At 43.8% G+C, this 144,179-nt stretch overlaps 3 protein-coding genes and 2 pseudogenes across 3 annotated transcripts in view; all 5 read left to right on the forward strand.

Moving 5' to 3' along the window:
* Positions 1-1,480: 1,480 nt before the first annotated feature.
* On the forward strand, positions 1,481-16,506 carry LOC133108255 (sodium- and chloride-dependent GABA transporter 2-like). Its single transcript, XM_061217724.1, has 14 exons — positions 1,481-1,652; positions 2,327-2,461; positions 3,204-3,344; positions 3,908-3,998; positions 4,357-4,489; positions 4,753-4,887; positions 5,032-5,135; positions 5,363-5,487; positions 8,597-8,709; positions 12,448-12,585; positions 12,876-12,978; positions 14,168-14,268; positions 15,652-15,822; positions 16,393-16,506. Exons 1-14 carry the CDS (start codon positions 1,481-1,483, stop codon positions 16,504-16,506), a joined length of 1,776 nt encoding a protein of 591 aa, XP_061073708.1.
* A 5,656-nt stretch (positions 16,507-22,162) lies between these two features.
* Positions 22,163-71,760, forward strand: LOC133108256 (sodium- and chloride-dependent betaine transporter-like; annotated as a pseudogene).
* A 16,505-nt stretch (positions 71,761-88,265) lies between these two features.
* LOC133108257 (sodium- and chloride-dependent GABA transporter 2-like) lies at positions 88,266-102,907 on the forward strand. The gene is made up of 14 exons (XM_061217726.1): positions 88,266-88,437; positions 89,104-89,238; positions 89,973-90,113; positions 90,444-90,534; positions 91,019-91,151; positions 91,414-91,548; positions 91,693-91,796; positions 92,024-92,148; positions 94,979-95,091; positions 98,868-99,005; positions 99,291-99,393; positions 100,594-100,694; positions 102,066-102,236; positions 102,794-102,907. Exons 1-14 carry the CDS (start codon positions 88,266-88,268, stop codon positions 102,905-102,907), a joined length of 1,776 nt encoding a protein of 591 aa, XP_061073710.1.
* A 5,548-nt stretch (positions 102,908-108,455) lies between these two features.
* LOC133108258 (sodium- and chloride-dependent GABA transporter 2-like) lies at positions 108,456-121,151 on the forward strand (annotated as a pseudogene).
* Positions 121,152-134,083: 12,932 nt separating this feature from the next.
* The window catches only part of LOC133108259 (sodium- and chloride-dependent GABA transporter 2-like), a 17,926-nt gene continuing 7,830 nt past the window's right edge, over positions 134,084-144,179 (forward strand). Inside the window, exons 1-9 of the mRNA XM_061217727.1 lie at positions 134,084-134,255; positions 138,054-138,188; positions 138,939-139,079; positions 139,643-139,733; positions 140,092-140,224; positions 140,488-140,622; positions 140,767-140,870; positions 141,098-141,222; positions 143,963-144,075. Of these exons, the coding sequence (XP_061073711.1) occupies positions 134,084-134,255; positions 138,054-138,188; positions 138,939-139,079; positions 139,643-139,733; positions 140,092-140,224; positions 140,488-140,622; positions 140,767-140,870; positions 141,098-141,222; positions 143,963-144,075 (1,149 nt within the window). The remainder of the gene's footprint in view (positions 134,256-138,053; positions 138,189-138,938; positions 139,080-139,642; positions 139,734-140,091; positions 140,225-140,487; positions 140,623-140,766; positions 140,871-141,097; positions 141,223-143,962; positions 144,076-144,179) is intronic.

Here is a 144,179-nt window from a genome sequence, read left to right on the forward strand (position 1 = left end):
TATGTAAGTATCAGGAAGATCGCATTCGACTTCCTGCACAGTATATTCTAAGTGTGTGTATGTATAGGGAAGACCGTAACCGCCTTCCCACACAATGCACATTCTATATGTAGGTTCTGTGTTTGTGTGCAGCCAAAGCAGGCTAGGTATGATTATTTACTCTATCTCTATTCTTAATTTGTGTATTTTGTAATTGACTATTGGTATTCCAAAGCTAATAACCTACCTGTCTGCGAATAAATTATTTTGTTTGTAACTTGTGTGATCTCCATGACTCAAATTCATCTTGTACCTTTTTCAGCCTAAATTACGACTGAATACTCACGGGGACAATATTGAACAGAGACCGACTGATCAGCAGCTTGGTACTTTAGTGGTGTTTCCAAGCTGGGTAAGGCAGCCAACTTTGGCCCATAGAAAGGATTGGTGGTGCATGGCTCTTGTAATTTGATGCGAAGGGAACCCATGGGCGTTTCTGTGCCGGTTCCTGTCAAGTTAGCTCTAAGGAGCCGTCTAAATGCACACCGACATGGGCTCGCAACTATCATGTCAAAATAGTGCATGTATTGTGTTGGCTAGTCCCTCAGCCTCTGAGTTCTCCGCCGAACTGAGATAATGCTCATCCCGGAAGCATAAATTGAGTAATGGTGGAGCAGGTAAGAGTCGAGTGTAATCACTCCCGAGGTTCGCGTATGTTTCAAACCCAAATTTCTAAATTATATCTTAAATGAAGTCAGATAACGAAGGTAAATGTACTGGCCCTACTGTGGAGATTCTTGGTCAGCCCGGACCAGTAAAGAGCAGAAGGCAGAGTGGTACTTCTGTCTTTGTAACGTGGTTTATTCATTAGCTGATCTCGACTCTCCGCATAGCGGTCATTACTATTTAACCCGACTAATATTCTTCCAGCAACACCAGAAGGGCAAGCATGCAAACCCCTTCGGCCCTCGCTAAATTCCATCATTGGGTTAGCGTGGGGTTTTACAGAATTAACAAAGTGAAAGAATGCAAAGCCACCTTCATCATTGTTCTTGTTGAGATGGATTTCTTATCCAGAGATTTAAAAATATCTAAAACCCCTCTCGGATTTCCCGTATAATAGGACCCTAGTGAATAAAGATGAAAAGTCAGTTGCATTGCATGTTTGGATTTCTAGCATTTTGCTGGAAGGCATTTTTCATTTGCATGGTAGAACATGAAAATTTCAGTATCTAGCCTTTATACAGTCCAAATTAAATCTGAAAATAAAGTTTTATGATTAGCTCACTTTCATACATAATGTGTTATACATATTATTTTTAGAACAGCTTGTGATTTATAAAATTACGATTCTTTAAGGCCCTGTCACTCATTCGTAACTTGGCTCAGAATCTCAGGTACACTGTGCAAATGTAGGAGGTGTCTGTCAGTCAGCAGGTAAACATCAGCCTCTGTTTGATCTCAACTTACTGTGTCTAGACAGAGAACATAATCAGAGATTATGGAACGGACAGCAGAAGGGATGAAGAAGGAGAGGGAGACCGCAGAAAGGTCATTGGAGGAGAGGGGGCAGTGGGGGAGTAAGGTGGAGTTCCTCCTGGCAGTGGCAGGCAACATGGTGGGGCTGGGAAACGTGTGGAGGTTCCCATACCTCTGCTACAAGAACGGCGGCGGTGAGTGGGATGAGTGTATGAATGTGAGTGAGAGTGAGAGTATGAGTGAGAGTGTGAGTGTGATTGAGTTTGAGTGAGAGTGAGAGTCTAAGTGTAAGTGAGAGTGTGAGTAAGAGTGAGTGTGAGTGTAAGTGAGAGTATTAGTGTGAGTGTGAGTGAGAGTGTGAGAGTATGAGTGAGAGTGAGTATGAGTGAGAGTGTGATTGAGTATGAGTGAGAGTATGAGTGAGAGTGAGTATGAGTGAGAGTGTGATTTTGTATGAGTGAGAGTGAGAGTGAGAGTGAGAGTGTGACTGTGAGTGTGAGAGTATGAGTATGAGTGTGAGTGTGAGTGTGAGTGTAAGTGAGAGTATGAGTGAGAGTGTGAGTAAGTGATCAGGACAAAGACTGATTTTGAGACTGAATTTGAATGAAGGCTGTTTTTGAGCTTATATGAACTTTTAGTTTGATTGAAATGTACATATTAAAAGTACCTGTGTACGTATTATGTTCTGAATGAGTATTGATTTACATATTGATTTATTCTCAATGGTGTGTTTAGTGCTCAGTGTCTTACACAGTCACACATTGCTGACAACATGAAACTAAACATCTCTGGTTTTGGTCAAATACCAGTCGTGGGACTGCTGACTGAATATCTTGAATGTTAACTTTGTGTGTGGGTGTGTCTGCAGGAGTGTTCCTTGTGCCATATCTGGTCTTTGTGGTGACCTGTGGGATACCCCTGTTCCTGCTGGAGACTGCCATGGGGCAGTACACCCAGGAGGGGGCCATCACCTGCTGGAGGAAGCTGTGCCCATTGGCTGAGGGTGAGAGGCCAGAAACCTCTGTGGGCAAATATGTAAACCTGAGATCACTTTGGCTTTACCGACAGGGAGCAATGGAGAGAAGAGACAAATCTCCCTGTGTGGCCAGTGTTTGAGTTCAGTTCTTCTCACAAGCAAATCTGCAAACTCAATATGCTCATATAAAATGCAAACAAGAGAAAGTACACTGTTGCTATTAGTGAGGAGTGGTTATTAATTGTTGCTCTAGGCTGTCGCACTCTTCTTGTGTGTTGAGCGCCCTGATGTCAGGCCAATTTCTGCTGCCTTGCATCCAAGTATGGAGAGGTGGAGTTAGGTCAGTAAATACACTGGGAGCAAATGGATAATCAGCAGTAGGGTTACAGCGATTGATTGTCATACAGGAGGGGGATAGAATGTTCTCCCAAACCAAAGTTCACCCAGGAAAATGAATCTATTATAACTATAGCTGACATCTTACACTTCTGTCAGACTCTAACTCTGTGAGGCTAAAAGGTTGATTCAACTCTTAAGGGGGGAAATGGGCTAATTGCAAGAAATATTCACAGTATATTACTGGAATTTGTCATATGCTCAGTGTGTCTCTCAAAGCAGAAGACATCAATGTTATTATCACAAGTGCTAATATGAAGAGGAACCACAGCAGGCATGTGCATAACCATTAAGTTGCTGTTCAAACCGATGATTGCATAACCAGGTGTTAATTGAGTGTGTGTGCATGTGTGTGTATGTGTATTTGTCTCAGGGATTGGCTATGCAGGTCAGCTGATCATGATTTACAGTGTCATCTCTTATATGATCATCCTGGCCTGGGCCCTCTTCTACCTCTACTTCTCCTTCAGCTCTGAGCTGCCCTGGGCCAGCTGCTCCAACACCTGGAACTCAGGTATTCATACTCAAGTATGAACTGTTGGGTACATGCTATAGCTCCACCTGCAGAACACACTGCAAGCGCATAGTCTTTTATGTCTGAGGTTAAGGGTCTTGCTCAAGGGCCCAACAGCTGTGTGGATCGTATTATGGCTACACCAGGGCTTGAACCAGTAATGTACCTTAGCCACTAGGCTACAGGCTGCACCCTGATGCTCATTACACTTTAAAATACATTAATAAATGAAGAACATCCACTGGAATAAGAAGCACAGCCACAGCAGTTACAGTTCATCCTGTTTCTATGAAAACTTTACACTGGAAGCGGATCACCTCTCATCCACCTCACAATTTGTAACATCATAAACCTTCTCAGCACTGACTCTGAGAGCGGAGTAAGAAAAGTCGTGAGAAGTGAATGTCAACTGAAGTGGAGTAGCACTGCGGTGTACTACAGTATTGTATGCAGGTGCCTCCTGTAGTAGTGGACATGCTACTATCTGTCAAAGCTAGTGCAATTGCATGCTTCTGCCGAGGTCAGGACTGGGATCATTCCCTATCGGCGACTCTGTGCTTCAGATCACTGTGTGGATTTCTCCAATCAAAACCTCACCGCAAACCGGACCCAACAGCCCAACAGCTCATCTTCTGCAGCCACCGAGTTTTGGGAGTAAGTCTGCAGGCTGCACCTCCTACAGTATTCAGGGTTATAGAACTGGGAAACCAGAGATTGTGGGTTCAAAGAGACTATGGTACTTTGCCTGAATTGCTTCTGTAAATATCCAGTTGTATAAATGCAAGTCAATTTCTCTGGATAATAATGTCTGTTAAGATAAATAAATAAGGTGATGTGTAAGGGTATAGTTTGCAAGTGTATGTGGAGATGGAGCACATTGGCCTAGTTTCACCTGCATTTATGTTTGCACAATATGTTTGCACCTGCATTTATGTTTTCTCTCTGCTTTTTCCATTTTTTTTCCCTCATTACCTTTCCCACTCCCTCTGTTTCTCTCTTCCCCCTGGCCCAGGAGACGTGTGCTGCTGATCTCAGGGGGCATTGAGGAGGTGGGCAGTGTGAGGTGGGAGCTGCTCCTGTGTCTCATCACTATATGGGTCATGTGCTACTTCTGCATCTGGAAGGGGGTGAAGTCTACAGGCAAGGTCTGTCCCTGATTTACTGACAGAGATAAGTAAAGAATGTCCTTACCCAGGTAACCTCTCAGTAGATTGAGACCCACAAAGTAAAAGACGCAACACATAGTGACGGGTGTGGAACTTGAATTTAACAGACTCAAACAGGGACATACAGTATAAATCAGAAATCAGATTTAATATTCAAGTTTATTTATTTCTAACATTTCTCCATAGAAATGAACCATCATTTTTCTCTCTACCTTTCACTCTTTCTTTCCTTCTGTCACCAGGTGGTTTATTTCACAGCTACCTTCCCATACCTGATGCTTTTGGTGTTGTTAATACGAGGGCTAACTCTACCTGGAGCTCTGCAGGGGGTGGAGTTCTACCTGTACCCTGACCCGTCCCGCCTGGCAGACCCACAGGTAAGTACTCCATAACACCAGCTGCACCCCATAACCTTGTCACAGTAAGGTGTCTCTTTCCTAATTTCACCCAGCCAGGGAACAAATGCTTTCTTCTGTGTTAGGCAACACCCAATATGTTCAAGGTTTGTGATGTCACTACAGGTCTGGATGGATGCAGGAGCTCAGATCTTCTTCTCCTACAGTATTGGATTAGGTACTCTGACTGTCCTGGGTAGCTACAACACCTATAACAACAACTGCTACAAGTAAGGCTCAAGCTTACCCACGGTACACTAGGGCAGAAACGCAGAGGAAAAGAGTAAGGTTCTTAAGCATAAATATGCAGCTCTGTCTAGTGCAATACTCTGACACCAACACACATCCTGCAAGCCACTTAGCAGCGAATACTTCATTTCCTTCAACTTGGAAGAAACTAAATGCAAAAATGAGGGCTGGTCAGAGAATGTTTAGGCTCCTGGTGGTGTTTCTACAGGGACAGTTTATGGCTGTGTCTGCTGAACTGCGGGACCAGCCTGGTGGCAGGATTTGCAGTCTTTTCTGTGCTGGGGTTCATGGCACATGAGCAGGGCGTCCCCATAGAGGAAGTCGCAGAATCAGGTACTTGCACAGTATGTGAAGACAAACGAAGATGTGACAAATATATAAAAATGTAATTCGGTTAAGGCTGTGGTGCATGGACGAACCTCAGGAGCTTGAATTGAATCCAGACCGTGACAGTGCGGACTGTAATGGTAAAAGGATTGCATTTATATATCGCTTTTATCCAATGCACTTTCCAATTGATGCCTCTCATTCACCCATTCACACCCACTCACAAACAAATGGCAACTGGCTGTCATGCAAGGTACCAACTCACTGGTCGGGGGCACTACATTTTTCCCGCACCATACAAAATGCATTGGTAAAGTTTACTGTTACATAAAAATCTAATGGTACAGAGACCTGTATTGGCATACAAAGTAAAATCATTAGACCAGTCACCTATGGTAAAGTAAACCCAGTGGTATCATATCAGGCAAATATTGCGTGACCGCAACATTGTGAGTGCACAACCCCATCTGTTACAAAGTTCTTAACAGCAGCAAATTAACAGATGCCAATGAAGTCCATCAGACAGAAGGCCATAGGGAAGAGGAATGAAAACATGAAGAATTATCGTTTTAACCGATGCATTAAAAAGAAAATTACACATGATCGACCAGCATGCCAGGACGTAAACCAGAGGGATTTAACTACAGATTTCTGTAACAGAGAGGCTTCACTGCAATTAGACAAAAAACTTTTTTTTGAAATTAAATAATTTTTGAATGCACAGGTATCGGCTGATACGCAAGTTCAGGTATCAAAATTGGTATCAAGAAGGAAAAATGCAATCGGAACATCTCTAGTAGATACCTAATAAAGAGTCTTTATTAACTTTGATCAAACAGGCAAGGGTCAATTTCCAGAAAATAAATTTATCAGAGATAAGGCCGTTCAAAAACCAAAGTCCAGGCAATGGTTCAGAAAACAGGCAAACGGTACAACCAGGATAATCCAGAGAGTAGTTGATAATACAGGCAGAGGGTCGAAAACACACGGGCAGTCCAAACAGAAACAGAATCCAAAATCAATGAGTAGCCAAAGGGGGTCCAAACGCAGCGGGTCCAAACAGAACAAGAGGATAATCCAAAGAGCGAGAGTAGAAAACAAAACAGGTTGTACCAGGAATCAGACAGGAAATAATTCTGGTATATATCTCACGATCTGGCTTGATATCCACGGTCATTTCAGATGTTGTGTCAGATGCAACCTATGGGTGTGTCCGATGGCGGCTCAGGGACCCAGAAGACCAACATTAGCTATCACTGATCATTGATTTACTGTCAGAGGTCTACGGTTGCAATACGCCGTGATACATTAAGTGTAAATTTGCATCCTCCCTAGACCAAGTCGAAGGGGGTGTCCAAGCATTCCCTGTATAACAGTGAGTGTTCAGTAAGAGAAACCACACAGATCAAGTTTTTACTTTGTTAATTCCATTTAGATTCCAAATTAAACATAAATAAAAGTGTTACAATATTAAACCAAATCGCAGAGTCTTAAAAGTCATACCTGGCAATGAAAACTACATGCACTGTGTGCATGGGGGTCTGGCTACAGACACCCTCAGATAGCTTGGTTTGCCGTGCTTATAAGCCGAAACCAGGCCTTTGATCTCCATCTAAAAATAGTCAAAATCCAAATTTAGTCAATTTGGATTTAGAAACATTGTTCTCTAGGTGGTGGGTGCTGGAAAAGAGATTGAGACAGGTGGCTTCATGGGGGCAGGTTTCCACAGTTTCCCTAGGTTCCTGGATGGGTACACTGGGTATGGGTATACTGCTGTGGAAATTACACCATTGCACAATTTGCACTGAAACAAGCGAAATAATACTAAACATGAATATACCCTAAACCTAGGCGGCACGGATGGTGCAGTGGGTAGCACTGCCGCCTCACAGCAAGGAGGTCCTGGGTTCGAATCCCCGTCGGCCGGGGCCTCTCTGTGCGGAGTTTGCATGTTCTCCCCGTGTCTGCGTGGGTTTCCTCCGGGTACTCCGGTTTCCTCCCACAGTCCAAAGACATGCACGTTAGGCTGATTGGAGAGTCTAAATTGCCCGTAGGTATGGGTGTGTGAGTGAATGGTGTGTGTGCCCTGCGATGGACTGGCGACCTGTCCAGAGTGTATTCCTGCCTTTCGCCCAATGTATGCTGGGATAGGCTCCAGCCCCCCTGCGACCCTGATCAGGATAAGCGGGTTCAGATAATGGATGGATGGATGGATACCCTAAACCTGCTTTGTCATGAAACATCCCACACTTGATTCATTTCAGTTACTGAACCCTGTAAATACTGAGACAGGGTGATTGACAAGAGAACAGATGGTCTTCCCTTGTTAACCCTTCCTGCGACCTCAAAAGGTGCAGAAAATTGACCCAGTGAAATTCGCAATATGTGTTGGGGTGGCAGGTTGTAAACTTCTATGGAACACCACTTCACCTGCTCACTGATAGTGTGTAACAGTGTAACTATTAAAGGGTATTCCAGCTAGTCCCAATTCCTGCAAGGGCTGGAATTGCTTAGACACCACCACCTCTGAAGATGCCACCCCTACATCGTGTGCCTGCCTTTTTCTTTGCTTTCGACCTGCTGTCACCCAACTTTCTCACCCTCCCTGGTCTGAAATCTTCATATGTTGATAGAAAGACCTATAAAATGATGCCCAAGAAAGAGTTTTTTCATTTTATTTGTAACTATTTTTGTAGCATTTTTGCATTCAGCATGTTGGTGCGGTCTAATTCTCTCATTAGTTTAAAAAAAATATATAACTTAACGTCATAATGTTGTCTTTTCACTTTATACATATATAAATGGGTTTCAGACATCACAATAGCAAGTCACGTCATTGATCCATATGTTCTGAGAAAAGCAATATTTTCTTATTTTACTTTTATTGCATATTCTGATTAACTCTTCTTAATCTACTGCTGTATTAACAGATAGTATGTAAAAAGGTCATCTGTGGAACGTGCTCTGCTTAACAGCATCTGCTTAATGCAGAACTGTGTGACTGTAATGTCAGGGAATATGACCTGGGTAAGAATGGTAGGTTTGTTTATTATTCTTCCACTCCGTCCTTCACTCTCCTCCTGTCTTTCGTTCCCATGTTCTCCCCTGCTCCCAGGACCTGGTCTGGCATTCATTGCGTACCCCCAAGCAGTAGCAATGATGCCCCTACCTCAGCTGTGGGCCGTCTGCTTCTTCATCATGATCATCCTGTTGGGCCTGGACACTCTGGTAATCAGTTTCCTGGCTGCTGGTCACCATTCCTGGCTGCTGAGTCTGTGATACTGCTGCCACTACTAATGTGGCCCGTGTTTACTTCTGGATGCTCCCAGTTTGGTTCTTGCTTAACATGAAGTAAAGCTGTGCTGAGCTAGCAAAGCATAATGCTGGGTTACCAGAGATCACAGCAAGATTACTTGCCAAGCGAACTGGACAACATTTCATAGTTAACTAGAGTGTGATTGGAGCAAATTGGCAGCATGCCTGGTCTTTGGTCAGTGGTTACTTGTTGTTAGGGTGCTGATAAGGTGTTCCGAGGTGGTTGCTATGGTTGCTAAGGTGTTCCTAGGTGGTTGGTAGGGTGTTGCTAGGTGGTTGCAAATGTGTTCCTCGGTGGTTGCTAGGGTGTTACGAGGTCTTTGCTATGGTGTCGCTAGGTGGTTGCTAAGTATGAATAACAATCAATTAGTGGCATGAGATGAAGAGTTCATGCGTAATGCAAGGCTATTGGTTTCATGGCAGTATAGGACAAATCAGAATGTTTGTACAAAGAGGTCGTTATGATACTTCTGGGTGACAACTGAGCCGCAGAATGAAGTAACGTTCAAAAGCGACTGAACCAGAGCTTTGTAGAAACAGTTACAATTGCACCAATTGTGTCTTGTTACTTCCTAGTAATTAATGCTCTGTAAAAGGAACTATTCGAGGTCATCACAGCCAAATGACATAAGTACATTGTGTATAGCTGAACTAATGGTAGATGCCATGAAAATGTTCAGACAATTGTACAATAAGAAACAGAATCACAGCAGAGAAGATTTGTACATGTTTTGTAGAATTTGTGCTTGGATTGATTTTACTTTTAAATTCTATTAGTTTCTATTGTAAAACGTATAGTTCTATGTTAAATGTCATATTCTAGTGCTTCTACTGTTTTCTGTTAAGGGAAAATGGGAAACATGTCTCAATGAGTCCTCCGTGTGTAAATAAAGAATAAATAAATAATAATCAGAATTCTATTGTTAGTCACCACAGTAATTGTCCTCTCCCCCCCAGATTTTGTACAGTATTGGGTTCGTGAAAAGTGCTATTTAGCAGTGCAACATTAGTATTTTGTGTGGGCTCACGTAGACATTACACATATATTCTAAATCAGTTATGAAATAAATATACCCAGAACTGCATTCGCATTTATATTTTGAAGATGGAGCCTTAGTCCACCAAAAAATTATCAGCTGATTTCTTATCTGGAAAATAGACTTATGGCAAAATGAATTCACATTCATATCATACATACATTACCTTGCTCAATCACAAATGAATGGTAAAGATAGGAAAGCGTTTTGGCTGAAATTAGCTGGTTCATATTTTTTCCATTGGTTTTGATATTAAGACCAGTACAATATCAATTCAGTTCTGCAATATAGATTCATTTAGTTATTTGGAACAAAGAAAACAACTAAGACATTATCATTTTGGGGTGAAATATGAATTTACTTTATTTAATGAGAGAGAAGCAACTTCAATTAATCAATAAAACCTACAAATGTCTTATTCAAGACTAGATTAAATTCAATAGTTTAACATTTAGAAATACCTCTCCAAGGAATCGCCACCTTAATGTGGTGGAGGGGTTTGTGTGTCTTGGTGATCCTGGGAGCTATGTTGTTGGGGGCATTAGCATTAGCCCCCAGTAGGGTCTGACTAAGAGTGATTCAAAGACTCCATGACACGGCCTCACAATAACCCAGTTACCCTGCCCGGAAAAGGGAAACCGGGGTCCCCTTCTGGAGCCAGACCCGGGAGGGGAGCTTGTCGTTGAGCGTCTGGTGGCCGGGCCTTATCCCATGGGGCCCGGCCGGGCACAGCCCGAACTGGTAACATGGGGTCGCCGCCCTGTGGGCTCACCACCTGCAGGGGTTGGCATTGGAGTCGGGTGCTTTGCCCAACGGGCAGTGGGCAAAGGCGGGGATCCGGGCACGCTGATCCTTGGCGTCGTAGACTGGTTCTGGGGATGTGGAACGTCATCTCTCTGGTGGGGAAGGAACCGGAGCTAGTGTGGGAGGCGGAGCGATACCAACTAGATATAGTTGGGCTCACCTCCACGCACAGCACTGGTTCCGGAACCAAACTCCTGGATAGGGGCTGGACTCTGGCGAGAGTGAGAGGCGCCGGGCGGGTGTGGGGATACTCACAAGCCAGCGGCTGAGTGCCACTGTGTTGGAGTTCCACCCGGGGAACGAGAGGGTCGCCTCTCTGCGACTACATGTCTCTGGTGGGAAAGCTCTGACAAACGGCAGTTCGGAGTATCCGGCCTTCTTGGAGTCACTGGGCAGCATCCTGGAAAGGGTGCCGCCCGGAGACTCCATCATTCTGCTGGGCGACTGGGCAACGATGGAGAAACCTGGAAGGGGGTGATTGGGAGGACTGGCCTGCCTGATCTTAACCCGAGCGGTGTCTTGTTATTGGACTTCTGTGGTGGTCATGGATTGTCCATAACGAACACCATGTTCGAGCATAGGGTAGCTCATAAGTGTACTTGATATCAGAGCACCTTAGGCCAAAGATTGATGATCGACTTTGTGGTCGTATCATCAGACCTGCGGCCGTATGTCTTGGACACTCGGGTGAAGAGAGGAGCAGAGCTGTCACCTGATCACCTGGCTGGCGTGGGGGTCCCCTGAAGCAGCAGGCTTCGGCAGTCGCTGAAGCAAAAACGCGGATATGGGAGGAGTTCGGGGAGGCTATGGAGAAGGGCTTTCGGTTGGGCTCAAGGACGTTCTGGCAAACCTTTCGATGACTCAGAAAGGGAAAGCAGGGCTTATCTCAGGCTGTTTTCAGCAGCGGAGGAGAACTATCACCTTCTGTCAGCTTTGAGCAGTCTGGCCATTCTCCTCTGATGTCTCTCATTAACAAGGTGTTTCTGTCTGCAGAACTGCTGCTCACTGGATTTATTTTTGTTTTTTTGCACCATTCTTTGCAAACTCTGGAGACTAGCGTGCATGAAAATCCCAGGAGATCAGCAGTTTCTGAGATACTTAAACCACTCTGTCTGCCACCAACAATCATTGCATGGTCAACGTCACTTAGATCAAATTTTTTCTCCATTCTGATTGTTGATGTGAACATTAACTGAAGCTCCTGGCCCTTATCTACATGATTGTATGCACTGCACTGCTGCCACACAATTGGCTGATTAGATAATTGCATGAGTAATTAGGTGTAATGAAGTAAAAATGTTCCTAATAAAGTCCTCGGTGAGTGTATGCATGTAGCATGAAAAGTGAGAGAGTTAAGAAACATAAAAAATTCTAATTCCAACTGTCACCACTCGAGCAAATGAACATTCCACCATTAATTTCAATAGCAGGAAAATCGGAATTAAAAGTTAAATCATTCAAAAAATATAAAATATATCAATATGAAAAGAAAGAGCACACCATTCCTCAGCAAGCTGAATAGTTTAAGGTTTTTCGGGGAAAGTGTGCCCAAGTAGTTCAGTGCTGAAAAACTGTGGAGAATAAAGAGTGGAGGTGACATAAGTGCTAGCCCACTAAACTTGAATTTTGAATAACAGTAGTGTGTTTCTTCGCAATCACACTAATAAAGATATTTCTTGATAGTTTATCACAAGCAGGAAAACATTAGTGTGTGTCTTCTCTCTCTCATCCTTTTCTTATCCTCTTCTCCCTCTATCTCCCTTTCCCTGCCTCTCTCTGGTGAACCTTATATTGTCTGTCTGTTGTTCAGTTTGTGGGGATGGAGGTGCTGATGACGTCGGTGATGGACCTGTTTCCCAAAGTACTACGGAGGGCTGGGCACAGAGAGATCTTCCTCCTGCTCTTCTGCCTCACCTGCTTCGTCTTGGAGCTGGTGACGGTCACACAGGTGAGAAGACAGCTGGAGAGAGATATGAGGCTGTGTGACCATCCTGTATTCAACAGAGTTATCCAGTGTTGACTATGAATTTTCTCTGACTGAGCTGTTTTCTTGGAAAACTTCCATTGACCACCATTCATTCTGCTCTGTTTAACCCAGTTTTAGTGCTCATAGTCACCCATTGAAAGTGAAACCTGATATTCAGTTTGACAGCATATCTCCATATACCATCTCTGGTCTCACCCTGACCTTTTTTTCCTATAATATCTATTCTTGTCCTTTCCCATTCTGTCCACCAGGGGGGGATGTATGTGTTCCAGCTCCTGGACTACTATGCCTGTAATGGGGCCTGTATGTTCTTCATGTGTGTGTTCAAGGTTCTGGCCATGGGCTGGCTGTTTGGTGAGTGCAGGACTTTGCTGAATGGATTTAGGAACATCACTGTCTGTATTAACACATTACTGCACAAACAGTGTATCTTCCAACAAACTATACCTTTCCAATGCAACACTGGAAATATAAAATAAAAAAATGGAAACAATAGTAGTCACAATGTACAGAAGAGGCCATGAAAATGGAATTATGTATAAAATGAATATCGAAAAAATATATCAAATGTATGAAATTCAAAATGTGCAAAAATAAACATATAGAGAAAGGTAGAATATCTCTGAATTGAACCAAGCTTCAAAGTTACTAACGTTTTTTGCCATATATATTAAAAATGGGGGTTCATATGTGCAAAAGAACAATTACTGATTTGTTTTGTAAAGAAAATGGTATCTAGTGCCTCCAGAATAATGCAAATTAATCACCATGGATACCAAGAACAGTCAAAACCACTTCAAAAGGGGAAACTTTAAGGCAGAGAGACAGCAGTTCCATAACACACTGCTCCACTGTGCTTACAAAACAAAACAAAAAAGAAAGCAATTTTGTCATCATTCATTTCCCATTGTGACAGCCTTGTCTACTATTTCTAAAAGCTGTTTTCTATCACCGATACGAGTTATAACTAATTCAGTTTTACTTCATTTATCATTGCATTGGGCTACTCACGGTAGTTGATTGCTTCTTCTTGATTTGTTCAAAGTATCCAGTCTTCCAGATTGACAGTGTTTAACGGACTAATGAATGAGTGTGCGTGTATAGGCTATGTTTGTAGCTCAAATACTAGCCATATGCTATGCAGGATAGACTATATAACAGATGGAAAATAGCCCAAACAAAAAAGGATACGTTGCGACAACCCAAAACAAAGCACTTCTGGAAATGGCTTATGGATTCCTTTCCTAAACAAATGAAAACAATTGAAACTTTAAAGCGAAGCTCGTTAAAAATAACTATTTCAGCTCATTGTCCTTCAGGTATGCACCTGTCTTCAACTGGCAAATGCTGCTTGCGTCATCCAGGGGTGCCCTTAAATAGTTGTATAGCTGGCCACTAGGGGGACGCACAAGCGGAGATATCTTAAACCTTTTGGCTTCTACACCCATTCTCTGCCTTTTTTGAGGGTTTTTTCTCCCTAGTGGAATCTCCCATTATGCATGACACACTACACTCACCGTTATTCCTGTTTGCCCTGGAGCAGGGGCGGAGCGCATGATGGATGTGATCGAGGACATGACCGGGGAACGGCCCAGCCTCATCTTTAAGCTCTGCTGGCTCTACTTCACCCCACTGGTGACCCTGGTGAGTTTGACTTCTCAGCTGTTTCTGATTTGTCATTAGTGAAAAGAACAAAAATTATACCACCGTCCAAATGTTTACGGACTGCACTTTATACATTCAATTAATTAATTTGATTAAATTAATTAAACTGATTTTTCCATGTAATTTTACATTTTAAAAGGGTCGTAATCCATGGCAATGAGTGAGGTCTGTAATCCAGTCTAAGTGCATTTACCCTCACAGCCCTTTGCTCTTCACATAATGACGCTGAGCACTACAGTCTATGCCACAGTATGTAAGACCAAAGTCTGGAGTGCAGATGTAGCGTGGTTAGCTCAGCTAGTTCAGTGGTGAAGTGCAGAGAAAGTGAAGGCTGGTAGCAGGTTACCTCGACAACGCTCCCTGATGACGTAACCCTCAAATTCAAAAAGAACGCTGTTGCCCTTGGCTAGAGGCGAGTTTGTCTTTAGCTGAGTTCAACAAATATTTGGACGAGTGAGAGGCCATTTTCTCACCCGTTACACAGAGAATGCAGTGATTTGGGTCCAGCCCGTAGAGTATAGTGTGTAATATACAGAGACAGCAAGTGCAAGTGTAATAGATTCACTCACCACACGTTCAGTTGTGTCCTTGGTCACATGCCTTGTCACATGCACAATGAGCAAATGTAGGGTAATGGTGTGCCTCAGCAGATGAACCAGTGAAAACAATTGCACAGGTCCCAGAAGAGGGTGCAAAGATATACAGAACTGTGCAAAGTTTTAGGCAGGTGTGAAAAAATGCTGTAAAATAAGAATGCTTTCAAAAATAGAAATGTTTATTGTTTATTTTTATCAATGAAGAAAGTGCATGAACAGAAGAAGTGAATGAACAGAAGAAAAATCTAAATCAAATCAATCTTTGGTGTGACTACCCTCTGCCTTCAAAACAGCATCAATTTCTCTTGGTATACTTCCAACTATGGAACTCGGCAGGTAGGTTCCAAACATCTTGGAGAACTAGTCACAGTTCTTCTGTGGATTTAGGCAGCCTCAAATGCTTCTGTCTCTTCATGTAATCCCAGACAGACTCGATGATGTTGAGATCAGGGCTCTGTGGGGGCCATACCATCACTTCCAGGACTCCTTGTTCTTCTTTACGCTGAAGATGAAGTTACTATTGCCTTCCTGACAGCAGTGCCTGGCCACTCTTCTGACCTCTCTAATTAACAAGGCATTTTCACCAACAGAACTGCTGAACCGCTGCTACTACAACAGCAGATGATAAATACGTTGAGGAAATACGTAATAAATTGGTTTTTTACTGCATACACTGAACTCAATTTCATATAATTTCTACTTCTATGACACAATGGCAGCATGGCGTGTGTTAATAAAACCTTCCACTCTTCCTCCTCTCCCGTAGGGATCCTTCATCTTCTCTGTGGTGAAGTACCAGCCCCTGACCTTTAACCGCTGGTATGTGTATCCAGACTGGGCGTACGTGCTGGGCTGGCTGCTGGCCCTCTCCTCTGTTGTACTGGTGCCGGGGTGGAGTCTGGTCAAGCTCTCCATCAGCACTGGCACTCTCAGACAGGTGAGGCCTGGATCCCATGTCTCCACAGCTGTGCTGAAAGCTTTTACCAAATTGTACACACACACACACACACACACACACACACACACTCACAACATCAGTAGATATGCAATGAGCCAAATTCAAGGCAGGTGGATGTGGATAGAGCTGTCTGTCCTGTACAATATGTAGTGAAAAATAGTGTAGTCTGTTACCATTCTGTAGTCTGTTTCCATTCTTACTCCTACCTAGGCAGCACACTATCAGTCTTATCTACTGACAGCTTATGCTAGAAAAGAAAAACCCATCTTTTGAAGTAAAACCTATTCACTCATGTATTTTTTATTAAATATATGATCAGTATGCTATGTCATCATTTTGGTTTGGTGCTGAATGGACCTAGAAGCAGATCCAAACAATGGGTGGAAGTTGGAGTTTCTCTTTTCTCTTTTTTGAATCATGTTTTATATAAAACTTGATTTTTAATATTTTACAGATCATTGGCATTGTTTTGTACATTGTAAATACATTACATATTTATATTATGTAAAACACTTGCTTATCAAGATCCCTACCATTATCTGCTGACAGAGATGGTCTGATCTGTGTCACCCTGGTGATGACCTCCCCCTGACCCGGAAGCAAATGGCTGAGCGAGCGCTTGCGACTACTGCCACAGAGATGGAAGAGTTGATGACCAACTAAATAATATTTTTCAGATTTGTATTTTTTAATGGGTTACATCCTGGTAACAAACCTGATTTTGCTTCCCAACACTCTTTCTTTCATCTTTTTGAAAAGTGTGCATTTAAAAATCATATCATATATATATATATATATATATATATATATATTTCGCTTTTTTCCCAGCTATGCTCAACTGATGCAAGCAAGTAGAAAAATGCTTTTTTTGGTACTTAACAGTCACATAGTTATTCCACAGTGAAATGAATGTGATATTGTGTGTGAGGTCAGTTTAAACAATGTATGATAAAAGTAAACAAAAAACATGCATTAAATCGCACTGGTACTTAAATTTAGATTTTTGTTGATGGAATATGACATCAAGCTGCATGCCATATTTAAGGGACCAAAGTCTCCAGTTACTTGCTATATAGTATAATTTGATATAATTTGATCCGTGGGTTATTTATTATCTCCCTCACCATCTTCCTCACTGGCCATTGGGACAATGTACACTTGCGTCCTCTTCCTGGCAAGTTTGCAACCATTCCAGATGTTTAAATTGTTATTACTGGCCTGACAGTGCTAAGTTGTATGTTTAACCATTTATGTATTTTATTTTACGCCCATTACCAGACTTGTCATGGTCAATTAGAGTCAGATTTTTGGCTTTTCCCATGCTGATGGATGCCAAAGGGATTTTGCATGCTTGTTAACAATTTAAAATTAAAAATTTAAAAGTATTACATTTAATTTTTTCCAAGCCCAGGAGATAGTGACATAAAAACTGTTCTGTACTCAATGACTCAAATCTAGGGGGCCAACAATGCAGATGGTGAAATGTGCTAGCCACATTCAGTCAGACAACTCACAATGTTCAGTCAGTTCAGTCAGACAACTCACAATGAATTAAGAAATATACTTTGAGGTTTAATGTAAATGCAAACTTTGGTATCAAGGCTCTGCCTATCATCACTTCCCTGTCAGCCAGCCAAAACAGGGAGTGACTACAACCCCCCCATCATGGGGCTCTTGAGAAGTAGAGCTCATAGTTGGATGCTGGGCTTGTGGTAAGAGCGCAAAAAAATTCTGAAGGCATGACATAGGAGTAAGCAGGATAATTTGAGCAGATGCTACTTGCTGGGTTCCGTATTTACAGTGGGAGCAATACTTATTTGATCCCTTGCTGATTTTGTAGGTTTGCCCACTTACAAAGAATGGAACTGTGTAGAATTTTAATCATAGGTACATTTTAACATTGAGAGACAGAATATCATAAAATAATCCACAATAACAACATCATATGAATTTTATGAATTTATTATTGTATTTTTGCATGAAATAAGTATTTGATCCCCTACCAATAAGCAATAATTCTGGCTCCCACAGACCAATTAGTTTTCCATTAAGAAGCACTCCTAATCTCAACTCATTACCCAAAACACCTGTGTCAACTCGTTACATCATTATGTAGCTGTATAAAAGACACCTGTCCACACAATCAATCAGATTCCAACATTTCCACCATGGCCAAGACAAAGGAGCTGTCTCAGGACATCAGGGACAAAATTGTAGACCTGCACAAGGCTGGGATGGGCTACAAGAAAATAAGCAAGCAGCTTGGTGAGAAGTTAACAACTGTTGGAGCAATTATTAGAAAATGGAAGAAACATAAAGTCACCGCCAATCTCCCTCGGTCTGGGGCTCCACGCAAGATCTTGCGTCATGGGATATCAATGATCATGAGAGGTCAGGGATCAGCCCAGTGCTACACAGGAGGAGCTTGTTAATGACCTGAATGCAGTTGGGACCACACTCACGAAGAGAACCATCAGTAACACACTACACCGTGAAGGATTAAAATCCTGCTGCGCGCGCAAGGTTCCTCTGCTGAAGAAGGCACATGTACAGGCTCGTCTGAAGTTTGCCAAAGAACACCTGATGATCCAGAGGAGGCTTGGGAGAAGGTGATATGGTCAGATGAGACCAATATAGAGCTATTTGGCATCAACTCGACTCGCCGTGTTTGGAGGAAGAGAAATGCTGAGTACAACCCCAAGAACACCATCCCCACTGTGAAGCATGGAGGTGGAAACCTTATGCTTTGGGGGTGTTTCTCAGCTAAGGGGACAGGACGACTTCACCGTATCGAGGGGAGGATGAATGGGGCCATCTACCAGGAAATTTAGGGCGACTTCCCTCAGTGAGAGCACTGAAAATGGGTTGTGGATGGGTCTTCCAACATGACAATGACCCAAAACATACGGCCAAGGCAACAAAGGAGGGGCTCAACAAGAAGCATATTAAGGTCCTGGAGTGGCCTAGCCAGTCTCCACACCTAAATCCCATTGAAAATCTGTGGAGGGAGCCGAAGCTTTGAGTTGCCAAGCGACAGCCTCGGAACCTTAAGGATTTGGAGAGGATCTGCAAAGAGGAGTGGACCAAAATCCCTCCCAAGATCTGTGCAAACCTGGTAAACTACAACAAACGTCTGACCTCTGTGCTTGCCAACAAAGGTTTCTCCAGCAAGTATTAATTCCTATTGTTCTATGGATCAAATACTTATTTCATGTGAAAATATGATATAAAATTTATATGATGTTATTGTGGATTATTTTGTGATTCTGTCTCTCAATGTTAAAATGTACCTATGATTAAAATTCTACACAGTTCCATTCTTTGTAAGTGGGCAAACCTACAAAATCAGCAAGGGATCAAATAATTATTGCTCCCACTGTATTTGTAGTTTTATTATATCCTTATTACTGACAAACCAACTGTTGATCAAGTTGGGGCTTTGGGGCGGCTTACTGTTTACGTTGCAGTGCGTGGTTTGGGATCTGGTTTGGCGGTCGCTACATTCTTTTCACTGCATGTTATAGTATGTGTGTGTAGAAGTAGAATAATTGATTTGCCGTGTCCGTATCTCACCGATTTACAGTGCGTGTGTGTGTGTGTCTGCTCGCACCTTCACAAGTGAGCAACGTTTTGGTTCCACTTCTAGTAAATCCTCCACCCTCCATGGACCCGTACCCGCAAGCACCCAGTAGCGCCCCTAGCGGCGGGGAAGACCTATCGGCTAATTTTATAAGTTTGGGGATCCAATGGGTTTTTGTGTGGGTTTTCAACTGTGTTTTTGTGGATTGTAAGAAATAAACTCTGTTTTTATTCTTGAATTCACATCTCTGCTTGTTCATTTACTTGAACATACCTATGTGGGGATTGATCACCAATCTTCGATTCTTAAACTATTTCCTTGGGCGTAGGTGGCGTAATCGAGTGGTGTTATACCAGGTCACACAAGCAATGCGGCAGAAAGAGTCAGGCAGTGCTAAGAAGGATGAGCCAGGCAGCAGGTCAGCTTTTGCATGATTCCCAGAGCAGGGCAAGTCAAGCAATACAGCAACAGCTAGTGGGCAGCACAGCACAGCAGCACAAAATGAGCGAGGGCCTGAACAGGTGAGGTTGCTGCTTTATATAGCCCCTCCCATTAGACATAAGCACCATGTGAGGGGTCGGCTCTTCTCGAGCTGTCTGCCTGAACTAGCTCCACAGGCTTTCCACAGATGGCCATTCAAACGTAATAAAGAAAAAACATTGGCAAGGTCAGTGTTTTTTTTTAGAGCATTGTCCGAGGAGACTTCGACAAATGTTGGGAAACTACAGGGGCGGCCTGTAGTGTAGTGGTTAAAGTAAATGACTAGGACACACAAGGTCGGTGGTTCTAATCCCAGTGTAGCCAGAATAAGATCCGCACAGCCGTTGAGCCCTTGAACTAGGCCTTTCACCCTGCATTGCTCCAGGGGTATTGTCTCCTGCTTAGTCTAATCAACTGTACGTTGCTCTGGATAAGAGCGTCTGCTAACTGCCAATCATGTAATGTAATAATGAAACTGGAGATTTCCATGGGAAATGGTCCGTCTCAGACATAGGCTGAGTTCCTCTCCTGGTTTCAAGCTGTCTTGAATTTCCCCATCAGAAGATTCAGCCATTCAGTGGTGGACTCACCGCACAGTCTCACAAACACTTCCCGTTCTGGAAATTTTAAAAGCTGCTTAGGCTCGCTCACTGTAGAAAATCTCAGCACCATTCTCCTTCCTCCAAGTTATAGAACTTCCAGCTGCTGTTCTGCATCTTAACACTCTCAACAGAACTCTTCATGCACCCAAAAAAACAGAAAAACCAGGGGTGCACAGCATGGGCCAATCTGCTTTTGTTCCAGCTTCTGATCTTAATTATTTAATTAGCTTAATAATGTCTTGATCAGGGCGGCACGGATGGTGCAGCGGGTAGCACTGCCGTCTCACAGCAAGGAGGTCGTGGGTTCGAATCCCCGTCGGCTGGGGCCTCTCTGTGTGGACTTTGCATATTTTCCCCGTGTCTGCGTGGGTTTCCTCCGGGTACTCCGGTTTCCTCCCACAGTCCAAAGACAGGCAGGTTAGGCTGATTGGAGAGTCTAAATTGCCCATAGGTATGAGTGTGAGAGTGAATGGTGTGTGTGCCCTGCGATGGACTGGCAACCTGTCCAGGGTGTATTCCTGCCTTTCGCCCAATGTATGCTGGGATAGGCTCCAGCCCCCCTGCGGCCCTGTTCAGGATAAGCGGGTTCAGATAATGGATGGATGGATTCTTTAAGGCCCCGTCACTCATTCGTAACTGGGCTGTCATGGTTGGGGGGTAGTGACCGGTTGTGGCCACCAGTGGGCAGGGACTCATTAGTGCCAGGGGAGTCTACCTCCGGAGGGTAAATGGTAAATGGTTGTAGTACTGTTGGCATATAGCGCCTTTATGCAAAGCGCTGTACAACTGATGCTTCTCATTCACCCATTCATACACACACTCCCACACCGACAGCGATTGGCTGCCATGCAAGGCGCCAACCAGCTCGTCAGGAGCATTTGAGGATCAGGTGTCTTGCTCAGGGACACTTCGACACAGCCCAGGTGGGGGATCGAACCGGCAACCCTCCGACTGCCAGACGACTGCTCTTACTGCCTGAGCCCTGTAACCCCATTAAAAGGGTATTTAAAGCCATCGCTGGCAGTCAGTCAGCGCTTTGGTGTCAACTGTTCGCTCTTGCACCAAGCTGGTAACCACGCGGTAGACTGGGTGTGTTAATGAGTCAGGTATTGTGCTGGTTTGGGTATCTTTCACGTTTAAAAGAAAAGGTAAGGAAGGTGTTCAGTTTGCTAGTGCTGTGTGCACTGCTGACGTCTGCCTAAAGTTTCTTTGTTTTTTCATTTCATTTCTAGCTTGTGTGAGCTTGTGGGTGAGGGATGTTGTCCCCGGTATTTGTACTTTGGTTTGTCTTTCCTGAGCTGCGTCGGAAGGTTCTTTATTTTGTGTGCCTAGTGTTTTATACTTGGTGGTCTTTTATTTTGGTCCCCGGTCTGGGGTTTGCAGTGCTCGCCTTTAAGCACTAATTTAGGTTGGGTTGTTCGCCCTGGTTTTTTAAGGGTCGCTTTATTTCCCTATAGCCGTTTGGGCTGGTTCTCTTATTTGGTCAGAGTTATTTTCTGTTTCCCTTACCTCCCGGGATTTTGTGGCGGACACATTCGCGTGTCCGCTTATAAGGTATTACCCTTAGTCGCTCCTGGCCCATCCTCGACATTACATAAACATCAGCCTCTGTTTGATCTCAGCTCATTCAGAGAGTGTGGAACGGACAGCAGGAGGGATGAAGAAGGAGAGGGAGACCGCAGAAAGGCCATTGGAGGAGAGGGGGCAGTGGGGGAGTAAGGTGGATTTCCTCCTGGCAGTGGCAGGGAACATAGTGGGGCTGGGAAATGTGTGGAGGTTCCCATACCTCTGCTACAAGAACGGCGGCGGTGAGTATGAGTAAGAGTGTGAGTGAGAGTATGAGTGAGAGTGTGAGGAAATGATTACGACAAAGACTGATTTTGAGACTGAATTTGAATGAAGGCTGTTTATGAGCTTATATGAACTTTTAGTTTGATTAAAATGTAAATATTAAAAGTACCTGTGTACGTATTATGTACGTTACTGATTTACATATTGATTTATTCTCAATGGTGTGTTTAGTTCTTTGGTCTCTTACACAGTTACACATTACTGACACCCTGAAAGTAAACATCTCTGGTTTTGTTCAAATACCAGTCATGAGACTTCTAACTGAATATTTATCTCATACGTTACCTTTGATTGTGGATGTATCTGCAGGAGCATTCCTTGTGCCATATTTCGTCTTTGTGGTGACCTGTGGGATACCCCTGTTCCTGCTGGAGAATGCCATGGGGCAGTACACCCGGGAGGGGGGCATCACCTGCTGGAGGAAGCTGTGCCCATTGGCTGAGGCTGAGAGGCCAGAAACCTCTGTGGGCAAATGGATAAACCTGAGATCACTTTGGCTTTACCAACAGGGAGCAATGGAGAGAAGAGACAAATCCCACTGTGTGGTTGAGTTCAGTTATTCTCACATGCAAATCTCCAAACTCAATATGCACATATAAAATGCAAACTGGGAAAGTACACTGTTGCTATTAGTGAGGAATGGTTATTAATTGTAGCTCTAGGCTGTCGTACTCTTCTTGTGTGTTGAGCGCCCTTATGTCAGGCCAATTTCTGCTGCCTTGCATCCAAGTATGGAGAGGTGGAGTGAGGTCAGTAAATACACTGGGAGCAAATGGATAATCAGCAGTATGGTATATCAGGGAAGAAATATCAGGAGAGCAACACTGACCTCTTCAGGATTGTGCCGATATAGCAGCTAATTCCGCCCGTGCTCTTACGCTCTGCACGCACACAATGTACTGTGACGTCCAACGGTTTAGACTGGACCACAGCAGGTCCCAGATCCAGCAGTGCCTCACACCTGGACTCCATCATCGGCTTGGCTGGAGCTGATGGGCAGGATTAACCCCTGGTTAAACATCTGTTTCAATTAATCTGTATGTGATCGAGAGCAAACCTGAACTCAAAATGGCAAAACATGAGACCTTTCTGTAAAGGAGTAGCATGGTGGTTGCTCACACTTTCTAGGTTTTTATATGCAATTTTCACAAGAAGAAAAACGATGAAAGTATTAAATATGTCCGTTCTTTAGTTTCGGATAAGTAAGTGTTTTAAATGTATCGTCTTATTTTCAACCGGTTGAGGATGTTCTCCTCGTAGTGCCTCACACGAGGATAACCACTCCCCTTATCCCATATAATATAATATATAGGTAACACAATCATAAACAGCTGAGTTAAAACTTGGTGAGCCAAACTCTGCTTCCAAGGTGAGGTTTTGTATACCTTGAAGAATTGATGCTGTTTTGAAGGCAAAGGTTTTTTCTTGTTTATTCACTTCCTCTGTTCATGCATTATGTTAATTAATAAAAATAAACTATTAACATTTCTATTTTTGAAAGCATTCTTATTTTACAGCATTTTTTCACACCTGCCTAAAACTTTTGCACAGTACTGTACCTTCAACTCAACTATGAAATGCCTCCAGGAAAGACAGATGAAGGTTGTGGAATGGCCACCACAGTCCCCAGACTTGAATATTATTGAAAATCTATGGAGAAATCTCAAACATGGCGTGCGTGTAAGGAGGCTGAATAATATTTCTGAGCTAGAGATAAAATTCAAAAAGTGAGAATTCAAAGACTTTAGCTGGGTACAGGAAGCATTGACAAGTTGTTACAGCTGCTCCAGGAGGAATTACAAAGTACTAACTGACTGGGTTCCCAAACTTTTGCATAGGGCCCTTTTCCTTTTTTATTATTTTGAAACTGTAAATAATAATAATCTTGCTTTAGAATTTGAAGAAATTTGTCATGTTTAATGTTTCACCATTTTGAGGTCAGGATCACTTCTGTTCACTTAGACATTAATTGTAAAAGGCATTTTTGCACACTACTGTAATTGTTGAGTGAGAGTAAGGTGGCAATGTTAAGCTTTATGGAAAACAAACGTACATTAGCAAACCAACAAAACTGACATCATGTCAATGGAATTTCCGAACAATTAAAACCTTGAGAATGTGGGGCGGAGCTAAGTGAACTAAAACCCTGTTCTCAACATTCAAGTTGACTTTGTGGTCCACTCAGCTCATCTTTATGTCCGGCTGCTTGCATTAAAAAAAAGAAAAAGACCATTTCAGACTGACCACAATTCTTCATTAAATATACAGTTACTTTCATTATGTCCAAACGCTCACAGGTTGCCAACAGTCGTGCAATGTGGATGTCGCAACAGCACCATTAAAGACGCAGATCCATATGCTTCTAAGAGTTTCACAAACCACTAAATGCAATAAACCAGACATCACTGGCAGGACTGAATGAATCACAGTGTTTGTTCAAATCAGTGAGTCACTGATAGTGTATTCAACCAACTGCATATCATTGCTGGAATCCCAGGTCACTTCTGTAGGTCACTTCTGCCACAGCTCATATACAAGTAGCCATTAGAGATAAATGGAGAATTGCTACGTCCCGACCATACAGCGTGGCTTTCCTTGAAGACGTTCAAATCTTTGCACATGAATTGACAAACATGGAAAGCCAGTGGGAATTAATTTACTGTGAATATATTCTAATTTACAGCAGTGTGATGTTGTAGCGGCAACCGCATAACATCACAAACCCAACAGATTAACCTCACGGTTAGCATCATACCAGTAGCCTTCCAAGCTCTACGTGTCTCCTGAGCTCCACCATTCCTTTTGCTGATGCTGCAAACGTTCCTCTTTGTGAAATGAAAGCAGCTAACAGTGGTATGTTATGAATGAGGCATTACTTTTCTCACTGGATCAAATGACTGTAACAAGGGGGTTGGGCTCATATGGGGGCCCAGAAGGGGGTGGGGCTGAAAAGTAGGAGGGATATCACTCTCACAGCCCAAGGGTCCCCTGCTGCACCTGGCAATCCAGCAGGGCATTACCAGCCTGGACACACTAAGACACACTGCCTCCTGTAACACACACACACACTGTCCTCAGTAGCACAATCACACACCCACACTGTCCTCAGTAACACACACAACACACTGTCCTCAGTAACACACACAACACACACATACACTGTCCTCAGTAACACACAAGATCTCTCTCACACACACAACACACTGTCCTCAGTAACACACACAACACACTGTCCTCAGTAACACACACAACACACACATACACTGTCCTCAGTAACACACAAGATCTCTCTCACACACACACACACTGTCCTCAGTAACAGGGGGGGTTTCTGCTTCGCCACCTCCTCCTCAGTCTTTCCAAACACCTCGGCCAGTTCCGCTACCAGATCCCAGGATCCACTGGCTTTCTGCAGGAAGATCAACTGGAGCAGAACATCCTTCGGTGGCTGAGGGGGCTCCGGTACTTCAATGTCCTCTGAAGGCCCCCAGTCAGCATAAGAGACAAAGAGGTTCATGCTTACTAACATCACAGCTAGTGCTGAGTGACTGACCACAAGCTGAGAGCACAGGAAAATGGAGACCAAACACAATCCCAAGAAGGTGTAAGGCACCAAGGCAGTGGAGCGCCATGTTTTCATACTACAGAACAACACCCACCACCGTGTAAAACACACCTAACAGCAGGACACAAGCCACGAAACTGTAGAGCACTGCCATCTGCAACAACTAAAGAAGAACCCACAGAAAATCAACTAACACTCAACAGCATCTCAGCAACTAACACTCAAAATCAATGTACCAACAGCATCAATGCCATCATCAGAAATGGCTAAATCAGAAAGAAATACCACTAAAAAAATGTAATAGCACATCATAAAAACAATGCCTATTAATAAATATTATCATTGCTGATTATGGCTGATTTTTTTTTATGCTACAGTCATTACATTACATTAAATTACATTACATGGCATTTAGCAGACGCTCTTATCCAGAGCGAAGTACAATGAAGTGCAAATCAAACACAAGTATGAGTGCTAAGAGGACCTGAGAGGACAGTACAGTCCTAGCGTAAACATACAGATAATCAGAACCCTTGAAGAGTACAATCAACTACCAAACTAGCATACCACAGTTGGTAGCTAGAATACCCTGAATACAACAATACAACAGCCAATAAAAAACAACAATAGCTATACAAGTTACAATCTATACATAAGTGCCATTACAGTGTTGTGAGCCACAGACCCCTTGCCGAGCTCAGACCTCACGTTCCCACGAGCAGTACCTCACCATGAGGTGTCTCGGGGACGAACTCTCTTTTTCTTTAAGTACTCCGAATGTCCTGGAGCCCTGGTACGTTCTACTGAACTTCCAGCCCAGTCTCAAAGTGAAGGGTGTGATGCAAATCTGGTATACGATGTCCTGTATTCAATGTATTCCTCTAAAAGAACCTTCATCACATATGATTATAGTAAGATAATCAATCAAAAGAATAGAGTTATACAGCTTAGGATATATATCATCTTTCAGTTTGTTGATCACATGCAAGTTACATATACCCCTTTAGCTCTTTCTAAAAGAAACTATTCCTAGAATATTATGCTTATCTAAACTCTAAAAACTTCTCTACATTTTTCTACCTTATATAGTACCTTAATGAGAAATAAAAGATATAAAAATAAAAGTAAACTTATAAAGTTGAACTTCTATGTGCTACTTTTCCTACTTATACAAGTAATATAGATTATAATTACCAATGAAGCTTGATTATAGTTGTTCTGCGTTGCTCTTTCGACGTCAGTCCTGTTGCCACAACTCTTGGGCTAAGTCCGCACCGCGTACGTCACTCCGTTCTCCATATCCATATCCTGGAGTGGCGCACAGAGGGAGCGCGCCACTCCAGCTTGACTACAGCTGTCTTGCGTTGCTCTCTCTTCAACAGCCCATAGATATCTTCTGAAGCAAAATTCTAAGATGCTATCCTAAGGTCTAAAAGCTTATTCCTTATATATTCTTAGCTCGTATAAAAGTATACCTTTTTTTTGATAAGAAATGTCCCCAGTATACCGAGTGGGAAGACATTTATCTCTTATGCAACTTTTTTAATGAACATATTCATCACTTTTGTTTGTCTCACTGTCATTTTCTCATACCTCAAAGGAAATTTTCCCAATACTTTATCTCATGTGCCCCTCCGGTTGGGAGTTTCCACCATCTCAGTATACGAGTGGAAAAACACTAGCTCTTATGTAATTTTTCAATGAACCTATTCATCACTGGTATTTGTCTCCCTGTCATAATCTCTCCTTGGACTCTCTCCAAACTTTGACTTCATACAAGCCAGAAGTTAGTGCCCTCCACCATCTCAACACACTCTTCAGGTGCCCCTCTCCGCGGCGCCTTAAGGGATCTACAAAGGACATCCAGCCAATAGCTGAGTGTAAATCATCCCCCAACTCCTCTACAGTCAGTCCTTTGAATCTATCCAATAAATTATCAGATTATAATCAGGAAGGCCCTTAAAGCCTCTTAATGTTCTTTCGGTACTGACATTCCTTCCGTTTTCCTTATCTTTTTGCTTTAGCCAGGCATTGTGCTCCTCCCCTGTAGGGTTGGGGTATTCCCCGACTGCTCACTCAGCATGTTGAATCTCCTCCAAGGTTATGCTGGAACTCATCCTATGCATGGCCTCAGTCAGAACTTTAACCTTGCTCCTTAGTACTCTAAATCTAAGTCCCCCGACTTCAGACTCCTCCACTGACAAGTAGGGCTGCTATCTCTGAACCGCATATTTTTCCTCTTACAGGCGTTCTTGCTACCACCTCAATGGCGTGTGCGAGGGGTTAACAATGCATTCTTTCCTAACCCATCCCCCGTCAATCTCTCATCAGGGGGGCCTAGGGCCGGGTCCTGTCTAAGGCTAATCATGGTGGTGAGTTAGGGAGGGAAAGGTGTAGCCTTTCATAAACAAACAAGTCATAAACAAATCAAGATAGATTATGCAATTCATTGAAGTAATTAATTTCCAACAAGTAAAAGGAAATCAAATACAAAAAAATCTGTAAGAAGAATATTGCAATTCACTGAAAGAAGTTGGCACAGCCCTATTTGAGTGGCCATCATACACATCAATAAAACGTTTGTAGGAGAGACTGTGTTGTGCAGGTGACTGTGAAACAGAGAGACAAGTGAAAGGTGGTAAGAGAAAGCGGCCACCAAGGCAGGTTTCACTGTATATTATAAAAGGTATTCTTCCAAAATTGAATAACAGTCGTGAAGAAAATATAATATTAATTAATGAATGTCCTGTCTAAACAGCATTCAGGGTTTTATATCAGTCAGAGCACTCAGTCACGTCCCTGACTAAAGTGCAGCTTCTTTAAGAGTTACAGTTATGAGCAGAATGACGCCTGTTCAACACAAAGTAAAGGGGAGCCTCCTCTCAGGAAAGCGCTGTTTGAGCGGCCCTCTCTGCTATGCTGTGTACAGGTTTCTAGCCAGTTCTGCAGATACCTCCACAGGCCGCTTGGCACCTCCCCCTCTCCGAACCTCCAGCTCACGCTCACGACTACTGTCTGTTCTGGCTCCACGGTGGTGGACCGAACTCCCCGTTGAGGTCAGAACTGTAGAATCTCTCCCCACCTTCAAGCGCAAACTGAAGACGCACCTCTTCAAGCAGCACCTCTCCCCATCCCTCCCTACGTCCCTGTGAACCTTAATTGTTGTCTTTGTGATTTATGTTATGTTTCGGTATTTTTAGTTGGCTAGGTAAGCAGTATTTCGATAGTTAAGTTTGGTTACTTTTGCTTTGTTGTTTGTTTGTTTATTTGTTGTTTAAAAAAAAATAAAAAAATAAAAAATAGGCCCTGGTCCTTATCTTTGTTGTACGGGTAGCAATTTAAATTGTACTTCCCTCTAGGGTCTTTCAGCGCACTTATCCCTGGTTATGGGTATGCACTTTGTTGTACGTCACTCTGGATAAGAGCGTCTGCCAAATGCCAATAATGTATTGTAATGCAATGTACCTTGTCAGGAGGAACACTAGAACATGAACTTACAGTTTAGTGTAGGAGGAGGGGGTGCTCCAGCCAGGACACGTTTAGACTTACAGAAACCTTTAGATACAGGTGGACAACAGCGGAGAACCACTGCCTTCTTACCTGCAGGAAGAGAAAACGTGGTAAACATGGCTTTAACAAATTAATTCCTCCCGGCAGAACACACACCCCCCACACACAAGTGCACGCACATATACACGGGCAATCGGAAACGGACCCTTACGTGGGCCTCCAGCATTAATGGGGCCTGCACATGACACACAAAGCAGGCCATTGGCTACTATGAGTAGGCTTTTGTCGAAGACTGCTTTTGACAAAACAGACCATGAAAACTGAATAAATAAAAACTGCAGTTACTCTAGCTCACTGTCACTCGCTCTTAAACGAGCACTGTCCTTTTTTCAGTTGATCAGTAGGCACTTTTTAATCACTGCCAGTGTAGCCATTTCCTAAATATGGGGCAACTTCTCAAAAGAAACATCAGGCAAGCCAAGTTAAGTTCTGTGATATTTTTATCATAACGTTACCGTATTTTTGTGGGAATGTTACGTGATCACCTGGATGGGTGGCCGTCCTGATGTCAAGGGTGGAGTGTGAGCACCCGTTACCTTCTGGGAAACACAGGCTGGAGATTCAAGCCGAATACGTCCAGTGACATTTTTGTTTGAGAAGTTTTGCCCCACATTTAGGAAATGGCTACACTGACAGTGACTGAAAAAAAAATTTCTACAAGCATAATTTAAAAAGTGCCTACACACAAAGGTGACAGTGCTCCTTTTAATTAACCCCAGAGCAAGCCATCTAAACTCAACTGAGGAAAATGGTACAATAATTAATAACATAGCTAGCTGACACAGGTACAATTTACGTTTATCAAATATACCTCATTAGTCTGTTAGACATGGAGCATAAAATTAGTCCACGAACACAGGTGTGGTGCAGAAGAACATACACTATATAAAATGGCCACTAGATGAAAGTGGGAGGCTAAGCTATATACAGCTTAGCGATAATGTCAACATTCAAAATAAGTTATGATGCAAAATAAAAACCCAACACAATATTAACAGGTCATCAAAAAGTGTACAGCGGTGACAATTTGAATATTATGACAACCATAATGCACTCATGGATACACATGCAAATTGATGCAAACACACACATAGTCACACAACATGCACACACAGAAACACACACATACCCACACACACATACCTCCAGGTGTGGGCACATGTCGGCGCATCAGTGACCCTTTCACGGGCTCTGAGCTCCCAGCATGCACTGCAACGAAAGCAGTGAGGACACTGCTCACTCCTGATTGGACACTCAGCTCAATCACTCTCTTCCTCAAACGCTCCACCTCCTCTTTGCTCCGTCCCTCCTGCTCATCCTGCTCTGTTGTTCTCAGCTCCAGGGTGCGGATGAGGGTTCGAGCCCCCAGCCTGTGGATGGTTAGCCTGCAAACAGATTTGAGGATTTTATTATTATTACATTACATTAATGACATTTGGCAGACGCTCTTATCCAGAGCGACGTACAGTTGATTAGACAAAGCAGGAAACAATCCCCCTGGAGCAATGCAGGGTTAAGGGCCTTGCTCAAGGTCCCAACGGCTGTGCGGATCTCATTGTGGCTACACCGGGGATCAAACCACCAACCTTGTGGGTCCCAGTCATGTACCTTAACCACTACACTGCAGGCCGTTTATGTGTGTGTGGCTGTGCGCTAGTTTTCGTGTGTGTGTGTGTGTGTGTGTGTGTGTGTGTGTTTTCATGAGTGTGTGTCTCGGTATGCGTGTTTGTGCGTTTGTGTGTGTGTGTGTGTGTGTGTGTGTGTGTATGTGTTTTCATGAGCGTGTGTCTCGGTATGCATGTTTGTGCGTTTGTGTGTGTGTGTGTGTGTGTGTGTGTGTGTGTTGGTGTGAGTGTGTGTGTGTGGCTGTGAGCTTGTTTTCATGTATGTTTGTGTGCGTTACCCAGTATTCTCTCCAGGCTTAACGCTGAAGCTGAGCTGGTTCTGTACAGACTGCTCCCCCAGATGGTACTGCACACTGACAGAGCCCTCTGCAGCCTCTGCAAACTGACAAGAGGAGGAGAGGGAGTGAGACTCTGGTTTAGTGCAAGCTGGGCTGAACTGGCTCTCTGGTGGAGCTGTGCACTTACCAAAGCCGTCCGGCATTTCTTCACTATAACTAACAGTAACTATGTCCTTGGCAGGCTCTTGCGAGGGTTTAGGACAGGGTCTTCTGTGAAGCATATTGTGACAATTGATTGAAATGCACTATATGGATACATTTGATTTAGATTTTATTGGTGAAGAAATAATAATAATAAATATAATTACAAATAATAAATAGTCTTCACCCTCCCCCCCTCACTGGTTCCAGGCAAAAAAATAATAAACTAACACAATAAATTCTAATAAAAAAAGACAAAAGAAAGTAAAAACATGCAACAGCTTTCCAGCTTTCCCATCGGAGCTGGCCACTTTCCAGCCAGCCAGCTCTGCCACTTTTCAGCGGTGTGTTGTGCCCAAATGTGCATGACAACCTCAAGAATGAACTAAATTAAATAAAAAACTTCACCACCAAAACATGGTGCTCCGGAGTGATCACACGGCCTCAGCCCCGCACTGTGGGAACAGACACTCTTTAAGCACCTGGGCTGATCAGTTAATGTAACCCAGGTGCTCTCTACCAGTAGGTGGGGCCAATAATCTGCTTCTTGAGTAGACCGAGTAGTCACAATACCATAGCACCTTTAATAATTAATAAACCTTTAAATCAAATTAAATGTTCAAATGCATTTTCTCTTACATAGAGCCCACTTCGATCTTTGTTATGAACCAGATTGGCAACATGCATGTTGGAAGGATGGGTGGTACCTTAACCACTACGCCACAGGCCGCCCTAATAGACGTCAGAGGAGAATGGCCAGACTGGTCAAAGCTGACAGGAAGGTGACAGTAATGCAAATAACCACACATTACAACAGTGGTATGCAGAAGAGCATCTCTGAACACACAACGCATCATAACTATAGGTGGACAGGCTACATAACACATTTATAATACCTAATAAAGTGCTTGGTGAGCGTATATGCAGTAGAATACAATGTGGTGGGAACATGGGAAAAACTCAATCAGACCAATCTGGGTTTGTATTCAGCATGGTCTATCTTGACAGGACAAACATGGCTTGGTAAAAAAATAATTATAGGTCACGCAAGCCACATCAGTTTAATCATTCAAATGAATTTGAATTATGAGCAGTAGAAGCTGTTTCCCATGAGGCTACTTCTACTGTTGCTCTGTGGTTACTTCGGCTTCACCGCCTAGCCCCCACCCCCCTACCTCCTATGTATACTCTATGGGACTGTCACACCTAAAAAAAAAAAAACTTTCACATCCAGGAAGGGCTGAGTTTCTGATGATTTATCATCTGTTTGATATAGCCGTCTGTGCTTCTTGTGACACTTATTGGGCTGGTACACCTACTAAACCCAGTTTTACATGCTGCATTTCCAAGCTCATGATGTCTTGAGGTGGTCTTAGTTGGAATTTGCTGCAGGGATAATATGCACTTCTGTATTTATTATGTATACATTAGCAACCAGAAAAGGGGGTAGGACTGTGATTTCTAGTACAGTGCCCTCCAAAAGTATATGAAAATAATATATGAACAGCAGGGCCAATTCCTTTGTTTTTGCAAAATACTGAATAGATTTGGAGTTGAGATAAAAACATGAACACTTTAACCCTCCACTGTTGCTCACAGTTATTTAGAGAGATGCATGCAGTGTTGTTTGTTTCAATGCACAATGTTTGTGATGTTAACTCTGCTTGGTGTCTTGGAGGAGAGGTATTGGACTGTGCTGTGATACAGTGTCCATGATCTGCATATTCCACACCTTCCTTCACACACACACACACACACACACACACACACCTATAAATGCTTTTATATATTGCCTATCATCTCTTAACTTTTAATTCCGATTTTCCTGCTATTGAAATTAATGGTGGAATGTTCATTTGCTCGAGTGGTGACAGTTGGAATTAGAATTTTTAATGTTTCTTAACCCTCTCACTTTTTATGCTACATGCATACACTCACCGAGGACTTTATTAGGAACATTTTTACTTCATTACACCTAATTACTCATGCAATTATCTAATCAGCCAATTGTGTGGCAGCAGTGCATACAATCATGTAGATAAGGGCCAGAAGCTTCAGTTAATGTTCACATCAACTGTAAGAATGTGGAAAAAATTTGATGTAAGTGACGTTGACCATGCAATGATTGTTGGTGGCAGACAGAGTGGTTTAAGTATCTCAGAAACTGCTGATCTCCTGGGATTTTCATGCACGCTAGTCTCCAGAGTTTGCAAAGAATGGTGCAAAAAAACAAAAATAAATCCAGTGAGCAGCAGTTCTGCAGACAGAAACGCCTTGTTAATGAGAGACATCACAGGAGACTGCTCAAAGCTGACAGAAGGTGACAGTTCTCCTCCCCTGCTGAAAACAGCCTGAGACAAGCCCTGCTTTCCCTTTTTGAGTCGTTGGATGGTTTGCCAGAACGTTCTTGAGCCCAACCGAAAGTCCTTCTCCATAGCCTCCCCAAACTCCTCCTATATCCGTGTTTTCGCTTCAGCGACTGCCGAAGCCGGAGCCCTTCTGGCCACCCGGTACCTGTCTGCTGCTTCAGGGGACCCCCACACCAGCCAAACCTGAAAGGCCTCCTTCTTCAGTTTGACGGACTCCCTCACTGCTGGTGTCCACCAGCGGGTTCTTGGGTTGCCGCCCCGACAGGCACCGAAGACCTTCTGGCCACAGCTCCTGCTTGCCGCCCCTGCAATGGAGGCTTTGAACATGGCCCACTCGGACTTCATGTCCCCAGCCTCCCCGGGATGCGCGAGAAGTTCCTCCGGAGGTGGGAGTTCAAGACCTCATGGACGGGGGGCTCTGCCAGACATTCCCAGTTCACCCTCACTACACGTTTGGGTTTATCGGATCTGTCCGGAAGCCTCACCAGCCACTTGATCCAACTCACCACCAGGTGGTGATCAGGTGACAGCTCTGCTCCTCTCTTCACCCGAGTGTCCAAGACATACGGCCACAGGTCTGATGATACGACCACAAAGTCGATCATCAATCTTTGGCCTCAGGTGCTCTGGTACCTTATGTACACTTATGAGCTACCCTATCCTTGAACATGGTGTTCGTTATGGACAATCCATGACCACCACAGAAGTCCAATAACAAGACACCGCTCGGGTTAAGATCAGGCAGGCCATTCCTCCCAGGTTTCTTGTTGCCCAGTCGCCCAGCAGAACTATGGAGTCTCCGGGCGGCACCCTTTCCAGGATGCTGCCCAGTGACTCGAAGAAGGCCGAATACTCCAAACTGCCTTTTGGAGCAAAAGCACAAGCGACATTCAGAGCTTTCCCCCCAGCGACATGTAGTCGCAGAGAGGCCCTCTCATTCCCCGGGTGGAACTCCAACACAGTGGCACTCAGCTGCTGGCTTGTGAGTATCCCCACACCCGCCCGGCGCCTCTCATTCTCGCCAGAGTCCAGCTCCTATCCAGGAGTTTGGTTCCGGAACCAGTGCTGTGCGTGGAGGTGAGCCCAACTATATCTAGTTGGTACCGCTCCGCCTCCCGCACTAGCTCCGGTTCCTTCCCCACCAGAGAGGTGACGTTCCACATCTCCAGAATCAGTCTGCGACGCCGAGGATCAGGGCGTCCGGATCCCCGCCTTTGCCCACTGCCCGTTGGGCAAAGCACCCGACTCCGATGCCAACCCCTGCAGGTGGTGAGCCCACAGGGCGGCGACCCCATGTTACCAGTTCGGGCTGTGCCTGGCCGGGCCCCATGGGATAAGGCCCGGCCACCAGACGCTCGCCGACAAGTTCCCCTCCCGGGTCTGGCTCCAGAAGGGGACCCCAGTTTCCCTTTTCCGGGCGAGGTAACTGTGAGGCCGTGTCATGGAGTCTTTGAATCACTCTTAGTCAGGCCCCTCCCCCGGAACCAATTTGCCTAGGGAGACCCTACTGGGGGCTAATGCTAATGCCCCCGACAACCTAGCTCCCAGGATCACCGGGAGCCCCTCCACCACATTAAGGTGGCGATTCCTTGGAGAGGTATTTCTAAATGTTAAACTGCTGAATTTAATCTAGTCCTGAATAAGACATATGTAGGTTTTATTGATTAATTGAAGTTGTTTCTCTATCATTGAATAAAGTAAATTCATATTTCACCCCAAAATGAAAATAATAATCAAGGAAATGTTATTTACAATTGTATATAGCACTTTTCAAGAACCCAAATACTTTACAAAATCTGGGGAGGAGAGGACAATTACTGTGGTGACTAACAATAGAATTCTGATTATTATTCTTTATTTACACACGGAGGACTCATTGAGACATGTTTCCCATTTTCCCATAACAGAGAACAGTAGAAGTACTCCAATATGACATTTCAAATAGAACTATACATTTCACAAAAGAAACTAATAGAATTTAAAAGTAAAATCAATCCAATCACAAATTCTACAAAACATGTACAAATCTTCTCTGCTGTGATTTTGGCTCCTACCATTTGTTCAGATATACACTATATATACACTTATGTCATTTGGCTGTGATGACCTCGAATAGTTCCTTTTACAGAGCATTAATTACTAGGAAGCAATTGTAACTGTTTCTACAAAGCTCTGGTTCAGTCGCTTTTGAACGTTACTTCATTCTGCAGCTCAGTGGTCACCCAGAAGTATCATAACGACCTCTTTGTACAAACATTCTGATTTGTCCTATACTGCCATGAAACCAATAGCCTTGCATTACGCATGAACTCTTCATCTCATGCCACTAATTGATTGTTATTCATACTTAGCAACCACCTAGCGACACCATAGCAAAGACTTCGTAACATACTAGCAACCTCCAAGCAACACACTAGCAACTGCCTAGCAACACCCTAGCAACACCCTAGCAACCACCGAGGAACACATTTGCAACCATCTAGCAACACCCTACCAACCACCTAGGAATATCTTAGCAACCATAGCAACCACCCAGTAACACCTTAGCAGCATCCTAGCAACAAGTAACCACTGACCAAAGACCAGGCACACTGCCAATTTGCTACAATCACACTCTGCATTTTCTTCAGGAAATGCACATCTCTAGTTAAAATGAAATATTGTCCAGTTCGCTTGGCAAGTAATCTTGCTGTGATCTCTGGTAACCCAGCATTATGCTTTTCTAGCTCAGCACAGCTTTATTTCATGTTAAGCAAGAACCAAACTGGGAGCATCGAGAAGTAAACAAGGGCCACAGACATTAGTAGTGGCAGCAGTATCACAGACTCAGCAGCCAGGAATGGTGACCAGCAGCCAGGAAACTGATTACCTGAGTGTCCAGGCCCAACAAGATGATCATGATGAAGAAGCAGGCGGCCCACAGCTGAGGTAGGGGCATCATTGCTACTGCTTGGGGGTACGCAATGAATGCCAGACCAGGTCCTGGAAGCAGGGGAGAACATGGGAACGAAAGACAGGAGGAGAGTGAAGGACTAAACAAACCTACCATTCTTAGCCAGGTCATATTCCCTCACATTACATTCACACAGTTCTGCATTAAGCAGATGCTGTTATGCAGAGCACCTTCCACAGATGACCTTTTTACATACTGTCTGTTAATACAGCAGTAGATTATGAAGAGTCAATCAGAATATGCAATAAAAGAAAAATCAGAAAATATTGCTTTTGTCAGAACATATGGATCAATGACGTGACTTGCTATTGTGATGTCTGAAACCCATTTATGATATTAAAATCAGTGAAAAGACAATATTGTCACAAGTTAAGTTATATGAAAAAAAACAAATGCGAGAATTAGAAATTTAAAGAACTACTTCAAATTGGCTCATGTCCTATAGGATAACAGTCTGCACCAACATGCTGAATGCAAAAATCCTACAAAAATAGTTACAAATAAAATGAAAAACAACTTTCTTGGGCATCATTTTATAGGTATTTCTATCAACATATGAAGACTTCAGACCAGGCAGGGTGAGAAAGTTGGGTGACAGCAGGTCGAAAGCAAAGAAAAAGGCAGGCACACGATGTAGGGGTGGCATCTTCAGAGGTGGTGGTGTCCAAGCAATTCCAGCCCTTGCAGGAATTGGGCCTGCCTGGTGCCCAGGTAGGTGATATCCTGTGTATGGTGGACTGGCTGGAATACCCTTTAATAGTTACACTGTTACACACTGTCAGTGAGCAGGTGAAGTGGCGTTCCATAGAAGTTTACAACCTGCCACCCCAACACATATTGCGCATTTCAGTGGGCCATAGTCGCTTTTCTGCACCTTTTGAGGTTGCAGGAAGGGTTAACAAGGGAAGACCATCTGTTCTCTTGTCAGTCACCCTGTCTGAGTATTTACAGGGTTCAGTGACTGAAATGAATTAAGCGTGGGATGTTTCATGACAAAGCAGGTTTAGGGTATATTCATGTTGAGTATTATTTTGCTTGTTTCAGTGCGAATTGTGCAATGCTGTAATTTCCACAGCAGTATACCTAGGACTTGGTACCCATCCAGGAACCTAGGGAAACTGTGGAAACCTGCCCCTGTGAAGCCACCTGTCTCAATTTCTTGACCAGCACCCACCACCGAGAGAGCAATTTTTACTAAATCCGAATTGACTAAATTTGGATTTGGACTATTTTTAGATGGAGATCAAAGGCCTGGTTTCGGCTTATAAGCACGGCAAACCAAGCTATCTGAGGGTGTCTGTAGCCAGCCCTGGTGCCTTTTTTAACCTATTTTAATTTTTTCAACACTGGATTCCCTTATTTCTCATTGACCCCTAGATGATTGATGGAGCTATCAGTCTCCAAAAACATCTACATGTATATACATTCAGTAAGCACTTTATTAGGTATCTACTAGAGATGTTCAGATTGCATTTTTTCTTTCTTGATACCAATTTTGATACCTGAACTTGCATATCGGCCGATACCTGTGCATTAAAAAATCATTTAATTAAAAAAAAAAGTTTTTTGTCGAATTGCAGTGTAGCCTCTCAGTTACAGAAATCTGTAGTTAAATCCCTCTGGTTTACGTCCTGGCATGCTGGTCGATCATGTGTAATTTTTTTTTTATGCATCGGTTAAAACGATAATTCTTCATGTTTTCATTCCTCTTCCCTATGGCTTCCCTTGATTGGCATCTGTTAATTTGCAGCTGTTAAGAACTTTGTAACAGATGGGGTTGTGCACTCAAAATGTTGTGGTCACGCAATATTTGCCTGATATGATGCCACCGGGTTTACTTTACCATAGGTGACTGGTCTAATGATTTTACTTTGTATGCCAATACAGGTCTCTGTGCCTTTAGATTTTTATGGAACAGGAAACTTTGCCAATGCATTTTGTATGGCGCAGGAAAAATGTAGTGCCCCCGACCAGTTGGTTGGTGCCTTGCATGACAGCCAGTTGCCGTTTGTTTGTGAGTGGCTGTGAATGGGTGTTCCCAGACATTCACATGTCACCCCCCTGCTCAGCAACCTCCACTGGCTGCCTGTTATGGCTCGCATCAAATTAAAAACTTTGGTGCTCGCATACCAGGCAGTTAAAGGATCAGCCCCTGTGTATATTCAATCCCTTATCAAGACCTATACACCAACAAGACCCCTCCGTTCTGCCACTTCGTGCCGTCTGGCGCCTCCCCCTCGCCACAGCTGCACTTCACACTCATGACTGCTGTCTGTCCTGGTCCCACGGTAGTGGAATGACCTCCCGGTGAATGTCAGAACGGCAGAGTCTCTGACCTCCTTCAAGCGCAGACTGAAGACCCATCTCTTCAGGCTACACCTTTCCCTCCCCAACTCACAATCACTGTGATTAGCCTTAGACCGTAATGGCACTTATGTATAGATATCGTTACTTGTATAGGTATTGTTGTTTTTATTGGCTGTTGTTGTATTCTAGCTGCCAACAGTGGTATGCTAGTTTGAATGTTGATTGTACTCTTCAAGGGTTCTGAATTTCTGTATGTTTACACTAGGACTCGGAACTGTACTGTCCTCTCAGGTCTACTTTTGCACTTGTTCTTGTGATTGATTTGCACTTTGTTGTACGTTGCTCTGGATAAGAGCGTCTGCTAAATGCCACGTAATGTAATGTAATGTAATGGGTGAATGAGAGGCATCAATTGTAAAGTGCATTGGATAAAAGCGATATATAAATGCAGTCCTTTTACCATGACAGTCCGCACTGTCACGGTCTGGATTCAATTCAAGCTCATGAGGCTCATCCATGCACCACAGCCTTAACCGAATTACATTTTTATATATTTGTCACATCTTCATAATTGGTCTTCACATACTGTGCAAGTACCTGATTCTGCCACTTCTGCGATGGGGACGCCCTGCTCATGTGCCATGAACCCCAGCACAGAAAAGACTGCAAATCCTGCCACGAGGCTGGTCCCGCTGTTCAGCAGACACAGCCATAAATTGTCCCTGTAGAAACACCACCAGGAGTCTAAACATTCTCTGACCAGCCCTCATTTTTGCATTTAGTTTCTTCCCAGGTGAAAGAAATTCACTGCTAAGTGGCTTGCAGGATGTGTGTTGGTATCTGAGTATTGCAGTGGACAGAGCTGCAAATGTATGGTTAAGAAGCTGACCATTTTCCTCTGTGTTTCTGCCCTAGTGTATTGTGGGTAAGCTTGGGCCTTACTTGTAGCAGTTGTTGTTATAGGTGTTGTAGCTACCCAGGACAGTTAGAGTACCCGCTCCAAGACTGTAGGAGAAGAAAATCTGAGCTCCTGCCTCCATCCACACCTGCAGTGACATCACAAACGTTGAACACATTGGGTGTTGCTTAGCACAGAGGAAAGCATTTGTTCCCTGGCTGGGTGAAATTAAGGTGATGGGGTACAGCTGGTGTTATGGAATACTTATCTCTGGGTCTGCCAGGCGGGAGGGGGCAGGGTACAGGTAGAACTCAACCCCTTGCAGAGCTCCAGGTAGAGTTAGCCCTCATATTAACAACACCAAAAGCATCAGGTATGGGAAGGTAGCTGTGAAATAAACCACCTGGTGAGAGAGGGAAAGAAAGAGTGAGAGAGAGAGAAAAATGATGGTTCATTTCTATGGAAAAATGTTATAAATAAATAAACATGAATATTAAATGTCAGTCTGGTTTATACTGTATGTCCCTGTTTGAGTCTGTTAAATTCAAGTTCCACACCCGTCACTATGTGTTGAGTCTTTTACTTTGTGGGTCTCAATCTACTGAGAGGTTGCCTGGGTAAGGACATTCTTTACTTATCTCTGTCAGTAAATCAGGGACAGACCTTGCCTGTAGACTTCACCCCCTTCCAGATGCAGAAGTAGCAGATGACCCATCTAGTGATGAGACACAGGAGCAGCTCCCACCTCACACTGCCCACCTCCTCAATGCCCCCCAAGATCAGAAGCACACGTCTCCTGGGACAGGGGGAAGAGAGAAAGAGAGGGAGAGGGAAAGGTAATGAGGGAAAAAAATGGAAAAAGCAGAGAGAAAAATTGTAACAGATTTATTTACATGAAAAATATTTACTTACATTTATTCCAGTGTAGGAAACATGATTCTCTGCATACCCCTTGCACATTGGCCCAACCATGTACACAAATAATGAACTTCTTCTCCACTTATGGATTAATTTATGGCTCAGAAAGAATTATTGTGCAAACATAAATGCACAAAGGTGAAACTAGGCCAATGTGCTCCATCTCCACATACACTTGCAAACTATACCCTTACACATCACCTGATTTATTTATCTTAGCAGACACTATTATCCAGAGCAATTGACATGCATTTATACAACTGGATATTTACAGAAGCAATTCAGGCTAAGTACCATAGTCTCTTTGAACCCACAATCTCTGGTTCCCCAGTACTATAACCCTGAATATTATAGGAGGTGCAGCCTGCAGACTTACTCCCAAAACTCGGTGGCTGCAGAAGATGAGCTGTTGGGCTGTTGGGTCCAGTTCGCGGTGAGGTTTTGATTGGAGAAATCCACACAGTGATCTGAGGCACAGAGAGTCGCCGATAGGGAATGATCCCAGTCCTGACCTCGGCAGAAGCATGCAATTGCACTAGCTTTGACAGATAGTAGCATGTCCACTACTACAGGAGGCACCTGCATACAATACTGTAGTACACCGCAGTGCTACTCCACTTCAGTTGACATTCACTTCTCACGACTTTTCTTACTCCGCTCTCAGAGTCAGTGCTGAGAAGGTTTATGATGTTACAAATTGTGAGGTGGATGAGAGGTGATCCGCTTCCAGTGTAAAGTTTTCATAGAAACAGGATGAACTGTAACTGCTGTGGCTGTGCTCCTTGTTCCAGTGGATGTTCTTCATTTATTCATGTATTTTAAAGTGTAATGAGCATCAAGGTTCAGCCTGTAGCCTAGTGGCTAAGGTACATTACTGGTTCAAGCCCTGGTGTAGCCATAATACGATCCACACAGTAGTTGGACCCTTGAGCAAGACCCTTAACCTCGGACATAAAAGACTATGCACTTGCAGTGTGTTCTGCAGGTGGAGTTATAGCACGTACAAAACATTTCATACTTTACCTGAGTTCCAGGTGTTGGAGCAGCTGGCCCAGGGCAGCTCAGAGCTGAAGGAGAAGTAGAGGTAGAAGAGGGCCCAGGCCAGGATGATCATATAAGAGATGACATTGTAAATCATGATCAGCTGACCAGCATAGCCAATCCCTGAGACAAATACACATACACACACATGCACACACACTCAATTAACACCTGGTTATGCAATCATCGGTTTGAACAGCAACTTGTACAATTAATGGTTATGCACATGCCTGCTGTGGTTCCTCTTCACATTAGCACTCGTGATAATAACATTGATGTCTTCTGCTTTGAGAGACACACTGAGCATATGACAAATTCCAGTAATATACTGTGAATATTTCTTCCAATTAGCCCATTTCCCCCCTTAAGAGTTGAATCAACCTTTTAGCCTCACAGAGTTAGAGTCTGACAGAAATGTAAGATGTCAGCTATAGTTATAATAGATTCATTTTCCTGGGTGAACTTTGGTTTGGGAGAACATTCTATCCCCTCAAGCGCTGTAACCCTACTGCTGATTATCCATTTGCTCCCAGTGTATTTAATGTCCTCACTCCACCTCTCCATACTTGGATGCAAGGCAGCAGAAATTGGCCTGACATCAGGGCGCTCAACACACAAGAAGAGTGCGACAGCCTAGAGCAACAATTAATAACCACTCCTCACTAATAGCAACAGGGTACTTTCTCTTGTTTGCATTTTATATGAGCATATTGAGTTTGGAGATTTGCCTGTGAGAAGAACTGAACTCAAACACTGGCCACACAGGGAGATTTGTCTCTTCTCTCCATTGCTCCCTGTCGGTAAAGCCAAAGTGATCTCAGTTTTACCAATTTGCTCACAGAGGTTTCTGGCCTCTCACCCTCAGCCAATGGGCACAGCTTCCTCCAGCAGGTGATGGCCCCCTCCTGGGTGTACTGCCCCATGGCAGTCTCCAGCAGGAACAGGGGTATCCCACAGGTCACCACAAAGACCAAATATGGCACAAGCAACGCTCCTGCAGACACAGCCACACACAAAGTTAACATCCAAGATAAATATTCAGTCAGCAGTCCCATGACTGGTATTTGAACAAAACCAGAGATGTTTACTTTCAGGTTGTCAGTAATGTGTAAGGGACTGAGCACTAAACACACCATTGAGAATAAATCAATATGATATACTCATTCAAAACATAATACGTACATAATACGTACTTTTAATATGTACATTTTAATCAAACTAAAAGTTCATATAAGCTCATAAACAGCCTTCATTCAAATTCAGTCTCAAAATCAGTCTTTGTCCTGATCACTTACTCACACTCTCACTCATACTCTCACTCATACTCACACTCACACTCACACTTACACTTACACTCTCACTCACACTCACACTTACACTCACACTCACACTCACACTCTCACTTACACTCACTCAAACTCTCACTCATACTCTCACTTACACTCACACCCATACTCACAATCACACTCACACTCACACTTACACTTACACTCTCACTCACATTCACACTTACACTTACACTCACACTCTCCTTACGCTCACTCTCACTCTCACTCTCACTCTCACTCATCTCTCACTCTCACTCATCTCTCACTCTCACTCTCACTCTCACTCATACACTCACACTCTCACTCATACTCTCACTCCATCTCACACTCACACTCTCTCGTACTCACACTCACACTTACACTCTCACTCTCACTCTCACTCTCACTCATACTCAAACTCATGCACTCGTACCCACATTCATACACTCATGCCACTCACCGCCGCCATTCTTGTAGCAGAGGTATGGGAACCTCCACACGTTTCCCAGCCCCACCATCCTCCCTGCCACTGCCAGGAGGAACTCCACCTTACTCCCCCACTGCCCCCTCTGCTCCGACGGCCTTTCTGCGGTCTCCCTCTCCTTCTTCATCCCTTCTGCTGTCCGTTCCATAATCTCTGATTATGTTTTCTGTCTAGACACAGTGAGCTGAGATCAAACAGAGATCAACAGGTTGATGTTTACCTGCTGACTGACAGACACCTCCTACATGTGCACAGTGTACCTGAGATTCTGAGTCAAGTTACGAATGAGTGACAGGGCCTTAAAGAATCATAATTTTGTAAATCACAAGCTGTTCTGAAAATAATATGTATAAAACATTATGTATGAAAGTGAGCTAATCATGAAACTTTATTTTCAGATTTTATTTTGACTGTATAAAGGCTAGATACTGAAATTTTCATGTTCTACCATGCAAATGAAATCCAAACATGCAATGCAATTAATGACAACTGACTTTTCATCTTTATTCACTAGGGTCCTATTATAAGGGAAATCTGATTGGGGGTTTTAGATATTTTTAAATCTCTGGATAAGAAATCCATATTTGCAAGAACATTGATGAAGGTGGCTTTGCATTCTTTCACATTGTTAATACTGTAAAACCGCACGCTAACCCAATGACGGAATTTAGCGAGGCCCAAAGGGGTTTGCATGCTTGCCCTTCTGGTGTTGCTGGAAGAATATTAGTCAGGTTAAATAGTAATGACCGCTATGCGGAGAGTCTAGATCAGCTAATGAATAAACACGTTACAAAGACAGTAGTACCACTCTGCCTTCCGCTCTTTACTGGTCCGGGCTGACCAAGAATCTCCACAGTAGGCCAATACATTTACCTTCGCTATCTGACTCCATTTAAGATATAATTTAGAAATTTGGGTTTGAAACATACGCAAACCTCGGGAGTGATTACACTCGACTCTTACCTGCGCCACCATTATATATCAATATATGCTTAGCATTATTGCTGAATCTCAGTTTGGCGGAGAACTCAGAGGCTGAGGGTCTAGCCTACACAATACATGCACTATTTTGACATGATAGTTGCGAGCCCAGGTCGGCGTGCATTTAGAGGGCTCCTTAGAGCTAACTTGACAGGAACCGGCGTAGAAACGCCCATGGGTTCCTTTCGCATCAAATTACAAGAGCCATGCACCACCAATCCTTTCTATGGGCCAAACTTGGCTGCCTTTCCCAGCTTGGAAACACCACTAAAGTACCAAGTCGCTGATCATTCTGTCTTTGGTCAATACTGTCCCCCTGAGTATTCAACCCTTGGGGGTTGTTAAGTAGGGAAAATGAGATGATTACCAAGAGTGGACATGCAGGTTTTTCCTTGAGTTACTGAAACTATGGTTTATTAAACTCCATTTGGTATGAAATCCATCCGATTCCTTGTATTTACTGGATCACATCCATACCCAACAGATTACCCTTATGTTTTATTATGTTGCAGTTATCATGAAACTTCCCTCCTGATTATCCATTTTACATGCAATTCCTGTTACCATTACATAAGACTTAATTCAATAATACAAGGATCACATGGGCAATGTTTTCAAGGTTTTACCGGGTCTATTTACGATCTCAATAGCAGTTTTGAATATTTAATCTAGGAGAGCAGTCACCGGTGTAATGACAGCAGTGCCCAAATGAGGGCACTGTGGCATTGTCCGGAGTCTTTCCCCTCGGAAGTGACCAGGTATGAGGTCACAGGAGACGTCACTAATGTTCTGGAGCGCACTCTTTTCCCAGATCCCTGTGACCTAACTGCCCTTAAATCACTTCATACAGCCACCCCTTATCGCCTTCGGCGCCGATGGCCTGAACCTCCCCAAAGGTAGTCCAAACAGTTTGACACATACCAGAAGCCCCAGCTCTCAGGTTTCCCACACAAGGCAGCCCTTCCTGAGTTCCACTTTGCCTTTGGATACCCAGGGTCGAAGGGCTGACTGTGGGTTGAGTTGTGTTATGTAAGGAGCGGATCAGATGTTGGATGGTCAGGGGGGGGGGGGGGGAAGGTTGCAAGATATTATATCTATGAATGTAGTTGGGAGTTTTCATGATAACTGCATTATGCTGTAAATATGTTTTGTGCCTCTCGTGGTAATATACCTTTTGGATAAACCTGATTTGGGTCAATTAAAGGAAAGTAGACAAAACCCCAGATTGCTTGGTTTCTTCTCCATATCTCCAAAATCCAGGCCTTAGTTCTGAACCCTAAAAATGGGTCACCCATCTGAAATTTACCGCCAACTCCCACCAGTGAGACCTTGGTCAGGGAGCTAAAACAAATGGCTTCTACAGAGACAGCTTTTGCCCAGTTTCCCCTCGGCCCCTGGATGGTTATGATATCAAAGGTAGACTGTTACAAAAACTAGACCATTACACCAGTCACACTGAACCAATCAGAATAACACCAAACATTACAATATTCTGACGTGGGATTACCATGAAACATGCCATCTCCAGTATTCCTGTGCTCTAAACCTGTAAGGAATGTGACAGAAGGGGGGCTCCCCAGGGGGCCCAGGAAGGCTCCTCCAGGAATCCTTCTCTAGCTCTCCCCCACAGGCATGGGTGCCAAAAGGTGCACCTCACACTGTGTGTGTGTGTGTGTAAATCAGTTCTGAAACAATCCGTCAATAATCTAAACAATCCTTAGTATTTTTTTCGATTAATTTGCACCAGTGGTTTCTAAGTGTTATTCTTACAACATACAACGTACATTTTTGCAATTATAAGTGTTTTTGGGACTGAAATCGGATTGAGCCACCATCCAGGCCCAGGCTACCAGCTACCATCCAGGCCCACGCTACCAGCTACCATCCAGGCCCAGGCTACAAGCTACCATCCAGGCCCAGGCTTCAAGCCACCATCCAGGCCAGGCTACAAGCTACCATCCAGGCCCAGGCTACCAACCATCCAGGCCCCGCCTGCAAGCTACCATCCAGGCCCAGGCTACCAGCCACCATCCAGGCCCAGGCTACCAGCCACCATCTAGGCCCAGGCTACCAGCCACCATCCAGGCCCAGGCTACCAGCCACCATTCAGGCCCAGGCTACCAGCCACCATCCAGGCCCAGGCTACCAGCCAACATCCAGGCCCAGGCTACCAGCTACCATCTAGGCCAGGCTACCAGCCACCATCCAAGCCAGGCCTCTAGCTACCATCCAGGCCCAGGCTACCAGCTACCATCCAGGCCCAGGCTACTAGCTACCATCCAGGCCCAGGGTACCAGCTACCATCCAGGCCCAGGCTACTAGCTACCATCCAGGCCAGGCTACTAGCTACCATTCAGGGCAGGCCTAGGCTTCACCAACACCTAAGTAGCGGTCTGAGGCAGTGTGGTTCGTTTTTAACCTAGATCTGCTGAGGCTTTGTGAAGTCATCAACAGGCCAGGCCCAGGCCCCAGCCAGCACTATGACTTTGAAAACACTTCAAAAGGACATGGAGGAGCTAAAGGCTTCAGTTGAAATGATGTCTTCTAATGTGGAGATCATGATGAAGCAACAGGCCATCTTAACAGAACTGATGGGTGAGGTGAAGCAGCTCAAAAAACGAAGCATGGAACAAGAGAAGAAAATTGTTTTCCTGGAAAATAGATTGGATAGTTTGGAGCAATATTCCAGGATGAATGATGTGATCATCTCAGGTTTGAAGGTCAAACCAAGGAGCTTTCTCCAGGCGGTGAAAGGCCCTGCATCGGAGAGAAGTTCTGAACATGAAGGGACAACTGAGGAACAGGTAGCAACATTCCTCTGTGGAAAAAACATTGATATTGACATTGACAGTATTGAAGCATGCCACACACTGCCAACTGGGAAGCAGAACGACAGGCAAGCAATACCTTCTATAATTGTTCGATTTGCAAACAGAAACAAGAAATATATAGAAATATATATATTATATATATATATATTATGAATGTATTTGAACATGACATTGACCCTGAGAGCAATTTCTTTCAAAATATAAGTAATAATTGTGGTTACTATACGGAAGAGAAGTTCAATAAGAGCATTAAATTAGATCAAGGATTATCAATCATTCATTTTAATAGTAGAAGCCTATATGCCAACTTCAGAAAAATTGAAGAGTATATAAAGCAGTTTAAAAAACCATTCAATATTATAGCTGTTTCTGAGACATGGCTGAACCCTGAGAAGGGATTGGAGAACATGGAGTTGCATGGATATGAACTGAACTATAGGAACAGGGTGAACAGAGGGGGAGGGGGAGTGGCTTTGTACATAGACAGGAACCTAAGGTACAAGATAATAGAAAGTATGTCAACTATTATTAATGACGTAATGGAATGTATTACTATAGAAATTTGCATGGGTACAAAAAGAAATGTAATTGTCAGCTGTGTATACAGAACTCCAGGGTCTAACATTGAAATATTTACAGAGATTATGGAGGGAATGTTTGCCAAAATAGATCAGAAGGTACATTTTATGTGTGGGGATTATAACACTGATCTCCTTAATCCTAACAAGCATACTGATGACTGATGAGTTTATCGACGCAATGTTTACTATGTTTACTTTCCAACTATCACTAAGCCAACCAGAGTGACATCTTACAGTGCCACTCTGATTGACAATATCTACACTAATTATATGGACAGCAATATAGTGAGTGGTATACTTCTGAATGACATCAGTGATCACTTGCCAGTTTTCGTGGTGTATGAGTGTGATCATTGGAATGCGAAAGAAAATAATATAATTAAATACAAGAGAGTGAGAATCTCTCAGTGCATTCAGAACAGACCTACTGGCACAGGCCTGAGAAGAGGTGTATGATGAGTGTGATGTAGACAGAGCATATGATACATTTCTTGAAAGATTCCAAACACTATACGACAAAAACTGTCCATTACAGCAATGCAACAGGAAGCATAGACACATTGAATTACCCTGGATTACAAAGGGGTTACAGAATGCCAGCAAAAAAAAGAATTTATTATATAGGAAATTCATAAAAAATAGAACCAATGAAGCTGAAATAAAGTATAAAACATATAAAAATAAGTTTACAAATATAATGAGGAGTTGCAAGAAGGAATATTATAATAAATTATTAGAGAAAAATAAAAATAATAGTAAAGGGATATGGAACGTATTAAATAATATTATTATGCAAATAATAATTACCCTGATTATTTTATTGATAATAATAATACGATAAACAACATGAATGTGGTGGTTAATGAGTTCAATGATTTTTTTGTAAACGTGGGACCACAGACTGAATCCCTGATCGGTCAAGAGAAGGGGGGGCAGCGGGAGATGGTATAGATATAAATTCACACTCCATATTCTTAAGAGCTGTTGATGAAAAAGAAATTGTTGATATTATCAACACCTGCAAGAAAAAAGTCACATCTTTAACTTCATTTAACTTCATTTCAAAAGGGTATATTTCCAGGTAAAATGAAAACTGCAAAGGTGATCCCTAAAACAGGTGATAAGCATCAATTTACTAATTATAGACCCGTGTCCCTACTATCTCAATTCTCTAAAATCTTAGAAAAATGTTTCATTAATAGATTAGACAACTTTATCGAGGAACATAACTTATCATCAGATAGCCAATATGGTTTTAGAGCCAACAGGTCAACAGCTATGGCATTAATGGAGCTAACAGAGGAAATAACTAATTGTATAGATAAGGAAAAGTATGCTGTAGGAATATTTATAGATTTAAAGAAAGCGTTTGATACAATTAATCATGATATATTGCTTAGTAAAATGGAAAGGTATGGGATCAGAGGAGTAGGGCTTAAGTGGTTAAATCACTCAAAGAATATAAAATATATCAATATGAAATGAAAGAACACACCATTCCTCAGCAAGCTGAATAGTTTAAATTTTTTTGGGGAAAGTGTGCCCAAGTAGTTCAGTGCTGAAAAACTGTGGAGAATAAAGAGTGGAGGTGACATAAGTGCTAGCCCACTAAACTTGAATTTTGAATAACAGTAGTGTGTTTCTTCGCAATCACACTAATAAATATGTATTTCTTGATAGTTTATCACAAGCAGGAAAACATTAGTGTGTGTCTTCTCTCTCTCTCATCCTTTTCTTATCCTCTTTTCCCTCTATCTCCCTTTCCCTGCCTCTCTCCTTATATTAACCTTATATTGTCTGTCTGTTGTTCAGTTTGTGGGGATAGAGGTGCTGATGACGTCGGTGATGGACCTGTTTCCCAAAGTACTACGGAGGGCTGGGCGCAGAGAGATCTTCCTCCTGCTCTTCTGCCTCACCTGCTTCGTCTTGGAGCTGGTGACGGTCACACAGGTGAGAAGACAGCTGGAGAGAGATATGAGGCTGTGTTCGAACTCTGTTCGACAGAGTTATCCAGTGTTGACTATGAATTTTCTCTGACTGAGCTGTTTTCATGGAAAACTTCCATTGACCACCATTCATTCTGCTCTGTTTAACCCAGTTTTAGTGCTTATAGTCACCCCTTGAAAGTGAAACCTGATATTCATTGTGGCAGCATATCTCCATATTCCATCTCTGGTCTCACCCTGACCTTTTTTTCCTATTATATCTATTCTTGTCCTTTCCCATTCTGTCCACCAGGGGGGGATGTATGTGTTCCAGCTCCTGGACGACTATGCCTGTAATGGGGCCTGTATGTTCTTCGTGTGTGTGTTCAAGGTTCTGGCCATGGGCTGGCTGTTTGGTGAGTGCAGGACTTTGCTGAATGGATTTAGGAAGATCGCTGTCTGTATTAACACATTACTGCACAAACAGTGTATCTTCCAACAAACTATACCTTTCCAATGCAACACTGGAAATATAAAATGAAAAAATGGAAACAATAGTAGTCACAATGTACAGAAGAGGCCATGAAAATGGAATTATGTATAAAATGAATATCGAAAAAATATATCAAATGTATGAAATTCAAATTGTGCAAAAATAAACATACAGAGAATGGTAGAATATCTCTGAATTCAAAGCTACTAGTTACTGACGTTTTTTGCCATATATATTAAAAATGGCTGGGGGTTCATACATGCAAAAGAACAATTACTGATTTGATTAGTAAAGAAAATGGTATCTAGTGCCTCCAGAATAATGCAAATTAATCACCATGGATACCAAGAACAGTCAAAACCACTTCAAAAGGGGAAACTTCAAGGCAGAGATACAACAGTTCCATAACACACTGCTCCACTGTGCTTACAAAACAAAATTTTGCAATTTGTCATCATTCATTTCCCATTGTGACAGCCTTGTCTACTATTTCTAAAAGCTGTTTTCTATCACCGAGACGAGTTATAACTAAGTTCACTTTAATTCAGTTTTACTTCATTTATCATTGCATTGGGCTACTCACGGTAGTTGATTGCTTCTTCTTGATTTGTTCAAAGTATCCAGTCTTCCAGATTGACAGTGTTTAACGGACTAATGAATGAGTGTGCGTGTATAGGCTATGTTTGTAGCTCAAATACTAGGCATATGCTATGCAGGATAGACTATATAACAGGTGGAAAATAGCCCAAACAAAAAAGGATACGTCGCGACAACCCAAAACAAAGCACTTCTAGAAATGGCTTATGGATTCCTTTCCTAAATAAATGAAAACAATTGAAACTATAAAGTGAAGCTTGTGAAAAATAACTATTTCAGCTCATTGTCCTTCAGGTATGCACCTGTCTTCAACTGGCAAATGCTGCTTGCGTCATCCAGGGGTGCCCTTAAATAATTGTATAGCTGGCCACTAGGGGTACGCACAAGCGGAGATATCTTAAACCTTTTGGCTTCTGCACCCATTCTCTGCCTTTTTTGAGGGTTTTTCCCCCTAGTGGAATCTCCCGTTATGCATGACACACTACACTCACCGTTATTCCTGTTTGCCCTGGAGCAGGGGCAGAGCGCATGATGGATGTGATCGAGGACATGACCGGGGAACGGCCCAGCCTCATCTTTAAGCTCTGCTGGCTCCACTTCACCCTACTGGTGACCCTGGTGAGTCTGACTTCTCAGCTGTTTCTGATTTGTCATTAGTGAAAAGAACAAAAATTATACCACCATCCAAATGTTTACGGACTGCACTTTATACATTCAATTAATTAATTTGATTAAATTAATTAAACTGATTTTTCCATGTAATTTGACATTTTAAAAGGGTCGTACATACGTGCTGGGCTGGCTGCTGGCCCTCTCCTCTGTTGTACAGGTGCCGGGGTGGAGTCTGGTCAAGCTCTCCATCAGCACTGGCACTCACAGACAGGTGAGGCCTGGATCCTGTGTCTCCACAGCTGTGCTGAAAGCTTTTACCAAATTGTACACACACACACACATACACACACACACACTCACAACATCAGTAGATATGCAATGAGCCAAATTCAAGGCAGGTGGATGTGGATAGAGCTGTCTGTCCTGTACAATATGTTGTGAAAAATAGTGTAGTCTGTTACCATTCCATAGTCTGTTTCCATTCTTACTCCTACCTAGGCAGCACACTATCAGTCTTATCTACTGACAGCTTATGCTAGAAAAGAAAAACCCATCTTTTGAAGTAAAACCTATTCACTCATGTATTTTATATTACATTACATTACATTATTGGCATTTGGCAGACGCTCTTATCCAGAGCGACGTACAACAAAGTGCATACCCATAACCAGGGATAAGTTCGCTGAAAGACCCTAGAGGTAAGTACAATTTCAACTGCTACCTGTACAACAAAGATAAGGACAAGGGCCATTTTTTTTTTTTTTTTTTTTTTTTTTTTGAACGAACAAACAAACAGAGCAAAAGTCACCAAAGTTAACTATCCAAACACTGCTTACCTAGCCAACTAAAAATACCGATACACAGAGCAAGTCACAGAGACAACAATTAAGGTTCACAGGGAGGTAGGGAGGGATGGGGAGAGGTGCTGCTTGAAGAGGTGTGTCTTCAGCTTGCGCTTGAAGGTGGGGAGAGATTCTATAGTTCTGACCTCAACGGGGAGTTCGTTCCACCACCGTGGAGCCAGAACAGACAGTAGTCGTGAGCGTGAGGTGGAGGTTCTGAGAGGGGGAGGTGCCAAGCGGCCTGTGGAGGCTGAACGAAGAGGTCTGGCAGGGGTGTAGGGTCTGATGATTTTTTGTAGATAAGCTGGGGAAGACCCTTTAACTGCTTGGAAGGCTAGCACCAATGTTTTGAATTTGATGCGAGCCATGAGAGGCAGCCAGTGGAGGGAAGTAAGCAGGGGGGTGACATGTGAGTATTTGGGAAGGTTGAAGACCAGACGAGCTGCTGCATTCTGGATGAGTTGGAGGGGTCTGATGGCGGACGCTGGGAGGCCAGCCAAGAGGGAATTGCAGTAGTCCAGGCGGGACAGAACCATCGCTTGGACCAGGAGCTTGGTCGAGTAGGGGGTGAAAAAGGGGCGGATTCTCCGTATGTTGTATAGGAAGAACCTGCAAGACCGGGTCACCGCCGCAATGTTCTCGGAAAGGGACAGTCTGCTGTCCATCACCACGCCGAGGTTCCTTGCACTGGGTGACGGCGTGAGTGTGGTATCCCCGAGGGAAATGGAGAGATCCAGATGGGGAGAGGTATTAGCAGGGATGAATATCATTTCAGTTTTACCTGGGTTGAGCTTTAGATGGTGGTTGTCCATCCAGCTCTGGATGTCCCTCAGGCAAGCAGAGATACGGGCTGAAACCTGCGTATCAGACGGCGGGAACGAGACGAAGAGTTGGGTATCGTCCGCATAGCAGTGGTAGGATAGCCCATGTGCAGTGATCACAGGGCCAAGGGAGCGAGTGTAGAGAGAAAAAAGAAGTGGGCCAAGGACTGAGCCCTGGGGAACTCCTGTGGCAAGGGGCCGAGGTGTCGATACCGAACCAGCCCAGGCAACCTGGAAGGAGCGACCAGAGAGGTAGGACTCAATCCAGTCCAGGGCTGTGCCACAGATGCCCATTGCTGACAGGGCAGACAGGAGGATGGAGTGATCCACAGTGTCGAAGGCAGCAGAGAGATCTAGAAGAATGAGGACAGAGGAGAGGGAGGCTGCTCGTGCGGCATGAAGTGACTCACTGACGGAGAGGAGCGCAGTCTCTGTCGAGTGGCCCGATCTGAAGCCAGACTGATGGGGGTCTAACAGGTTGTTGTTATATTAAATATATGATCAGTATGCTATGTCATCATTTTGGTTTGGTTCTGAATGGACCTAGAAGCAGATCCAAACAATGGGTGGAAGTTGGAGTTTCTCTTTTCTCTTTTTTTAATAAACTTGATTTTTAATATTTTACAGATCATTGGCATTGTTTTGTATATTGTAAATACATTACATATTTATATTGTGTAAAACACTTGCTTATCAAGATCCCTACCATTATTATTTTTCTGCTGACAGAGATGGTCTGATCTGTGTCACCCTGGTGATGACCTCCCCCTGACCCAGAAGCAAATGGCTGAGCGAGTGCTTGCGACTACTGCCACAGAGATGGAAGAGTTGATGACCAACTAAATAATATTTTTCAGATTTGTTAAGTATTTTTTAATGGGTTACATCCTGGTAACAAACCTGATTTTGCTTCCCAACACACTTTCTTTCATCTTTTTGAAAAGTGTGCATTTAAAAATCATATCATATATATATATATATATATATATTTAGCTTTTTTCCCAGCTATGTTCAACTGATGCGAGCAAGTACAAAAATGCTTTTTTTGGTACTTAACAGTCACATAGTTATTCCACAGTGAATGAGATATTGTGTGTGAGGTCAGTTTAAACAATGTATGATAAAAGTAAACAAAAAACATGCATTAAATCGCACTGGTATTTAAATTGAGATTTTTGTTGATGGAATATGACGTCAAGCTGCATGCCATATTTAAGGGACCAAAGTCTCCAGTTACTTGCTATATAGTATAATTTCATATAATTTGATCCGTGGGTTATTTATTATCTCCCTCACCATCTTCCTCACTGGCCATTGGGACAATGCACACTTGCGTCCTCTTCCTGGCAAGTTTGCAACCATTCCAGATGTTTAAATTGTTATTACTGGCCTTACAGTGCTAAGTGGTATGTTTAACCATTTATGTATTTTATTTTACGCCCATTACCAGACTTGTCATGGTCAATTAGAGTCAGATTTTTGGCTTTTCCCATGCTGATGGATTCCAAAGGGATTTTGCATGCTTGTCAACAATTTAAAATTTAAAATTTTAAAGTATTACATTTAATTTTTTCCAAGCCCAGGAGATAGTGACATAAAAACTGTTCTGTACTCAATGACTCAAATCTAGGGGGCCAACAATGCAGATGGTGAAATTTGCTAGCCACATTCAGTCAGACAACTCTGAATTAAGAAATATACTTTGAGGTTTAATGTAAATGCAAACTTTGGTATCAGGGCTCTGCCTATCATCACTTCCCTGTCAGCCAGCCAAAACAGGGAGTGACTACAAACCCCCCATCATCAGGCTCTTGAGAAGTAGAGCTCATAGTTGGATGCTGGGGTTGTGGTAGGAGCGCAAAAAAATTCTGAAGGCATGACATAGGAGTAAGCAGGATAATTTGAGCAAATGCTACTTGCAAATGTAGCAATAGCATGCAATATGAGCAATGGCCTCATGGGAGTGACAGCATACCCTCCCAGTCCTTGGATATCTGACACCCTCTGTACCTCCAGGACCAGCCTCCGAGCAGCGGAGAGGAAATGGGGAAAATCCAGAGACCCTTCAGACCTCACAATTTACCAGTCTCTCCTGGCGGCATTCTCTTCTGCTGTCACTGCCGCCAAAGCCAAATACTATCAGACACAAATTCAGAACTCCGCTTCTAACCCCCGGAAACTGTTCTCAATTTTCTACTCTCTCCTCAACGCACCGCCTCCTCCACCTCAGTCCTCCTTCGCTTCTGATGACTTTGCTGACTTTTTCGATGAGAAGGTCACAGTCATCCGCAGATCCTTTACAACCACCGCCCCCCTTACTGAGCCCTTCCCCCCCTCTAGGCCCATCCCTTCCTTTTCCACTTTCTCCCCCCTTACAGACTCTGATGTTTCTCAACTCCTGCTCTCCCACCGCCCTACAACCTGTGCCCTTGACCCTATCCCCTCTTCTCTTCTCCAGACTATCACACCAGACATTCTCCCATTTGTCACCTCCCTTGTCAACTCCTCCCTGTCTTCCGGCTGTTTTCCAGCATCCTTCAAGAGGGCCCACATCACTCCATTGCTAAAAAAGCCTACCCTGGATCCCTCCATCATCCTGAACTACCGCCCGGTATCTCTTCTTCCTTTTCTTTCTAAAACCATAGAACGAGCTGCTTCTACTCAACAACCTGCTAGACCCCCATCAGTCTGGCTTCAGATCGGGCCACTCGACAGAGACCGCGCTCCTCTCCATCAGTGAGTCGCTCCATGCTGCACGAGCAGCCTCCCTCTCCTCTGTCCTCATTCTTCTAGATCTCTCTGCTGCCTTCGACACTGTGGATCACTCCATCCTCCTGTCTGCCCTGTCAGCAATGGGCATCTGTGGCACAGCCCTGGACTGGATTGAGTCCTACCTCTTTGGTCGCTCCTTCCAGGTTGCCTGGGCTGGTATGGTATCGACACCTCGGCCCCTTGCCACAGGAGTTCCCCAGGGCTCAGTCCTAGGCCCGCTTCTTTTTTCTCTTTACACTCGTTCCCTTGGCCCTGTGATCACTGCACATGGGCTATCCTACCACTGCTATGCGGATGATACCCAACTCTTCATCTCGTTCCCACCATCTGATACACAGGTTTCTGCTCGTATCTCTGCTTGCCTGAGTGACATCCAGAGCTGAAATTATATTCATCCCTGCTAATACCTCTCCCCACCTGGATCTCTCCATTTCCCTCGGGGATACCACACTCACGCCATCACCCAGTGCAAGGAACCTCGGCGTGGTGATGGACAGCAGAGTGTCCCTTTCCGAGAACATTGCGGCGGTGACCCGGTCATGCAGGTTCTTCCTATACAACATACAGAGAATCCGCCCCTTTCTCACCCCCTACTCGACCCAGCTCCTGGTCCAAGCAATGGTTCTGTCCCGCCTGGACTACTGCAATTCCCTCTTGGCTGGCCTCCCAGCGTCCGCCATCAGACCCCTCCAACTTATCCAGAATGCAGCAGCTCGTCTGGTCTTCAACCTTCCCAAATACTCACTCCCTGCTTACTTCCCTACACTGGCTGCCTGTCATGGCTCGCATCAAATTCAAAACATTTGTGCTAGCCTTCCAAGCAGTTAAGGGGTCTTCCCCAGCTTACCTACAAAAAATCATCAGACCCTACACCCCTGCCAGACCTCTTCATTCAGCCTCCACAGGCCGCTTGGCACCTCCCCCTCTCCAAACCTCCACCTCACGCTCACGACTACTGTCTGTTCTGGCTCCACGGTGATGAGAAGTTAACAGCTGTTGAAGCAATTATTAGAAAATGGAAGAAACGCAAAGTCACCGCCAATCTCCCTTGGTCTGGGGTTCCACGCAAGATCTTGCCTCGTGGGATATCAATGATCATGAGAAAGGTCAGGGATCAGACCGGTACTATACAGGAGGTGCTTGTTAATGACCTGAAGGCAGTTGGGACCACAGTCACGAAGAGAACCATCAGTAACACACTACACCGTGAAGGATTAAAATCCTGCTGCACGCGCATGGTTCCTCTGCTGAAGAAGGCACATGTACAGGCCCATCTGAAGTTTGCCAAAGAACACCTGGATGATCCAGAGGAGGCTTGGGAGAAGGTGATGTGGTCAGGTGAGACCAAAATAGAGCTATTTGGCATCAACTCGACTCGCCGTGTTTGGAGGAAGAGAAATGCTGAGTACAACCCCAAGAACACCATCCCCACTGTGAAGCATGGAGGTGGAAACCTTATGCTTTGGGGGTGTTTCTCAGCTAAGGGGACAGGACAACTTCACCATATCGAGGGGAGGATGAATGGGGCCATGTCCCAGGAAATTTAGGGCGACTTCCCTCAGTGAGAGCACTGAAAATGGGTCGTGGATGGGTCTTCCAACATGACAATGACCCAAAACATACGGCCAAGGCAACAAAGGAGTGGCTCAAAAAGAAGCATATTAAGGTCCTGGAGTGGCCTAGCCAGTCTCCAGACCTAAATCCCATCAAAAATCTGTGGAGGGAGCTGAAGCTTTGAGTTGCCAAGCGACAGCCTCGTAACCTTAAGGATTTGGAGAGGATCTGCCAAGAGGAGTGGACCAAAATCCCTCCCAAGATGTGTGACCTGGTGAAGAAGTACAACAAACATCTGACCTCTGTGCTTGCCAACAAAGGTTTCTCCACCAAGTATTAAGTCCTATTGTTCTATGGATCAAATACTTATTTCATGTGAAAATATGATATTAAATTCATAAAATTTACATGATGTTGTTATTGTGGATTATTATTATTAGATATTCTGTCTCTCAATGTTAAAATGTACCTATGATTAAAAGTCTACACAGTTTCATTCTTTGTAAGTGAGCAAACCTACAAAATCTGCAAGGGATCAAATAATTATTGCTCCCACTGTATTTGTAATTAATATATGTTAATATACATATATATATATGTTTTAATATATCCTTATTACTGACAAACCAACGGTTGATCGAGTTGGGGCTTTGGGGCGGCTTACTGTTTACGTTGCAGTGCGTGGTTTGGGATCTGGTTTGGTGTGGACGTTGCTACGGCGCCGTCGGAAGTGGTGCCGTTCTTTTCATTGCATGTTATAGTATGTGTGTGTAGAAGTAGAATATTTGATTCACCGTGTCCGTATCTCACCGATGTACAGTGCGTGTGTGTGTGTATGTCTGCTCGCACCTTCACGAGTGAGCAACCTTTTGGTTCCACTTCCAGTAAGTCCTCCACCCTCCATGGACCCGTACCCGCAAGCACCCAGTAGCGCCCCTAGCGGCGGGGAAGACCTATCGGCTAATTTTATAAGTTTGGGGATCCAATGGGTTTTTGTGTGGGTTTTCAACTGTGTTTTTTTGGATTGTAAGAAATAAACTCTGTTTTTATTCTTGAATTCACGTCTCTGCTTGTTCATGTACTTGATCATACCTATGTGGGGATTGATCACCAATCCTCGATTCTTAAACTATTTCCTTGGGCACAATTCCCAAGGTGGCGTAATCGAGTGGTGTTATACCAGGTCACACAAGCAATGCGGCAGAAAGAGTCAGGCAGTGCTAAGGAGGATGAGCCAGGCAGCAGGTCAGCTTTTGCATGAGTGTGCCCTGCGATGCACTGGCGACCTGTCCAGTGTGTATTCCTGCCTTTCGCCCAATGTATGCTGGGATAGGCTCCAGCCCCCCTGCGACCCTGTTCAGGATAAGCGGGTTCAGATAATGGATGGATGGATGGATGGATTCTTTAAGGCCCCGTCACTCATTCGTTACTGACCGGCTATGGCCACCAGAGGGCAGGGACTCATTAGTGCCAGGGGAGTAAATGGTAAATGGTTGGCATTTATATAGCGCCTTTATCCAAAGCGCTGTACAATTGATGCTTCTCATTTACCCATTCATACACACACTCCCACACCGACGGCGATTGGCTGCCATGCAAGGCGCTGACCAGCTCATCGGGAGCATTTGGGGGTTAGGTGTCTTGCTCAGGGACACTTCAACACAGCCCGGGCGGGGGATAGAACCGGCAACCCTCCAACTGCCAGACGACTGCTCTTACTGCCTGAGCCATGTTGCCCCCATATTTTCTGTTTCCCTTACCTCCCGGGATTTTGTGGCGGACACGTTATAAGGTATTACCCTTAGTCGCTCCTGGTTCTCCGCCAGTCCCCGACAGTACATTAGCTCAGTATCTCAGGTACACTGTGCTTATGTACGAGGTGTCTGTCAGTAGTATTATGTAAATATTAAAAGTACCTGTGTACGTACATAATACGTACACAGGTACTTTTAATATTTACATAATACTAATACTATTGATTTACATATTACATATTGATATTCTCAATGGTGTGTTTAGTACTTCAGTCTCTTACACAGTCACACATTACTGACACCCTGAAAGCAAACATCTCAGGTTTTGTTCAAATACCAGTCATGAGACTGCTAACTGAATTTATCTCATACGTTACCTTTGATTGTGGGTGTATCTGCAGGAGCATTCCTTGTGCTATATTTGGTCTTTGTGGTGACCTGTGGGATACCCCTGTTCCTGCTGGAGACTGCCATGGGGCAGTACACCCGGGAGGGGGGCATCACCTGCTGGAGGAAGCTGTGCCCATTGGCTGAGGGTGAGAGGCCAGAAACCTCTGTGGGCAAATGGATAAAACTGAGATCACTTTGGCTTTACCGACAGGGAGCAATGGAGAGAAGAGACAAAATCCCCCTGTGTGATTGAGTTCAGTTATTCTCACATGCAAATCTCCAAACTCAATATGCTCATATAAAATGCAAACAAGAGAAAGTACACTGTTGCTATTAGTGAGGAGTGGTTATTAATTGTTGCTCTAGGCTGTCGGACTCTTCTTGTGTGTTGAGCGCCCTGATGTCAGGCCAATTTCCGCTGCCTTGCATCCAAGTATGGAGAGGTGGAGTCAACAGTGTAGTTTGCTAACTACAGTCTCTAACCACAGAACTAAATGCAGTATGTTCACTTTAGAGGAGGCTCCTTGGTGTCTACAGTCTATAAAACGGAGTGAGGTCAGTCAATACACTGGGAGCAAATGGATAATCAGCAGTAGGGTTACAGCGCTTGGTTGCCATACAGGAGGGGGATAGAATATTCTCCCAAACCAAAGTTCACCCAGGAAAATGAATCTATTATAACTATAGCTCTTATACTTCTGTCAGACTCTAACTCTGTTAGGCTAAAAGGTTGATTCAACTCAATGGGCTAATTGCAAGAAATATTCACAGTATATTACTGGAGTTTGTTATATGCTCAGTGTGTCTCTCAAAGCAGAAGACATCAATGCTATTATCAGGAGTGCAAAGGTGAAGAGGAACCACAGCAGGCATGTGCATAACCATTAATTGTACAAGTTGCTGTTCAAAACGATGATTGCATAACCAGGTGTTAATTAAGTGTGTGTATTTGTGTATTTGTCTCAGGGGTTGGCTATGCTGGTCAGCTGATCATGATTTACAATGTCATCTGTTATATGATCATCCTGGCCTGGGCCCTCTTCTACCTCTACTTCTCCTTCAGCTCTGAGCTGCCCTGGGCCAGCTGCTCCAACACCTGGAACTCAGGTAAAGTATGAAATGTTTTGTACGTGCTATAACTCCACCTGCAGAACACACTGCAAGCCCATAGTCTTTTATGTCTGAGGTTAAGGGTCTTGCTCAAGAGCCCAACAACTGTGTGGATCTTATTATGGCTACACCAGGGCTTGACCCAGTAATGCACCTTAGCCACTAGGCTACAGGCTGCACCATGATGATCATTACACTTGAAAATACATTAATAAATGAAGAACATCCACTGGAACAAGAAGCACAGCCACAGCAGTTACAGTTCATCCCATTTCAAACTTCACATTGGAAGCGGATCACCTCTCATCCACCTCCTAATGGGGTGAAAGGAACAGTCTGCTAATACTTGTCCCAAAATATCATACCACCTGTCCAGAAATTCACCTGTTGAACACCTGTTCAAAAAATCAAGGAGACAAGGAAGCATTGGCAAATTCCCCAAATGTAATTTCTCAAGTGAAAATACGGTAGCTAATGGAAAAAGTAAGCTTGTGTATAAAGAGTATAAGAGTCACGTCAACAGTGTAGTTTGCTAACTACAATCGCTAACCACAGAACTAAATTTAAACTTAAAATATTTTATTGATTGCTTTAAAATAAATGTTTGTTGACCACAAAACAAAACAAAAAAATACAGCTATTCAACATTTAACGGTCAAGAGATCAAGAACACTCGTAGGGATGGGCATGGTTAATCGATTCACCAGATAACCAAAACCGAAACGGCCAACGTCCCAACCAGATAACTTTTTCATTCTCTTCTGGATATTAGCCTTATAATTAAGTTAATATTAAAACAATTTTTTTCGATAAAAACATGTATAAGAATGTTATATATGTTGGTCGCCTACTGCAGTGAGGTCATAGAATTTGAGAGTAGCGAAATTTACATGATTGCTACAATGACTCAAAAACACAGCGGAAGCAGGCTGTCGCAAACAGAATCGGGAACCATGCGCAAACTCGGAATTGATCGAAAGGGATCTTCATTAACAAGGTCACTGTCCAGATTCAGTAGCCAGCAAACAGGAATAACACACAAGGGACAGGCAAGGGTCTGGGCGGACAGGGTGATGAAGAGCAGGCGAGACAAAGTCAAATAGAGGTGAGGGTCTAAACCAGGAGATCAGTCTGAGAGGAAAGGCAGGAATTGAGATGGGGCTTGGAGGAGGAGAAGGGCGGAGGACCACAGGCTGGGCAAAGGGACTGGAACAGGACTAGGAGAGCAGGCTTGGAAGCGGGACAGGAAACTATGGAAACAGGCACTGGGAAATCAACCGCAAGAAAACAAGACACGAGCACGAAGGCAAGGAGCAAGGCAATCTGGCACAGGACAAAGAAACAGACAAGCTTCAATGCAAACTGTTTTTGAGGTCCTGGGGGAGGACCTATATCGGACTCTTTATCGGAGTATTGACCAAGGTCATTGCCGTTTGTAGCAATGAGTCCATGCCTCTGCAGCTATCTGGGCAGCAGCAAGCAATTACGCCCAAGCACATGACACAGAGAGTGGTACTCTTTGGCTGTGATGAGAGCATCACACACAGTCCGGCGCGCAACCGTACCTTGTTGGATAAGTCGAGGGAAGCGGTCTTAGAAAGAGCCATGTAGCAACTGGCTAATGTAGGCTAAGTGAAGAAATTTAGAAGTGTGTGTAGCTGGCTAAATTGGTTTCGGGCTAGCCTGGAAGCTTTTTGTTGAAGGCTGAAAGCCATGATAAAAATAGCTTCTCGGCAGTGACTCTGTGAGTGGAGTAAGAAAAGTTGTGAGAAGTGAATGTCAACTGAAGTGGAGTAGCACTGCGGTGTACTACAGTATAGTATGCGGGTGCCTCCTGTAGTATTGCACATGCTACTATCTGTCAAAGCCAGTGCAATGAAATGCTTCTGCCGAGGTCCCTATCGGCGACTCTCTGTGCTTCAGATCACTGTGTGGATTTCTCCAATCAATTTCCTTATACAGGTTCCCTCTCAGAAGATTGAGACCGACAAAGTAAGAGACTCAACGCATAGTGACGGGTGTGGAACTTTAATTTAACAGACTCAAACAGGGTCATACAGTATACACCAGACTGACATTTAATATTCATGTTTCATACTTTTTATTTATTTAAAACATTTCTCCATAGAAATGAACCATCATTTCTCTCTCTCTTTCTCTCTCTCTTCCACCAGGCAGTTTATTTCACAGCTACCTTCCCATACCTGATGCTTTTGGTGTTGTTGATATGAGGGCTAACTCTACCTGGAGCTCTGCAGGGGGTGGAGTTCTACCTGTACCCTGACCCCTCCCACCTGGCAGACCCACAGGTAAGTACTCCGTAACACCAGCTGCACCTTTTCACCCAGCCAGGGACAAAGTTCATTGAAGCAACACCCAATGTGTTCAAGGTTTCTGATGTCACTGCAGGTGTGGATGGACGCAGGAGCTCAGATCTTCTCCTACAGTGTTGTAGTGGGTTCTCTGACTGTCCTGGGTAGCTACAACACCTATTACAACAACTGCTACAAGTAAGGACAAGCTTACCCGCAGTACAGATGTGCAGGAAAACGGACAGGTTCTTAACTATAAATATGCATCTCTGTCCAGTGTAATACTCAGATACCAACACATATCCTGTCAGGTTCTATTATCTATTTGCGTCTACGTTCTTAGCGTTTTCATTCTTTCTTACCCTCTGTGCTCACCATCGTCAGTTAATTCATTCACTGTCATTTGTTTCACCTGGATTGTTTTGCCTGATTGTTATTACCTCTTGTTACCTATGCATTTAAACCCCTGTTTGTCTCACTCATTGCCAGATTGTCATGTGCTATAGCCATTCAGCATTTTTCTGTCTGATCTCCTGTGTGACCTACTTTGTTTTCGACTTCTGTTTTTTGGATTTCCTTTGTAAAACCCCACGCTAACCCAACGACGGAATTTAGCGAGGGCTGAAGGTATCAGCGTGCTCGTCCTTCTGGTGTTGCTGAAAGAATACTAATAGGGTTAAAAATTAGTGGCCCCTATGCGGAGATTCTAGATCAGCCAATAAATAAACCACGATACAAAGGCAGTAGTACCACTCTGCCTTCCGCTCTTTACTGGTCCGGGCTGACCAAGTATCTCCACAATAGGGCCAATAGATTCACCTTCGTTTATCTGACTCCATTTTAGAATAATGATTTAGATTAGTTATCCACATTAGATAGATTTCTTATTGATAATTTTGACTTGATCGCTATAGGAATCCTGTACTGAGATTTACTCTCCGAACAGTCCTCTGCTGGTACCGCTGCATGTCACATCGCGCGTTATGTGCACGTCTCACGAACTGACTAGATATCTATAGTCATCACAGAGGTCGCAGGAATAGCTACTCTTGCTACTCTTGTATATCTGTTTACAGCCTAGGGACCCAAGCAGACCAACCTAGCTTCGGCTGTGCTCGACATGAATGAACTACCACGTGGAGGCGAGGGATTTACCATCATAGGTCTACGGGTGCTATACACCGTGATACATGAAGCGTAAATATTCATCCTCCCTTGACCAGTTTGAGGGGGTAAACCAAGCATTCCCTGTATAACATTGAGTGTCAGTAAGCGAAACCACACCGATCAAGTTTTAACAATTTATTTTACCAGGCAAGTTACATACGTAAGTATACACTAGTTCCAAATAAAAAACATTACAATGGAAACCAAATTACGGAGTCTTAAAAGTCATACCTGGTAATAAAAGCTACATACGGGAGTCTGGCTACAGACACTCTGTACGTAGAAATTACGTGCACTGTGTGCACGGGAGGCTGATTGCATTCTCCCAGATTGCTTAGTTTACTGTCCTTAAATCCAAAATCTGGCCTTTGATGTTAACCCTAAAAATGGGTCACCCATCTGGAATTTGGAGCCACGCCTCCCCAGGAAACGCAGGGGGGTTGAGGCACATGGCTTTCACTGGGGCAGAGCTCCACACAGTTTCTTTCTGGTTCCTGGTTGGTTATGATGTCCAGGGTTTGCTGTTGCAGAAATAAAACCATTGCACCAGTCGCACTGAAACAATCAGAATAATACCAAACATGAATATTATCTAAACTGACTTCGTCATGAAACATCCAGTGCTGTACACATCATTTAGTGACTGAGGAAGAGGGAGATCTGAGAGGGAGGGAGTAAGAAAGGGGGTTCAGGAGAAGGTCAGGGCCTAGCAGGAAGTATTTCCTCCCAACCTCTCTGTGCCGTAAAGAATGTTGCCCCGTCGTAACGAGTTTTAACGGCTGGAGGCCTGAGTCTTCCCCCACAGGCTCCTGCCCGTATGGGTGCGGAGATAGTGGGGGTTAATGGTGCATGCTCCTGGGTTAAATTACTTTACAGCCACATATTCCGCAATACCAGAGGAAGCCAGCAAGCTGACCAGCCCTGATTCCTTCGCTGTGTTTGGCTTCCCTTCAGTTTTTTGGATTTTGTTTCTGTCTGTTTTCATCCCTTTGCCTGTGACCTCGACCACTCTCTGGATTATCCTTGTATTACCTGTTTGCCTGGAAACCGAATCTTTGCCTGGACTCACTTACAAACTTCCTAATCTCTACCATTACTGTTTGCTGAACTGCCTGTCTGAACTGCTCTGAAGTTAATAAAGACTTTAACATTAACTTCTGTGATCTTGCTCTTGAGTTCAGTGTTCTGGGGCCTGACATATCCTGCATGACACATGGCAGTGAGCACCTAATTTTTTTCACCGTGGAACAAAATAAATGCAAAAATGAGAGCTGGTCAGAGATTTATCCTCCTGGTGGTGTTTCTACAGGGACAGTTTATGGCTGTGTCTGCTGAACAGCGGGACCAGCCTGGTGGCAGGATTTGTGTTTTTTTCTGTGCTGGGGTTCATGGCACATGAGCAGGGTGTCCCCATAGCAGAAGTGGCAGAATCAGGTACTTTGTACAGTATGTCAAATGTATTTATTAGACTTATTTCTTAGACTTCTACTGTTGTGACCTATCCACTTAGCATTATGATGCGTTGTGTGTTCAGAGATGGTTCTGCATACCACTGTGGTCATGTGGTTATTTGCATTACTGTCACCTTCCTGTCAGCTTTTGCCAGTGTTTGTGTTCTCCCATTAATAAGGTGTTTCTGTCTGCAGAACAGCTGCTCACTGGATCTTTTTTTTTTTTTTTGCTTTGGTACCATTCTTTGCAAACTCTAGAGACTTATGTGCAAAATCCTGAGAATTGATCCACTTTGGAAAATGTCTGAATGTTTTAAATTATGCAGTTTTTTCCAGCCTGACTGTAATTGTTACCCAGCAGGACTGTCTGTATAAATAATGGCCAACTGATTAGTCTGACAATAATAGACCTATCTATAGTATGATAAAATACGGTTTTATTTTCATCTGCAACTGTTGCTCAGCTGATCCATTGCATATCTACTGTTAGACAACCATGACATTTAAAACATGTAACAGCCTACTGATTAGTCTGACAAAAATAGGCCACTATAGTGTAATTCACAGTATGATATATAGTAATGTTATCATAGCTCAGATTTTCTTTTGAATTAACTTTTTTTTGCAAGAAACTCCTCCCTAGCCGCTGGGCTTTTATGTCATGAATGTGTTTCGGACATCAAAATAACAAGTCACATCGTTGACCAATATGTTTTGGCACTGTTATTCAATTCTTATGTTGGATTTGGCATTTATCGCGTATTGTGATTAACTCTTCACATGTCCAGCTGTATTAACAGACAGTATGTAAAAAGGTAATCTGTGGAGGGTGCTCTGCATAACAGCATCTGCTTAATGCAGAACTGTGTGACTGTGATGTGAAGGAATATGACCTGGGTAAGAATGGCAGGTTCATTTATTATTCTCCCATTCCTTCTGACTACTTCACTTTCCTCCTGTGTTCTTTGTTCTCCCCTGCTCCCTGCTCCTGGTCTGGTCTGGCATTCATTGTGTAGCAATGAGTAGCAATGATGCCCCTACCTCAGCTGTGGGCCGCTTGCTTCTTCATTATGATCATCCTGTTGGGCCTGGACACTCAGGTAATCAGTTTCCTGGCTGCGGCTCGCCTCTCCTGGCTGCTCAGTCTGTGATACTGCTGCCACTACTAATGTCTGTGGCCCTGTTTACTTCTGGATCCATCCAGTTTGGTTCTTGCTCAACATGAAGGAAAACTGTGCTGAGCTAGCAAGGTATCACGCTGGGTTACCAGAGAGCACAGCTAGATTACTTGGCAAAACTTGACTAACTGGAGAACATTTTATAATTAATAATAAAGATGTATTTGTGGATAGTTTCACACAAGCAGGAAAACGGTAAACATTAGTGTGGGTCAATTATCTTTCTTTTGTTTTTTCCATTCTTTCTCTCTGGTGAACCTTGTGCTGTCCGTCTGTTGTTCAGTTTGTGGGGATGGAAGTGGTGATAACATTGGTGATGGACCTGTTTCCCAAAGTACTACAGAGGGTTGGGCGCAGAGAGATCTTTATCCTGCTCTTCTGCCTCACCTGCATTGTTTGTGATGGTCTCACAGGTGAGAAGATAGCTGGGGAGAGATAGAAATACATTTCAGTGTACACTATCAATTTTCCCATATGGCACTAATTTCTACCAATTTTAAATCCTGAATGTTGATTGAAGTTGTTCAGATTAACTACCTTGTTCAGCACAACAGGCCATATGAAAGAGTTCAAACTTGCATCAGTCTGATCATCACAACAATCTCAGGTCTCATACGAAGCACATATCTCCTCTGTCTCACCAAAGCACATAGAGAGAGGCCGGAAAAAAAAGGCCAGAGAAAGCTGTTCCACCTCCAATGACTGCAGTGGAATGAAAAAAATAGTGCAGTGCTATACTTTGACCATTAGGGGACAGTGTGGTGGCACTGCTAAACAGAGTAGAATAAATGGTTGTCAGTTGAGCTAAATGCTAAATGCTATTAAAAAAGAATAACTGGAACATTGCTGTCATTGTTATATGGTCTATTTTTTTTAGCAAATACATAATTATAAGCTGAGATACAATCAGAGGTTGTTTAATGATCCCATTTCCACTAGCACTGAGGCTACCTGACTTTCATTCTACGTGCTAAGAAAATCTTATTATGTTTCTGACGCCTGTGAATTTTCTCCCATTCAAAATAAAAGAATCTGACGGAGACTAACTAACCCCATTAATTTTAACCCAGTTTTAGTACTCATAGTCATCCACTGAAGATGAAACCTGATATTCATGTTGGCAGCAAATCTCTGTACTCGATCTCTGGTCTCACCCTGACTTGTTTCCCTACAATATCAGTTCTTGTCATTTTCCCTTCTGTTCACCGGGGGGGGTGGGGATGTATGTGTTCCAGCTCCTGGACTACTATGCCTGTAATGGGGCCTGTATGTTCTTCCTGTGTGTGTTCAAGGTTCTGGCCATGGGCTGGCTGTTTGGTGAGTGCAGGACTTTGCTGAATGGATTGAGGAAGATAGCTGGCTGTATTACTGCACAGACAGTGTATCTTTCAACAAACTGTCCAAACCTTTCCAATGCAACACTGGAAATAGAAAAGAAAAAAATGGCACCCAACGGAAATAGGTTATGGACAAGAATCGAAACAAAGTACTCACAATGTACAGAAGAGGTCATGCAAATGGCATTATGTATAAAAAAAAAAATTTAAATGTATGAAATGAAACATCAAGACAGAGCATAACATGGCCTACTTTCCTTTCGTTCATCGCCAAAGACAGGAGAAACTGTTTTAAGGTAGAAGAAATAAACATACAGAGAATGGTAGATTATCTCTGAATTGAAGACTTCAATCTTGGTCGAGCTTGATACCAAGATCATGGAGAGAAGTACAAGCATTTGTAGTTCTCTGAAACTCTTATGGTTTTGCCCATTTGTATACCTCAGACAAAGTCCTTAAATGCAATTCTGAGCCAAGTCTCAAGTCTCTGAGCTAGAGTCTGAGTCAAGTCTCAAGTCTCCAGAATGGCGCAGCCTACACAACAGTATGGCTTGAGAAATTCATCATGATTCAGATGCTAGTTGAAGATATAGAAACCAGAAGTGTAGATGACATTTTGTATATGGCATCACGTGTGACAACTGAAGTATTATCAGTATTATCAGGGGCACACACAAAAGAACTACCAAGTCTGAGCCAACATTTTGGCAAAGCCATTCTCAAGATGGCTGGGAGAAAGCTTTGCCAAAACCTCAGGTCTGGGTTCAGGTTCGACAGCTTTTAATGCCATGGTCTATTGCAAACAATTTAAAGTACATACAGTTCTTATTTGTATATTTGACGCTGGAATAACAATCAATGTCTACATAACGTCACCCAACAGGATATTCAAAAGTACTCACTGTCCTGCTTGCATATCAAGCTTAAAGTTTATACTCAGTGGTTTTTTAAATAGTGCCACCAATGCAGTTGCTTCTGTGATCAATGTAGACTGATCAAATTTATGAAATTCAAAATGTGCACATCAAGGCACATAGACATAGCCTACTTTAAAAAAATAAAGACCAAGATAAAAACTTGTTAGCATGTCAGGGCGACCAATAAGAAAGAGATTGAATGTCAAATGCACAAGGATGGCCTTATAATTGGAACTTTACTTCATCGCCAAAGACAGGAGAAAATGGTTTAAGCTTCAAAAGATAAACAGAGAATGGTAGAGTCTCTCTGAATTGAACCAAGCTTCAAAATTCCTCTGTTGAGGAATAATTAATTTCAGAATCATTTAGACCTATGCAGACTTCAATCTTGGTCCAGCTTTATTACATGGTCATGGTGAGAAGTACAAGCATTCGTACTTCTCTGAAACTGTTACCCCAGTTTACATAATACCAAGAGCACTCAAAACCCCTTCAAAAGGGCAAACTTTAAGCCAGAGAGCCAGCAATTCCATAACCTACTGCTCCACTGTGCTTACATTACAGTTTTATCGAAAGCGACTTACAGTTGATGAGACTAAGCAGGAGACAAGGGCCCAAGGGCTGTGCGGATCTTATTGTGGCTACACCAGGGATCGAACCACCAACCTTGTGGGTCCCAGGAAGCTTATAAAACAAAGCAAGGGTCCCCGCCCCCCCCCCCCCCCCCCAGTGGAATCTCCCATTATGCATGACACACTACACTCACCGTTATTCCTGTTTTCCCTGGAGCAGGGGCTGAGCGCATGATGGATGTGATCGAGGACATGACTGGGGAACGGCCCAGCCTCATCTTTAAGCTCTGCTCGCTCTACTTCACCCCACTGGTGACCCTGGTGAGTTTGACTCACCCCCACTGTGGGATGTCCAGAGACAGAGAATCTGCCTGACTCACGTATTACAGAACAACCTCATGTTGCATTTGAGATTTATTAAACTGAAACTTCAGCAAAATGAATACAATTGAATGAGGATTGCAGCACAAACAAGATGTTTTGTGCACAGGAAAGCTAAAATATTCACATGTGAAAAGAAAATGCCATATGTAAACTGGGCATTTGTAAACAAACTATATATGGTAGGTTACATTTTCCTGGTCTCATTTTAAAAGTTGGATTATTGTTATAGTTTTTACATGTAGGCTAATCCATTAAATCCTCCAGTCTGCAAGTGAGGATAAGACTGGAAATTTGAATTCCTGTGAAGTCTGGAGGGGCTGCTGAGTTGAACAATTGAAGTGGCCCCATGCTGAGTCTGAATTCACAGCATGTCAAACTTTGAAGTGGGTGGGATACGACAGCAGATAATCAATAAATCAAGTCTCGGAAACTGAGTGTTTGTGACTGCATAACTGTGACCCAGTTTCAACAACTGAACTCAAATTCATGTTATTTCTACTTCTATGACACAATGGCAGCATGGTGTGTGTAACATTTATTAAACCTTCCACTCTTCCTCCTCTCCCGTAGGGATCCTTTATCTTCTCTCTGGTGAAGTACCAGCCCCTGACCTTTAACCGCTGGTATGTGTATCCAGACTGGGCGTACATGCTGGGCTGGCTGCTGGCCCTCTTCTCTGTTGTACTGGTGCCGGGGTGGAGTCTGGTCAAGCTCTCCATCAGCACTGGCACTCTCAGACAGGTGAGGCCTGGATCCTCTGTCTCCACAGCTGTGCAGAAAGATAGCCTTGTTTTCACTGTCCCACCCCCTTACCCAGGGCCAAAAGTGTTTTACCTAATTGCACACACACACACACACACACACACATACACACTCTCAAAACATCAGTAGATATGCAATGAGCCAAATTCAAGGCAGGTGGCTGTGGATAGAGCTGTCTGTCCTGTACAATATTTAGTGAAAAATAGTGTAGAGTCTCCACTCTTACTCCTACATAGGCAGCACACTATGAGTCTTATCTACTTGAGAAACTAATCTTTTAAAGTAAAACCTATTCACTCATGTATTTTATATTAAATATATGATGAGTGATCATTGGCATTGTTTTGTGCATTGTAAATACATTACATATTTATATTGTGTAAAATACTTGCTTATCAAGATCCCTACCATTATTATTTTTCTGCTGACAGAGATGGTCTGATCTGTGTCACCCTGGTGACGACCTCCCCCTGACCCGGAAGCAAATGGCTGAGCGAGAACATACAATTACTGCCACAGAGATGGAAGAGTTAATGACCAACTAATTCATATTTTGCAGATTTGTTTAGTATTTTTTAACGGGCTACATCCTGGTAACACACCTGATTTTGCTTCCCAACTCTCTGTTATGTACGGCTCTGAGAACCCAAACGCAGACCACAGGATAATCCAAAATTGTTTTTTTATTAGTCCGAAATCGTAGCCAGGAGATCCAATACAATGACAAAAATGAAAGGCAAAAGAATAGTCGAAAAAATCCAGAAAATCTAAATGTTAAAGTACAGAAGGGCGAAGGCAAAAATCGAAATCAGAAAACAAAGCAGAATGTCAAAAAACCAGAGAAGCAGAAAGGCAAACGAAACAAAAGGGCAAGGCAGGCTCGGAAATCAAAAGGCAAAGGGGTGTCTATCAAGAATCTCAAGAATTAGGCTTACGAAGTATTCGGCACTAAGGCTGATCAACGTTCTGACAGGGAACAATGCAGAGACTGATTTTTAAATACATGAGGGAAGGTAACAATCTAGGCGGGGCTGGGGAAAAGGTGGGCTAAACAAATAGACAACAGGAGGGGAAACATAATGGGGTAGTAACATAATCATAGAGGGGAGACGAAAACACGGACTGGATGCACGTAACCAACATGTAAAACATACGGCTCCGGGTTAGGGAGTAGACATTTGCATAGCTTGAAGACGTACATTTACATTTTAGTCATTTGGCAGACGCTTTTAATCCAAAGCGACTTACAAGTGCATAGGTTCTACCATAAGTCAGAGCATCACATCCAGAAACTAGCAAAATACACAGGAAATGCTGTTCTAAACATAGTTGTCATCAGAAGTGCATTTCTTTTTTTTTTTTTTGGGTGGGGGGGGGGGGGTTTAGACAAGGATAGGGATATCAGAAAGGAGGGGCAGGGGAAATCAGGAGGGAGGACTAAAGTAGAGTTTGAAAAGGTGGGTTTTGAGTCTGCGTCGAAATAGGGGGAGGGATTCTGCTGTTCTGACAGCGGTAGGCAAGTCATTCCACCACTGAGGAACCAGAACGGAAAACAGGCGTGAACGTGCAGCTCGACCGCCAGGTGCGCGTAGAGAGGGAACCGTAAGGCGACCAGAGCTGGCAGACCGGAGTGGTCTAGCTGGGGAGTAGGGAGTGATCGGGATTGTATGTAAGGTGGGGCAGTCCCCTTAGCAGCCTGAAATGCCAACACTAGGGCCTTGAAACGGATGCGTGCGGCAATAGGAAGCCAGTGGATGCCAATGAGAAGCGGAGTGACATGAGCCGACCTGGGCTGACTGGTGATCAGGCGGGCTGCAGCATTCTGGACCAGCTGGAGGGGCTTGATGGCACATGCTGGGAGACCGGCAAGGAGGGAGTTGCAGTAATCCAGGCGGGAAATGACGAGCGCCTGGACTAGGAGCTGGGTGGCTTTCTCAGTCAGGAGATGACGGATATGACGTATATTATACAGAAAGAACCTGCAGGTTCTGGCAGTGGAGGATACTTGTGGAGCCAGGGTGAGGCAGTTATCAAGAGTCACCCCAAGATTCTTTGCCGTACGGGAGGAGGAAACTACAAAGTCCTCAACAGTCAATGAGAGGTCGACTGACGGAGAGGACTTAGTAGGGATGTAGAGAAGCTCAGTTTTGGCAAGGTTGAGTTTCAGGTGATGGGAAGTCATCCACGCAGAGATATCAGCCAAGCAGGCAGAGATCCGTGTGGTGATTTGGGTGTCGGGGGGGAAGGAAATGAAGAGTTGGGTGTCATCAGCGTAGGAATGATAAGAAAATCCGTGGGAAGAGATAACAGAACCAAGAGACATGGTGTATAGCGAGGCCCAAGAACCGAGCCCTGCGGGACTCCAGTTCGTAGGGGGTGAGGGTCGGAGACTGCGCCCCTCCAAGTCACCTGGTAGGAGCGACCAGAGAGGTAGGAGGAAAACCAAGCGAGTGCAGAACCTGTGACACCCATCCCAGACAACGATGAGAGCAGAATCTCATGGTTGACTGTATCGAAGGTGGCTGACAGGTCGAGGAAGATGAGGACAGAGGAGAGGGATTTTGCTTTAGCAGAGTGGAGTGCCTCAGTGACCGCGAGCAGGGCGGTTTCAGTGGAGTGGCCACTCTTGAAGCCAGACTGGTTGGGGTCATGGAGATTGTTCTGGCGAAGATAATCGGACAGTTGGGAGCAGACCGCCCGTTCCAGAGTTTTAGCGAGAAAGGGAAGAAGAGAGACAGGCCGGTAGTTGTTCAGGGCAGAGGGGTCAAGAGTAGGTTTTTTGAGCAGGGAAGTGACTCTGGCCCTCTTCAGGGAAGAGGGCATGGTGCCGGAAGAGAGGGAGGTGTTGATTAGAGAGGAGAGAAAAGGGAGAATGTCATCAGATATAGATTGTAGGAGGGGAGAGGGGAAGGGGTCAAGAGGACACGTAGGACACGTAGAGACGTAGTGATAATTAGAGACAGATGCGAACACTTTGCTGAAACTAAACAAGTAATCAGGGATTGCATAGTGAGGCGGAGTTACAGAACAGTGCAGAAATACCAAGAGATTGCGTTAGTGAGTTAGTTACGTGAATATTTCTGAACTACCCAATGAAAGTGATTGTTAGTTAATTAGTTAGACAGTCGGTAAGTGTATTAATCGAATTTGTACTGTACAAAACCTAGATTAGTAGTAGTTAGTAAGAATCGTGCTTTACAACATTTAACTACCAAGAAAAAGCAGGAAGTAATAATCGCGAGTTGGGAAGGAATTTCTTGAAAACCCGAAAATACCGTAAACATTTAGTGGGACTAGTAGGATTAGTGGGACACGCAGACAGGGGAGTGACTCGGCTGGTAAACATTCAGATGCAGACATAACAGGGGAAGACAAATGAGAACTGTAATGGAAAACACTAACCAATGATCTATGAAAAATGAATAATCAACAAGAATAAACATGAATACATACAGGACAAATACAGAAACATTACACTCTCTTTCTTTCATCTTTTTTAAAAGTGTGCGTTAAAAAATGATATCACTAATCTAGGGTCAATCTAGTCAGGTATGGCTTTAAATAGAAAGCCATAGTTTTAGTTTTTTTGCCAAGGATGTAGCTTTTTTCCCAGCTATGCTCAACTGATGTGAGCGAGAACAAAAATGCTTTTTTGGTACTTAACAGTCGCATAGTTATTCCACAGTGAAATTAATGAGCTATTGTGTGTGAGGTCAGTTTAAACAATGTATGATAAAAGTAAACAAAACACAGGCATTTAATCGCACTGGTATTTAAATTGAGATTTTTGTTGATGGAATATGATGTCAAGCTGCATATCATATTTAAGGGACCAAAGTCTCCAGTTACTTGCTGTATAGTATGCTCCTGAATATACTTTGCAAAATGTGGAAATATTTTATCCAGGTATTTTGTACACAATTATTGGAATGTCTCTGTAATTCTTAAACCACGATCCATGGGTTATTTATTATCTCCCTCACCATCTTCCTCACTGGCCATTGGGACAATGCACACTTTTGTCCTCTTCCTGGCAAGTTTGCAATGATTCCAGATGTTTAAATTGTTATTACGGGCCTTACAGTGGTAAGTGGTATGTTTAACCATTTATGTATTTTATTTTGCACCCATTACCAGACTTGTCATGGTCAATTAGAGTCAGATTTTTGGCTTTTCCCATGCTGATGGATGCCAAAGGGATTGCATGCTTGTTAACAATTAAAAATTAAAAATTAAAAAGTATTACATTACATTTTTTCCAAGCCCAGGAGACAGTGACATAAAAACTGTACTCAATGACTCAAATCTAGGGACCTGGACCAACAATGCAGATGGTGAAATGTGCTGTTTGCTAGCTGGCTTCAGTGGTAAGTAAACCTGGTGATGTTAAAACAATATACCCCCATACACATACAGTACACAAGTTCAGTCAGACAACTCACAATGAATTAAGAAATATACTTTGAGGTTTAATGTAAATGCAAACTTTGGTATCAAGGCTCTGCCTATCATCACTTCCCTGCCCCTGAGAAGCAGAGCTCATAGTTGGATGCTGGGGTTGTGGTAGGAGCGCAAAAAAATTCTGAAGGCATAACATAGGAGTAAGCAGGATAATTTGAGCAAATGCTACTTGCAAATGTAGCAATAGTATGCAATATGAGCAATGGCCTCGTGGGAGTGACAGCATACCAAAACAAGGTTAGCGGGTTACAAGTTACCGAGTACTAAACACCCTAACTAGCGAATAGGCTAGGTGAATGTGCATTCCGGTATCTGGTATACTGATGCGCATATCAATCATTTCTGGGGGCCCATGAATAGGCTGCAGTAACGAGGTACAAGGAAATGCCTTACCTGTTTGTGGTTCTTGTTCTTACTTGTTCCTGTATGCAAGTTCCTGTCTGACTGCACGGTCTCCATAGACGAGGTGGTGGAACTTGAGACTCTGCACACGCATAGCCTATTGAGGACCGCTAACGCCGTGAGCTGCTGTTTTGCCGACATTAGTCATTTGCGTTTATCGCGTAGGCTCATTAAAGAGCTAAGGAACGTGGATAGCGGGGCTCCAGTATTAATACGCCGATAACTGGCTACGTGGAGCATTGGTGTTTTTAAACTGTGTGGTTCCCACCTTTTCCCTGGGGTTCCGTATTTATTTGTATTTTTAATATATCCTTATTACTGACAAACCAACCCTGCATAATCGAGTTGGGGCTTTGGGGTGGCTTACTGTTTACGTTGCAGTGCGTGGTTTGGGATCTTGTTTGGCGTGGAGGTCGCTACGGCGCCGTCGGAAGTGGTGCCGTTCTTTTCACTGCATGTTATAGCGTGTGTAGAAGTAGAATATTTGATTCACCATGTCCGTATCTCACCGATTTACAGTGCGTGTGTGTGTATGTTTGCTGGCACCTTCATGAGGGAGTGACCTTTTGGTTCCACTTCCAGTAAATCCTCCACCCTCCATGGACCCGTACCCACAGGCACCCAGTAGCGCCCCTAGCGGCGGGGAAGACCTATCGGCTAATTTTATAAGTTTGGGGATCCAATGGGTTTTTTGTGGGTTTTCTACTGTGTTTTTTGGATTGTAACAAATGAACTCTGTTTTTATTATTGAATTCGCGTCTCTGCTTGTTCATTTACTTGAACAAACCTATGTGGGGATTAATTGATTTCCAAGGTGGCGTAATCGAGTGGTGTTTTGCCAGGTCACACAAGCAATGCAGCAGAAAGAGTCAGGCAGTGCTAAGGAGGATGAGCCAGGCAGCAGGTCAGCTTTTGCATGATTCCCAGAGCAGGGCAAGTCAAGCAATACAGCACAGCGTGGCAGAGCAGCACAAAATGAGCAAGGGCCTGAACAGGTGAGGCTGCTGCTTTATATAGCCCCTCCCATTAGACATAAGCACCATGTGAGGGGTCGGCACTTCTCGAGCTGTCTGCCTGAACTAGCTCCACAGGCTTTCCACAGATGGCCATTCAAATGTAATAAAGAAAACACGTTGGCGTGCTTCTTTGTTGGAGCTCAGTGATTTTTTAGAGAATTGTCGGAGGAGACTTCCCCAAATGTGATGTAGTGCAGTGGTTAAGGTACATGACTGGGACCCGCATGGTCGGTGGTTCGATTCCCGGTGTAGCCACAATAAGATCCGCACAGCCGTTGAGCCCTTGAGCAAGGCCTTTAACCCTGCATTGCTCCAGGGGGATTGTCTCCTGCTTAGTCTAATCAACTGTATGTCACTCTGGATAAGAGCATATGAATATTCCGGTTAACAACAATTTATTAATATAGTAAAAATAGTCTTTAATTACAGTATGAAGCATACCGGGTAATAGCAAGGCAGTTCAATTACAAAATCATGTTAGAAGGGAATGAGCTTTTATGCCGCAAACCTCCTGTTATAAAATACAGGTAGTTGTCCCTGATTGGGTGACAGGCAGACGAATACACATTATTTTGTATGCATATGATGTGATCAAGGAAACCAAATGGTCATTGTCAGCAAAGCAGACAGTGAAACCCCCTTGATCATTCAGTATGGGCTTCCTAACCCCCCTTGATCATTCAGTACGATTGAGGTGTTTGGTGACCATCTAAGAACAATGAAGCAGGAAATGTATTCTTCCCTACACAAGGAAGAACAGAAAATTCCATGGGAAGCATTCAGTATTGTAAAACCCCATGCTAACCCAATGACGGAATTTAGCGAGGGCCGAAGGGTTTTGCATGCTTGTCCTCCTGGTGTTGCTGGAAGAATATTAGTCAGGTTAAATAGTAACATTCTTCCAGCCACACCAGGAGGACAAGCATGCAAAACCCTTCGGCCCTCGCTAAATTCCGTCATTGGGTTAGGGTGGGGTTTTACAGTTGGTGACCCCGACGTGATCAAATTTCATTTATGTGTGTGGAATCTGGGGTTTTACAGTTGGTAAGCTCGACTTGAACAAATTTCATCCATGTAAGATTCGTCTGCTGAGGCTTACAATGGGTGAGGTTGTCGTGTCTAGGAAACGACAAGTCCAATCTCCAATTTGTCTAAAAACATCTTCAAGAGGGAAAAGACACCAAGGCAGCAAGCTCTTCAGGAAAATCAGACTTTATTAGCAGAAGCGCATGAAGCCGGACCAGTTTTTGCAGAAAAATGGACCTGGACTGTAATTTTTACACCCATTTTAAACACAGTTACTCCTCCTACAACTCGTCCTCAAACCTCATTGTGGCAAATCACCCACACTGTTCTTATCTTAACTCCTCCCAAAGCTCCTCCCACAACAGGTGCAAACATCATTGTGGCAAATCACCCAAGGTCCTCATGCTCTGCCAGCTCTGTACAAAGTTCAGTCATGTTCTGCCAAATCTCTATAAAGTTCAGGGATGCTCAGCCAACTCTGCACAAAGTTCAGGGCGCTCTGCCAACTACCAACAAAGTTCAGGACGCCCCCGCCCTCGAGAACTGCTTTCTAACAACCATGTCATATTGTATTTTTCCACGGTTTTTTCTAAGCATGCACGTCACTCTGTATTTTTCCACTGTCACTGTTCTAACATGAATTTATCAGCAGTAAATCATTGAAAATATACAGACATACTAAACATTTTATTAATATTCTCTTCTAAGTGAGTAAATGTACGTTGCATTCTTTGCTCTCATTTCAACAGTTTTCACTGTGGTTCCTTGCGTTTTCATAAGCTCAGCTGTAATTAATGTTCTAGGTTCATTTGATTGGATAACAAGCAGCGTACATGTGATATATATAAGCCACTTACATATAGATACACTTCAGGCATGCATCATTAAGAGTTTTGGAGAAACCAGCTGCATATCAGACATATCGCTCTGTCCACTGTCCTTGACTGTCTACACAGTTCAAGATGCTTTATTAAACTCCGGTTACATATGGGTCACTGTGTAATTCTAGCACAATTTTGCAGTTAATCAGTTTGAAACTATACAGGGTACATATCATACTTTAATATGGATATATTGATACACTTTTAGCATACATCGTCGAGAGTTTTGGAGGAACCAGCTTGCTCATCATGGTTGAGTCTGATTTTGACTTGTGATTGTATATCATGCTTTTAGGAGGGAGATCTTTTGTTCTGTGAATTTTCCCCTACAAAAGCATTTGTGATAGACATGTGGAGAGTTAAATATACCAAATGTTCTGTAATAAATGTCAAATAGGCTTTGCCCTAGTAGGGATACATCCTTAATAAAAAAGGATGAATTCCCTGATTACATCATTTATCCTATAAGGATACATTAAATTATTTAGGCATAGGCCAAATGTATAGTGCATCTTGGTGAACCATATTAGTTTCCTCTGCTTCACTTTGTGTGCTCTAGTTGCACCACTGTGAATGCAGAGGATTTATATTATTATATACGGTATACTGCATGTCTGTGCATGCCATGTAGGAACTGTGAGTTAATAACACTAGCATACTTACTTGGATGCCAGTTAGATTAACTGTGGCATGTGTGTACTTAAATCTAATTGTATGTTTGTGTGGTTTCTCCCACTAACACAAAATATATATATTTGAATATTTTCTAGACCATAGATAAACTAGTTAATGCCATTAAATGAACCCTTTAAAGTTTTCACTGATTTACAGTGACCTGTGGCATCTGTACCTATACGGTGAGATGTTTACAACAGGAGAGGTCTTTATAGCCCAGTAACACTGAATTGGCTTATATTTTGGAAGGTGTTCCAAATCAAAAACGCTTAAGCAATTTTAAGAGTAAAAGAGAAGAAGCAATTCCTCCTCTTATTTACATCTCTGGGCATAAAACCTAACAAGGGGGGTCATTTTCTGGCAAGGACTGGTTTATGGGTCCTTCTGCTCCCCCCACAGTTTCAAACTTCTCAGTTCCTCACTGCCCCCTCATAGCTCCCACTGCTCCCTTTGTGTGTCTTGTCTCTCCTTCCCTAATTGTTTGTCACCTGTGGGGTTACTTGTTGTAAGAGCAGTGAACCTGCACTCTCAATGATTTATCTTGAGGGAGTGTATGATTTGTTTTGTTTTGATGTATTGTTTTTGATCAATTCTATAATTTGATTACAGATTTATGCAGACATTCACCCTGCATAAATGTGTATATTTTTATTGTTTTTGATCAATTCTTTAATTTGATTACAGATTTATGCAGACATTCACCCTGCATAAATGTGTATATTTTCATGTTTTTGATTAATTATTTAATTTAATTTCAGATTTATGCAGACATTCACCCTGCATAAATGTCTATATTTGTATTGTTTTTAATCATTCTGTAATTTGACTTATGGATTTATGCAGACGTTCACTCTGCATAAATGTGTATATTTTCATTGTTTTTAATTCATTCTTTAATTGGACTTATGGATTTATGCAGACATTCACCCTTCATAAATGTTTATATTTTGAAGCAAATAGCTGCATTATACATCTTGTATTTAGAATATGTTTGTTTCAACCTTCCCAGCATTCTGTTCTGCATGCAATATACTGCAATGTTGCAGTATGCATGGCTACTGGCACAGCTTGATAATTTAGTTTCTGAATTCTTAGGCAGACGTGCCGTCAAATACTTATAGGATAATTAATTATCCTAAATTTCATCAAGTTTGGTAAACCAGATGATCACTGGTCTCAAACATATCATTAATAGTTTACAAAAAATATATTCATGGCTGTTAGATCTGAAGCGCAGGCACTCCATTCTATTAGCCGTTCACTTGTCAATCAGACCCATACCATCGAGCATGTCTTAGCCTGCAGAACATATGCCGAGGGTTGGTTTGCTGCTGCCAAGCAAGAGATTCTGGACCTTTGTCTGCACAAGAACCCTTGTCATGTCATAAGGGAGTTCTTTGAAGCCTTAGACTGGCATAGGTGGATTGTGTCAGAGCAAAGGGAAAATATTCATTATCCACCTCTTTTATGTCTGTATGTATGTATTGTTTGTATGTTTATCATAAGTAGTTGTACTGTCTAAATTGGATTCTTGGTTTCTTTTTCTTTGATTCACCTAAAACAGGTCTATCTAAATTCCACTACCATATGCTCAACCTGCGTAGTAGTGAAGAATCAGGTATTTAAATTAGATCGCCGTATTTGTGCATATCTCTATAAGGGGCATGGGGGCCATATTCACCACTCGCACTGGTTGTCACGCATCTTGCCATGATTTATATGTCTAACAATATTTTCCCACATTTGTACCAAATGTATTAGTGTTCAGTTTTTGAATGGCCATGCTGAGATCATCCAGGTGTCTCACCCACAGTAGCACGTCACCAGCGAGATGAGCTCCTTCACGCATGAATGTCTGACCTGTCCAGCGAGTCATTTCATCGACTGGATGTAATGGAGGACTTTGCAATGGGTCAGATCTGCGTCCTGAGGAGAATTCCGCTGGAGGTGGACGTCTCTCTGTGGTGGAAGGACTCTATTTCTCGACAGAGTGCGTGGTCTCTGACTGACCTAATGAACCTGGTGCAACAGGTCGTCCAGGGCTGGCTCCTCTACCAGCTCTGCCCAGGATGCCTACACATGGTGGGACTGGTGGGACTGGGTGCTTTGAGGGTCCGTCATCACCAGCCTCATCCACTCCCTAAAATCCTCTACCCCTGCTGCTTCGGTGCTCAGCCCCCTGCAGGTGCCAACACTGTCGGGATTGAGACCCCAATCATCCGCAGGGAAGTACATGTACAGCCACGGCTTTCACAGTGACCCCTTGGAACTGTGTTGTTTGTCCCACGGGGCCAAGGGGGGAATCTGTAAGCCAGTAATAATTAACATTTGGTGTCATGCGCTGGTCAGCTTGCTGACTTCCCCCTCCCGGAGCATACATTGTTAGCCCCCACCTTTTGGCACCCATGCCTGTGGGGGAGAGCTAGAGAAGGATTCCTGGAGGAGCCTTCCTGGGCCCCCTGGGGAGCCCCCCTTCTCTCACATTCCTTACAGGTTTAGAGCACAGGAATACTGGAGATGGCATAAAGATGTTTCATGATAATCCCAGGTCAGAATATAGTAATGTTTGGTGTTATTCTGATTGGTTCAGTGCGACTGGTGTAATGGTCTAGTTTTTGTAACAGTCTACCTTTGATATCATAACCATCCAGGGGCCGAGGGGAAACTGGGCAAAAGCTGTCTCTGTAGAAGCCATTTGTTTTAGCTCCCTGACCAAGGTCTCACTGGTGGGAGTTTGGCTGTAAATTTCAGATGGGTGACCCATTTTTAGGAGATCAGGAGAAGAAACCAAGCAACCTGGGGTTTTGTCTCCTTTCTCCCAAATCAGGTTTATCCAAAAGGTATATTACCATGAGTGGCACAAAACATATTTCCAGCATAATGCAGTTATCAGGAAAACTCCCAACTACATTCATAGATATAATATCTTGCAACCTTTTCCCCCCCGACCATCCGACATCTGATCCGCTCCTTATAGAGCACACCTCAACCCACAGTCAGTCCTACGACCCTGGGTATCCAAAGGCAAAGTGGGACTCTGGAAGGGCTGCCTTGTGTGGGAAACCTGAGAGCTGGGGCTTCTGGTATGTGTCAAACTGTTTGGACTACCTTTGGGGAGGTTCAGGCCATCGGCGCCGAAGGAGATAACGGGTGGCTGTATGAAGTGATTTCAGGGCAGTTAGGTCACAGGGATCTGGGAAAAGAGTGCGCTCCAGAACATTAGTGACGTCTCCTGTGACCTCCTACCTGGTCACTTCCATGGGGAAAGACTCCGGACAATGCCACAGTGCCCTCATTTGGGCACTGCTGTCATTACAACAGTGACTGCTCTCCTAGATTAAATATTCAAAACTGCTATTGAGATAGTACATAGACCTTGTAAAACCTTGAAAACATTGCCCATGTGATCCTTGTATTATTGAATTAAGTCTTATGTAATGGTAACAGGAATTGCATGTAGAATGGATAATCAGGAGGGAAGTTTAATGATAACTGCAACATAATAAAACATTAGGGTAATCTGTTGGTTATGGATGTGATCCGGTAAATACAAGGAATTGGATGGATTTCATACCAAATGGAGTTTAATAAACCATAGTTTCAGTAACTCAAGGGAAAACCTGCATGTCCTCTCTTGGTAATAATCTAATTTCACTACGTAGTATCATTTCACTCTTGTCCTCTCTAGTTCCCTCCATTTGTTTCCTTCCCATCCCTGTCCTCTCTCCTCTCCCCATGTCCCAGTCAGGTAGGAGGTTCACTTCCTGCCAACATGGGCTGAATATCTCAAACCTCATCTTCCCTCCCAGATCCGCTGGTATTGATCTCTGTGTGGCTGGTGGCCTCTGGAACTGCGAGCCCGCCGTCCAGAAAGCAGACTTAATATCTGCCTATGCCTCCCACCTCAACCTTGACTTTCTTGCTTTAACTGAAACGTGGCTCTCACCAGAGAACACAGCCACCCCGGCTGCCTTTTCCTCTGCCTTCTCTTTTTCCCACACACCCAGAACCTCTGGCAGAGGAGGTGGCACAGGTCTCCTCATCTCATCCTCATGGAGATCTAGTGTCTTCTCCTCATCCTTCGCCTTCTCCTCTTTTGAATTTCATGCGGTTTCTGTTACTTTGCCGTGCAAACTTTTTATTATTGTTGTTTATCGCCCCCCGGGTCCTCTGGGGACCTTCTTGGATGAGATGGACATCAACCTCAACTCAGAGTCTACCTTACTCTCCCTCCTTTCTTCTTTTGACCTTACCCTCACTCTTTCCCCTCCCACCCACAAAGCAGGCAACCTTCTTGACCTCATCTTCACAAGGAGCTGCACAACAACCAACCTCTCTGTAACACCACTCCATATATCTGACCACTCCTTCATCTCTTTTTCTCTTCCACTCTCCTCTAACAACCATCCATCTCTCCCACCATCCACTGTCACCTGTCGGCGGAACCTACGCCACCTGTCTTCCTCCACCCTCTCATCTACAATCCTCTCCTCCCTACCATCCGCGGAGTCTTTCTCTCGACTGTCTCCCGATGATGCTGCTACAACTCTCATGTCCTCCCTCTCATCTTCCTTTGACTCTCTGTGTCCCCTCACCACCAAACTAGCTCGGGCCTCCCCCCCCAGTCCTTGGCTTTCTGATGCTCTACGAGCTGTCCGAACCAAACTGCGGGCAGCGGAGAGAAAATTGAAAAGGTCTTGCCTCCCCAGTGATATAGCTTCCTTCCATGCCCTCTTATCATCTTTCCATTCCTCTGTCTCTCAAGCTAAATCTTCCCTCTTTCACTCGAAAATTAATGCGGCCGCCTCTAATCCCCGCAAACTGTTTTCAACCTTCTCCTCTCTTCTGGCCCACCCTCCCCCCCACCCCCCTCATCACTCACACCTGATGACTGTCTCCTTCTTTGAAAAGAAGGTTGATACCATTCGCAATTCTTTCTCACAACCCTCTCCCCCTGCTGACCCTCCTACCTTCCCCAACTCCCTAGCCTCCTTTTCTCCCCTCTCTGACACCGACACATTGAAACTCCTTACCTCCCACCGCCCGACCACCTGTCCTCTTGACCCCATCCCCTCTCCCCTCCTACAATCTATATCCGATGACATTCTCCCTTTTCTCTCCTCTCGAATCAACACCTCCCTCTCTTCCGGCACCATGCCCTCTTCCCTGAAGAGGGCCAGAGTCACTCCCCTCCTCAAAAAACCTACTCTTGACCCCTCTGCCCTGAACAACTACCGGCCTGTCTCTCTTCTTCCCTTTCTCGCTAAAACTCTGGAACGGGCGGTCTGCTCCCAACTGTCCACTTATCTTCTCCAGAACAATCTCAATGACCCCAACCAGTCTGGCTTCAAGAGTGGCCACTTCACTGAGACCGCCCTGCTCGTGGTCACTGAGGCACTCCACTCTGCTAAAGCCAAATCCCTCTCCTCTGTTCTCATCTTCCTCGACCTGTCGGCCGCCTTCGATACAGTCAACCATGAGATTCTGCTCTCATCGCTGTCTGGGATGGGTGTCACTCCTACCAGGTGACTTGGAGGGGCTCAGTCTCCGACCCTCACCCCCTTCAAACTGGAGTCCCGCAGGGCTCGGTTCTTGGGCCTCTCCTCTTCTCGCTATACGCCATGTCTCTTCGTTCTGTTATCTCTTCCCATGGCTTTTCTTATCATTCTTACGCTAATGACACCCAACTCTTCATTTCCTTCCCCCCCGACACCCAAGTCACCACACGGATCTCTGCCTGCTTGGCTGATATCTCTGCGTGGATGACTTCCCAGCACCTGAAGCTCAACCTTGCTTCTCTACATCCCTGCTAAGTCCTCTCCATCAATCGATCTCTCACTGACTGTTGAGGACTTTGTAGTTTCTTGGGGTGACTCTTGATAACTGCCTCACCCTGGCTCCACAAGTATCCTCCACTGCCAGAACCTGCAGGTTCTTTCTGTATAATATACGCCGTATCCGTCATCTTCTGACTGAGAAAGCCACCCAGCTCCTAGTCCAGGCGCTCGTCATTTCCTGCCTGGATTACTGCAACTCCCTCCTAGCCGGTCTCCCAGCGTGTGCCATCAAGCCCCTCCAGCTGGTCCAGAATGCTGCTGCCCGCCTGATCACCAGTCAGCCCAGGTCGGCTCATGTCACCCCGCTTCTCATTGGCCTCCTATTGCCGCACACATCCGTTTCAAGGCCCTAGAGTTGGCATTTCAGGCTGCTAAGGGGACTGCCCCACCTTACATACAATCCTTGATCACTCCCTACTCCCCAGCTAGACCACTCCGGTCTGCCAGCTCTGGTCGCCTTATGGTTCCCTCTCTATGTGCACCTGGCGGTCGAGCTGCACGTTCACGCCTGTTTTCCATTCTGGTTCCTCAGTGGTGGAATGACTTGCCTACCACTGTCAGGACAGCAGAATCCCTCCCCCTATTTTGACGCAGACTCAAAACCCACCTTTTCAAACTCTACCTTAGTCCTCCCTCCTGATTTCCCCCGCCCCTCCTTTCTGTTATCCCTATCCTTGTCTAACCCCCCCCCCAAAAAAAAATAAAAAATAAAAAAATAAATTGCACTTATAATGACGACTATGTTTAGAACAGCATTACATTACATTATTGGCATTTGGCAGACACTCTTATCCAGAGTGACATACAGTTGATTAGACTAAGCAGGAGACAATCCCTCCCCCGGAGCAATGCAGGGTTAAGGGCCTTGCTCAAGGGCCCAACGGCTGTGGGGATCTTATTGTGGCTACACCGGGATTAGAACCACCGACCTTACGTGTCCCAGTCCTTTACCCTAACCACTACGCTACAGGCCGCCCCTATGTGTATAGCATTCTATGTGTATTTTCCTAGTTCTGGACGTGATGCTTTGACTTATGGTAGAACCTATGCACTTGTAAATCGCTTTGGATTAAAAGCGTCTGCCAAATGACAAAAATGTAAATGTAAATCTCATTTTCCCTACTTAACAACCCCCAAGGGTGGGGGTCTAAATTCCAGATTTGACCACCCCTCCAGGTTGATTTACGGCACTGCCGCCTGGTTTCAAACGTATGATTTGACATAAAAGCAAGGGAGACAGACCAATCTGGGAAGATCACATTCGACTTCCTACACAACATGTCTAATGTATGTAAGTATCAGGAAGATCGCATTTGACTTCCCGCAAAGTATATTCTACGTGTGTGTATGTATAGGGAAGACCATAACCGCCTTCCCAAACAATGCACATTCTGTATGTAGGTTCTGTGTTTGTGTGTAACCATAGCAGGCTAGGTATGATTATTTATTCTTTCTCTATTCTTAATTTCTGTATTTTGTAATTGACTATTGGTATTCCAAAGCTAATAACCTACCTGTCTGCAAAGAAATTATTTTGTTTGTAATTTGCGTGATCTCCATGACTGTAATTCATCTTGTACCTTTTTCAGCCTAAATTACGACTGAATACTCACGGGGACAATATTGACCAAAGACCGACTGATCAGTGGCTTGGTACTTTAGTGGTGTTTCCAAGCTGGGAAAGGCAGCCAAGTTTGGCCCATAGAAAGGATTGGTGGTGCATGGCTCTTGTAATTTGATGCGAAGGGAACCCATGGGCGTTTCTATGCCGGTTCCTGTCAAGTTAACTCTAAGGAGCTAAATGCACGCCAACCTGGGCTCGCAACTATCATGTCAAAATAGTGCATGTATTTTGTTGGCTAGTCCCTCAGCCTCTGAGTTCTCCGCCGAACTGAGATTCAGCAATAATGCTAATCCCGGGAGCATATATTGAGTAATGGCGGCGCAGGTAAGAGTCGAGTGTAATCACTCCCGAGGTTTGCGTATGTTTCATAACCAAATTTCTAAATTATATCTTAAATGAAGTCAGATAATGAAGGTAAATGTATTGGCCCTACTGTGGAGATTCTTGGTCAGCCCGGACCAGTAAAGAGCGGAAGGCAGAGTGGTACTTCTGTCTTTGCAACGTGGTTTATTCATTAGCTGATCTCGACTCTCCGCATAGCGGTCATTACTATTTAACCCAACTAATATTCTTCCAGCAACACCAGAAGGGCAAGCATGCAAACCCCTACGGCCCTCGCTAAATTCCGTCATTGGGTTAGCGTGGGGTTTTACAGTATTAACAAGGTGAAAGAATGCAAAGCCATCTTCATCAATGTTCTTGCTGAGATGGATTTCTTATCCAGAGATTTAAAAATATCTAAAACCCCTATCAGATTTCCCTTATAATAGGACCCTAGTGAATAAAGATGAAAAGTCAGTTGCATTGCATGTTTGGATTTCTAGCATTTTTCATTTGCATGGTAGAACATGAAAATTTCAGTATCTAGCCTTTATACAGTACAAATAAAATCTGAAAATAAAGTTTTATGATTAGCTCACTTTCATACAGAATGTTTCATACATATTATTTTCAGCTTGTGATTTACAAAATTACGATTCTTTAAGGCCCTTTCACTCATTCGTAACTTGGCTCAGAATCTCAGGTACACTGTGCGCATGTAGGAGGTGTATGTCAGTCAGCAGGTAAACATCAGCCTCTGTTTGATCTCAGCTCACTGTGTCTAGACAGAGAACATAATCAGAGATTATGGAACGGACAGCAGAAGGGATGAAGAAGGAGAGGGAGACCACAGAAAGGCCATTGGAGGAGAGGGGTCAGTGGGGGAGTAAGGTGGAGTTCTTCCTGGCAGTGGCAGGCAACATAGTGGGGCTGGGAAACGTGTGGAGGTTCCCATACCTCTGCTACAAGAACGGCGGCGGTGAGTGGGATGAGTGTATGAATGTGAGTATGACTGCATGAGTGAGAGTGTGAGTGTGAGTGTGAGTGTGAGAGTGTGAGTGTGAGTGTGATTGAGTATGAGTGAGATTGAGAGTGTAAGTGAGAGTATGAGTGAGCGTGAGAGTCTGAGTGTAAGTGAGAGTGTGAGTGAGAGTGAGTGTGAGTATAAGTGTGAGTATAAGTGAGAGTGTAAGTGAGAGTGTGAGTGAGAGTGAGTGTGAGTATAAGTGAGAGTGTAAGTGTGAGTGTGAGTGTGAGTGAGAGTGAGAGTGTAAGTGTAAGTGTAAGTGTGAGTGTGAGTGTGAGTATGAGTGAGAGTATGAGTGAGAGTGTGAGTAAGTGATCAGGACAAAGACTGATTTTGAGACTGAATTTGAATGAAGGCTGTTTATGAGCTTATATGAACTTTTAGTTTGATTAAAATGTACATATTAAAAGTACCTGTGTACGTATTATGTTCTGAATGAGTATTGATTTACGTATTGATTTATTCTCAATGGTGTGTTTAGTGCTCAGTTTCTTACACAGTCACACATTGCTGACAACATGAAACTAAACATCTCTGGTTTTGGTCAAATACCAGTCGTAGGACTGCTGACTGAATATTTATCTTGAATGTTAACTTTATGTGTGGGTGTGTCTGCAGGAGTGTTCCTTGTGCCATATCTGGTCTTTGTGGTGACCTGTGGGATACCCCTGTTCCTGCTGGAGACTGCCATGGGGCAGTACACCCAGGAGGGGGCCATCACCTGCTGGAGGAAGCTGTGCCCATTGGCTGAGGGTGAGAGGCCAGAAACCTCTGTGGGCAAATGGGTAAACATGAGATCACTTTGGCTTTACCAATCGGGAGTAATGGAGAGAAGAGACAAATCTCCCTGTGTGGCCAGTGTTTGAGTTCAGTTCTTCTCACAAGCAAATCTCCAAACTCAATATGCACATATAAAATGCAAACAAGAGAAAGTACACTGTTGCTATTAGTGAGGAGTGGTTATTAATTGTAGCTCTAGGCTGTCGCACTCTTCTTGTGTGTTGACTGCCCTGATGTCAGGCCAATTTCTGCTGCCTTGCATCCAAGTATGGAGAGGTGGAGTGAGGTCAGTAAATACACTGGGAGAAAATAACAGCAGTAGGGTTACAGCACTTGATTGCCATACAGGAGGGGGATAGAATGTTCTCCCAAACCAAAGTTCACCCAGGAAAATGAATCTATTATAAATATAGCTGACATCTTACACTTCTGTCAGACTCTAACTCTGTGAGGTTAAAAAGTTGATTCAACTCTTAAGGGGGGAAATGGGCTAATTGCAAGAATTCACAGTATATTACTGGAATTTGTCATTTGCTCAGTGTGTCTCTCAAAGCAGAAGACATCAATGTTATTATCACGAGTGCTAATGTGAAGAGGAACCACAGCAGGCATGTGCATAACCATTAAGTTGCTGTTCAAACCGATGATTGCATAACCAGGTGTTAATTGAGTGTGTGTGCACGTGTGTGTATTTGTATTTGTCTCAGGGATTGGCTATGCTGGTCAGCTGGTCATGCTGTACGATGTCATCTGTTATATGATCATCCTGGCCTGGGCCCTCTTCTACCTGTACTTCTCCTACAGCTCTGAGCTGCCCTGGGCCAGCTGCTCCAACACCTGGAACTCAGGTAAAGTGAATTAAATGTTGTGTACATGCTATACCTCCACCTGCAGAACACACTGCAAGTGCATAGTCTTTTATGTCCGAGGTTAAGGGTCTTGCTCAAGGGCCCAACAACTGTGTGGATCGTATTATGGCTACACCAGGGCTTGAACCAGTAATGTACATTAGCCACTAGGCTAGAGGCTGAACCTTGATGCTCATTACACTTTAAAATACATTAATAAATGAAGAACATCCGCTGGAATAAGAAGCGCAGCCACAGCAGTTATACTTCATCCCGTTTCTCGAGGTCAGGACTGGGATCATTCCCTATCAGCGACTCTCTGTGCTTCAGATCACTGTGTGGATTTCTCCAATCAAAACCTCACCGCAAACCGTACCCAACAGCCCAACAGCTCATCTTCTGCAGCCACCGAGTTTTGGGAGTAAGTCTGCAGGCTGCACCTCCGACAGTATTCAGGGTTATAGAACTGGGAAACCAGAGATTGTGGATTCAAAGAGACCATGGTACTTTGCCTGAATTGCTTCTGTAAATATCCAGTTGTATAAATGCATGTCAATTGCTCTGGATAATAGTGTCTGCTAAGATAAATAAATCAGGTGATGTGTAAGGGTATATTTTGCAAGTTTATGTACATTGGCCTAGTTTCACCTGCATTCATGTTTGCACAATAATTCTTTCTGAGCCATAAATTAATCCATAAGTGGAGAAGATGTTCGTTATTTGTGTACATGGTTGGGCCAATGTGCAAGGGGTATGCAGAGAATCATGGTTCCTACACTGGAATAAATGTAAGTAAATATTTTTCATGTAAATAAATCTGTTACAATTTTTCTCTCTGCTTTTTCCATTTTTTTTCCCTCATTACCTTTCCCTCTCCCTCTCTTTCTCTCTTCCCCCTGGCCAAGGAGACGTGTGCTGCTGATCTCGGGGGGCATTGAGGAGGTGGGCAGTGTGAGGTGGGAGCTGCTCCTGTGTCTCATCACTATGTGGGTCATCTGCTACTTCTGCATCTGGAAGGGGGTGAAGTCTACAGGCAAGGTCTGTCCCTGATTTACTGACAGAGATAATTAAAGAATGTCCTTACCCAGGTAACCTCTCAGTAGATTGAGACCCACAAAGTAAAAGACTCAACACATAGTGACGGGTGTGGAACTTGAATTTAACAGACTCAAACAGGGACATACAGTATAAATCAGACTGACATTTAATATTCATGTTTATTTATTCATAACATTTCTCCAAAGAAATGAACCCTCATTTTTCTCTCTCCCTCTCACTCTTTCTTTCCCTCTCTCACCAGGTGGTTTATTTCACAGCTACCTTCCCATACCTGATGCTTTTGGTGTTGTTAATACGAGGGCTAACTCTACCTGGAGCTCTGCAGGGGGTGGAGTTCTACCTGTACCCTGACCCCTCCCGCCTGGCAGACCCACAGGTAAGTACTCCATAACACCAGCTGCACCCCATCACCTTGTCACAGTAAGGTGTCTCTTTCCTAATTTCACCCAGCCAGGGAACAAATTCTTTCCTCTGTGTTAAGCAACACCCAATGTGTTCAAGGTTTGTGATGTCACTACAGGTGTGGATGGATGCAGGAGCTCAGGTCTTCTTCTCATACAGTGTTGGATCGGGTACTCTGACTGTCCTGGGTAGCTACAACACCTATAACAACAACTGCTACAAGTAAGGCCCAAGCTTACCCACGGTACACTAGGGCAGAAACGCAGAGGAAAAGAGTCAGGTTCTTAACCATAAATATGCAGCTCTGTCTAGTGCAATACTCTGATACTAACACACATCCTGCAAGCCACTTAGCAGCGAATACTTAATTTCCTTCACCTTCGAAGAAATTAAATGCAAAAATTTGGGCTGGTCAGAGAATGTTTAGCCTCCTGGTGGTGTTTCTACAGGGACAGTTTATGGCTGTGTCTGCTGAACTGCGGGACTAGCCTGGTGGCAGGATTTGCGGTCTTTTCTGTGCTGGGGTTCATGGCACATGAGCAGGGCGTCCCCATAGAGGAAGTCGCAGAATCAGGTACTTGCACAGTATGTGAAGACCAATTACGAAGATATGACAAATATATAAAAATGTAATTCGGTTAAGGCTGTGGTGCATAGATGAACCTCATGAGCTTGAATTGAATCCAGACCGTGACAATGCGGACTGTAATGGTAAAAAATATTTATATATCGCTTTTATCCAATGCACTTTCCAATTGATGCCTCTCATTCACCCATTCACGCCCACTCACAAAAAAATGGCAACTGGCTGTCATGCAAGGTACCAACTCACTGGTCGGGGGCACTACATTTTTCCCGCACCATACAAGCATTGACAAAGTTTACTGTAACATAAAAGTCTCATGGTACAGAGACCTGTATTGGCATACAAAGTAAAATCATTAGACCAGTCACCTATGGTAAAGTAAACCCGGTGGTATCATATCCTATCAGGCAAATATTGCGTGACCACAACATTTTGAGTGCACAACCCCATCTGTTACAAAGTTCTTAACAGCAGCAAATTAACAGATGCCAATCAAGTCCATCAGACAGAAGGCCATAGGGAAGAGGAATGAAGAATTATTGTTTTAACCGATGCATTAAAAAGAAAATTACACATGATCGACCAGCATGCCAGGACGTAAACCAGAGGGATTTAACTACAGATTTCTGTAACTGAGAGGCTACACAGCAATTAGACAAAACATTTTTTTTTTTTAATGAAATAATTTTTTAATGCACAGGTTTCGGCCGATACGCAAGTTCAGGTATCAAAATTGGTATCAAGAAGGAAAAAATGCAATCGGAACATCTCTAGTAGATACCTAATAAAGAGTCTTTATTAACTTTGATCAAACAGGCAAGTAAAATAAAGCAAATAAATTTATCAGAGATAAGGCCGTTCAAAAACCAAAGTCCAGGCAATGGTTTAGAAAAAAGGCAAACGGTACAACCAGGATAATCCAGAGAGTAGTTGATAATACAGGCAGAGGGTCGAAAACACACGGGCAGTCCAAACAGAAACAAAATCCAAAATCAATGAGTAGCCAAAGCGGGTCCAAACGCAATGGGTCAAAACAGAACAAGAGGATAATCCAAAGAGCGAGTAGAAAACAAAACAGGTTGTACCAGGAATCAGACAGGAAATAATTCTGGTATATATCTCACGATCTGGCTAGATGTCCACGGTCATTTCAGATGTTGTGTCAGATGCTACCTATGGGTGTGTACGATGGCGGCTCAGGGACCCAAGAAGACCAACATTAGCTATCACTGTTCTCAACAAGGTTAGAGATTGATTTACTGTCAGAGGTCTATGGTTGCAATAGGCTGTGATACATTAAATTTGCATCCTCCCTAGACCAAGCCAAAGGGGGTGTCCAAGCATTCCCTGTATAACAGTGAGTGTTCAGTAAGAGAAACCACACAGATCAAGTTTTTACTTTGTTAATTCCATTTAAATTCCAAATTAAACATAAATAAAAGTGTTACAATATTAAACCAAATCGCAGAGTCTTAAAAGTCATACCTGGCAATGGAAACTACATGCACTGTGTGCATGGGGGTCTGGCTACAGACACCCTCAGATAGCTTGGTTTGCCGTGCTTATAAGCCTTTGATCTCCATCTAAAAATAGTCAAAATTTAGTCAATTCGGATTTAGAAACATTGCTCTCTAGGTGGTGGGTGCTGGTCAAGAGATTGAGACAGGTGGCTTCACGGGGGCAGGTTTCCACAGTTTCCCTAGGTTCCTGGGGAACCAGGTCCTAGGTATACTGCTGTGGAAATTACACCATTGCACAATTTGCACTGAAACAAGCGAAATAATACGAAACATGAATATACCCTAAACCTGCTTTGTCATGAAACACCCCACACTTGATTCATTTCAGTTACTGAACCCTGTAAATACTGAGACAGGGTGAGAGAACAGATGGTCTTCCCTTGTTAACCCTTCCTGCGACCTCAAAAGGTGCAGAAAAGGGACTATGGCCCAGTGAAATTCGCAATATGTGTTGGGGTGGCAGGTTGTAAACTTCTATGGAACACCACTTCACCTGCTCACTGATAGTGTGTAACAGTGTAACTATTAAAGGGTATTCCATCCAGTCCACCTTACACAGGATATCACCTACCTGGGCACCAGGCAGACCCAATTCCTGCAAGGGCTGGAATTGCTTAGACACCACCACCTCTGAAGATGCCACCCCTACATCGTGTGCCTGCCTTTTTCTTTGCTTTCGACCTGCTATCACCCAACTTTCTCACCCTGCCTGGTCTGAAGTCTTCATATGTTGATAGAAAGACCTATAAAATGATGCCCAAAAAGTTTTTTCATTTTATTTGTAACTATTTTTGTAGCATTTTTGCATTCAGCATGTTGGTGCGGACTGTTATCCTATATGACATTAGCCAATTTGAAGTAGTTCCTTAAATTTCTAATTCTCTCATTAGTTTTTTTTTTTAATATAACTTAACTCGTCATAATATTGTCTTTTCACTAATATATATATGTATATATATACATATATAAATGGGTTTCAGACATCACAATAGCAAGTCACGTCATTGATCCATATGTTCTGAGAAAAGCAATATTTTCTTATTTTGCTTTAATTGCATATTCTGATTAACTCTTCATAATCTACTGCTGTATTAACAGACAGTTTGTAAAAAGGTAATCTGTGGAAGGTGCTCTGCATAACAGCATCTGCTTAATGCAGAACTGTGTGACTGTAATGTGAGGGAATATGACCTGGGTAAGAATAGTAGGTTTGTTTATTATTCTTCCATTTCTTCTGAGTCTTCCATTTCTTCCACTCTCCTCCTGTCTTTCGCTCCCATGTTCTCCCCTGCTTCCAGGACCTGGTCTGGCATTCATTGCGTACCCCCAAGCAGTAGCAATGATGCCCCTACCTCAGCTGTGGGCCGTCTGCTTCTTCATCATGATCATCCTGTTGGGCCTGGACACTCAGGTAATCAGTTTCCTGGCTGCTGGTCACCATTCCTGGCTGCTGAGTCTGTGATACTGCTGCCGGTACTAATGTCTGTGGCCCTTGTTTACTTCTCGATGGTCCCAGTTTGGTTCTTGCTTAACATGAAGTAAAGCTGTGCTGAGCTAGCAAAGCATAATGCTGGGTTACTAGAGATCACAGCAAGATTACTTGCCAAGCGAACTGGACAACATTTCATAGTTAACTAGAGTGTGATTGTAGCAAATTGGCAGCATGCCTGGTCTTTGGTCAGTGGTTACTTGTTGCTAGGGTGCTGCTAAGGTGTTCCTAGGTGGTTGCCATGGTTGCTAAGGTGTTCCTAGGTGGTTGGTAGGGTGTTGCTAGGTGGTTGCAAATGTGTTCCTCGGTGGTTGCTATGGTTGCTAGGGTGTTACGTGGTCTTTGCTATGGTGTCGCTAGGTGGTTGCTAAGAATGAATAAGAATCAATTAGTGGCATGAGATGAAGAGTTCATGCGTAATGCAAGGCTATTGGTTTCATGGCAGTATAGGACAAATCAGAATGTTTGGACAAAGAGGTCATTATGATAATTCTGGGTGACCACTGAGCTGCAGAATGAAATAACATTCAAAAGCGACTGAACCAGAACTTTACAATTACACCAATTGCAATTGCACCAATTGTGTCTTGTTACTTCCTAGTAATTAATGCTCTGTAAAAGGAACTATTCAAAGTCATCACAGCCAAATGACATAAGTACATAGTGTATATCTGAACTAATGGTAGGAGCCATGAAAATGTTCAGACAATTGTACAAAAAGAAACAAAATCACAGCAGAGAAGATTTGTACATGTTTTGTAGAATTTGTGATTGGATTGATTTTACTTTTAAATTCTATTAGTTTCTTTTGTAAAATGTATAGTTCTATTTCATATGTCATATTGGAGTACTTCTCCTGTTCTCTGTTATGGGAAAATGGGAAACATGTCTCAATGAATGAATAAATAAATAATAATCAGAATTCTATTGTTAGTCACCACAGTAATTGTCCTCTCCCCCCAAGGTTTTGTAATGTATTTGGGTTCTTGAAAAGTGCTATATACAATTGTAAATAACATTTTCTTGATTATTATTTAAATTTTGGGGTGAAATATGAATTTACTTCATTTAATGATAGAGAAACAACTTCAATTAATCAATAAAACCTACAAATGTCTTATTCAAGACTAGATTAAATTCAACAGTTTAACATTTAGAAATACCTCTCCAAGGAATCGCCACCTTAATGTGGTGGAGGGGTTTGTGTTTCCTGGTGATCCTGGGAGCTAGATTGTCGGGGGCATTAGCATTAGCCCCCAGTAGGGTCTCCCTAGGCAAATTGGTTCTGGAGGAGGGGCCTGACTAAGAGTGATTCAAAGACTCCATGACACGGCCTCACAATAACCCAGTTACCTCGCCCGGAAAAGGTAAACCGGGGTCCCCTTCTGGAGCCAGACCCGGGAGGGGAACTTGTCGGCGAGCGTCTGGTGGCCGGGCCTTATCCCATGGGGCACAGCCCGAACTGGTAACATGGGGTCGCCGCCCTGTGGGCTCACCACCTGCAGGGGTTGGCATTGGAGTCGGGTGCTTTGCCCAACGGGCAGTGGGCAAAGGCGGGGATCCGGACGCGCTGATCCTCGGCGTCGCAGACTGGTTCTGGAGATGTGGAACGTCACCTCTCTGGTGGGGAAGGAACCGGAGCTAGTGCGGGAGGCGGAACGGTACCAACTAGATATAGTTGGGCTCACCTCCACGCACAGCACTGGTTCCGGAACCAAACTCCTGGATAGGGGCTGGACTCTGGCGAGAGTGAGAGGCGCCGGGCGGGTGTGGGGATACTCACAAGCCAGCGGCTGAGTGCCACTGTGTTGGAGTTCCACCCAGGGAACGAGAGGGCCTCTCTGCGACTACATGTCGCTGGGGGGAAAGCTCTGACTGTCGCTTGTGCTTTTGCACCAAACGGCAGTTTGGAGTATCCAGCCTTCTTGGAGTCACTAGGCAGCATCCTGGAAAGAGTGCCACCCGGAGACTCAATAGTTCTGCTGGGCGACTGGGCAACAACGGAGAAACCTGGAAGGGGGTAATTGGGAGGAATGGCCTGCCTGATATTAACCCGAGCGGTGTCTTGTTATTGGACTTCTGTGGTGGTCATGGATTGTCCATAACGAACACCATGTTCAAGCATAGGGTAGCTCATAAGTGTGCTTGGTACCAGAGCACCTCAGGCCAAAGATTGATGATCGACTTTGTGGTCGTATCATCAGACCTGCGGCCGTATGTCTTGGACACTCGGGTGAATAGAGGAGCAGAGCTGTCACCTGATCACCACCTGGTGGTGAATTGGATCAAGTGACTGGGGAGGCTGCCGGACAGACCCGATAAACCCAAACGTGGAGTGAGGGTGAACTGGGAACGTCTGGCCCCTGTCCATGAGGTCTTCAACTCCCACCTCCGGAGGAACTTCTCGCGCATCCCGGGGAGGCTGGGGACATGAAGTCCGAGTGGGCCATGTTCAAAGCCTCCATTGCAGGGGCGGCAAGCAGGAGCTGTGTCCAGAAGGTCTTCGGTGCCTGTCAGGGCAGCAACCCAAGAACCTGCTGGTGGACACCAGCAGTGAGGGAGTCTGTCAAACTGAAGAAGGAGGCCTTGCAGGTTTGGCTGGCGTGGGGGTCCCCTGAAGCAGCAGACAGGTACCGGGTGGCTAGAAGGGCTCCGGCTTCGGCAGTCGCTGAAGCAAAAACGCGGATATAGGAGGAGTTCGGGGAGGCTATGGAGAAGGACTTTCGGTTGGGCTCAAGGACGTTCTGGCAAACCATCCGACGACTCAGAAAGGGAAAGCAGGGCTTGTCTCAGGCTGTTTTCAGCTGGGGAGGAGAACTGTCACCTTGTCAGCTTTGAGCAGTCTGGCCATTCTCCTGTGATATCTTTCATTAACAAGGCATTTCTGTCTGCAGAACTGCTGCTCATTGGATTTCGTTTTTTGCACCATTCTTTGCAAACTCTGGAGACTAGCGTGCATGAAAATCCCAGGAGATCAGCAGTTTCTGAGATACTTAAACCACTCTGTCTGCCACCAACAATCATTGCATGGTCAATGTCACTTAGATCAAATTTTTTCCCCATTCTGATAGTTGATGTGAACATTAACTGAAGCTCCTGGCCCTTATCTACATGATTGTATGCACTGCACTGCTTCCACACAATTGGCTGATTAGATAATTGCATGAGTAATTAGGTGTAATGAAGTAAAAATGTTCCTAATAAAGCCCTCGGTGAGTGTATGCATGTAGCATAAAAAGTGAGTGAGTTAAGAAACAAAAATTCTAATTCCAACTGTCACCAGTCGAGCAAATGAACATTCCACCATTAATTTCAATAGCAGGAATTAAAAGTTAAATCATTCAAAAAATATAAAATATATCAATATGAAAAGAAAGAGCACACCATTCCTCAGCAAGCTGAATAGATTAAAGTTTTTCAGGGAAAGTGTGCCCAAGTAGTTCAGTGCTGAAAAAATTGTGGAGAATAAAGAGTGGAGGTGACATAAGTGCTAGCCCACTAAACTTGAATTTTGAATAACATTAGTGTGTTTCTTCGCAATCACACTTATAAAGATGTATTTCTTGATAGTTTATCACAAGCAGGAAAACATTAGTTACATCTTATCTCTCTCTCATCCTTTTCTTATCCTCTTTTCCCTCTATCTCCCTTTCCCTGCCTCCCTCTGGTGAACCTTATATTGTCTGTCTGTTGATCAGTTTGTGGGGATGGAGGTGCTGATGACGTCGGTGATGGATCTGTTTCACAAAGTACTACGGAGGGCTGGGCGCAGAGAGATCTTCCTCCTGCTCTTCTGCCTCACCTGCTTCCTCTTGGAGCTGGTGATGGTCACACAGGTGAGAAGACAGCTGGAGAGAGATATGAGGCTGTGTGACCATCCTGTATTCGACAGAGTTACCCAGTGTTGACTATGAATTTTCCCCCGATCAAAATTAAAAATCTCTGACTGAGCTGTTTTCATGGAAAACTTCCATTGACCACCATTCATTCTTTAACCCAGTTTTAGTGCTCATAGTCACCCCTTGAAAGTGAAACCATATCTCCATATTCCATCTCTGGTCTCACCCTGACCTTTTTTTCCTCTAATATCTATTCTTGTCCTTTCCCATTCTGTCCACCAGGGGGGGATGTATGTGCTCCAGCTCCTGGACTACTATGCCTGTAATGGGGCCTGTATGTTCTTTGTGTGTGTGTTCAAGGCTCTGGCCATGGGCTGGCTGTTTGGTGAGTGCAGGACTTTGCTGAATGGATTTAGGAAGATCGCTGTCTGTATTAACACATTACTGTACAAACAGTGTATCTTCCAAAAAACTATACCTTTCCAATGCAACACTGGAAATAGAAAATAAAAAATGGCATCAAATAGTAAAACAATACTCACCACAATGTACAGAAGAGGCCATGAAAATGGAATTATGTATAAAATGCATATCGAAAAAATGTATGAAATTCAAAATGTGCAAAAATAAACATACAGAGAATGGTAGAATATCTCTGAATTGAACCCAGCTTCAAAGTTACTGACGTTTTTTGCCATATATATTAAAAATGGCTGGGGGTTCATATGTGCAAAAGAATAATTACTGATCTGATTTGTAAAGAAAAAGGTATCTAGTGCCTACAGAATAATGCAAATTAATGACCATGGATACCAAGAACAATCAAAACCACTTCAAAAGGGGAAACGTTAAGGCAGAGAGACAGCAGTTTCATAACACACTGCTCCACTGTGCTTACAAAACAAAAAAGAAAGCAATTTTGTCATCATTCATTTCCCATTGTGACAGCCTTGTCTACTATTTCTAAAAGCTGTTTTCTATCACCGATACGAGTTATAACTAAGTTCACTTTAATTCAGTTTTACTTCATTTATCATTGCATTGGGCTACTCACGGTAGTTGATTGCTTGTTCTTGATTTGTTCAAAGTATCCAGTCTTCCAGATTGACAGTGTTTAACGGACTAATGAATGAGTGTGCGTGTATAGGCTATGTTTGTAGCTCAAATACTAGGCATATGCTATGCAGGATAGACTATATAACAGATGGAAAATAGCCCAAACAAAAAAGGATATGTCGCGACAACCCAAAACAAAGCACTTCTAGAAATGGCTTATGGCTTCCTTTCCTAAACAAATGAAAACAATTGAAACTATAAAGCAAAGCTCGTTAAAAACAACTATTTCAGCTCATTGTCCTTCAGGTATGCACCTGTCTTCAACTGGCAAATGTTGCTTGTGTCATCCAGGGGTGCCCTTAAATAATTATATAGCTGGCCACTAGGGGGACGCACAAGCGGAGATATCTTAAACCTTTTGGCTTCTACACCCATTCTCTGCCTTTTTTGAGGGTTTTTCCCCCTAGTGGAATCTCCCGTTATGCATGACACACTACACTCACCGTTATTCCTGTTTGCCCTGGAGCAGGGGCAGAGCGCATGATGGATGTGATCGAGGACATGACCGGGGAACGGCCCAGCCTCATCTTTAAGCTCTGCTGGCTCTACTTCACCCCACTGGTGACCCTGGTGAGTTTGACTTCTCAGCTGTTTCTGATTTGTCATTAGTGAAAAGAACAAAAATTATACCACCATCCAAATGTTTACGGACTGCACTTTATACATTCAATTAATTCATTTGATTAAATTAATTAAACTGATTTTTCCATGTAATCCATGGCAATGAGTGAGGTCTGTAATCCAGTCTAAGTGCATTTACCCTCACAGCCCTTTGCTCTTCACATAATGACGCTGAGCACTACAGTCTATGCCACAGTATGTAAGACCAAAGTCTGGAGTGCAGATGTAGTGTGGTTAGCTCAGCTAGTTCAGTGGTGAAGTGCAGAGAAAGTGAAGGCTGGTAGCAGGTTACCTCGACAACGCTCCCTGATGATGTAACCCTCAAATTCAAAAAGAACGCTGTTGCCCTTGGCTAGAGGCGAGTTTGTCTTTAGCTGAGTTCAACAAATATTTGGACGAGTGAGAGGCCGTTTTCTCCCGTTACACAGAGACTGCAGTGATTTGGGTTCAGCCCGTAGAGTATACTGTGTAATATACAGAGACAGCAAGTGCATCAGGAAGTGTAATAGATTCACTCACCACACGTTCAGTTGTGTCCTTGGTCACATGCCTTGTCACATGCACAATGAGCAAATGTAGGGTAATGGTGTGCCTCAGCAGATGAACCAGTGAAAACAATTGCACAGGTGCCAGAAGAGGGTGTAAAGATATACAGAACTGTGCAAAGTTTTAGGCAGGTGTGAAAAAATGCTGTAAAATAAGAATTATTTCAAAAATAGAAATGTTTATTGTTTATTTTTTATCAATGAACAAAATGCATGAACAGAAGAAGTGAATGAACAGAAGAAAAATCTAAATCAAATCAATCTTTGGTGTGACCACCCTTTGCCTTCAAAACAGCATCAATTCCTCTTGGTATACTTCCAACTATGGAACTCGGCAGGTAGGTTCCAAACATCTTGGAGAACTAGCCACAGTTCTTCTGTGGATTTAGGCAGCCTCAAATGCTTCTGTCTCTTCATGTAATCCCAGACAGACTCGATGATGTTGAGATCAGGGCTCTGTGGGGGCCATACCATCACTTCCAGGACTCCTTGTTCTTCTTTACGCTGAAGATGAAGTTACTATTGCCTTCCTGACAGCAGTGCCTGGCCACTCTTCTGACCTCTCTAATTAACAAGGCATTTTCACCAACAGAACTGCTGAACCGCTGCTACTACGACAGCAGATGAAAAATACATCTAGGAAATACGTAATAAATTGGTCATTTTGTGTTTTTAACTGCATACACTGAACTCAATTTCATATAATTTCTTCTATGATACAATGGCAGCATGGTGTGTCTTAATAAAACCTTCCACTCTTCCTCCTCTCCCATAGGGATCCTTCATCTTCTCTGTGGTGAAGTACCAGCCCCTGACCTTTAACCGCTGGTATGTGTATCCAGACTGGGCATACGTGCTGGGCTGGCTGCTGGCCCTCTCCTCTGTTGTACTGGTGCCGGGGTGGAGTCTGGTCAAGCTCTCCATCAGCACTGGCACTCTCAGACAGGTGAGGCCTGGATCCTGTGTCTCCACAGCTGTGCTGAAAGCTTTTACCAAATTGTACACACACACACACATACACACACACACACACTCACAACATCAGTAGATATGCAATGAGCCAAATTCAAGGCAGGTGGATGTGTATAGAGCTGTCTGTCCTGTACAATATGTAGTGAAAAATAGTGTAGTCTGTTACCATTCTGTAGTCTGTTTCCATTCTTACTCCTACCTAGGCAGCACACTATCAGTCTTATCTACTGACAGCTTATGCTAGAAAAGAAAAACCAATCTTTTGAAGTCAAACCTATTCACTCCTGTATTTTATATTAAATATATGATCAGTATGCTATGTCATCATTTTGGTTTGGTTCTGAATGGACCTAGAAGCAGAAGCAGAGTTTCTCTTTTCTCTTTTTTGAATAATGTTTTATATAAAACTTGATTTTTAATATTTTACAGATCATTGGCATTGTTTTGTACATTGTAAATACATTACATATGTATATTGTGTAAAACACTTGCTTATCAAGATCCCTACCATTATTATTTTTCTGCTGACAGAGATGGTCTGATCTTTGTCACCCTGGTGATGACCTCCCCCTGACCCGGAAGCAAATGGCTGAGCGAGCGCTTGCGACTACTGCCACAGAGATGGAAGAATTGATGACCAACTAAATAATATTTTTCAGATTTGTTAAGTACTTTTTAATGGGTTACATCCTGGACCATTTCAGAAGTTTAAATTCTTATTACAGTGCTAAGTGGTATGTTTAACCATTTATGTATTTTATTTTACGCCTATTACCAGACTTGTCTTGGTCAATTAGAGTCAGATTTTTGGCTTTTCCCATGCTGATGGATGCCAAAGGGATTTTGCATGCTTGTTAACAATTAAAAATTACAAATTAAAAAGTATTACATTAAATTTTTTCCAAGCCCAGGAGACAGGGACATAAAAATGGTTCTGTTCTCAATGACTCAAATCTAGGGACCTGGGCCAACAATGCTGATGGTGAAATGTGCAAGGCACATTCAGTCAGACAACTCACAATGAATTAAGAAATATACTTTGAGGTTTAATGTAAATACAAACTTTGGTATCAGGGCTCTGCCTATCATCACTTCACTGTCAGCCAGCCAAAACAGGGAGTGACTACAAACCCCCCATCATGGGGCTCTTGAGAAGTAGAGCTCATAGTTGGATGCTGGGGTTGTGGTAGGAGCGCAAAAAAATTCTGAAGGCATGACATAGGAGTAAGCAGGATAATTTGAGCAAATGCTACTTGCAAATGTAGCAATAGCATGCAATATGAACAATGGCCTCATGGGAGTGACAGCATACCCTCCCAGTCCTTGGATATCTGACACCCTCTGTACCTCCAGGACCAGCCTCCAAGCAGCGGAGAGGAAATGGGGAAAATCCAGAGACCCTTCAGACCTCACAATTTACCAGTCTCTCCTGGCGGCATTCTCTTCTGCTGTCACTGCCGCCAAAGCCAAATACTATCAGACACAAATTCAGAACTCCGCTTCTAACCCCCGGAAACTGTTCTCCATTTTCTCCTCTCTCCTCAACGCACCGCCTCCTCCACCTCAGTCCTCCTTCGCTTCTGATGACTTTGCTGACTTTTTCGATGAAAAGGTCACAGTCATCCGCAGATCCTTTACAACCACCGCCCCCCTTACTGAGCCCTTCCCCCCCTCTAGGCCCATCCCTTCCTTTTCCACTTTCTCCCCCCTTACAGACTCTGATGTTTCTCAACTCCTGCTCTCCCACCGCCCTACAACCTGTGCCCTTGACCCTATCCCCTCTTCTCTTCTCCAGACTATCACACCAGACATTCTCCCATTTGTCACCTCCCTTGTCAACTCCTCCCTGTCTTCCGGCTGTTTTCCAGCATCCTTCAAGAGGGCCCACATCACTCCATTGCTAAAAAAGCCTACCCTGGATCCCTCCATCATCCTGAACTACCGCCCGGTATCTCTTCTTCTTCTTCTTTCTAAAACCATAGAACGAGTTGCTTCTACTCAACAACCTGCTAGACCCCCATCAGTCTGGCTTCAGATCGGGCCACTCGACAGAGACCGCGCTCCTCTCCATCAGTGAGTCGTTCCATGCTGCACGAGCAGCCTCCCTCTCCTCTGTCCTCATTCTTCTAGATCTCTCTGCTGCCTTCGACACTGTGGATCACTCCATCCTCCTGTCCGCCCTGTCAGCAATGGGCATCTGTGGCACAGCCCTGGACTGGATTGAGTCCTACCTCTTTGGTCGCTCCTTCCAGGTTGCCTGGGCTGGTATGGTATCGACACCTCGGCCCCTTGCCACAGGAGCTCCCCAGGGCTCAGTCCTAGGCCCGCTGCTTTTTTCTCTTTTCACTCGTTCCCTTGGCCCTGTGATCACTGCACATGGGCTATCCTACCACTGCTATGCGGATGATACCCAACTCTTCATCTCGTTCCCACCATCTGATACACAGGTTTCTGCTCGTATCTCTGCTTGCCTGAGTGACATCCAGAGCTGAAATTATATTCATCCCTGCTAATACCTCTCCCCACCTGGATCTGTCCATTTCCCTCGGGGATACCACACTCACGCCATCACCCAGTGCAAGGAACCTCGGCGTGGTGATGGACAGCAGACTGTCCCTTTCCGAGAACATTGCGGCGGTGACCCGGTCATGCAGGTTCTTCCTATACAACATACGGAGGATCCGCCCCTTTCTCACCCCCTACTCGACCCAGCTCCTGGTCCCAGCGATGGTTCTGTCCCGCCTGGACTACTGCAATTCCCTCTTGGCTGGCCTCCCAGCGTCCGCCATCAGACCCCTCCAACTTATCCAGAATGCAGCAGCTCGTCTGGTCTTCAACCTTCCCAAAAACTCACTCCCTGCTTACTTCCCTACACTGGCTGCCTGTCATGGCTCGCATCAAATTCAAAACATTGGTGCTAGCCTTCCAAGCAGTTAAGGGGTCTTCCCCAGCTTACGTACAAAAAATCATCAGACCCTACACCCCTGCCAGACCTCTTCATTCAGCCTCCACAGGCCGCTTGGCACCTCCCCCTCTCCAAACCTCCACCTCACGCTCACGACTACTGTCTGTTCTGGCTCCACGGTGGTGGAACGAACTCCCCGTTAAGGTCAGAACTGTAGAATCTCTCCCCACCTTCAAGCGCAAACTGAAGAAGCACCTCTTCAAGCAGCACCTCTCCCCATCCCTCCCTACCTCCCTGTGAACCTTAATTGTTGTCTTTGTGATTTACATAGTGTTTCGGTATTTTTAGTTGGCTAGGTAAGCAGTATTTGGATAGTTAAGTTTGGTTACTTTTGCTTTGTTGTTTGTTTGTTGATAAAAAAATAAATAAAAAAAAACGGTCCTGGTCCTGATCTTTGTTGTACGGGTAGCAATTGAAATTGTACTTCCCTCTAGGGTCTTTCAGCGCACTTAGCCCTGGTTATGGGTATGCACTTTGTTGTACGTCACTCTGGATAAGAGCGTTTGCCAAATGCCAATAATGTAATGTAATGAAATGTAATACCAAAAAGTTACAAATTACCGAGTACTAAACACCCTAACTAGTGAATAGGCTAGGTGAATGTGCATTCTGGTATCTGGTATACTGACGCGCCTATCAATCATTTCTGAGGGCCTATAAATAGACTGCAGTAACGAGGTACAAGGAAATTCCTTACCTGTTGGTGGTTCTTGTTCCTCTTTGTTCCGGTATGCAAGTTCCTGTCTGACGAGGTGGTGGAACTTGAAACTCTGCCCGCGCATAGCCTATTGAGGACATTGCTAGCTGCTGTTTTGCCGACATTAGTAATTCTTGTGTATCGCGTTGGCTCATTTAAGAGCTAAAGAACGTGGATAGCGGGGCTCCAGTTATATTAATACGCCAGTAACTGGCTAGGTGGAGCATTGGTGTTTTTAAACTGTGTTTCCCTGGGGTTCCGTATTTACAGTGGGAGCAATAATTATTTGATCCCTTGTAGGTTTGCCCACTTACAAAGAATGGAACTGTGTAGAATTTTAATATTAAGGTACATTTTAATATTGAGAGACAGAATATCACAAAATAATCCACAGTAGCAACATCAAATAAATTTCATGAATTTATTATCGTATTTTTGCAAGAAATAAGTATTTGATCCCCTACCAATCAGCAATAATTCTGGATCCCAGAGACCAGTTCGTTTTCCATTAAGAAGAACTCCTAATCTCAACTCATTACCCAAAACACCTGTGTCAACTCGTTCCATCATTATGTAGCTGTATAAAAGACACCTGTCCACACAATCAATCAGATTCCAACATTTCCACCATGTCCAAGACAAAGGAGCTGTCTCAGGACATCAGGGACAACATTGTAGACCTGCACAAGGTTGGGATGGGCTACAAGAAAATAAGCAAGCAGCTTGGTGAGAAGTTAACAACTGTTGAAGCAATTATTAGAAAATGGAGGAAACACAAAGTTTCCGCCAATCTCCCTCGGTCTGGGGCTCCACGCAAGATCTTGCCTCGTGGGATATCAATGATCATGAGAAAGGTCAGGGATCAGCCCAGTCCTACACAGGAGGTGCTTGTTAATGACCTGAAGGCAGTTGGGACCACAGTCACGAAGAGAACCATCAGTAACACACTACACCGTGAAGGATTAAAATCCTGCTGCACGCGCAAAGTTCCTCTGCTGAAGAAGGCACATGTACAGGCCCATCTGAAGTTTGCCAAAGAACACCGGGATGATCCAGAGGAGGCTTGGGAGAAGGTGATGTGGTCAGATGAGACCAAAATAGAGCTATTTGGCATCAACTCGACTCGCCGTGTTTGGAGGAAGAGAAATGCTGAGTACAACCCCAAGAACACCATCGCCACTGTGAAGCATGGAGGTGGAAACCTTAGGCTTTGGGGGTGTTTCTCAGCTAAGGGGACAGGACAACTTCACCATATCGAGGGGAGGATGAATGGGGCCATGTCCCAGGAAATTTAGGGCGACTTCTCTCAGTGAGAGCACTGAAAATGGGTCGTGGATGGGTCTTCCAACATGACAATGACCCAAAACATACGGCCAAGGCAACAAAGGAGTGGCTCAAAAAGAAGCATATTAAGGTCCTGGAGTGGCCTAGCCAGTCTCCAGACCTAAATCCCATCAAAAATCTGTGGAGGGAGCTGAAGCTTCGAGTTGCCAAGCGACAGCCTCGGAACCGTAAGTATTTGGAGAGGATCTGCCAAGAGGAGTGGACCAAAATCCCTCCCAAGATGTGTGACCTGGTGAAGAATTACAACAAACGTCTGACCTCTGTGCTTGCCAACAAAGGTTTCTCCACCAAGTATTAAGTCCCATTGTTCTATGGATCAAATACTTATTTCATGTGAAAATATGATATTAAATTCATAAAATTTACATGATGTTGTTATTGTGGATTATTATTATTAGATATTCTGTCTCTCAATGTTAAAATGTACCTATGATTAAAAGTCTACACAGTTTCATTCTTTGTAAGTGAGCAAACCTACAAAATCAGCAAGGGATCAAATAATTATTGCTCCCACTGTATTTGTAATTAATATATGTTAATATATATATAAATATATGTTTTAATATATCCTTATTACTGACAAACCAACGGTTGATCGAGTTGGGGCTTTGGGGCGGCTTACTGTTTACGTTGCAGTGCGTGGTTTGGGATCTGGTTTGGTGTGGACGTTGCTACGGCGCCGTCGGAAGTGGTGCCGTTCTTTTCATTGCATGTTATAGTATGTGTGTGTAGAAGTAGAATATTTGATTCACCGTGTCCGTATCTCACCGATGTACAGTGCGTGTGCGTGTGTATGTCTGCTCGCACCTTCACGAGTGAGCAACCTTTTGGTTCCACTTCCAGTAAGTCCTCCACCCTCCACGGACCCGTACCCGCAAGCACCCAGTAGCGCCCCTAGCGGCGGGGAAGACCTATCGGCTAATTTTATAAGTTTGGGGATCCAATGGGTTTTTGTGTGGGTTTTCAACTGTGTTTTTTTGGATTGTAAGAAATAAACTCTGTTTTTATTCTTGAATTCACGTCTCTGCTTGTTCATGTACTTGATCATACCTATGTGGGGATTGATCACCAATCCTCGATTCTTAAACTATTTCCTTGGGCACAATTCCCAAGGTGGCGTAATCGAGTGGTGTTATACCAGGTCACACAAGCAATGCGGCAGAAAGAGTCAGGCAGTGCTAAGGAGGATGAGCCAGGCAGCAGGTCAGCTTTTGCATGAGTGTGCCCTGCGATGGACTGGCGACCTGTCCAGTGTGTATTCCTGCCTTTCGCCCAATGTATGCTGGGATAGGCTCCAGCCCCCCTGCGACCCTGTTCAGGATAAGCGGGTTCAGATAATGGATGGATGGATGGATGGATTCTTTAAGGCCCCGTCACTCATTCGTTACTGACCGGCTATGGCCACCAGAGGGCAGGGACTCATTAGTGCCAGGGGAGTCTACCTCCGGAGGGTAAATGGTAAATGGTTGGCATTTATATAGCGCCTTTATCCAAAGCGCTGTACAATTGATGCTTCTCATTCACCCATTCATACACACACTCCCACACCGACAGCGATTGGCTGCCATGCAAGGCGCTGACCAGCTCATCAGGAGCATTTGGGGGTTAGGTGTCTTGCTCAGGGACACTTCAACACAGCCCGGGCGGGGGATAGAACCGGCAACCCTCCAACTGCCAGACGACTGCTCTTACTGCCTGAGCCATGTTGCCCCCATAACCCGGGGGTTATTTTCTGTTTCCCTTACCTCCCGGGATTTTGTGGCGGACACGTTATAAGGTATTACCCTTAGTCGCTCCTGGTTCTCCGCCAGTCCCCGACAGTACATTAGCTCAGTATCTCAGGTACACTGTGCTTATGTACGAGGTGTCTGTCAGTAGTATTATGTAAATATTAAAAGTACCTGTGTACGTATTATGTACGTTCACAGGTATTGATTTACATATTACATATTGATATTCTCAATGGTGTGTTTAGTACTTCAGTCTCTTACACAGTCACACATTACTGACACCCTGAAAGCAAACATCTCAGGTTTTGTTCAAATACCAGTCATGAGACTGCTAACTGAATTTATCTCATACGTTACCTTTGATTGTGGGTGTATCTGCAGGAGCATTCCTTGTGCTATATTTGGTCTTTGTGGTGACCTGTGGGATACCCCTGTTCCTGCTGGAGACTGCCATGGGGCAGTACACCCGGGAGGGGGGCATCACCTGCTGGAGGAAGCTGTGCCCATTGGCTGAGGGTAAGAGGCCAGAAACCTCTGTGGGCAAATGGATAAAACTGAGATCACTTTGGCTTTACCGACAGGGAGCAATGGAGAGAAGAGACAAAATCCCCCTGTGTGATTGAGTTCAGTTATTCTCACATGCAAATCTCCAAACTCAATATGCTCATATAAAATGCAAACAAGAGAAAGTACACTGTTGCTATTAGTGAGGAGTGGTTATTAATTGTTGCTCTAGGCTGTTGGACTCTTCTTGTGTGTTGAGCGCCCTGATGTCAGGCCAATTTCCGCTGCCTTGCATCCAAGTATGGAGAGGTGGAGTCAACAGTGTAGTTTGCTAACTACAGTCTCTAACCACAGAACTAAATGCAGTATGTTCACTTTAGAGGAGGCTACTTGGTGTCTACAGTCTATAAAACGGAGTGAGGTCAGTCAATACACTGGGAGCAAATGGATAATCAGCAGTAGGGTTACAGCGCTTGGTTGCCATACAGGAGGGGGATAGAATATTCTCCCAAACCAAAGTTCACCCAGGAAAATGAATCTATTATAACTATAGCTCTTATACTTCTGTCAGACTCTAACTCTGTTAGGCTAAAAGGTCGATTCAACTCAATGGGCTAATTGCAAGAAATATTCACAGTATATTACTGGAGTTTGTTATATGCTCAGTGTGTCTCTCAAAGCAGAAGACTTCAATGCTATTATCAGGAGTGCTAAGGTGAAGAGGAACCACAGCAGGCATGTGCATAATTGTACAAGTTGCTGTTCAAAACGATGATTGCATAACCAGGTGTTAATTAAGTGTGTGTATATGTGTATTTGTCTCAGGGGTTGGCTATGCTGGTCAGCTGATCATGATTTACAATGTCATCTGTTATATGATCATCCTGGCCTGGGCCCTCTTCTACCTCTACTTCTCCTTCAGCTCTGAGCTGCCCTGGGCCAGCTGCTCCAACACCTGGAACTCAGGTAAAGTATGAAATGTTTTGTACGTGCTATAACTCCACCTGCAGAACACACTGCAAGCCCATAGTCTTTTATGTCTGAGGTTAAGGGTCTTGCTCAAGAGCCCAACAACTGTGTGGATCTTATTATGGCTACACCAGGGCTTGACCCAGTAATGCACCTTAGCCACTAGGCTACAGGCTGCACCATGATGATCATTACACTTGAAAATACATGAATAAATGAAGAACATCCACTGGAACAAGAAGCACAGCCACAGCAGTTACAGTTCATCCCATTTCAAACTTCACATTGGAAGCGGATCACCTCTCATCCACCTCCTAATGGGGTGAAAGGAACAGTCTGCTAATACTTGTTCCAAAATATCATACCACCTGTCCAGAAATTCACCTGTTGAACACCTGTTCAAAAAATCAAGGAGACAAGGAAGCATTGGCAAATTCCCCAAATGTAATTTCTCAAGTGAAAATATGGTAGCTAATGGAAAAAGTAAGCTTGTGTATAAAGAGTATAAGAGTCACGTCAACAGTGTAGTTTGCTAACTACAATCGCTAACCACAGAACTAAATGTTTCTGTATGTTCATGACCTTAGCTACAGTTTAGAGGAGGCTACTTGGTGCCTACAGTCTATAAAACAGTTTGCAGCCTGTGCTGGGCTTAAAATATTTTATTGATTGCTTTAAAATAAATGTTTGTTGACCACAAAACAAAACAAAAAAATACAGCTATTCAACATTTAACGGTCAAGAGATCAAGAACACTCGTAGGGATGGGCATGGTTAATCGATTCACCAGATAACCAAAACCGAAACGGCCAACGTCCCAACCAGATAACTTTTTCATTCTCTTCTGGATATTAGCCTTATAATTAAGTTAACATTAAAACAATTTTTTTCGATAAAAACATGTATAAGAATGTTATATATGTTGGTCGCCTACTGCAGTGAGGTCATAGAATTTGAGAGTAGCGAAATTTACATGATTGCTACAATGACTCAAAAACACAGCGGAAGCAGGCTGTCGCAAACAGAATCGGGAACCATGCGCAAACTCGGAATTGATCGAAAGGGATCTTCATTAACAAGGTCACTGTCCAGATTCAGTAGCCAGCAAACAGGAATAACACACAAGGGACAGGCAAGGGTCTGGGCGGACAGGGTGATGAAGAGCAGGCGAGACAAAGTCAAATAGAGGTGAGGGTCTAAACCAGGAGATCAGTCTGAGAGGAAAGGCAGGAATTGAGATGGGGCTTGGAGGAGGAGAAGGGCGGAGGACCACAGGCTGGGCAAAGGGACTGGAACAGGACTAGGAGAGCAGGCTTGGAAGCGGGACAGGAAACTATGGAAACAGGCACTGGGAAATCAACCGCAAGAAAACAAGACACGAGCACGAAGGCAAGGAGCAAGGCAATCTGGCACAGGACAAAGAAACAGACAAGCTTCAATGCAAGCTGTTTTTGAGGTCCTGGGGGAGGACCTATATCGGACTCTTTATCGGAGTATTGACCAAGGTCATTGCCGTTTGTAGCAATGAGTCCATGCCTCTGCAGCTATCTGGGCAGCAGCAAGCAATTACGCCCAAGCACATGACACAGAGAGTGGTACTCTTTGGCTGTGATGAGAGCATCACACACAGTCCGGCGCGCAACCGTACCTTGTTGGATAAGTCGAGGGAAGCGGTCTTAGAAAGAGCCATGTAGCAGCTGGCTAATGTAGGCTAAGTGAAGAAATTTAGAAGTGTGTGTAGCTGGCTAAATTGGTTTCGGGCTAGCCTGGAAGCTTTTTGTTGAAGGCTGAAAGCCATGATAAAAATAGCTTCTCGGCAGTGACTCTGTGAGTGGAGTAAGAAAAGTTGTGAGAAGTGAATGTCAACTGAAGTGGAGTAGCACTGCGGTGTACTACAGTATAGTATGCGGGTGCCTCCTGTAGTATTGCACATGCTACTATCTGTCAAAGCCAGTGCAATGAAATGCTTCTGCCGAGGTCCCTATCGGCGACTCTCTGTGCTTCAGATCACTGTGTGGATTTCTCCAATCAATTTCCTTATACAGGTTCCCTCTCAGAAGATTGAGACCGACAAAGTAAGAGACTCAACGCATAGTGACGGGTGTGGAACTTTAATTTAACAGACTCAAACAGGGTCATACAGTATACACCAGACTGACATTTAATATTCATGTTTCATACTTTTTATTTATTTAAAACATTTCTCCATAGAAATGAACCATCATTTCTCTCTCTCTTTCTCTCTATCTTCCACCAGGCAGTTTATTTCTCAGCTACCTTCCCATACCTGATGCTTTTGGTGTTGTTGATATGAGGGCTAACTCTACCTGGAGCTCTGCAGGGGGTGGAGTTCTACCTGTACCCTGACCCCTCCCACCTGGCAGACCCACAGGTAAGTACTCCGTAACACCAGCTGCACCTTTTCACCCAGCCAGGGACAAAGTTCATTGAAGCAACACCCAATGTGTTCAAGGTTTCTGATGTCACTGCAGGTGTGGATGGACGCAGGAGCTCAGATCTTCTCCTACAGTGTTGTAGTGGGTTCTCTGACTGTCCTGGGTAGCTACAACACCTATTACAACAACTGCTACAAGTAAGGACAAGCTTACCCGCAGTACAGATGTGCAGGAAAACGGACAGGTTCTTAACTATAAATATGCATCTCTGTCCAGTGTAATACTCAGATACCAACACATATCCTGTCAGGTTCTATTATCTATTTGCGTCTACGTTCTTAGCGTTTTCATTCTTTCTTACCCTCTGTGCTCACCATCGTCAGTTAATTCATTCACTGTCATTTGTTTCACCTGGATTGTTTTGCCTGATTGTTATTACCTCTTGTTACCTATGCATTTAAACCCCTGTTTGTCTCACTCGTTGCCAGATTGTCATGTGCTATAGCCATTCAGCATTTTTCTGTCTGATCTCCTGTGTGACCTGCTTTGTTTTCGACTTCTGTTTTTTGGATTTCCTTTGTAAAACCCCACGCTAACCCAACGACGGAATTTTGCGAGGGCTGAAGGTATCAGCGTGCTCGTCCTTCTGGTGTTGCTGAAAGAATACTAATAGGGTTAAAAATTAGTGGCCCCTATGCGGAGATTCTAGATCAGCCAATAAATAAACCACGATACAAAGGCAGTAGTACCACTCTGCCTTCCGCTCTTTACTGGTCCGGGCTGACCAAGTATCTCCACAATAGGGCCAATAGATTCACCTTCGTTTATCTGACTCCATTTTAGAATAATAATTTAGATTAGTTATCCACATTAGATAGATTTCTTATTGATAATTTTGACTTGATCGCTATAGGAATCCTGTACTGAGATTTACTCTCCGAACAGTCCTCTGCTGGTACCGCCGCATGTCACGTCGCGCGTTATGTGCACGTCTCACGAACTGACTAGATATCTATAGTCATCACAGAGGTCGCAGGAATAGCTACTCTTGGGTATATCTGTTTACAGCCTAGGGACCCAAGCAGACCAACCTAGCTACGGCTGTGCTCGACATGAATGAACTACCACGTGGAGGCGAGGGATTTACCATCATAGGTCTACGGGTGCTATACACCGTGATACATGAAGCGTAAATATTCATCCTCCCTTGACCAGTTTGAGGGGGTAAACCAAGCATTCCCTGTATAACATTGAGTGTCAGTAAGCGAAACCACACCGATCAAGTTTTAACAATTTATTTTACCAGGCAAGTTACATACGTAATTACACACTAGTTCCAAATAAAAAACATTACAATGGAAACCAAATTACGGAGTCTTAAAAGTCATACCTGGTAATAAAAGCTACATACGGGAGTCTGGCTACAGACACTCTGTACGTAGAAATTACGTGCACTGTGTGCACGGGAGGCTGATTGCATTCTCCCAGATTGCTTAGTTTACTGTCCTTAAATCCAAAATCTGGCCTTTGATGTTAACCCTAAAAATGGGTCACCCATCTGGAATTTGGAGCCACGCCTCCCCAGGAAACGCAGGGGGGTTGAGGCACATGGCTTTCACTGCGGCAGAGCTCCACACAGTTTCTCTCTGGTTCCTGGTTGGTTATGATGTCCAGGGTTTGCTGTTGCAGAAATAAAACCATTGCACCAGTCGCACTGAAACAATCAGAATAATACCAAACATGAATATTATCTAAACTGACTTTGTCATGAAACATCCAGTGCTGTACACATCATTTAGTGACTGAGGAAGAGGGAGATCTGAGAGGGAGGGAGTAAGAAAGGGGGTTCAGGAGAAGGTCAGGGCCTAGCAGGAAGTATTTCCTCCCAACCTCTCTGTGCCGTAAAGAATGTTGCCCCGTCGTAACGAGTTTTAACGGCTGGAGGCCTGAGTCTTCCCCCACAGGCTCCTGCCCGTATGGGTGCGGAGATAGTGGGGGTTAATGGTGCATGCTCCTGGGTTAAATTACTTTACAGCCACATATTCCGCAATACCAGAGGAAGCCAGCAAGCTGACCAGCCCTGATTCCTTCGCTGTGTTTGGCTTCCCTTCAGTTTTTTGGATTTTGTTTCTGTCTGTTTTCATCCCTTTGCCTGTGACCTCGACCACTCTCTGGATTATCCTTGTATTACCTGTTTGCCTGGAAACCGAATCTTTGCCTGGACTCACTTACAAACTTCCTAATCTCTACCATTACTGTTTGCTGAACTGCCTGTCTGAACTGCTCTGAAGTTAATAAAGACTTTAACATTAACTTCTGTGATCTTGCTCTTGAGTTCAGTGTTCTGGGGCCTGACATATCCTGCATGACACATGGCAGTGAGCACCTAATTTTTTTCACCGTGGAACAAAATAAATGCAAAAATGAGAGCTGGTCAGAGATTTATCCTCCTGGTGGTGTTTCTACAGGGACAGTTTATGGCTGTGTCTGCTGAACAGCGGGACCAGCCTGGTGGCAGGATTTGTGTTTTTTTCTGTGCTGGGGTTCATGGCACATGAGCAGGGTGTCCCCATAGCAGAAGTGGCAGAATCAGGTACTTTGTACAGTATGTCAAATGTATTTATTAGACTTATTTCTTAGACTTCTACTGTTGTGACCTATCCACTTAGCATTATGATGCGTTGTGTGTTCAGAGATGGTTCTGCATACCACTGTGGTCATGTGGTTATTTGCATTACTGTCACCTTCCTGTCAGCTTTTGCCAGTGTTTGTGTTCTCCCATTAATAAGGTGTTTCTGTCTGCAGAACAGCTGCTCACTGGATCTTTTTTTTTTTTTTTTGCTTTGGTACCATTCTTTGCAAACTCTAGAGACTTATGTGCAAAATCCTGAGAATTGATCCACTTTGGAAAATGTCTGAATGTTTTAAATTATGCAGTTTTTTCCAGCCTGACTGTAATTGTTACCCAGCAGGACTGTCTGTATAAATAATGGCCAACTGATTCGTCTGACAATAATAGACCTATCTATAGTATGATAAAATACGGTTTTATTTTCATCTGCAACTGTTGCTCAGCTGATCCATTGCATATCTACTGTTAGACAACCATGACATTTAAAACATGTAACAGCCTACTGATTAGTCTGACAAAAATAGGCCACTATAGTGTAATTCACAGTATGATATATAGTAATGTTATCATAGCTCAGATTTTCTTTTGAATTAACTTTTTTTTGCAAGAAACTCCTCCCTAGCCGCTGGGCTTTTATGTCATGAATGTGTTTCGGACATCAAAATAACAAGGCACATCGTTGACCAATATGTTTTGGCACTGTTATTCAATTCTTATGTTGGATTTGGCATTTATCGCGTATTGTGATTAACTCTTCACATGTCCAGCTGTATTAACAGACAGTATGTAAAAAGGTAATCTGTGGAGGGTGCTCTGCATAACAGCATCTGCTTAATGCAGAACTGTGTGACTGTGATGTGAAGGAATATGACCTGGGTAAGAATGGCAGGTTCATTTATTATTCTCCCATTCCTTCTGACTCCTTCACTTTCCTCCTGTGTTCTTTGTTCTCCCCTGCTCCCTGCTCCTGGTCTGGTCTGGCATTCATTGTGTACCCCCAAGCAGTAGCAATGATGCCCCTACCTCAGCTGTGGGCCGCTTGCTTCTTCATTATGATCATCCTGTTGGGCCTGGACACTCAGGTAATCAGTTTCCTGGCTGTGGCTCGCCTCTCCTGGCTGCTCAGTCTGTGATACTGCTGCCACTACTAATGTCTGTGGCCCTGTTTACTTCTGGATCCATCCAGTTTGGTTCTTGCTCAACATGAAGGAAAACTGTGCTGAGCTAGCAAGGTATCATGCTGGGTTACCAGAGAGCACAGCTAGATTACTTGGCAAAACTTGACTAACTGGAGAACATTTCATAATTAATAATAAAGATGTATTTGTGGATAGTTTCACACAAGCAGGAAAACGGTAAACATTAGTGTGGGTCAATTATCTTTCTTTTGTTTTTTCCATTCTTTCTCTCTGGTGAACCTTGTGCTGTCCGTCTGTTGTTCAGTTTGTGGGGATGGAAGTGGTGATAACATCGGTGATGGACCTGTTTCCCAAAGTACTACAGAGGGTTGGGCGCAGAGAGATCTTTATCCTGCTCTTCTGCCTCACCTGCATTGTTTGTGATGGTCTCACAGGTGAGAAGATAGCTGGGGAGAGATAGAAATACATTTCAGTGTACACTATCAATTTTCCCATCTGGCACTCATTTCTACCAATTTTAAATCCTGAATGTTGATTGAAGTTGTTCAGATTAACTACCTTGTTCAGCACAACAGGCCATATGAAAGAGTTCAAACTTGCATCAGTCTGATCATCACAACAATCTCAGGTCTCATACGAAGCACATATCTCCTCTGTCTCACCAAAGCACATAGAGAGAGGCCGGAAAAAAAAGGCCAGAGAAAGCTGTTCCACCTCCAATGACTGCAGTGGAATGAAAAAAATAGTGCAGTGCTATACTTTGACCATTAGGGGACAGTGTGGTGGCACTGCTAAACAGAGTAGAATAAATGGTTGTCAGTTGAGCTAAATGCTATGAAATGGTCAATACAATCTAGTTAAAAAAGAATAACTGGAACATTGCTGTCATTGTTATATGGTCTATTTTTTTTAGCAAATACATAATTATAAGCTGAGATACAATCAGAGGTTGTTTAATGATCCCATTTCCACTAGCACTGAGGCTACCTGACTTTCATTCTACGTGCTAAGAAAATCTTATTATGTTTCTGACGCCTGTGAATTTTCTCCCATTCAAAATAAAAGAATCTGACGGAGACTAACTAACCCCATTAATTCTAACCCAGTTTTAGTACTCATAGTCATCCACTGAAGATGAAACCTGATATTCATGTTGGCAGCAAATCTCTGTACTCGATCTCTGGTCTCACCCTGACTTGTTTCCCTACAATATCAGTTCTTGTCATTTTCCCTTCTGTTCACCGGGGGGGGGGGGGGATGTATGTGTTCCAGCTCCTGGACTACTATGCCTGTAATGGGGCCTGTATGTTCTTCCTGTGTGTGTTCAAGGTTCTGGCCATGGGCTGGCTGTTTGGTGAGTGCAGGACTTTGCTGAATGGATTGAGGAAGATAGCTGGCTGTATTACTGCACAGACAGTGTATCTTTCAACAAACTGTCCAAACCTTTCCAATGCAACACTGGAAATAGAAAAGAAAAAAATGGCACCCAACGGAAATAGGTTATGGACAAGAATCGAAACAAAGTACTCACAATGTACAGAAGAGGTCATGCAAATGGCATTATGTATAAAAAATTTTTTTTTAATGTATGAAATGAAACATCAAGACAGAGCATAACATGGCCTACTTTCCTTTCGTTCATCGCCAAAGACAGGAGAAACTGTTTTAAGGTAGAAGAAATAAACATACAGAGAATGGTAGATTATCTCTGAATTGAAGACTTCAATCTTGGTCGAGCTTGATACCAAGATCATGGAGAGAAGTACAAGCATTTGTAGTTCTCTGAAACTCTTATGGTTTTGCCCATTTGTATACCTCAGACAAAGTCATTAAATGCAATTCTGAGCCAAGTCTCAAGTCTCTGAGCTAGAGTCTGAGTCAAGTCTCAAGTCTCCAGAATGGCGCAGCCTACACAACAGTATGGCTTGAGAAATTCATCATGATTCAGATGCTAGTTGAAGATATAGAAACCAGAAGTGTAGATGACATTTTGTATATGGCATCACGTGTGACAACTGAAGTATTATCAGTATTATCAGGGGCACACACAAAAGAACTACCATGTCTAAGCCAACATTTTGGCAAAGCCATTCTCAAGATGGCTGGGAGAAAGCTTTGCCAAAACCTCAGGTCTGGGTTCAGGTTCGACAGCTTTTAATGCCATGGTCTATTGCAAACAATTTAAAGTACATACAGTTCTTATTTGTATATTTGACGCTGGAATAACAATCAATGTCTACATAACGTCACCCAACAGGATATTCAAAAGTACTCACTGTCCTGCTTGCATATCAAGCTTAAAGTTTATACTCAGTGGTTTTTTAAATAGTGCCACCAATGCAGTTGCTTCTGTGATCAATGTAGACTGATCAAATTTATGAAATTCAAAATGTGCACATCAAGGCACATAGACATAGCCTACTTTAAAAAAATAAAGACCAAGATAAAAACTTGTTAGCATGTCAGGGCGACCAATAAGAAAGAGATTGAATGTCAAATGCACAAGGATGGCCTTATAATTGGAACTTTACTTCATCGCCAAAGACAGGAGAAAATGGTTTAAGCTTCAAAAGATAAACAGAGAATGGTAGAGTCTCTCTGAATTGAACCAAGCTTCAAAATTCCTCTGTTGAGGAATAATTAATTTCAGAATCATTTAGACCTATGCAGACTTCAATCTTGGTCCAGCTTTATTACATGGTCATGGTGAGAAGTACAAGCATTTGTACTTCTCTGAAACTGTTACCCCAGTTTACATAATACCAAGAGCACTCAAAACCCCTTCAAAAGGGCAAACTTTAAGCCAGAGAGCCAGCAATTCCATAACGTACTGCTCCACTGTGCTTACATTACAGTTTTATCGAAAGCGACTTACAGTTGATGAGACTAAGCAGGAGACAAGGGCCCAAGGGCTGTGCGGATCTTATTGTGGCTACACCAGGGATCGAACCACCAACCTTGTGGGTCCCAGGAAGCTTATAAAACAAAGCAAGGGTCCCCGCCCCCCCCCCCCCCCCCCCCCCCCCAGTGGAATCTCCCATTATGCATGACACACTACACTCACCGTTATTCCTGTTTTCCCTGGAGCAGGGGCTGAGCGCATGATGGATGTGATCGAGGACATGACTGGGGAACGGCCCAGCCTCATCTTTAAGCTCTGCTCGCTCTACTTCACCCCACTGGTGACCCTGGTGAGTTTGACTCACCCCCACTGTGGGATGTCCAGAGACAGAGAATCTGCCTGACTCACGTATTACAGAACAACCTCATGTTGCATTTGAGATTTATTAAACTGCAAACTTCAGCAAAATGAATACAATTGAATGAGGATTGCAGCACAAACAAGATGTTTTGTGCACAGGAAAGCTAAAATATTCACATGTGAAAAGAAAATGGCATATGTAAACTGGGCATTTGTAAACAAATTATATATGGTAGGTTACATTTTCCTGGTCTCATTTTAAAAGTTGGATTATTGTTATAGTTTTTACATGTAGGCTAATCCATTAAATCCTCCAGTCTGCAAGTGAGGATAAGACTGGAAATTTGAATTCCTGTGAAGTCTGGAGGGGCTGCTGAGTTGAACAATTGAAGTGGCCCCATGCTGAGTCTGAATTCACAGCATGTCAAACTTTGAAGTGGGTGGGATACGACAGCAGATAATCAATAAATCAAGTCTCGGAAACTGAGTGTTTGTGACTGCATAACTGTGACCCAGTTTCAACAACTGAACTCAAATTCATGTTATTTCTACTTCTATGACACAATGGCAGCATGGTGTGTGTAACATTTATTAAACCTTCCACTCTTCCTCCTCTCCCGTAGGGATCCTTTATCTTTTCTCTGGTGAAGTACCAGCCCCTGACCTTTAACCGCTGGTATGTGTATCCAGACTGGGCGTACATGCTGGGCTGGCTGCTGGCCCTCTTCTCTGTTGTACTGGTGCAAGCTCTCCATCAGCACTGGCACTCTCAGACAGGTGAGGCCTGGATCCTCTGTCTCCACAGCTGTGCAGAAAGATAGCCTTGTTTTCACTGTCCCACCCCCTTACCCAGGGCCAAAAGTGTTTTACCTAATTGCACACACACACACACACACACACACACACACACACACACACACACATACACACTCTCAAAACATCAGTAGATATGCAATGAGCCAAATTCAAGGCAGGTGGCTGTGGATAGAGCTGTCTGTCCTGTACAATATTTAGTGAAAAATAGTGTAGAGTCTCCACTCTTACTCCTACATAGGCAGCACACTATGAGTCTTATCTACTTGAGAAACTAATCTTTTAAAGTAAAACCTATTCACTCATGTATTTTATATTAAATATATGATGAGTGATCATTGGCATTGTTTTGTGCATTGTAAATACATTACATATTTATATTGTGTAAAATACTTGCTTATCAAGATCCCTACCATTATTATTTTTCTGCTGACAGAGATGGTCTGATCTGTGTCACCCTGGTGACGACCTCCCCCTGACCCGGAAGCAAATGGCTGAGCGAGAACATACAATTACTGCCACAGAGATGGAAGAGTTAATGACCAACTAATTCATATTTTGCAGATTTGTTTAGTATTTTTTAACGGGCTACATCCTGGTAACACACCTGATTTTGCTTCCCAACTCTCTGTTATGTACGGCTCTGAGAACCCAAACGCAGACCACAGGATAATCCAAAATTGTTTTTTTATTAGTCCGAAATCGTAGCCAGGAGATCCAATACAATGACAAAAATGAAAGGCAAAAGAATAGTCGAAAAAATCCAGAAAATCTAAATGTTAAAGTACAGAAGGGCGAAGGCAAAAATCGAAATCAGAAAACAAAGCAGAATGTCAAAAAACCAGAGAAGCAGAAAGGCAAACGAAACAAAAGGGCAAGGCAGGCTCGGAAATCAAAAGGCAAAGGGGTGTCTATCAAGAATCTCAAGAATTAGGCTTACGAAGTATTCGGCACTAAGGCTGATCAACGTTCTGACAGGGAACAATGCAGAGACTGATTTTTAAATACATGAGGGAAGGTAACAATCTAGGCAGGGCTGGGGAAAAGGTGGGCTAAACAAATAGACAACAGGAGGGGAAACATAATGGGGTAGTAACATAATCATAGAGTGGAGACGAAAACACGGACTGGATGCACGTAACCAGCATGTAAAACATACGGCTCCGGGTTAGGGAGTAGACATTTGCATAGCTTGAAGACGTACATTTACATTTTAGTCATTTGGCAGACGCTTTTAATCCAAAGCGACTTACAAGTGCATAGGTTCTACCATAAGTCAGAGCATCACATCCAGAAACTAGCAAAATACACAGGAAATGCTGTTCTAAACATAGTTGTCATCAGAAGTGAATTTTTTTTTTTTTTTTTTTTTTTTTTTTTTTGGGTGGGGGGGGGGGTTTAGACAAGGATAGGGATATCAGAAAGCAGGGGCAGGGGAAATCAGGAGGGGGGACTAAAGTAGAGTTTGAAAAGGTGGGTTTTGAGTCTGCGTCGAAATAGGGGGAGGGATTCTGCTGTTCTGACAGCGGTAGGCAAGTCATTCCACCACTGAGGAACCAGAACGGAAAACAGGCGTGAACGTGCAGCTCGACCGCCAGGTGCGCGTAGAGAGGGAACCGTAAGGCGACCAGAGCTGGCAGACCGGAGTGGTCTAGCTGGGGAGTAGGGAGTGATCGGGATTGTATGTAAGGTGGGGCAGTCCCCTTAGCAGCCTGAAATGCCAACACTAGGGCCTTGAAACGGATGCGTGCGGCAATAGGAAGCCAGTGGATGCCAATGAGAAGCGGAGTGACATGAGCCGACCTGGGCTGACTGGTGATCAGGCGGGCTGCAGCATTCTGGACCAGCTGGAGGGGCTTGATGGCACATGCTGGGAGACCGGCAAGGAGGGAGTTGCAGTAATCCAGGCGGGAAATGACGAGCGCCTGGACTAGGAGCTGGGTGGCTTTCTCAGTCAGGAGATGACGGATACGACGTATATTATACAGAAAGAACCTGCAGGTTCTGGCAGTGGAGGATACTTGTGGAGCCAGGGTGAGGCAGTTATCAAGAGTCACCCCAAGATTCTTTGCCGTACGGGAGGAGGAAACTACAAAGTCCTCAACAGTCAATGAGAGGTCGACTGACGGAGAGGACTTAGTAGGGATGTAGAGAAGCTCAGTTTTGGCAAGGTTGAGCTTCAGGTGATGGGAAGTCATCCACGCAGAGATATCAGCCAAGCAGGCAGAGATCCGTGTGGTGATTTGGGTGTCGGGGGGGAAGGAAATGAAGAGTTGGGTGTCATCAGCGTAGGAATGATAAGAAAATCCGTGGGAAGAGATAACAGAACCAAGAGACATGGTGTATAGCGAGGCCCAAGAACCGAGCCCTGCGGGACTCCAGTTCGTAGGGGGTGAGGGTCGGAGACTGCGCCCCTCCAAGTCACCTGGTAGGAGCGACCAGAGAGGTAGGAGGAAAACCAAGCGAGTGCAGAACCTGTGACACCCATCCCAGACAGCGATGAGAGCAGAATCTCATGGTTGACTGTATCGAAGGTGGCTGACAGGTCGAGGAAGATGAGGACAGAGGAGAGGGATTTTGCTTTAGCAGAGTGGAGTGCCTCAGTGACCGCGAGCAGGGCGGTTTCAGTGGAGTGGCCACTCTTGAAGCCAGACTGGTTGGGGTCATGGAGATTGTTCTGGCGAAGATAAGCGGACAGTTGGGAGCAGACCGCCCGTTTTAGCGAGAAAGGGAAGAAGAGAGACAGGCCGGTAGTTGTTCAGGGCAGAGGGGTCAAGAGTAGGTTTTTTGAGCAGGGGAGTGACTCTGGCCCTCTTCAGGGAAGAGGGCATGGTGCCGGAAGAGAGGGAGGTGTTGATTAGAGAGGAGAGAAAAGGGAGAATGTCATCAGATATAGATTGTAGGAGGGGAGAGGGGAAGGGGTCAAGAGGACACGTAGGGCACGTAGAGACGTAGTGATAATTAGAGACAGATGCGAACACTTTGCTGAAACTAAACAAGTAATCAGGGATTGCATAGTGAGGCGGAGTTACAGAACAGTGCAGAAATACTAAGAGATTGCGTTAGTGAGTTAGTTACGTGAATATTTCTGAACTACCCAATGAAAGTGATTGTTAGTTAATTAGTTAGACAGTCAGTAAGTGTATTAATCGGATTTGTACTGTACAAAACCTAGATTAGTAGTAGTTAGTAAGAATCGTGCTTTACAACATTTAACTACCAAGAAAAAGCAGGAAGTAAGAATCGCGAGTTGGGAAGGAATTTCTTGAAAACCCGAAAATACCGTAAACATTTAGTGGGACAAGTAGGATTAGTGGGACACGCAGACAGAGGAGTGACTCGGCTGGTAAACATTCAGATGCAGACATAACAGGGGAAGACAAATGAGAACTGTAATGGAAAACACTAACCAATGATCTATGAAAAATGAATAATTAACAAGAATAAACATGAATACATACAGGACAAATACAGAAACATTACACTCTCTTTCTTTCATCTTTTTTAAAAGTGTGCGTTTAAAAATGATATCACTAATCTAGGGTCAATCTAGTCAGGTATGGCTTTAAATAGAAAGCCATAGTTTTAGTTTTTTTGCCAAGGATGTAGCTTTTTTCCCAGCTATGCTCAACTGATGTGAGCGAGAACAAAAATGCTTTTTTGGTACTTAACAGTCGCATAGTTATTCCACAGTGAAATTAATGAGCTATTGTGTGTGAGGTCAGTTTAAACAATGTATGATAAATGTAAACAAAACACAGGCATTTAATTGCACTGGTATTTAAATTGAGATTTTTGTTGATGGAATATGATGTCAAGCTGCATATCATATTTAAGGGACCAAAGTCTCCAGTTACTTGCTGTATAGTATGCTCCTGAATATACTTTGCAAAATGTGGAAATATTTTATCCAGGTATTTTGTACACAATTATTGGAATGTCTCTGTAATTCTTAAACCACGATCCATGGGTTATTTATTATCTCCCTCACCATCTTCCTCACTGGCCATTGGGACAATGCACACTTTTGTCCTCTTCCTGGCAAGTTTGCAATGATTCCAGATGTTTAAATTGTTATTACGGGCCTTACAGTGGTAAGTGGTATGTTTAACCATTTATGTATTTTATTTTGCACCCATTACCAGACTTGTCATGGTCAATTAGAGTCAGATTTTTGGCTTTTCCCATGCTGATGGATGCCAAAGGGATTGCATGCTTGTTAACAATTAAAAATTAAAAATTAAAAAGTATTACATTACATTTTTTCCAAGCCCAGGAGACAGTGACATAAAAACTGTACTCAATGACTCAAATCTAGGGACCTGGACCAACAATGCAGATGGTGAAATGTGCTGTTTGCTAGCTGGCTTCAGTGGTAAGTAAACCTGGTGATGTTAAAACAATATACCCCCATACACATACAGTACACAAGTTCAGTCAGACAACTCACAATGAATTAAGAAATATACTTTGAGGTTTAATGTAAATGCAAACTTTGGTATCAAGGCTCTGCCTATCATCACTTCCCTGCCCCTGAGAAGCAGAGCTCATAGTTGGATGCTGGGGTTGTGGTAGGAGCGCAAAAAAATTCTGAAGGCATAACATGGGAGTAAGCAGGATAATTTGAGCAAATGCTACTTGCAAATGTAGCAATAGTATGCAATATGAGCAATGGCCTCGTGGGAGTGACAGCATACCAAAACAAGGTTAGCGGGTTACAAGTTACCGTGTACTAAACACCCTAACTAGCGAATAGGCTAGGTGAATGTGCATTCCGGTATCTGGTATACTGATGCGCATATCAATCATTTCTGGGGGCCTATGAATAGGCTGCAGTAACGAGGTACAAGGAAATGCCTTACCTGTTTGTGGTTCTTGTTCTTACTTGTTCCTGTATGCAAGTTCCTGTCTGACTGCACGGTCGCCATAGACGAGGTGGTGGAACTTGAGACTCTGCACACGCATAGCCTATTGAGGACAGCTAACGCCGCAAGCTGCTGTTTTGCCGACATTAGTCATTTGCGTTTATCGCGTAGGCTCATTAAAGAGCTAAGGAACGTGGATAGCGGGGCTCCAGTATTAATACGCCGATAACTGGCTACGTGGAGCATTGGTGTTTTTAAACTGTGTGGTTCCCACCTTTTCCCTGGGGTTCCGTATTTATTTGTATTTTTAATATATCCTTATTACTGACAAACCAACCCTGCATAATCGAGTTGGGGCTTTGGGGTGGCTTACTGTTTACGTTGCAGTGCGTGGTTTGGGATCTTGTTTGGCGTGGAGGTCGCTACGGCGCCGTCGGAAGTGGTGCCGTTCTTTTCACTGCATGTTATAGCGTGTGTAGAAGTAGAATATTTGATTCACCATGTCCGTATCTCACCGATTTACAGTGCGTGTGTGTGTATGTTTGCTGGCACCTTCATGAGGGAGTGACCTTTTGGTTCCACTTCCAGTAAATCCTCCACCCTCCATGGACCCGTACCCACAGGCACCCAGTAGCGCCCCTAGCGGCGGGGAAGACCTATCGGCTAATTTTATAAGTTTGGGGATCCAATGGGTTTTTGTGTGGGTTTTCAACTGTGTTTTTTGGATTGTAACAAATGAACTCTGTTTTTATTACTGAATTCGCGTCTCTGCTTGTTCATTTACTTGAACAAACCTATGTGGGGATTAATTGATTTCCAAGGTGGCGTAATCGAGTGGTGTTTTGCCAGGTCACACAAGCAATGCAGCAGAAAGAGTCAGGCAGTGCTAAGGAGGATGAGCCCGGCAGCAGGTCAGCTTTTGCATGATTCCCAGAGCAGGGCAAGTCAAGCAATACAGCACAGCGTGGCAGAGCAGCACAAAATGAGCAAGGGCCTGAACAGGTGAGGCTGCTGATTTATATAGCCCCTCCCATTAGACATAAGCACCATGTGAGGGGTCGGCACTTCTCGAGCTGTCTGCCTGAACTAGCTCCACAGGCTTTCCACAGATGGCCATTCAAATGTAATAAAGAAAAAACGTTGGCGTGCTTCTTTGTTGGAGCTCAGTGATTTTTTAGAGAATTGTCGGAGGAGACTTCCCCAAATGTGATGTAGTGCAGTGGTTAAGGTACATGACTGGGACCCGCATGGTCGGTGGTTCGATTCCCGGTGTAGCCACAATAAGATCCGCACAGCCGTTGAGCCCTTGAGCAAGGCCTTTAACCCTGCATTGCTCCAGGGGGATTGTCTCCTGCTTAGTCTAATCAACTGTATGTCACTCTGGATAAGAGCATATGAATATTCCGGTTAACAACAATTTATTAATATAGTAAAAATAGTCTTTAATTACAGTATGAAGCATACCAGGTAATAGCAAGGCAGTTCAATTACAAAATCATGTTAGAAGGGAATGAGCTTTTATGCCGCAAACCTCCTGTTATAAAATACAGGTAGTTGTCCCTGATTGGGTGACAGGCAGACGAATACACATTATTTTGTATGCATATGATGTGATCAAGGAAACCAAATGGTCATTGTCAGCAAAGCAGACAGTGAAACCCCCTTGATCATTCAGTATGGGCTTCCTAACCCCCCTTGATCATTCAGTACGATTGAGGTGTTTGGTGACCATCTAAGAACAATGAAGCAGGAAATGTATTCTTCCCTACACAAGGAAGAACAGAAAATTCCATGGGAAGCATTCAGTATTGTAAAACCCCATGCTAACCCAATGACGGAATTTAGCGAGGGCCGAAGGGTTTTGCATGCTTGTCCTCCTGGTGTTGCTGGAAGAATATTAGTCAGGTTAAATAGTAACATTCTTCCAGCCACACCAGGAGGACAAGCATGCAAAACCCTTCGGCCCTCGCTAAATTCCGTCATTGGGTTAGCGTGGGGTTTTACAGTTGGTGACCCCGACGTGATCAAATTTCATTCATGTGTGTGGAATCTGGGGTTTTACAGTTGGTAAGCTCGACTTCAACAAATTTCATCCATGTAAGATTCGTCTGCTGAGGCTTACAATGGGTGAGGTTGTCGTGTCTAGGAAACGACAAGTCCAATCTCCAATTTGTCTAAAAACATCTTCAAGAGGGAAAAGACACCAAGGCAGCAAGCTCTTCAGGAAAATCAGACTTTATTAGCAGAAGCGCATGAAGCCGGACCAGTTTTTGCAGAAAAATGGACCTGGACTGTAATTTTTACACCCATTTTAAACACAGTTACTCCTCCTACAACTCCTCCTCAAACCTCATTGTGGCAAATCACCCACACTGTTCTTATCTTAACTCCTCCCAAAGCTCCTCCCACAACAGGTGCAAACATCATTGTGGCAAATCACCCAAGGTCCTCATGCTCTGCCAGCTCTGTACAAAGTTCAGTCATGTTCTGCCAAATCTCTATAAAGTTCAGGGATGCTCAGCCAACTCTGCACGAAGTTCAGGGCGCTCTGCCAACTCTGTATTTTTCCACTGTCACTGTTCTAACATGAATTTATCAGCAGTAAATCATTGAAAATATACAGACATACTAAACATTTTATTAATATTCTCTTCTAAGTGAGTAAATGTACGTTGCATTCTTTTCTCTCATTTCAACAGTTTTCACTGTGGTTTCTTGCGTTTTCATAAGCTCAGCTGTAATTAATGTTCTAGGTTCATTTGATTGGATAACAAGCAGCGTACATGTGATATATATATAAGCCACTTACATATAGATACACTTAAGGCATGCATCATTAAGAGTTTTGGAGAAACCAGCTGTACATGCATATCAGACATATCGCTCTGTCCACTGTCCTTGACTGTCTACACAGTTCAAGATGCTTTATTAAACTCCGGTTACATATGGGTCACTGTGTAATTCTAGCACAATTTTGCAGTTAATCAGTTTGAAACTATACAGGGTACATATCATACTTTAATATGGATATATTGATACACTTTTAGCATACATCGTCGAGAGTTTTGGAGGAACCAGCTTGCTCATCAAGGTTGAGTCTGATTTTGACTTGTGATTGTTTATCATGCTTTTAGGAGGGAGATCTTTTGTTCTGTGAATTTTCTCCTACAAAAGCATTTGTGATAGACATGTGGAGAGTTAAATATACCAAATGTTCTGTAATAAATGTCAAATAGGCTTTGCCCTAGTAGGGATACATCCTTAATAAAAAAGGATGAATTCCCTGATTACATCATTTATCCTATAAGGATACATTAAATTATTTAGGCATAGGCCAAATGTATAGTGCATCTTGGTGAACCATATTAGTTTCCTCTGCTTCACTTTGTGTGCTCTAGTTGCACCACTGTGAATGCAGAGGATTTATATTATTATATACGGTATACTGCATGTCTGTGCATGCCATGTAGGAACTGTGAGTTAATAACACTAGCATACTTACTTGGATGCCAGTTAGATTAACTGTGGCATGTGTGTACTTAAATCTAATTGTATGTTTGTGTGGTTTCTCCCACTAACACAAAATATATATATTTGAATATTTTCTAGACCGTAGATAAACTAGTTAATGCCATTAAATGAACCCTTTAAAGTTTTCACTGATTTACAGTGACCTGTGGCATCTGTACCTATACGGTGAGATGTTTACAACAGGAGAGGTCTTTATAGCCCAGTAACACTGAATTGGCTTATATTTTGGAAGGTGTTCCAAATCAAAAATGCTTAAGCAATTTTAAGAGTAAAAGAGAAGAAGCAATTCCTCCTCTTATTTACATCTCTGGGCATAAAACCTAACAAGGGGGGGTCATTTTCTGGCAAGGACTGGTTTATGGGTCCTTCTACTCCCCCCACAGTTTCAAACTTCTCAGTTCCTCACTGCCCCCTCATAGCTCCCACTGCTCCCTTTGTGTGTCTTGTCTCTCCTTCCCTAATTGTTTGTCACCTGTGGTGTTACTTGTTGTAAGAGCAGTGAACCTGCACTCTCAATGATTTATCTTGAGGGAGTGTATGATTTGTTTTGTTTTGATGTATTGTTTTTGATCAATTCTATAATTTGATTACAGATTTATGCAGACATTCACCCTGCATAAATGTGTATATTTTTATTGTTTTTGATCAATTCTTTAATTTGATTACAGATTTATGCAGACATTCACCCTGCATAAATGTGTATATTTTCATGTTTTTGATTAATTATTTAATTTAATTTCAGATTTATGCAGACATTCACCCTGCATAAATGTCTATATTTGTATTGTTTTTAATCATTCTGTAATTTGACTTATGGATTTATGCAGACGTTCACTCTGCATAAATGTGTATATTTTTATTGTTTTTAATTCATTCTTTAATTGGACTTATGGATTTATGCAGACATTCACCCTGCATAAATGTTTATATTTTGAAGCAAATAGCTGCATTATTCATCTTGTATTTAGAATATGTTCGTTTTAACCGAACCAGCATTCTGTTCTGCATGCAATATTCTGCAGTGTAGCAGTATGCATGGCTACTGGCACAGCTTGATCATTTAGTTTCTGAATTCTTTGGCAGACGTGCCGTCAAATACTTATAGGATAATTAATTATCCTAAATTTCATCAAGTTTGGTAAACCAGATGATCACTGGTCTCAAACATATCATTAATAGTTTACAAAAAATATATTCATGGCTGTTAGATCTGAAGCGCAGGCACTCCATTCTATTAGCCGTTCACTTGTCAATCAGACCCATACCATCGAGCATGTCTTAGCCTGCAGAACATATGCCGAGGGTTGGTTTGCTGCTGCCAAGCAAGAGATTCTGGACCTTTGTCTGCACAAGAACCCTTGTCATGTCATAAGGGAGTTATTTGAAGCCTTAGACTGGCATAGGTGGATTGTGTCAGAGCAAAGGGAAAATATTCATTATCCACCTCTTTTATGTATGTATTGTTTGTATGTTTATCATAAGTAGTTGTACTGTCTAAATTGGATTCTTGGTTTCTTTTTCTTTGATTCACCTAAAACAGGTCTATCTAAATTCCACTACCATATGCTCAACCTGCGTAGTAGTGAAGAATCAGGTATTTAAATTAGATCGCCGTATTTGTGCATATCTCTATAAGGGGCATGGGGGCCATATTCACCACTCGCACTGGTTGTCACGCATCTTGCCATGATTTATATGTCTAACAATATTTTCCCACATTTGTACCAAATGTATTAGTGTTCAGTTTTTGAATGGCCATGCTGAGATCATCCAGGTGTCTCACCCACAGTAGCACATCACCAGCGAGATGAGCTCCTTCACGCATGAATGTCTGACCTGTCCAGACGGTCATTTCATCGACTGGATGTAATGGAGGACTTTGCAATGGGTCAGATCTGCGTCCTGAGGAGAATTCCGCTGGAGGTGGACGTCTCTCTGTGGTGGAAGGACTCTATTTCTCGACAGAGTGCGTGGTCTCTGACTGACCTAATGAACCTGGTGCAACAGGTCGTCCAGGGCTGGCTCCTCTACCAGCTCTGCCCAGGATGCCTACACATGGTGGGACTGGTGGGACTGGGTGCTTTGAGGGTCCGTCATCACCAGCCTCATCCACTCCCTAAAATCCTCTACCCCTGCTGCTTCGGTGCTCAGCCCCCTGCAGGTGCCAACACTGTCGGGATTGAGACCCCAAGCATCCGCAGGGAATTACATGTACAGCCACGGCTTTCACAGTGACCCCTTGGAACTGTGTTGTTTGTCCCACGGGGCCAAGGGGGGAATCTGTAAGCCAGTAATAATTAACATTTGGTGTCATGCGCTGGTCAGCTTGCTGACTTCCCCCTCCCGGAGCATACATTGTTAACCCCCACCTTTTGGCACCCATGCCTGTGGGGGAGAGCTAGAGAAGGATTCCTGGAGGAGCCTTCCTGGGCCCCCTGGGGAGCCCCCCTTCTCTCACATTCCTTACAGGTTTATAGAGCACAGGAATACTGGAGATGGCATAAAGATGTTTCATGATAATCCCAGGTCAGAATATAGTAATGTTTGGTGTTATTCTGATTGGTTCAGTGCGACTGGTGTAATGGTCTAGTTTTTGTAACAGTCTACCTTTGATATCATAACCATCCAGGGGCCGAGAGGAAACTGGGCAAAAGCTGTCTCTGTAGAAGCCATTTGTTTTAGCTCCCTGACCAAGGTCTCACTGGTGGGAGTTTGACTGTAAATTTCAGATGGGTGACACATTTTTAGGGCCTAAGGAGATAAGGAGAAGAAACCAAGCAATCTGGGGTTTTGTCTCCTCTCCTTTAATTCACCCAAATCAGGTTTATCAAAAAGGTATATTACCATGAGAGGCACAAAACATATTTCCAGCATAATGCAGTTGTCATGAAAACTCCCAACTACATTCATAGATATAATATCTTGCAACCTTTTCCCCCCCGACCATCCGACATCTGATCCGCTCCTTACAGAGCACACCTCAACCCACAGTCAAAGGCAAAGTGGGACTCAGGAAGGGCTGCCTTGTGTGGGAAACCTGAGAGCTGGGGCTTCTGGTATGTGTCAAACTGTTTGGACTACCTTTGGGGAGGTTCAGGCCATCGGCGCCGAAGGAGATAACGGGTGGCTGTATGAAGTGATTTCAGGGCAGTTAGGTCACAGGGATCTGGGAAAAGAGTGCGCTCCAGAACATTAGTGACATCTCCTGTGACCTCATACCTGGTCAATTCCAAGGGGAAAGTCTCCGGACAATGCCACAGTGCCCTCATTTGGGCACTGCTGTCATTACAACGGTGACTGCTCTCCTAGATTAAATATTCAAAACTGCTATTGAGATAGTACATAGACCTGGTAAAACCTTGAAAACATTGCCCATGTGATCCTTGTATTATTGAATTAAGTCTTATGTAATGGTAACAGGAATTGCATGTAGACTGGATCATCAGGAGGGAAGTTTAATGATAACTGCAACATAATAAAACATAAGGGTAATCTGTTGGGTATGGATGTGATCCGGTAAATACAAGGAATCGGATGGATCTCATACCAAATGGAGTTTAATAAACCATAGTTTCAGTAACTCAAGGGAAAACCTGCATGTCCTCTCTTGGTAAACATCTTTTTCCCTACTTAACAACCCCCAAGGGTGGGGGTCTAAATTCCAGATTTGACCACCCCTCCAGGTTGATTTACAGCACTGCCGCCTGGTTTCAAACGTAAGATTCGACATAAAACCAAGGGGGACAGACCAATTTGGGAAGATCACATTCGACTTCCTACACAACATGTCTAATGTATGTAAGTATCAGGAAGATAGCATTCGACTTCCCACACAGCATATTCTACGTGTGTGTATATATATAAATTACGACTGAATACTCACGGGGACAATATTGAACAGAGACTGACTGATCAGCAGCTTGGTACTTTAGTGATGTTTCCAAGCTGGGAAAGGCAGCCAAGTTTGGCCCATAGAAAGGATTGGTGGTGCATGGCTCTTGTAATTTGATGCGAAGGGAACCCATGGGCGTTTCTATACCGGTTCCTGTCAAGTTAGCTCTAAGGAGCTAAATGCACGCCAACCTGGGCTCGCAACTATCATGTCAAAATAGTGCATGTATTGTGTTGGCTAGTCCCTCAGCCTCTGAGTTCTCCGCCGAACTGAGATTCAGCAATAATGCTAATCCCGGAAGCATATATTGAGTAATGGTGGAGCAGGTAAGAGTCGAATGTAATCACTCCCGAGGTTCGCGTATGTTTCAAACTCAAATTTTTAAATTATATCTTAAATGAAGTCAGATAACGAAGGTAAATGTATTGACCCTACTGTGGAGATTCTTGGTCAGCCCGGACCAGTAAAGAGCGGAAGGCAGAGTGGTACTTCTGTCTTTGTAACGTGGTTTATTCATTAGCTGATCTCGACTCTCCGCATAGCGGTCATTACTATTTAACCCAACTAATATTCTTCCAGCAATACCAGAAGGGCAAGCATGCAAACCCCTTCGGCCCTCGCTAAATTCCGTCATTGGGTTAGCGTGGGGTTTTACAGTATTAACAAGGTGAAAGAATGCAAAGCTACCTTCATCATTGTTCTTGCTGAGATGGATTTCTTATTCAGAGATATATCTAAAACCCCTATCGGATTTCCCTTATAATAGGACTCTAGTGAATAAAGATGAAAAGTCAGTTGCATTGCATGTTTGGATTTCTAGCATTTTGCTGGAAGGCATTTTTCATTTGCATGGTAGAACATTAAAATTTCAGTATCTAGCCTTTACAGTCCAAATTAAATCTGAAAATAAACTTTTATGATTAGCTCACTTTCATACATAATGTGTTATACATATTATTTTCAGAACAGCTTGTGATTTACAAAATTACGATTCTTTAAGGCCCTGTCACTCATTCGTAACTTGGCTCAGAATCTCAGGTACACTGTGCACATGTAGGAGGTGTCTGTCAGTCAGCAGGTAAACATCAGCCTCTGTTTGATCTCAATTTACTGTGTCTAGACAGAGAACATAATCAGAGATTATGGAACGGACAGCAGAAGGGATGAAGAAGGAGAGGGAGACCGCAGAAAGGCCATTGGAGGAGAGGGGGCAGTGGGGGAGAAAGGTGGAGTTCCTCCTGGCAGTGGCAGGCAACATGGTGGGGCTGGGAAACGTGTGGAGGTTCCCATACCTCTGCTACAAGAACGGCGGCGGTGAGTGGGATGAGTGTATGAACTTCGTCGCACCTGGATTTAGTAGCAGCACTGGAAACATAGTGAGGCTGCCTCACTCCAGGCTGCATAGAAAACGTGGAGAGGATTTCACACCGCACAGGCTGCACAGAAAAAGAGGAGTGGATTTCACAGTTCTTCGCCCCATACAGAGATTCATTACTCCTCCTACCATTAAAATGGAATTATTGAACATTCAATCCCTCAACCTCAAATCCACTTTCATTCATGACCACATACTGGACAAAGGGTTGGACCTCATGTGCCTCACGGAGACGTGGCAACAGCCAGGGGTCTATACCACTTTAAACAAAGCTTGTCCCCCCGGTTACAAGTACATAGAAAAATCCCGTAGCACTGGCCGCGGTGGTGGCCTGGCCGTATTCCACCGTTTCGATCTGGATTTGTCCCCCCTCTCTCTGCCTAACCACTCGTCATTCGAATGCCTTGCATTTAAATGTAAACCCCCCTCCCCCACGACAATTCTGCTCATCTACCGCCCACCCAAACGAAACTCTGCCTTTATCCCAGAAATGCATGACCTTCTCACAACCCTCTGTACAACATCTGCCAATATCATCATTCTCGGAGACATAAACATTCATGTCGACACCCCCTCCTGCCACTCTGCATCTGCCTTTCTACAATTACTGGACTGCCTAAACCTCATTCAACATGTCACCGTCCCAACACACAACAGGGGGCACACATTGGATCTGGTCATCACTGACTCTGCCCCCATCAGCAATCTCCTTGTGTACGACCTGGGTGTGTCTGATCACAGGGTCATTGCACTGGAGCTGCCATTTCCACCCCCTCACACCAAGCCCAAGCGCCAAATCTCTTTCAGGAACATCAAAAACATCAACACAGACGCCTTAATTTTGGACCTCCAGCACCTCTCCTCTACAAATTTTTCATCAGCCAGCGATTCAGTGGCTTTTTACAATAATACCCTGACCAGTCTCTTGGACCTCCACGCCCCAGTTAAAACAAGAACGGTTTCTTTCTCACGCTCAGCTCCTTGGTTCACCTGCGAGCTGCGAAAAATGAAGGCAACTGGGCGTGTCCTTGAGCGACGCCTCAAGGCCACAGGCCTCACCGTCCACAAAATGGCCTACAAAGACCATCAAAAGGCCTATTCGAAATCCCTCAGAGACGCACAGTCACAGTTTTATTCCAACTTAATTAACAATAGCCCTGGCAACTCCAAGCAGCTTTTTTCCACAATAAACCAACTACTCAAACCGCAACTTTCCACACACACAGACATCACAGAGGAACAGTGCAATAACTTCATTACCTTTTTCAGAAACAAAGTCGACACCATCAGGTCCCATCTCATCAGCCCCTCCACTCCACCTGCCCCCGCTGCCATCCCACAGCCAGGGATCTCCCAGCCTCTCTGCTGTTTCTCCAACATCACACAGCGAGAGGTTGAGGACATCATCAATACGATGAAATCCTCCACCTGCGCCCTGGACCCCGTTCCCACCGCTCTGGTTAAATCAAGCATTTGTGCCATAAGTCCCCTGATCACCAAAACCATAAACCTTTCCCTCCAGTCTGGCCACGTTCCCTCTGTTCTAAAAACTGCCATCATTACACCCCTCCTCAAAAAACCCACCTTGGACTCAGCAGTCCTTGCCAATTACAGACCAATTTCCAACCTCCCTTTCCTTTCCAAGGTCCTGGAAAAAGTGGTAGCTGCACAGCTCCAGGACCATCTCCAACTCCATAACATTGCAGAGAAGTTCCAGTCTGGCTTCCGCACCGCCCATAGCACTGAAACAGCACTAGTCAGGGTCACTAATGACCTGTTGATGGCGGCTGATGCTGGCTCCCCTTCACTCCTCATCCTGCTTGACCTAACCGCAGCATTTGACACCATTGACCATCACATCCTCCTTAACCGGCTACACTCCATCGGCCTCTCTGACTTTGCTCTGAATTGGTTCAAATCATACCTCTCCGACAGAACCGAGTACGTCTCTTTGGGAGGGAAAAAATCCCGGTCCCATCCTGTCACCTGTGGTGTCCCCCAAGGATCCGTCCTCGGCCCCGTCCTCTTCACCCTCTACCTGCTCCCCCTCGGCCGTGTCATCAGCCAGTATGGAATTTCCTTCCATTGCTATGCTGATGACACACAACTGTACCTTAAGACTGACTCACCCCCCTCTGCAGCTCCGCCGTCACCATCTCCATCATCCACACTCACTACCTGCCTGGAGGAGATAAAGGCGTGGATGAAATCTAACTTCCTACAACTCAACAGCTCCAAAACCGAGGCCATCCTAATTGGCACCCCCCATCAGATTCATTCATCCTCCATTACCAGCATCTCTTTCTCCGGTCAAGTCCTTCCCCTCTCATCCATAGTCACCAACCTGGGTGTGAAAATTGACCCCCACCTAAACTTTGAGGCCCACATTAAACACCTGTGCAAAACCTCCTTTTTCCACCTCAGGAACATTGCTAAACTCCGTCCCACACTCACCCTCCCAGATGCAGAAAAACTTGTCCACGCCTTTGTCTCCTCCAGGCTGGATTACTGTAACGCACTTCTCATCGGGATCCCTAGCAAGAGCCTCCTGAGGCTCCAATATATCCAGAACAGCGCTGCTAGGATCCTGATGAGAGTGCGTAAGTACGACCACATCACACCGATCCTCCACTCACTTCACTGGCTCCCCATCACCTCCCGGACTGAATACAAAATATCCCTTCTGACCCATCAGTGCATCTATGGAAATGCCCCCCCCTATCTCAAAGAACTACTTACCCCAGAACCCTCCACTCGAAACCTTCGCTCTGCCAACACCAACCGCCTCCGTCCTCACAAGACCAAGCTCTGCACCATGGGCGACCGAGCCTTCTGCTCGGCTGCTCCCCGCCTGTGGAATGCCCTCCCTGATTACCTGAGAGCACCGCAGACCACTGATGCTTTTAAAAGAGGGCTAAAAACCTACCTCTTTACTAAAGCCTTTTCTTAGTTTTTATTTTTTATACATGCCATTGGGTGTTTTATTCCCTGTTTTTACCCTGTAGCACTTTGAGATTTGGTCTCCAAATGTAAAGTGCACTATAAATAAAATGCATTATTATTATTATTATTATTATTATGAATGTGAGTGAGAGTGAGAGTATGAGTGAGAGTGTGAGTGTGATTGAGTATGAGTGAGAGTGAGAGTCTGAGTGTAAGTGAGAGTGTAAGTGAGAGTATTAGTGTGAGTGTGAGTGAGAGTGTGAGAGTATGAGTGAGAGTGAGTATGAGTGAGAGTGTGATTAAGTATGAGTGAGAGTGAGAGTGAGTATGAGTGAGAGTGTGATTTTGTATGAGTGAGAGTGAGAGTGAGAGTGTGACTGTGAGTGTGAGAGTATGAGTGAGAGTGAGAGTGAGAGTGAGAGTGTGAGTGTGAGTGTGAGTGTGAGTGTAAGTGTAAGTGTAAGTGAGAGTATGAGTGAGAGTGTGAGTAAGTGATCAGGACAAAGACTGATTTTGAGACTGAATTTGAATGAAGACTGTTTATGAGCTTATATGGACTTTTAGTTTGATTAAAATGTACATATTAAAAGTACCTGTGTACGTATTATGTTCTGAATGAGTATTGATTTACATATTGATTTATTCTCAATGGTGTGTTTAGTGCTCAGTGTCTTACACAGTCACACATTGCTGACAACATGAAACTAAACATCTCTGGTTTTGGTCAAATACCAGTCGTGGGACTGCTGACTGAATATCTTGAATGTTAACTTTGTGTGTGGGTGTGTCTGCAGGAGCGTTCCTTGTGCCATATTTGGTCTTTGTGGTGACCTGTGGGATACCCCTGTTCCTGCTGGAGACTGCCATGGGGCAGTACACCCAGGAGGGGGCCATCACCTGCTGGAGGAAGCTGTGCCCATTGGCTGGGGGTGAGAGGCCAGAAACCTCTGTGGGCAAATGGGTAAACCTGAGATCACTTTGTCTTTACCAACAGGGAGCAATGGAGAGAAGAGACAAATCTCCCTGTGTGGCCCGTGTTTGAGTTCAGTTCTTCTCACATGCAAATCTCCAAACTCAATATGCTCATATAAAATGCAAACAAGAGAAAGTACACTGTTGCTATTAGTGAGGAGTGGTTATTAATTGTTGCTCTAGGCTGTCGCACTCTTCTTGTGTGTTGAGCGCCCTGATGTCAGGCCAATTTCCGCTGCCTTGCATCCAAGTATGGAGAGGTGGAGTGAGGTCAGTAAACACACTGGGAGCAAATGGATAATCAGCAGTAGGGTTACAGCGCTTGATTGTCATACAGGAGGGGGATAGAATGTTCTCCCAAACCAAAGTTCACCCAGGAAAATGAATCTATTATAACTATAGCTGACATCTTACACTTCTGTCAGACTCTAACTCTGTGAGGCTAAAAGGTTGATTCAACTCTTAAGGGGGGAAATGGGCTAATTGCAAGAAATATTCACAGTATATTACTGGAATTTGTCATATGCTCAGTGTGTCTCTCAAAGCAGAAGACATCAATGTTATTATCACGAGTGCTGATGTGAAGAGGAACCACAGCAGGCATGTGCATAACCATTAATTGTACAAGTTGCTGTTCAAACCGATGATTGCATAACCAGGTGTTAATTGAGTGTGTGTGCATGTGTGTGTATGTGTATTTGTCTCAGGGATTGGCTATGCAGGTCAGCTGATCATGATTTACAGTGACATCTCTTATATGATCATCCTGGCCTGGGCCCTCTTCTACCTCTACTTCTCCTTCAGCTCTGAGCTGCCCTGGACCAGCTGCTCCAACACCTGGAACTCAGGTATTCATACTCAAGTATGAACTGTTGGGTACATGCTATAGCTCCACCTGCAGAACACACTGCAAGCGCATAGTCTTTTATGTCTGAGGTTAAGGGTCTTGCTCAAGGGCCCAACAGCTGTGTGGATCGTATTATGGCTACACCAGGGCTTGAACCAGTAATGTACCTTAGCCACTAGGCTACAGGCTGCACCCTGATGCTCATTACACTTTAAAATACATTAATAAATGAAGAACATCCACTGGAATAAGAAGCACAGCCACAGCAGTTACAGTTCATCCTGTTTCTATGAAAACTTTACACTGGAAGCGGATCACCTCTCATCCACCTCACAATTTGTAACATCATAAACCTTCTCAGCACTGACTCTGAGAGCGGAGTAAGAAAAGTCGTGAGAAGTGAATGTCAACTGAAGTGGAGTAGCACTGCGGTGTACTACAGTATTGTATGCAGGTGCCTCCTGTAGTAGTGGACATGCTACTATCTGTCAAAGCTAGTGCAATTGCATGCTTCTGCCGAGGTCAGGACTGGGATCATTCCCTATCGGCGACTCTGTGCTTCAGATCACTGTGTGGATTTCTCCAATCAAAACCTCACCGCAAACCGGACCCAACAGCCCAACAGCTCATCTTCTGCAGCCACCGAGTTTTGGGAGTAAGTCTGCAGGCTGCACCTCCTACAGTATTCAGGGTTATAGAACTGGGAAACCAGAGATTGTGGGTTCAAAGAGACTATGGTACTTTGCCTGAATTGCTTCTGTAAATATCCAGTTGTATAAATGCAAGTCAATTTCTCTGGATAATAATGTCTGTTAAGATAAATAAATAAGGTGATGTGTAAGGGTATAGTTTGCAAGTGTATGTGGAGATGGAGCACATTGGCCTAGTTTCACCTGCATTTATGTTTGCACAATATGTTTGCACCTGCATTTATGTTTTCTCTCTGCTTTTTCCATTTTTTTTCCCTCATTACCTTTCCCTCTCCCTCTGTTTCTCTCTTCCCCCTGGCCCAGGAGACGTGTGCTGCTGATCTCAGGGGGCATTGAGGAGGTGGGCAGTGTGAGGTGGGAGCTGCTCCTGTGTCTCATCACTATATGGGTCATGTGCTACTTCTGCATCTGGAAGGGGGTGAAGTCTACAGGCAAGGTCTGTCCCTGATTTACTGACAGAGATAAGTAAAGAATGTCCTTACCCAGGTAACCTCTCAGTAGATTGAGACCCACAAAGTAAAAGACGCAACACATAGTGACGGGTGTGGAACTTGAATTTAACAGACTCAAACAGGGACATACAGTATAAATCAGAAATCAGATTTAATATTCAAGTTTATTTATTTCTAACATTTCTCCATAGAAATGAACCATCATTTTTCTCTCTACCTCTCACTCTTTCTTTCCTTCTGTCACCAGGTGGTTTATTTCACAGCTACCTTCCCATACCTGATGCTTTTGGTGTTGTTAATACGAGGGCTAACTCTACCTGGAGCTCTGCAGGGGGTGGAGTTCTACCTGTACCCTGACCCGTCCCGCCTGGCAGACCCACAGGTAAGCACTCCATAACACCAGCTGCACCCCATAACCTTGTCACAGTAAGGTGTCTCTTTCCTAATTTCACCCAGCCAGGGAACAAATGCTTTCTTCTGTGTTAGGCAACACCCAATATGTTCAAGGTTTGTGATGTCACTACAGGTCTGGATGGATGCAGGAGCTCAGATCTTCTTCTCCTACAGTATTGGATTAGGTACTCTGACTGTCCTGGGTAGCTACAACACCTATAACAACAACTGCTACAAGTAAGGCTCAAGCTTACCCACGGTACACTAGGGCAGAAACGCAGAGGAAAAGAGTAAGGTTCTTAAGCATAAATATGCAGCTCTGTCTAGTGCAATACTCTGACACCAACACACATCCTGCAAGCCACTTAGCAGCGAATACTTCATTTCCTTCACCTTGGAAGAAACTAAATGCAAAAATGAGGGCTGGTCAGAGAATGTTTAGGCTCCTGGTGGTGTTTCTACAGGGACAGTTTATGGCTGTGTCTGCTGAACTGCGGGACCAGCCTGGTGGCAGGATTTGCGGTCTTTTCTGTGCTGGGGTTCATGGCACATGAGCAGGGCGTCCCCATAGAGGAAGTCGCAGAATCAGGTACTTGCACAGTATGTGAAGACAAACGAAGATGTGACAAATATATAAAAATGTAATTCGGTTAAGGCTGTGGTGCATGGACGAACCTCAGGAGCTTGAATTGAATCCAGACCGTGACAGTGCGGACTGTAATGGTAAAAGGATTGCATTTATATATCGCTTTTATCCAATGCACTTTCCAATTGATGCCTCTCATTCACCCATTCACACCCACTCACAAACAAATGGCAACTGGCTGTCATGCAAGGTACCAACTCACTGGTCGGGGGAACTACATTTTTCCCGCACCATACAAAATGCATTGGTAAAGTTTACTGTTACATAAAAATCTAATGGTACAGAGACCTGTATTGGCATACAAAGTAAAATCATTAGACCAGTCACCTATGGTAAAGTAAACCCAGTGGTATCATATCAGGCAAATATTGCGTGACCGCAACATTGTGAGTGCACAACCCCATCTGTTACAAAGTTCTTAACAGCAGCAAATTAACAGATGCCAATGAAGTCCATCAGACAGAAGGCCATAGGGAAGAGGAATGAAAACATGAAGAATTATCGTTTTAACCGATGCATTAAAAAGAAAATTACACATGATCGACCAGCATGCCAGGACGTAAACCAGAGGGATTTAACTACAGATTTCTGTAACAGAGAGGCTTCACTGCAATTAGACAAAAAACTTTTTTTTGAAATTAAATAATTTTTGAATGCACAGGTATCGGCTGATACGCAAGTTCAGGTATCAAAATTGGTATCAAGAAGGAAAAAATGCAATCGGAACATCTCTAGTAGATACCTAATAAAGAGTCTTTATTAACTTTGATCAAGCAGGCAAGGGTCAATTTCCAGCAAATAAATTTATCAGAGATAAGGCCGTTCAAAAACCAAAGTCCAGGCAATGGTTCAGAAAACAGGCAAACGGTACAACCAGGATAATCCAGAGAGTAGTTGATAATACAGGCAGAGGGTCGAAAACACACGGGCAGTCCAAACAGAAACAGAATCCAAAATCAATGAGTAGCCAAAGGGGGTCCAAACGCAGCGGGTCAAAACAGAACAAGAGGATAATCCAAAGAGCGAGAGTAGAAAACAAAACAGGTTGGACCAGGAATCAGACAGGAAATAATTCTGGTATATATCTCACGATCTGGCTAGATGTCCACGGTCATTTCAGATGTTGTGTCAGATGCTACCTATGGGTGTGTACGATGGCGGCTCAGGGACCCAAGAAGACCAACATTAGCTATCACTGCTCATTGATTTACTGTCAGAGGTCTAGGGTTGCAATACGCCGTGATACATTAAGTGTAAATTTGCATCCTCCCTAGACCAAGTCGAAGGGGGTGTCCAAGCATTCCCTGTATAACAGTGAGTGTTCAGTAAGAGAAACCACACAGATCAAGTTTTTACTTTGTTAATTCCATTTAGATTCCAAATTAAACATAAATAAAAGTGTTACAATATTAAACCAAATCACAGTGTCTTAAAAGTCATACCTGGCAATGAAAACTACATGCACTGTGTGCATGGGGGTCTGGCTACAGACACCCTCAGATAGCTTGGTTTGCCGTGCTTATAAGCCGAAACCAGGCCTTTGATCTCCATCTAAAAATAGTCCAAATCCAAATTTAGTCAATTCGGACTTAGAAACATTGTTCTCTAGGTGGTGGGTGCTGGAAAAGTGATTGAGACAGGTGGCTTCATGGGAGCAGGTTTCCACAGTTTCCCTAGGTTCCTGGATGGGTACACTGGTTATGGGTATACTGCTGTGGAAATTACACCATTGCACAATTTGCACTGAAACAAGCGAAATAATACTAAACATGAATATACCCTAAACCTGCTTTGTCATGAAACATCCCACACTTCATTCATTTCAGTTACTGAACCCTGTAAATACTGAGACAGGGTGATTGACAAGAGAACAGATGGTCTTCCCTTGTTAACCCTTCCTGCGACCTCAAAAGGTGCAGAAAAGGGACCCAGTGAAATTCGCAATATGTGTTGGGGTGGCAGGTTGTAAACTTCTATGGAACACCACTTCACCTGCTCACTGATAGTGTGTAACAGTGTGACTATTAAAGGGTATTCCAGCTAGTCCCAATTCCTGCAAGGGCTGGAATTGCTTAGACACCACCACCTCTGAAGATGCCACCCCTACATCGTGTGCCTGCCTTTTTCTTTGCTTTCGACCTGCTGTCACCCAACTTTCTCACCCTCCCTGGTCTGAAATCTTCATATGTTGATAGAAAGACCTATAAAATGATGCCCAAGAAAGAGTTTTTTCATCTTATTTGTAACTATTTTTGTAGCATTTTTGCATTCAGCATGTTGGTGCGGTCTAATTCTCTCATTAGTTTAAAAAAAATATATAACTTAACGTCATAATGTTGTCTTTTCACTTTATACATATATAAATGGGTTTCAGACATCACAATAGCAAGTCACGTCATTGATCCATATGTTCTGAGAAAAGCAATATTTTCTTATTTTGCTTTTATTGCATATTCTGATTAACTCTTCATAATCTACTGCTGTATTAACAGACAGTATGTAAAAAGGTCATCTGTGGAACGTGCTCTGCTTAACAGCATCTGCTTAATGCAGAACTGTGTGACTGTAATGTCAGGGAATATGACCTGGGTAAGAATGGTAGGTTTGTTTATTATTCTTCCATTTCTTCTGAGTCCTTCACTCTCCTCCTGTCTTTCGTTCCCATGTTCTCCCCTGCTCCCAGGACCTGGTCTGGCATTCATTGCGTACCCCCAAGCAGTAGCAATGATGCCCCTACCTCAGCTGTGGGCCGTCTGCTTCTTTATCGTGATCATCCTGTTGCGCCTGGACACTCAGGTAATCAGTTTCCTGGCTGCTGGTCACCATTCCTGGCTGCTGAGTCTGTGATACTGCTGCCACTACTAATGTGGCCCGTGTTTACTTCTCGATGCTCCCAGTTT

This window comes from Conger conger, chromosome 13 (assembly GCF_963514075.1).
Source record: "Conger conger chromosome 13, fConCon1.1, whole genome shotgun sequence".
Classification (NCBI taxonomy): domain Eukaryota; kingdom Metazoa; phylum Chordata; class Actinopteri; order Anguilliformes; family Congridae; genus Conger; species Conger conger.

Excerpts from the sequence above, each read along its gene's own strand:
- LOC133108255 (XM_061217724.1), top strand. The coding sequence starts at position 1,481 with ATGGAACGGACAGCAGAAGGGATGAAGAAGGAGAGGGAGACCGCAGAA. Across the intron at positions 4,888-5,031 it reads CCCGCCTGGCAGACCCACAG|GTCTGGATGGATGCAGGAGC; the intron begins GTAAGTACTCCA and ends ATGTCACTACAG. Across the intron at positions 8,710-12,447 it reads TGTTGGGCCTGGACACTCTG|TTTGTGGGGATGGAGGTGCT; the intron begins GTAATCAGTTTC and ends TCTGTTGTTCAG.
- LOC133108257 (XM_061217726.1), top strand. The coding sequence starts at position 88,266 with ATGGAACGGACAGCAGAAGGGATGAAGAAGGAGAGGGAGACCACAGAA. Across the intron at positions 90,535-91,018 it reads GCAGCCACCGAGTTTTGGGA|GAGACGTGTGCTGCTGATCT; the intron begins GTAAGTCTGCAG and ends CCCCTGGCCAAG. Across the intron at positions 100,695-102,065 it reads TCACCCCACTGGTGACCCTG|GGATCCTTCATCTTCTCTGT; the intron begins GTGAGTTTGACT and ends CCTCTCCCATAG.